The 138,231-nt window shown below is 53.6% G+C and overlaps 5 protein-coding genes, 1 non-coding gene and 1 pseudogene across 6 annotated transcripts; 4 read left to right on the plus strand and 3 right to left on the minus strand.

The window, feature by feature from the left end:
- Positions 1-5,020: 5,020 nt before the first annotated feature.
- On the plus strand, positions 5,021-57,245 carry Efcab8 (EF-hand calcium binding domain 8). The gene is made up of 25 exons (XM_076849468.1): positions 5,021-5,051; positions 5,159-5,277; positions 7,200-7,303; positions 10,073-10,208; positions 13,163-13,268; positions 15,885-15,969; positions 16,505-16,629; positions 18,245-18,318; positions 20,095-20,225; positions 25,221-25,288; positions 25,568-25,719; positions 27,027-27,164; positions 28,310-28,420; positions 29,478-29,705; positions 30,479-30,549; positions 33,606-33,810; positions 34,595-34,807; positions 35,941-36,078; positions 38,559-38,780; positions 39,260-39,418; positions 44,962-45,130; positions 54,181-54,313; positions 55,386-55,584; positions 55,728-55,826; positions 56,808-57,245. The coding sequence occupies exons 1-25, from the start codon at positions 5,021-5,023 to the stop codon at positions 57,243-57,245; spliced, it is 3,654 nt and encodes a 1,217-aa protein (XP_076705583.1).
- Positions 51,727-52,021, minus strand: LOC143394402 (transcription factor BTF3 homolog 4 pseudogene; annotated as a pseudogene).
- Positions 57,246-66,463: 9,218 nt separating the features above from the next.
- Sun5 (Sad1 and UNC84 domain containing 5) lies at positions 66,464-81,774 on the minus strand. The gene is made up of 13 exons (XM_076849041.1): positions 81,701-81,774; positions 80,024-80,082; positions 79,754-79,828; positions 78,923-78,989; positions 78,395-78,456; positions 77,322-77,371; positions 76,095-76,129; positions 75,399-75,507; positions 70,835-70,913; positions 69,797-69,912; positions 68,067-68,234; positions 67,530-67,616; positions 66,464-66,595 (listed from the first exon to the last, which is right to left on the minus strand). The coding sequence occupies exons 1-13, from the start codon at positions 81,772-81,774 to the stop codon at positions 66,464-66,466; spliced, it is 1,113 nt and encodes a 370-aa protein (XP_076705156.1).
- On the minus strand, positions 72,525-72,597 carry Trnaa-ugc (transfer RNA alanine (anticodon UGC)). Its single transcript has one exon. It is a non-coding gene; the product is annotated as a tRNA-Ala (tRNA).
- A 5,459-nt stretch (positions 81,775-87,233) lies between the features above and the next one.
- Bpifb2 (BPI fold containing family B member 2) lies at positions 87,234-103,501 on the plus strand. The gene is made up of 16 exons (XM_076849469.1): positions 87,234-87,240; positions 87,750-87,884; positions 90,626-90,719; positions 92,411-92,515; positions 93,274-93,420; positions 94,754-94,814; positions 96,088-96,148; positions 98,992-99,083; positions 99,326-99,511; positions 99,715-99,768; positions 100,152-100,322; positions 100,885-100,952; positions 101,109-101,154; positions 101,709-101,772; positions 102,087-102,163; positions 103,358-103,501. Exons 1-16 carry the CDS (start codon positions 87,234-87,236, stop codon positions 103,499-103,501), a joined length of 1,512 nt encoding a protein of 503 aa, XP_076705584.1.
- A 4,041-nt stretch (positions 103,502-107,542) lies between these two features.
- On the plus strand, positions 107,543-118,304 carry Bpifb6 (BPI fold containing family B member 6). Its single transcript, XM_076849042.1, has 15 exons — positions 107,543-107,642; positions 109,332-109,431; positions 110,325-110,429; positions 110,855-111,004; positions 111,158-111,221; positions 111,573-111,633; positions 112,107-112,198; positions 112,842-113,018; positions 113,815-113,868; positions 114,162-114,335; positions 114,991-115,058; positions 116,228-116,273; positions 117,184-117,247; positions 117,570-117,646; positions 118,272-118,304. The coding sequence occupies exons 1-15, from the start codon at positions 107,543-107,545 to the stop codon at positions 118,302-118,304; spliced, it is 1,365 nt and encodes a 454-aa protein (XP_076705157.1).
- A 5,900-nt stretch (positions 118,305-124,204) lies between these two features.
- On the plus strand, positions 124,205-138,109 carry Bpifb3 (BPI fold containing family B member 3). Its single transcript, XM_076849043.1, has 15 exons — positions 124,205-124,316; positions 124,825-124,981; positions 126,632-126,736; positions 127,121-127,261; positions 128,497-128,560; positions 129,825-129,885; positions 130,560-130,651; positions 130,766-130,945; positions 132,262-132,315; positions 134,197-134,367; positions 134,986-135,053; positions 135,937-135,979; positions 136,684-136,747; positions 137,268-137,344; positions 138,080-138,109. The coding sequence occupies exons 1-15, from the start codon at positions 124,205-124,207 to the stop codon at positions 138,107-138,109; spliced, it is 1,419 nt and encodes a 472-aa protein (XP_076705158.1).
- Positions 138,110-138,231: the final 122 nt, after the last annotated feature.

The raw sequence follows: 138,231 nt of genomic DNA on the forward strand, positions 1-138,231 counted from the left end.
TTGTTAGCATGACCATGGTCATAGCTCTTCTGCCATAAATCTGTTGTCAGCTGGGGCTGTAGTGGCATCTGGGGCTTGACTGGTAAAGGATCCATTTCTAAGCTCATTCCCAGAATTTAATTCCTTGTAGCAGTAGTACCAAGGGTATCCATTTCTTGCTGGCTGTTGATGGGAGACTGCCCTCAGCTCCTAACACTGTCCACAGTTTCTGGCCATGTAGGAGTCACCAACATGGCTTCTCAAAAGGCTCAAGTCAACCAGGGAGAGAGCCGCTCCAGCAGAACTGTGTTGCAATCTCATAGAACAGTTATGTGGCCATATGAATATAGTCTTGCATATCCTGTCACCTGTACCATGTTCTCTTGGCTAGAAGCAGGCAACAAGTCCTACCCTACTTAGCAGGAGGGAACCATAGGAGCGCCTGAGCTAGGAAGCAGATATACTGGGGGCTTCCTCCCTAGCACAGATGGCATTTTGTTTTCATGTATCTGAATCCTTCCATACAATAGATACTCCTCGACTTAAAATGGGGTATGTTCTGGCAAACTGAAAATATCACAAGCTGAAATGCATTTAGTACCCCTAACCTACTAAACACTACAGATTAATCTAACCTAGCTTAAGTGTGCTCAGCTCCTAGTTGGGCAAAATCATCCAACACAAACCCTGTTTTATAATAAGGTGTTAAAAATCTACTGAATACTATAAAAATAGTGCACTCCTGTAATCCTAGGGACTCAGTAAGCTGAGGCGGGAGGATCGAAAGTTCAAGGCCAGCCTGGGCAATTTTGAGATTCTGTCTCAAAAAGCAAAAAAATAAAAAAAACACTAGGGATATAACTCAGTGATATAGCATCCCTGGGTTTAATCCCCATCATCCCCTCCCCCTGAAAAAAATAAAAATAAAAACCATTAAAAAAAACAATGATTTTATGTGTGTTTATTTATTTGTGCTATTATAAAGTCAAAATATTCTTGCCTCACATATGTGAGGCACTGGGTTCAATCCTCAGCACCACATAAAAAATAAGTAAATATAATAAAGATATTTTAAAAAAGAAAAAAAATAAAGTCAAAAAAATTGCAAGTCAGATACTGTGTATATGTAATTTCAGACCCTTTTTCACTTATTCCTGTGTAGTCTTCTAAACGATCATTATTATTATTATTTTTTTTTTTTAAGGATCCATTTATTTTATTTTTTAAAATTGTCTTTTTTTTTTTTTTTTTTAGCTTGGGCAGCAGTACTGTTTCTTTTTTTTTTTTTTTTTTAAGGGTCTTATATAGAGTTTATTCAAAACATTACAAAGATTTCAGAATCACATCGGTTACACATCCACATTTTTACATGATACCATAATAGTAACTGTTGTATTCTGCTACCTTTCCTATCCTCTACTATCCCCCCTCCCCTCCCCTCCCCTCCCATCTTCTCTCTCTACCCCATCTACTGTAATTCATTTCTCTTCTTATTTTTTTCCCATTCCCCTCACAAACTCTTATATGTAATTTTGCATAACAATGAGGGTCTCCTTTCATTTCCAAGCAATTTCCCTTTTCTCTCCCTTTCCCTCCCACTTCATGACTCTGCTTAATGTTAATCTTTTCCTCCTGCTCTTCCTCCCTGCTCTGTTCTTGGTTGCTCTCATTATATCAAAGAAGACATTTGGCATTTGTTTTTTAGGGATTGGCTAGCTTCACTTAGCATAATCTGCTCTAGTGCCATCCATTTCCCTGCAAATTCCATGATTTTGTCATTTCTTAGTGCTGCGTAGTACTCCATTGTGTATAAATGCCACATTTTTTTAATCCATTCATCTATTGAGGGGCATCGGGGTTGGTTCCACAGTCTAGCTATTGTGAATTGTGCTGCTATGAACATCGATGTGGCAGTATCCCTGTAGTACGCTCTTTTGAGGTCTTCAGGGAATAGTCCGAGAAGGGCAATAGCTGGGTCAAATGGTGGTTCCATTCCCAGCTTTCCCAGGAATCTCCATACTGCTTTCCATATTGGCCTCACCATTTTGCAGTCCCACCAGCAATGTACAAGAGTACCCTTTTCCCCACATCCTCGCCAGCACTTGTTATTGTTCGACTTCATAATGGCTGCCAATCTTACTGGAGTGAGATGGTATCTTAGGGTGGTTTTGATTTGCATTTCTCTGACTGCTAGAGATGGTGAGCATTTTTTCATGTACTTGTTGATTGATTGTATGTCCTCCTCTGAGAAGTGTCTGTTCAGGTCTTTGGCCCATTTGTTGATTGGGTTATTTGTTTTCTTATTGCTAAACGATCATTATTAATAGATCTAAGTGTTCCCTGGTTGACTAAGCCATTCCCGTATTTTTGCATATTTAGATTTTATCAAGTGTAAATAATGTTTTGAGGATACCCTTTGCACATCAGATTTTTTCTTTCTTTAGAACTTGAATTCTCCCCCTTGGGATAATACTCCTAAAAGTCTAATAACAGAAATCCATTAAGGCATCTTTCTTTATAGCCACTAGAGACAGGGCCCCATCTACTTTCCTACTTCATTTTTTTTTCTTTCTTAATATTTTTTTTTTAGTTTAGGTGGACCATTATTTTATTTATTTGTATGTGGTGCTGAGAATCGAACCCAGTGCGTCACGAATGCTAGACAAGCGCATTACCACTGAGTCACAACCCCAGCCCCTCCCATTTCTTTCTTTATCTTTTTTTTGTTGTTGTTGTTACAAGGGATTGAATCCAGGGGCACTTAACCACTAAGCCACAACCCCAGCCTTTTTTTATATTTTATTTTGAGACAGGTTCTCACTAAGTTGCTTAGGGCATTGCTAAGTTGCTGAGGCTGGCTTTGATCAGTGGTCCTCCTGCCTCAGCCTCCTGAGCAACAGGAGGCATGTGCACTGTTATGTGGCCATATGCATATAGTCTTGCATATCCTGTCACCTGTACCATATTCTCTTGGCTAGAGAATATGGCACAGGTGCCTCACGTATGTGAGGCAAGACTTTTTTGACTTTATAATAGCACAAATAAATAAATACCCATAAAATCAATTACAGGCATGTGCACTGCTCCTGGCCCAGTTCATTTCTTTTGAGCTTTATAACTATTCTCTGATATGGGCAGGAAATATGACGAAGTGATGCCTCCGAGAGGCACTTCATGTCTGACCTGAAGATGAGATGGTTCCAGCTGGGGTTTTCCAGTGTTGATGTTTGCAGCCAGGAGGTGCCAGTGTAACCTAGCTAGGCCCATTTTTTCCTGCCCCATAGTATGTCAATCACTGAAACAACAAGTTTTGTAAAAGAGAAAGTATTTAAGAGGCAGCCAAGTGTGGAGGTGGGAGACCCCAAGTCTCAAATCTACCTCCCCCAGGAGAGGATTTGGGGACATTGATGGGATAAAGAAACAGGGAGAATTAAGACATGGAGAAAGGTGACTGGAGGTGAAGTAGTGGCCTGAGCATGTGTAGTCAAATTGTGTGGCCACATGTTCAGAAAGTGGTTACAGCACAATCTGAGGGTGGGGTTTGGGGCCTCATGTCAAAAGGTCAACCATGGGAGGAGTTGGTGGTTTCAACAAAAGTGGCCTTCAGGTTCCTGAAAAACAACCCAGGCAACCATCGTTATCATAACCCACATGTCAGAGGTGCTACCTAAACAGAGCTAATGACAGACTAATTATATTTCTTAGCTGTATGACGTCCACTAAAAGCAAGAAACTGGAGTCAAGTGAAGTGCGAAGATCTATTCAGACTTTCCCTTGGTTTTACCACCACTGGATCATGGAGGACCTAACATTTTTTACTTTAGCATGGTTCCTGTCATGTACGGGTTACTTTTGAATACACAGTGTGTTCACATAGTTCAAATGCAGAAAGAACTTTTTCCAGGATACTTTTTAGTATGTGGAGAAAGTCTTTCTCCCCCATCCATGCTGCCCAGGTGTGTTGCTGCAGGTGGTTACTGCTTTTCCTGTGACCTTTAGAAGCAAGATGGCGAGTTCTATGCAGTGACAGCTTGTGACCCACACTGTTCTATTTACTTTTTTCCCCTGCTTTGATACTGGGGGTTGAACCCAGGAGTGCTCTCCTGTTGAGCCACACCACAGCTCTTTTTATTTTTTGAGACAGTCTCACTAAGTTGCTTAGGACCTTGCTAAGTTGCTGAGACTGGTCTTGAATTTGAGATCTTCCTGCCTTAACCTCCTATGTGGTTGGGATTACAAGTGTGCACCTCCATGCCTGGCTGCGCCTTGCGAGGCAAGTTCTCTGCCACCAAGCTGTATCCCCAGCCCCTCCTTGATATTTTTTAAAATTAAATTTTCACAAGTTTTCCACCTTGTTTTTTAAGTTTTTATTTTACTTAATATGTCTTAGAGATTTTTTTTAATATTTATTTTTTAGTTTTTTCGGTGGACATAACATCTTTATTTTATTTTTATGTGGTGCTGAGGATCGAACCCAGCGCCCCACGCATGCCAGGCGAGCATGCTACTGCTTGAGCCACATCCCCAGCCTGAGATATTTTCATATCAGTCTAAAAAGAGCTTCCTTGTTTTTAAAGGCTGGCTGTGGTATTAATTGAGGGAAAGGAAAATTCTCCTTTCGTTGATGTTTTAAAATAAGGGAAAATATGATCATTTTTCTCTCTTAAAAAGCTTTCAAAGAGCTGGTGCCATGGTGCATGCTTGTAATTCCATTGACTCTGAAGGCTACATCAGGAGGGTTCCAAGTTCAAGGACTGCCTAGACAATTGAATGAGACTCTGTTTCCAAATAAAACCTAAAAACAGCAAGGGATGTAGTTCGGTGGTAGAGTGCCCTGCATTCAATCTCCAGTACCTAAGATTAAAAAAAGATGCAAAAGATAACCAAGTGATGATGGAAACTTCAGAAATCAATTGGGCCTCTGCTGAGGAGGTAAAGGAAGGGTATACAGGGCCAAGCAAGCAACTCTGCACGGGGCTGAGGAGAAGGCAGCTGCCTAAGGCTTCTTTCCGTTTCCCCTCCAGTGATCCAGCTGATTGTCATGGGGGAGGGAGCAGAGAGTGCCTTGAATTGTAGGCACCCAGTAGATATCCTCTCCTTGTGCCCCCTCAGCACCTATGGCCACCATGGCCCTCTGTGACTTGTGATTGAGTGAATAAAGTTTTCTTCTCTCTTTAAGTTCTGGATCTGGGAGCTTTCATTAAGACCATGAAGAAGGTTCTGCAGAATGTGTCAGATGAGATGCTGGAGACCCTGTTTTTGAAGGTGGACTCAAATTGTAATGGCTTCATCACCTGGGTGAGGAGGGTATCCTTGCTGCTTCAAATATCTCGGGGAGGCTGGAGGATACAGTCCTAAACAGGTGGAGCAAATGGAGGTATGAAGATGGGAGGTAGTCACAGCATCAGAAAATCTCCCTTTGGATTCTGGCACTAGCTGGCGTGCTTGCCAGGTAGAGGAACCTTGGTATCTCTCTCTCTCTCTGGTACCTGGAGTGCTTGACCACTGAGCCACATCCCCAGCTCTGTTTATTTTTTATTTTGAGATGAGACTTGCTTATTTGGGACTTGCTAAGTTGCTGAGGCCAGCTTTGAACTTGTGATCCTCCTGCCTTAATCTCCCTAGTTGCTGGGATTACAGGTGTGCGCCACCATGCCCAGGGAGGAATTGATATCTCTTAGGAGTCCTTCCCGAGACTTCTGTCAGGGGGGCTCATTGCAATTCATTCTGCAGTGGGGTATGGGAGAGTGTGTGAGACAAGTATCCATGGTCCTTGTGTGAGACCTTCTTGTGGGGTATCTCTGACATGTGGCTATCCTGCACACCAGCCTCTTACGCAGTTTAGGGAATCCAAGCCAGTATTATGACCATCTCATGGCTCTTTATAGTCACTCAGAAGACGACCCTATGGCTGTTAAATCCAAAAATATCGGGGTTTTATAGGATAGCAGTAATAGTGGTTTTGTTTTTTGTTTTTGAATGTTCTATAATGAGCACATATGGCATATAAACATATAGCAAAATACAAACATAGTATGACATGTTGATGTAGTAAAGATGACATAGGGCACCGTGCAGAGCACTTAATAAAGTGTGAGACCTCACACTTTATTTAAGGTTTACTTAAACCTCACAAGAATTCTATGGGGTAGAAGTGGGAAACTGAAGCATAGAGGTTAGGAACTTGCCCAGGGTTGCAGAGCTATCTAATAGTTGAGGCAATATTCAAACCCAGGGATCTTCTTTAAGGTCCATTTATGAACTACCATGGCATCCCTCCTACCCCCTTAGTTTAAGTATATATTGCAGGTTTTATTTTTGAAAGTTTTTTGCTTTTATTTCTCTAAACATTCTTTAGTAAATGTTTCTAGCTTTCTCCACCATCTACACAATGATCCTTCTTTTTCTATTTTTTTTTGGGGGGGTACCAGGGATTGAACTCAGGGGCACTTGATCACTGAGCCACACCCTCAGCTCTATTTTGTATTTTTTTTAGAGACAGGGTCTCACTGAGTTGCTTAGCGCCTTGTTTTTGCTGAGTCTGGCTTTGAACTTGAAATCTTCCTGCATGAGCCTCCCGAGCTGCTGGGATTATAGGCATGGGCCACTGTGCTCGGCTACACAACAATCCTTCTTAACACCTCTATTTCTTTCTATTTTTTGTTGATATGAGGTCTTGGTCTTGCTGTTGTTGTCCAGGCTGGTGTTTAATCTATAGGCTCGAGCAATCTTCCTGTCTTTGCCTCCTGCGTAGCTGGCGTGTACCACCACATCTGACTCCTGTTTCTTGTTTTGGCTCTGGCAATATTTTCATGAAGTTATTTGGAGCCTAGAGTTGCTCAAGTGGCCCTAGTTATGGGTTCTCCCCAGTTGTTAACTTGGTACATGAATTTGGCAATTCACACATGCTTACATACGGGGCTCCTCCTTATCTTTACAGTGAAGGTGAATAGAGAGCTGTCCTCAGCATTGCTGAGGGAGTTCAGGAGAGGGGCTGCTTTGCTGAATTAACAGATGCTTGCGAATAGGCTTTCCCATGTTCAGGATTCAAACCCAGGTCTGTTGTCTAGCCACTTCCCTTGAGTGCTCAGGAAACAGCCCAGAAACCCTTGGAAGGGGCTGGGGAGGGATGAGGAAGACACTAGAAACCACTTGGGTTTCCGAAGGTGACTGCTGAACTGCTAATATCTACCCTCCCTTTCCTGATTTTTCTGAGGCAGGAGAAATATATGGATTACATGATGCATGAGTTCCAGGGGCTGGAGTTGATGAGGAAGAGCCAGTACCGCCTACTGTTCCAGCTCCCTATGAGGATCATCCCCCTGTAAGGAGCCTCTTCCCTGGACCTGGGGGTTTGACTGAATAAGCGCTGGTGCCAGTCCTGCAAGGAGCCCCCTTCCTAAGGTCATAAGCCATTCTTTGCTGGTGCCAACCAGGGATCTGATACTGGACTTGATGCTGAATGCCTTTTAGTTCTTTTCTGCCTCACAATCATGTAGGTGTTCATTAGGATGAAGACAGGTGATTTGTTCCCATTTCACATATGAGGAAACTGGGGCTCAGAGAGGCCAAATGTCTTGCAGGCCAATAGACAGAAAGTGGTAGAGTTGCACTGTTTGGCCCTCTCCCCTCACCTTGGGTCAGTGTCAACTGTCTTAGGCAGGTGGCTGAGACCGGGGAGCCAACTCCTGTGGTATAAGCTGTGGTGGCCTGCACTTTTGTCCTGGTCAGGAGGGGGCTGTGGGTAGGTATTTCCTCAGGAGTACACCCAGGTCAGGCCACAGGAAGACCAAGAACTAGAAGTCATCCTTGCCCTGCAGTAGCTCAGAGTTTAATAAGGTACTTTAAATGAGAATTGTTAGGGGGACTTTGTAGGTGGAATTTGGCTGGGATTTAATTGAGGAATAGCCAATAAATATGAACACTAAAAGGTTTTATGACCATAATTTTGTCATAGACACTACTCACTGCAGTCATACCTGCGCTGGACTGCTGTTTGTCCTGAGAAAAAAGTGTCAGAAAGCTTGTGTCTTAGTTTCTCCAATTCATTTGCTTAACTTGCAAACCTAGAAAGCATTTCCAATTTTTTGGAGGAAATAGCCAAATATTATTTAGTTGCCTTTATAAGAGGGTAACTTTTTTTTAGAGAGAGAGAGAGAGAAAGAGAGAGAGAGAGAGAATTTTTTAATATTTATTTTTCAGTTTTTGGTGGACCCAACATCTTTGTTTGTATGTGGTGCTGAGAATAGAACCCGGACCGCACGCATGCCAGGCGAGCGCGCTACCTCTTGAGCCACATCCCCAGCCCAAGAGGGTAACTTTTTATTTTTATTTTTTGGCAGGGAGCCGTACTAGGTATTGAACTCAGGGGCATTTGACCACTGAGCCACATCCCCAGCCCTATTTTGTATTTTATTTAGAGACAGGGTCTCACTTAGTTGCTTAGCCTCTCACTTTTGTAGAGGCTGGATTTGAACTCTCAATCCTCTTGCCTTGGCTGGAATTACAGGCTTGTGCCACTGTGCCCAGCTGAAAGGATAATTTTTAATGGACTCACTTTGGGCTAGGGGGATGTGGCTCAGTGGTAGAGCACTTGTCTGGCATGCGGGAAGCCTTGGGTTTGATCCTCAACACTGAGTCATCTGAATGAGCCCACCCAGGCTGAGTGCACCCAATGCACTGTCCTGTTTGATCCCACTGCTGTCCTGGGAGGGGTGCTGCTGTCAGCCTAAAAGGAAACCATGACATTGCCCTGGGGCCATCCTAACTTTTCAGAGCTCTTACTTGTGTCTATTTCTCACAGTTTTTGGTCTTGACAGAAGTGGCAGAATTGGAGATGATGATTAGAAAGGCAGCTGAGAGTTCACCATTGTTCATACAGAGCAGTGGGCTGAGGACGGAGTAGCAGGAAAACAGTGTCCAGCTACATGTTTTTCCTACTCTTCCACTGAGATGGCAACAGCAGCCGAGTTTCATAGGGGTGTGGGTCATACTTAAGCCAGAAGTCAGGTCATGTCCACAGCAAGGCTTGGAGAGGGCTCTGGGGGAGGGGGAAGATGCTTGGGTTCTAGTTTTAGCTCAGTTGGAAACCAGTGCAGAACTTCAGGTATTGGTTCTTTGTAAGATGAAGTGACATCACTGCCTTGCCAGGGCCCAAAGATTGGACACATGAAGTGTCAGAGTGCTTGATGATGCTATGTCAGGAAGTCAAAATGGTGGTCATCCTTTCTAGCCAGATGGCTTAGCCAGCTTTGGGGCAGGAAAGAAGCCACTGGAAGGTAGCACTGAAGCATGCTGGGAAGGCTGCCGGTCTCATCTGGTGAGGCCAGGTCTATCCCTGGAACTTCTCTCTGTGTTCAGTGCATGGCCAGGAGATGAAGAGTTGGCTGTCCAGGGCCCCTAATTCCTCACCGTCCTCTGGTGTACCCACCTCATGCTTGGGTTCTGTTCTCTACTCCACCCCAGAGCACTGGAGCAGTGGCTAGAAAGTGTTATTTCTCAGGTTTCAGTCACATGCCCCACTCTGCTTACCCTTGGTGGGCTGCTTCTGCTAGAAAAGAAGACCTCAGCTCTCTGCCTTGTTTGTCCCATTGCGTACTGGTGAGGAAGTTGACTGGTTATTGCTCAGGATAAACTTTTAGAGCCCATTTCATGCCATCGTCATACATAGCTCATATTCTTTTTTTCTTTTTCTTTTTTTGGTGCTGCAGATGGAACCCAGGGCCTCGCACTTGCTAGGCAAGCCCTGTACTGCTGGGCTACATCCCAGCCCCCACTGGGGCTCACTCTTGTGGCCATTGTCAGTCTAATAGAAATCTGCTTGGAGGAGGGGGCAGGCCCATGTCTCAGGGGGGCAGCCACTGTCCCTTGGTGCACGTGTGAATGAAGCTGCTCCTGCTTGCTTTTGTCCTTCCTCCCCTGGGTTCTGCTCTAGACTGCTTGGTGGCCCACCACCTGTCTTCCTAAATAAAGTTTTATTGAAACATGGCCTTGTCTGTTCATGTACATATTTAAGGCTGCTTATTTATGGTACAGTTGAGAAGTGATAACCCTCCTTTCTGAGCTGTTTCTGTTTGCTTCTCACCATTCAAAGGAATCATGGGTGTGAGATTGTGAAAGTGGAGTTTTTCATCCAACGATTCAAGAAGATTGGGTGTTTCCTGACTATCACCAAAGATGGGATCCTGCAGTTCTGGTCTGAGTCTTTCTCACTGATTAACTCCTTTATGGTGAGTGGGGTGGTGCATGTGGAGCACATGTGGGGTTACCGGAGAGCATCGCCTTAGCACCCTGACATTGAAGGTGACCTGGACCCAGTGTGGGCTTGTTCTTGGCATTTGTTGTCTAAGCAGCCTGGACTTGTCACAGGATGTGGGTCCATGGTCTGGCTTTCTTGTGGGAGCCTCACACTTCTTTTCTGCTAAGGAGGACTCCACCGTGACGTGACGCCCAATAGACATCTCCAACCTAGTTTGTCCAAATAGCATGTCACTCCAGCTCCCCCTTCCACAAGGGCTATTTTTTTTGAGTCATCTCAGCAAATGGCATCATGGTCCAGCAAGGCTCCTGCACTAGAGTTCAGCCTTCTTTCCTTTCCTTGTCACACTCATACTGTCTCCATGTCCTGCTGGTTTTAACCCATTATCTGGACCAGGCAGAAAATCACCTGGTTGTGAGTGTGGACCCTGGAGCTCAATTGCAGGCTCAGAATCCCAAATGGACCACCTACCGGCTCCGAACACGGGCAGGGTATGATACAGCTCTCCAGGCCTCTGAGTCCTCATCTGTGAAAGGGGGCTTATTGAGAGGATTTAATGACCTCGTACGTGGGTTGTGCTTGATTAGGATAAGGCACACAGCAAGATGCTCAATAAATAGAAGCCAACATTGTCGCCGTCTTTCTGCCACCAGGTCCTGGCCCAGAGTAGTAGTGATAGGACACTCAAGAAAAGCTGCTGTGCGCTTGATATTGCCAGGCTACTCCAGAAAGCTCCAGGGCTCTGCAGGAGGGCTTGCGGAGAATGCTGCCAGCCGCCTGAAGGGCTCCCCGCCTGTGGGACTGTCCAGGGCTTGCAGCAGCAGCAGCAGCAGCCATCCCTGGGGGTGCGAGGACTGGATGGAGCTGAGGTTCCTGAGGTTCCCTGAGGCTATAGCTTCTGGCAAACTCCTGCCTTTTCTGTGTGTTGAGGGAGGGTGCATTGCTGACAGAGCTCCTGGTGGTGTCTGCTACACGGTCACCTCAGTGCCCCTTATGGGCCAAAGCCTGGGAGGGCTGAAGAGGACAGAGGAAGGCTCCCTAGGAGGGGTCCTAGTAAGGCTTGGAGGACCTGGAGGTTCTTCCTGCTTTGGCAGGTAGATTTTGGCAAGGGTGAGCCATCTGTGAACACCTACTCTGGAGTCTGACGTGGGGCCTGGACTCCCATTACTAGTACTGTGACCTTGGGCAGGTCACTGGAACTTCCAGGGCTCCTGGTTTCCCATCTGAATAGTGTGGATGCTGGAGGTTACCAGTTTATGGGGGTGTGTTTTGGGAGAGGACCTTGGGGGTTTCCAGTCCATCGTCCTCACCGTCCGAGGCATGTGGGGGAGTCTGAGAGTGTAGGGCTGTGGTTCTGGGTATTCTGTCCATTCTGATGGAACAGCCTGTTCTTTGCCCTCCCTGTGGGAATGCCTCACTAGTTTTGGGCATCCATCTAGAAGAACTTCTGAAACATAGCTTCTTTCTTTTTTTGGGGAGGATTGAACCCAGGGCCTTGTACACAGGAGGCAAGCACTCTTTCAATTGAGCTATATCCCAGCTCCAGCCTTCCTTCTTTTTCAGACTCCATTCTGCTTTCTTTAGCCGAGAGCCACTGTATTAACCATGGAACAAAGGAGTCTTAAAAATAAGACTCCTTGGGCTAGGTGCAGTGGCGCACACCTGTAATCTCAGTGGCTCAGGAGGCTGAGGCAGGAGGATCAAGTGTTCCAAGCCAGCCTCAGCAACTTAGTGAGACCGTGTCTCTAAATAAAATATTTAGGGGTGGGGAGGTGGCTCAGTGGTTAAGCACCCCTGGTTCAATTCCTGGTACCCTCCCCCCCAAAAAGACTCCTGGGGTGGCTTACCTGACTCATCTCATCCTTCTCTACACCCACCTGTCAGGCTGCTTTCTCTTCCCATGGAAATAGCAGGAGACATGACTTTGCTCAAGGCTTTTCCCTTGGAGGACCAGCTCAAGTTCGTCTGAGTAGACAGCTGCTCAGAGTGAAGGCCCTGGCCCCTTACTGGATGCCTTCGCTCCCTTCATTCCATCCATTACTCCCAAACTGGCAGAATACATCCTTGGTAACAAGCAAGCCCCGTGACTGGGTGGCACCTGAGATGGTAAACAAGACTCAGACATTGGGAGGGGCAGACACAGGGAAGTCAGGTTCTTTTCTCTGACCCTAATTCCTCTTCCTGGAGACATCTGCTGTGTCCAGTTTTGGGTCACTCTTCCATGGGTCACTTATATATGTGTCCCCCTTTTCCTTTTTTAATTTAATTTTTTTTAATATACTAGGGATTGAATACAGGGGCACTTTACCACTGAGCTACATCCCTAGACTTTATATAACACTTCTGCTAAGTGTCTTAGGGTCTCACCAAGTTGCTGAGGCTGGCTTTGAAAGATCCTCCTGCCTCAGCCTCCTAAGTTGCTTGGATTACAGGGGTGTGACACCACACCTGGCCCCTCTTCTTTGTAAATGTACAGATGGTGTCACAGTGTAATGCTGCTCTCCATCTTGCTTTCTCACTTGGTAAATATATGTGGCAACTCTTCTTTATTGGCAGGTGTACAGCCCTTCACTCTTCGTGTCTGGTGGTGGCCCATAGTAGTGTCCCATTGCTTTCATGGCACGCTGCAGCCCCTGCCTTTGCACACACTGTAGGTTTGACTTGAAAACAAATCCCTGGATCCCAAGCTGTCTACATTCAAGACTTTGGAACAACCTATTGAAACTATAGATGAGGACACTGAGACCAGAGAGGTTAGGGAGCTTATTCAAAGTTCTGTCATGAGGAGTTAGTCGTAGCACCGGGCTCTGTGCCTGTGCCTGCTCCAGGGTCCTGTGTGGCAGGAGAGGGTTTGCAGCCCGTGCTCATGGTGTGCTCTGCTGGGGAGTTCCCCAGCCCAAGCCTCCCCTTGTCTTCCTCTGCCAGCTTAGCCAGTTCCTGCAGCTCCACAGCCAGCAGATGTGGGTCACAGACATGGTGTGCCTGCCCAACCTGAACCTCATTGCAGTTTCATCTACCGAACTGAAGATAGGTGAGTCCTGGGCTCCCCAGGCCTGCTTTCTGCACTTGCACTTGGCAGCTGTGTCAGCTGAGCATCCCGTGGCATGGATGTGAGCCTTCTGGGAGCACTGGTGGGAGGAGAGGCCTGTCATCAGGTGCCGAGTGGCTGCTGAGTGCTGGGTGCCGTAGGAGGGACCGAGAGGGACCAGTCACTTGTTGATTGCCCAACTCCTCTCAGTAGGCAGGGAATGCTTAATGAATACCTGAATATTGAATCGATCCAAATTTATCGACTGGAGGCCATAACCAGTCCACCTCCAGCCCTGATTCTCCCCTCTCCAGCCACCCGCAGCCTGGGCCACCCTGGGCTTTCACATGAGTGGCACTGAAGCCTTCTTACGCTCTTCCTCTCAAGGCCCACGGAGCAGCTTTCAAAATGCCTTTCTACAGAAAGCTTTCAACCTGCTCCCATGCTCTTAGCCTGGTGATGGGATCCTTAACTTGGCCCCAGGCCCTGGAAGTCCTGACCCCTATGGCCCCACAGTCTTCTATATCTGTTGCTGACCCTGGAGCCTGAGGCTACTGTGACCTTCTCTCCCCTCTTCTGATGGGTGCTGCGCTCTGTCCCTGTGCTCGGGGATCCTCTGGCACCTCTCCCCACCCCCACAGCGTCTGCTTTCCCTTTAGGTTTCATCTCAGATTTCACTTCCTCCAGGGGTCCTTTGTGACCACCTCCTCCAAGTCAGTTTCCTCTGTTGAAAAGGCCTGTGTGAGACTGTCCCTCTCCCAGTCAGGGTCCCTTTGAGGTGCAGTCACACGTCCTAGTGTGGTTCTGAAGGCTTCCTGACTTCCTGCAGTCAAGGGCTGCAGCTGTTTGACTCCCCTGTCTCCGTGGCTGGCACCTGTGAGATGCCTGGTGGCTATTAAGTGGGTGGAGGAGTGAGTGAATGAAGTGTCCAGCTGTCCCAGAGGCAGAGGTGGAGGTGGCATTAGCAGACTGGAAAATGATTGCGGGGGAGAGGCAGGTGTGAGGCTGGAGCTCACGGGGCAGAGCTGAGGTGGAGGACGAGCCCCTGCTCCTCTGGAAGAGTCTGGGCTTGGGTTCAGACCCTGCTCCTGCCCGCTGTTGGTGTGTCACTTTGGGCAAGTACTTTACCTCCCAGTGTTTCAGATTACCCAGAAGTAAGATGGAGCCTATGGTTAGTGGCTTAGTCGTTAGGTGTGAAGCTCACGGCCTGGCTCCTGGCATCTAGTAGGTGTTCAACCAATATCAGCCTGACTATGAGGTTAGATTATGTGATGAGAGAAAGTGGTCATCGGTGAGCGCAGGCAGTCTGGGGGAGGTATCTGAGACCCAGGGAGGGCCTCAGTCGCAAATTCATGTTTCCTGAGGACCAGGTGCTGTCCCTGTCTTCTCTCTTGTCCTTCATTCCCGAGAGACTGGCATGAGAATCCAGAGAGGATCGTGTCATCACAGCCCTCCTCACCGAGCAGCTGTCATCTCCTGGGAGCACTCTGTCAAGGCCAGAGGCTCACCAGCATGAGCCTCAGCCTCTGCGGCCCAGAGGCCTGCCCTCCCCTGGAATCCACAGCCTCCTCGGTGGCTGGCTCCTAGAGAGGTGGAGGGGAGAGCTGCATCTGGGTGAAGACAGCTCCGTTAGTGAGGCTGCTGCTCATCAGATGGGGATGGAGCCCATCTGTTGGAAGCAGCCAGACTTTTTTGAGAAGGGTTTTGAGGTTTGAAGCAGCTGGGTGTGAGGACCCCTTTGAAGGGTTTTGAACAGAATGAAAATAGTGTTTTCAAAAAATTAGTCTGGAAGAGCTGGTTCAGGTGGGTTAAAGAAGGGGCGAGATGGCAAGAAGCCAAGGTCTCTTCTCTGTCCTAGTGCGCCTGTGCGGAGTCTGCTTACCTGGCCTCGGACCCGTCCAGGGTTTCAGTGGTGGGACACGTGGGGCTGGGCCCTGGTCCTGAGGAGGGAGTGGCAGGGTGGTGAGGAAGTGGGTCTTCCTGTCCCTGCAGTGCAGGGATGGACAGAGCAGGTGACCAGCTGAGCCGAAGGGCAGAGGCACCCCGCTGCCGGCAGAGCCCAGGGCTCAGCATTTCCCTGCATTTGCTTGTCACAGCTGTCGTTGGCAGATTCCTCAGAGCCTAGGTGCTGTGCTAGGCACTGTGGGTGTCACACTGCAGAGGAGAGACAGACCCTAAGACCCAAACAAATTAGATGTTGAGATAGGTGCCATGAGGGAATCTATAAGGCCTGGGTCCAGGGAACGGCCTTTCTGAGAGGGCATTTGAGTAGGTCTTGAAGGAGTCCCGGGAGCGTTCCAGGTGGAGGGAACAGTGGGGAGGGCCTGGGGTGGGATGAGCGTGTGACTGGAGCCTGGTAGGCCAGGGCTGGGGTGGCAGGCGGGGGTCAGGACAGAGGCAGGAGTGGTGGCCGGGCAGGATGTGAATGGAGTGCAGAGGCCCACAGGCTGTCCTACAAGCCCTTGCCACTATGGTGGGCTCTGGAGATTCAATCTAGCCGTAGTGGGAAGCACTGGCTTGGTGGCTTTACTCTGATTGGCTGCCTCTGGTTGTCACAGGGATCCTGAAGGGGTTTCAGTTCCATATGTGCCTTTTCCTGCTCTTCTGTCTCTTCCCCAGAGTTCTTTGATATTAGTGACCATAAATGTGTCCGGACCTTCACCTTTATTGATCTGGACTGCTGTGTCTTGGCCATGAACTACTGGTGAGTCCCACAGAAGATGGGAGAAGGGTCTGGGCAGGTGCCATATCACAGGAGGGGCTGGGGCTGGGGTCTCGGAACACCTCCCTGTAGACAGCCTGGAAAGATCCTCACTCCACTAGTTTGAGGCCCTTTGGTCCTCTCTCCCTCAAGCTGCTTTTCCCCTGGGGTGGCCTTTATGGTCACTCTGACCTTGGAGTTGTCGTTGCTTCTCTCCCTATCCCTCTCCTGTCCAGTCAGCTGTCAAACCCTGGCAGAGGCTGGTCCCACTATAGCTGAGGACTCTGGGAACATCACAGTCTATAGGGAGGGGTGACTTGATAACGAGGGTTGGAAGACTAGGGATTAATTTGTTTTGGTTGAAACAAAATACCAAATTCTCATTGAGTATCAGTCTGGATCTGGGCCACTGGGCAAGGTTGGGGAAGTTGGTTGGAACTGCCCCGGATCCCGGATCTCAAGGTGGAGGGAGCTGTGGGAGGCGGGTGGGTGAAGGACAGGAGGATCCACAGTCTGTTCTGTCCCCATCTTTCCTTAGGTCTGACTATCACAGAGGCGTGTTCTGCTATGGGGACACCAAGGGCAATGTAATTGTCTTCATCTCTGACAGTGTGACCACTGGACTGTTCAACCCTCACATCCTCCCCAGACTCTCCAAATGGGGTAGCTCAGATGCACAGGAATGGGGCAGAGGTTGGGAGTGGGTTGAAGTGGGTCCTGAGCTGGCCCTGGCCCTGGGGTGCTCTTCCCATCCCATGCTGTGGACCTCTGGGGAGGTGGCCAAGGCACCAGTGGGTACTGGGCTGAGTGGCCTATGGGAGAGGGAGTGGTGGGGCCACAGCAGAAGACCAGGGGCTGAGAAGAGGTCCATCCTTTTGCAGGCAGATCTTGTGCAGGTGAGGACCAGGGGCTGCAGGACACTCCTTACCCAGGAAGAAGGGAACGTGCTGGGTGTGACCTGAGGAAGTCCTTCCTGCCTTCTGAGGCCAGGGTAGTGGAACTTCCTTGGATGTTTGTGAGGTGGCTTCTGCTCTCCTTGGCCTTGAGCTGCCTTTGGGTGGGTGGGGTGTGGTGGAGGGGCCCTAGAGGTGGCCTCTGGCGGGCCTGGATGACTTCTGGCTGGGCAGGAACGTGAGTGAGTGTGGTTGCCACTTTTGAGCAGCTGCATGCAGGGCGCCTGTGTGTCACCTCCCCAGTCTCCACCTACTGCCCCGAGGGAGTTAATGAAGGAGCGTTGGTGGGATGGAGCCACTCGTGCGCAGCTGTTGAGTGGTGTCTGAGGTCTGAAGCCAGGGCACCTGCCAGAGACTACACTTTTAACCATTTGCTGGGCCACGTCCTAGACTGCTTAAGGAAGCCATTTGGAACTTCTCTGCCAAGGAGTTCCAGATCCCCAGCAGCCATGGGACCTGGGGCTGAGCTGGGGCTTCTGGGCCACTTCATATCCATTTAGAAGAGCCTAGGCCACCGGGGGTCCTAGCCACAGGGACACTGATCCCCCCTCCATCCAGGATACCAGCCCTGCCCCTTGAGCAGCGTCCCACCCGACTTTGGGACTTCCTAGCACATTTGTTCCCGCCCTCAAGGTGGAGCTGGTGAGCAGCAGTGAGATGCATGGCCTAACCTCCGGGCCCCTCCCACCCCAGCCTCTTTCCTCCGCATTCCCTGGCAGTTGCCATCAGACCCAAGGCCAGAGTGTCAAGCGTTTCCAACCTACTTCCTTAAATTGCTCCTGAGGGTGGCCTGTGTGTGTCCCTTGGCCCACCCGTCTGTGTCCAGCTCGCTTTCCCTGGAGGTTCATTAGCTGCTGCCCCTGGGTGTTTGGTGGCCGGGAGGTTCACAAGGGCAGGGCTGTGCTGCGGCAGTACCTGCTCCTCAGAGTTGCTCGTTTTATGATGCATGAGTGCAACCTCTACTTGGAACTTGAGCTTTCTGAACAAGGGGTTTGGTGGCAAATCCCCCAAGAATGACGTTTCAGGACCAGGGGAGTCTAGGATCTCCATTTTTTTTCCACTGGGGAGAAAATTGGAGCTCTGTAGTGAGGTGGCTTGTTTAGGACGCAGCACTGAGGGAGAATGTGGGCCCTGGCCTCTCAGCTGTGAGCCGCCTGAGTGGTGGCTCCCACTAACCTCTCAAGTCACAGTGAGGCTCCATGTGCATTTGGCCAAAAAGACCTTTGAGAAGCAAGGAGTTGACAGTCAACTCCAGACATCATCTGAGAGTCTGCGTGGCTGGCAAAGAGGGAAGCTAGTGTGGACCTCAGTTTTCCCCCCATCAGATCACTGGATCAATGTTTCCATGCCAAAACTCTTAACTGAGAAGTCTGCTGTATACAGAAGTTACCAGCTGAGGGTAAGTTGTACCTTCTTGGCCTGTGACCATGGTGATCGTCCAATACACACACCACCCAAAAGTATATGCAGAAAGTAGAGTCACCTCCCGGGTCCAGTCTTAGCTCTAGGGATCGGGCCCTAGAACCAGGGCCAAGGCAGTTGTTGGAGGCCGTGGGTTCCATCTGCATGATACACGTGGGCCCCAGCGTGGCCAGGTGTTCCCGCTGCTGCTGCTGCTGCTGCTGCTGCTGCTGCTGCTGCTGCTGCTGTGGCCTGGCCCTGCAGACATCCCTGTCTTTGGAGTCCTACAGCGTGTCTAGCTGGCTTCCCCGCTCCTTTCTCTATGCAGCTTTTTCTCCTTTTGGCAGTCACTGGAATTATTCATTAGAATGAGTATCGTGTCACTCCAGTAGCTTCTATCACATTTGAAACAACTTCTCAATTCCTTACCACAAGCATCAGGACATGAGGCCCCTGACTTGCTTTAGGTCTTGTTTTCTACCTTTTTTTTCTCATTTACTGTGCTGCAGAGACACAGGCTCCCTTGCTCTCCCTCCCAAAATACCCCCAAGCCCTTTCCTACCACAGGGCTTTGGCATATGACATCCCTTCCAGCTGCAGTGCTGTTCCCCTAGGTTCCTGTTTACCACCCTCTACTTGCTTCCCAGGATAACCTGCTACCTCCTCTGTCTTTTCTCCCTTCACCCTGTACTTTCCACTCCCAACTTTGTATTGTCCACCCATTATTGTTGCCCTGTGATCCTCACAAGATTGACAGCTCCTTGAGGACAGGGACTTTGTGTGTTGTGCTCTCCGGTCCATCTCTAGTGCCTCCAACAGTGGGCTCCCAGCACATCTGTTGAACAAATGAGTGAATGAGAGCCTCAAGGTAAGCCTGAGTCGGGTGGTCAAAGGCTCCTGAATGTTGTTTCTGCGTGGGCTCTGTGACTTTCCGGAGGAGGCACCTACGACCTCATCTCCTTTTTCTTTCTTTTTTTTTTAATATTTATTTTATTTTTGTGTCATCTCCTTTTTCATCTTTCAGTGGGAATCTCTTTTGGGGCTTGGTTTTTTCCTCCAAGTTGCTTAATGTCCCAGGTCTCATTCAGTGCCTTGGATTAGTGCCTCCTTGTGACGGACACTTGGTGAGACTGGAAAACCCGGCTTGGTGCCTTGCACACTGAAGGCACTGGATGAGTGTTGGATGGTCCCATCTCTCCCACCAGCCTCCATTCTTTCTTCTCCTCCATTCTTGTCATAGACAGGAAAATCTCCAGCTGGGGAGGCCAAGCTCTGGTCCAGGTCACAGATCCCAAGCTGGGGAAGTCAGAGGCCAGCCAGCCCACTTATGTTCCTTTTCTTGTTAAGGCTGCCACAGGTTGTCCTTACCTCCAGGCTCCCACGAACTTGTCTGACAAACTTAGAGGGTGGCAGTGGGCCAAAGGGACAGGTCCACGCAGTGGGCGCTTTCTGTGGAGGATGACTCCATCCATTCTCCCCTTGGGAGAATGACACTTGCACAGGCCCAACCTCATGGGTCCTTTCACGGACAAAGCAATCTTACAAATGAAATGCCTTTAAGCATTTTCTGAGACAAGGGATGGCTACACTTTCTCGATCACTGGACCTGGGCTAGGACTTTGGGCCACGTCAATTTGTCCAAGCCGTGGTCACTTCTTTAGGCTCCATCATCTCCAGGCCCCTCCAGCCCCTCACGTGGCCATGTTCCAGGGGCTGGGCCTGGAATGCAGCTGTCCTCTGGAGGGTCTCCCACGAGGGTGGCTCTCTTCCCCAGGCTCTCCATCCCAACTGGTGTCAGAAGGTCAAGTTCATTTCCGATCTGAACCTCGTGGTCTCCTGTTCGGCCGTTGAGAAGTCCTCTCTGGTGCTGACAGTGTTGCCAGCCAAAGACCTTGAGAAACCCAGGTAAAGAGCACCTTTCCAGGCCGAGGCAGCATGGCTGAGAGGGAGGTGGCCTCGGTGGGTGGGTTTATGTCAGCCATGTGATGTCCCTGCCAGAGAGGACCCACCTCTGGGCTAGTGGCATCTCCGTGAGCAGGGCAGTGTCCTGAGGATCACACCTAGGCATAGGCAGTGTGTGTCCTATGGGCTGACATAGGTCAGGGAATTAGAGTGCACACTCCGGAGTCTGGTTTCAGTTATTGCTCCAGCCTCCACACCAGTGCTAAGAATGTGATAGGGTTCTTCTAGTCACAGTTCAGCATAGAAGCCAACAGCCCCTTCTTTCCCTCCCTTTCTCCCCTCCTTCCTTTCTGTACTGGGGATTTAACCCAGGGGCACTTAGCCACTGAGCAGCATCCCCACTACATTTTTTTTTTTTTAATTTAAAATGGTCTCACTAAGTTGCTGAGGGCCTCACTATGTTGTTGCTTAGGCTGGCTCAAACTTGCAATCCTCCTATCTCAGCCTCCCAAGTTGCTGGGGTTACTGGTGTATGCCACTGTGCCCATCAGGACCATTCCTGAGGGAAGGAGTGAATATGAATATGAATTGGTTCAACTCTGTGACCCTCAGTTTGCTTATCTATAAAATGAGTTAAGGAAAGCACTTACCTTATCTCAAGGATTCCTTGAGGGAATAATGCTGTACGTGGAAAGTGTTCAACAACTGGTAGCATTTATTCTTCAGAGATGATTCCAATCTATTTTCTTCATTCTAAATTCCTCTAACCCCAAGGAAATTTGTTGTTTTTTTTTTTTTAATGGTACTGGGAATCAAACTCAGGGCCTTGAGCATGCAAAACAAGTGCTCTACCACTGAGCGAAACCCCCAGTCCTACCTTTCCTTAAAAAAAAAAAAAAAAAATCTAGCCAGGCACAGTGGCTCATGTCTGTAATCCCAGGGCTTGGCTTCAGAGGTTGATACAGGAGGATATCAAGTTCAAGGCCAATCTCAGAAATTTAGTGAGATCCTGTCTCAAAATAAAAAATAAAAAGGGCAAGAGATATGGCTCAATGGTAAATTGCCCATGGTTTAAATCTCCTGAACCCAAACCAAAACTAAAAATCAGTTATTATTTGCACAAGTGTGTATTAAATGCATATCTTTGTCAGAATCAAAGTGTTATAAATATGGTTGGAGTCCCATGGGATTCCCCTTGTCCCCATGGTCTCATTGTTGGCAGAAGCCTGCCATTTTCATTTTGGCTCACACCTTCCTTCTGCTGTGTGGCACATCTCAAGGGTTCCCTCCTGCGGCGCTCCTTGGCTGGTTTCTCCTGCCCCCACAGCCTTCCCCTCGAGTCCTGGGCTCTGTGACGCTGGGCTCCTGAGCAGCCTGCATGATGGTCTGTGCCCCAGGCATGTCTTTTGGGGGAACAACAAAAGATTGGAGGTCCCTGTTGGGGAGTCTCAGGGTGTGACACGGTGCTAAGGGCCATGCAGGCCCTCACTGTTACTTTCTGCTGGTTGTTTCTCAGGAAAAATCCAGTCCTGAGGTCACAGGGCTCCTTGGGTGGCCTCTTCATTTTCCAGACAGGAGCCCGAGGTTCAGGGAGGTGCTGAAGACAGGTGACTGTCTTTGCTTGAGAGCTTGATCTCAGGCTGCTGTTCAGTCCAGTACCTTTTAGTCCCCCAAACTATGCTCACTCTTAACCAAGTTGTGGGCTCACCCCAGGTGGGAGGGGCCCTGCGAATGTCTGGTGTGTGTGTGTGTGTGTGTGTGTGTGTTGGGGGGCTCTGAGCTTTGAGCAGGATGGGGTGGTGGGGCTTTGCTTGGCCCTGGTGGCTGAATGGTCTCTGCCTCTGTTCTGCTGCTCTACCATGTCCCTGATTCCTGTTTCGCTCGACTTCTTGTTTTTGGGGAGCTCTAAGGCCTGGATGATATCAGCAGGTCCCCTTACCATGGCATGCGGGCCTCCATGGATGGCCCTGCTGCCTTCCTGAGCTCCCCTCTTCCACTCAGCTCCTGCTCCACTGACCCCTTGAGGTCAGGAGCGCCCCTGCCCCAGGCCTTTGCCTTGTTCTCCTCTGCCTGGCACACTCCTGCTTTCTGGTTGTTTTTATTATGAAAACGTTCAAACATACACAGAAACACGTAGCACTCCTCTTTATCATCACCTAGTACTTAGTCCAGGTGTCTCAGAAGATCTCTTTATGATTATTTGGAATCAGACGTGAGCAGAGGTCTCCGGTGGTTTTGAGCAGAGGAACAGTGTGGTCTGAGGCATGTGTTGGCCTTGCTCAGGCAGGAATGCAGGTGGGAACATAAGTGAGGAGGCTGTTGCAGTGGTTCAGGCCACGGGATGACCCAGGAGTTGGTCATGGGTAGAGATGGAGGGATTGGAGTGTATAAATTTAGCAGGGGGGGTTAGTCTGGAGAGTATATTTAGACACACACACTCCCAAGACACCTTCTTGTCTGGATGCAGTACAGTGCCCTGGGCAGCAGGGGGCACCATTGACCACTTTCTGGTCTCCCATTTTGAAGACGCTGTCTTGGTGTATGGCCTCTGAAGGTTGGGTTAGGCATTGCCAACCTAAACTCTTCCTCCTTTTCCTCTGCCTCCTCCTCCCCTTCCTTCTCCTTGTAATTGAACTTAGGGGGCCCTTTACCACTGAGCTACTCTACCACTGAGCTAATGTCCCTAGCCATTTTTATTTTTATTTTGAGATGGGGTCTTGCCAGGTTGCTAAGGCTGGCCTCAAAATTGTGATCTTCCTGCCTTAGCCTCCCCAGTTGCTGGGATAATAGGCATGTGCCATTGTCTGTGGCCCCAGACTCCTCTTCTAGAGTCGGCCTCGACTTCCAAGGAGTGGGCCCGCGGGTCCGACTTCCCATAGCTGGTCTCTCTGCGCTCTTTAGGTGGTTAGGGCCAGAAGTGAAGCTGGGGAGGAGCAGCAGAGGTTGAGGGGTGGGTCGGGAGCCGGTGTCTAGAGGGTGGATGGACCCACCATACCTCCCTTTCGTTGAGGCCACTGTCATCTTGCACCCAAGCTGCTTGCCTTCTTAGCAGCCCCACTGCATGCCCTCTGGCCACTGTCCCTGCCTGCGGTCATCTGCAGGTCTCAGCAGGGGTCCTCCTGGAGCCTTCAGTGGTGTAGACCTGCCTCCTCTAGCTGTCCTCTCGTGCCCTCTCCTCCTGGGACCCTCATGCCAGCCCCGTGGCCTTGCACTTGCAAGGCCTCATCCTCCCCCCAGTGCTCCTGTGGCCAGTTCCTCCTCCTCTGTCTCAGCTTCTCTGTACCCTCCTCGAGAGGTTGTCAAAATCAATCTGCCTTAGTTTCCCTTTGTCAAAGCCACCTCCTCGTTTCCCTTGCAGGACTTACCACAATTTGACACTGTTCCTCTCCCCAGTCTCTATATCCTTGCTGCTATTTCCTCCAGAAGGGAAGCTCCATGTGGCAGGGGCATCGTAGCGATGCTTCTGGAACCTGGCAAGGAGCTGGAGCTGGCAAGCCTTTGTTGAATGTGCGAGCGGATCAGCCTGGATTGTTCCTGCTAATCCATTGGTGACTGTTCTTCCAGAATATTTTCTCTGCATATAAATGCATGGAGGGCCAGGTGTGGTGGCACATGCCTGTAATCCTAGTGGCTAGGGAGGCTGAGGCAGGAGAATCATGAGTTCAAAGTTGCTTAGGCAACTCAGAGAGACCCTGTCTCTAAATAAAATATAAACATGCTGGGGATGTGGCTCAGTGGCTAAGTATCTCTGCGCTCGGTTCCCAGTACAAAGAAAAATACATGGATCAAATGCATTTTGCTGTCATATATACCTAATTAGAATAAATAAATAAATAAATAAATAAATGAAACCCCCCCAAATTAGAATGGAAAATGAAATAAAAAAGTAAAATAAAAAAAATGCATGGAAGAGGGCAGTGAATATGACTTGACCATAAATGAAATACACGCACTTCCATATGTTCTTCTTGAAGCTTTGATTTTTGGAGGAATCCTGTGGCTGTTGACACAAAGGGAGGGTTTGAGGGGGAGCAAGACCAAAGGTTAAGAAACCAGCTGGGACCGATACAAAGGTGAAGGCACCTGAGCTGGGCGGAGGCGTGTCACCGTGGGCAGTGAGTAGGGAGGATTTGGCCTGATGGGATGACAGAAGCCATTGTGTCATCTGAGGTGACACCCAGGAGGGCCAGTTCAATGGAGAAGGGTAGGGCGCTTTATGACAGGTTCTTCAAACTGGGTTTTGAAGGGAACATCCGATAGAAGGATCTGGCAGTCAGGATGAGTGTGGGCAAGAGGAAGCCGCGTGGGCAGAGGCACAGGGAAACCTGGGAGGGCCTAACTGTCCTGGAACTCCTGTGTGGGTTCTCTGGCTCTCCAAGCCTCTTTCTTTCGTGCTGGTCTCGGCCACTTCTTGCTGTACCCATTCAGCCTGGGGCTAAATCCTCTACCCCATGCCAATTTGTTACCTGTGTGACCTTGGAAAAGTTCCTTAGCATCTTCTATTAGGGTCTTTGTCTCTGGCTCAGGGCCAGTGACACTCTTCAGGGTTGTGTGTGGGGTCCAGGTGACCTTTAGGATGGTACCCAGCAGAAGGACCAGCATATCAGAGGGCAGCCAGGTCAGGACACTCTCTGGACCTGGGAGCCCTCACTTTCTTGATTTGTGTCCTGGCTAGGAAGATACCTGTCCCAGGTTGGTTGATGTGAAAATCATGTCAAGTTTGCCCTTGACACGAGGCAAAACACTTTACAAATGTCAGGCGCTCCTCCTCCTTTGGGGCCACTTTGACCCGGAAAGTGAGTGCTTCCTCCATGAACTATTGGTCTGGCAGTTGTTTTGCCCGCAATGCTCAGCCCTGGGCAGCTTCCAGGGCTCTACTCTCTGGTTGGAGAGGTGGTGCCTTTCCCAGGCCTCCCAGGAGCCCTTGCCTCAGCTCCCTCAGAGGCCCCTGAGGCTGCTGCTCCCTGCCCTGCAGCCCTTACCCTTTCCATGTTGTAGGTTCACAGTGCTGAGTTTAAGAAAAGGAGTTCTTTGCTTTGATTACTGCTCAGACAGGAACTTCCTGGGTGAGTCATCTTCCTGTTCCCCATAAACTGTTGGTCCAGCATCCGGCCTCCCATGGGGCTTCTCTCCTGCTGTTCTTGTCAGCACTCATGGGCACCAGAGGGTGGTGCAATGAGGCAGGCTTTGGTGGGCAGGTGGGGGAGGATGGAGCAGGAGGGGCGGTGGTGGGTTGCAGGGATCCTCTCTGCATCTGGCAAGCCTGGCGGGCATCCGAGGGCTGGCTCTGGGCCTTGTACATCCAGTGCAGGCCCAGGGGCCTGGTACTCATTTCTCTACCCCAGCGACCGGTGGCTATGACTCCCACATCTACCTGTGGAACCCCTTATTCTCCAAAAAGCCTGTGTGGGTGATGAAGGGACATCAGACCTCCGTGATGCACCTCCTCGTAAACAGCAAGAATAGCAGCATCCTCATCAGCATCTCCAGGGACAAGGTGCTGCTCTCAGTTCCATTCCTTGGGGAAAGACACTGATGCTGGGGTAGTAATCTGGCTCAGCCAGCCCAGGGGACCTATGCTGGGAGACATCTGAGGCCTAGAGGAACAGGGTAACGTCCCTCCTCAGCCAAAGGCCTACAGAGAGGTGCCTGGCATTACCATGAAGATCTTCGACAGTCCCCAGTAGAGTCCTGATCCCAGCTCACATCAGTCCACCAGAGCAGGGTTCCCATGTAGCCCAGTCTGGCTTCTTTACCTGAGCAGATCCTCCTCCTGTTTGGTTCTCAGTTTCCTCATCAATAGGCTGGCTCTTGAATGGTTTAGAGGAGAACAGGTGGTAAGAGAACAGGCAGCATCTGGCACACAGTAGGTGCATGAGACATGTCTGTCCCTGCCCCACCCACATCTGCATGCCTCAGCTCTCCCAGTGACCCCCTCCTTGGTCGCCCTGGCTGTCAGCCTGACTGGACCTTCCTCAGTGCCTGGGGCGAGGGGCATCACTTTGCTCAGGGGCAGCTGTTAGTTCAGGATGCTGCGCCTCTTTCTTGCTGCTCGGGCATCCTGGCCAACATGCAAAGGAGGCCCACGGCTCCCAGGGTCTGCTTCAGGGAACAATTTGTGTTTTCTGGCTCAGCAGATGGAGAATTTTCAGAGCCTTGGTGTCACTGGGCCACCCTTCCCAACATGTCCTCACTCAGGCTGCTAGGGGACTCTCCTAACACCTGCAAACTGGTATCCTCACCTCTGGTGAAGGATCTGAGGTGCGAGGTGGGTGATGGAGATGGGCCAGCTGACATCCTCGTGACAGCCATGGGAAGAGCTGGGGCGTGCACTGGTCTGGTTGATTCTAGTCCATGCCTTGTGTAGCTCTCTGAGGTGGCTCTGAGCAATGGGTCCTGGGGGGACTTCCATGGGGCCTCTCTAAGGAAGTTTCCTCAACCCAGGATGACTGCACTGGGGCTACTCTGGGGACACACAGGCCATTTTGGCAATTAAGTTTGTACCTACTCTTGACTGTGTTCTAGGCTGGCTTTTCATGAGTGAGGCTGAAGTGGGAGCTGGTGGGGGTCTGGGTGGGGGTGTTCTGCAGGGTAGAGGCCTAAGGGAAAGCCCTGGGATGGAGCTGTGTTCTGCTGTTACTCACTGTGTGGCTGGGCTACTGGAGCATAAGCGTAGACAGTGCAGGGTTGTCACCAGTGCAGGGTTGTCACCAGCACAGACGATTAACACAGTGCATGTGTATTAGGGGTGCTTGGGTAACGTGTCCCTGAGGATCCCCCACCTCTTGCCTGTTTCCCACCCAGAACATCCGCGTGTGGGACATGCAGGACTACATCTGCCTGCAGTCCTTCTGTGGGAAGCTGTTCGCCCTGGGGAACTGCCCCATCACCAGTGCCTGCTTCCACGAGACCGACAACACCCTCATCTGCAGCACCTATTCCGTGAGTGTTGTCCTGGGTGGGAGGGGAGGGAGGGACTCATGGCCACGGGCAGAGGGGACACATCAGCTAGGGACCCAAGAGTCTGTCATATCCTTAACAGCAATCTTGAGACTGCTGAAGCTGCTGGCCTCCAGCCTGGCCTATAAGACTCCTGCTCTCAGGCCTCCCTGGAAGGCAGCGTCGGGGCCCTGGCCTGCCTTCCTCTCTGCCACCGCTACCTCCGCTCACCCCCACCCCCGCATCCCTTGGGCTCTCCTTCTGGAACCGCCTGCCCCAGGTGGGGTCAGGAGTTCTTCCTGAGTCCCTTTGGCCCATCACGGTTGCAGGACTGTTTTTCCTACTAAATCATGAACTTTAGGAAGGCGGGGCTGGGCCCAAGCAAGACTCTGAAGGAGAGGTCCTCGAGATGATAGGAAGACACCTGTGAGTGGTGACCTCGCTGGTACCTGCAACAGGTCCTGCCCCTGAGGGACAAGCATGAAGGTGGACTGGCCAGAGTGGTGGTGGGGCCTGGGACCAGTTAGGGCTGTGGGAATAACCAGCAGCCAGTAGGCGGGGTGGTCCTGACTAGGAAGGAGAAGAGTACATCATTCGCGGTGGAGCTTCACCGAGTCCTCGCCCCTCTGTTGGCTGGGCCACTCTAGCAGGAGATGCACATGTCCTCTTGTGCCTTTGTTGCCTCTCCCCACATAGCAGATTTTGAAGGAGGGTTGTGGGTTCCTCCATATCTTGCTGAGTGCTGGACCAGCCGTTGACCTCTGTCAAGTTAGATCTTCCAGGTTCCTTTTAGTCGTTAAACATGGTTAACCTCCAGTTCTTTGTCAAGAGCTGAGAATATATGAGTAAGACACTCCCTTGAGAAGGGAACCCTGATAGAGGATTTAGCCTCTCAGAAATGATAAGGAGAGAAGGACCTTGGACTTTGGCCTTGGGGTTCTAGGGATACTAGGGCTTGAGAGGCCTAGCTCTGGGAATGGAGGCCCTGGAGTAGGGAGAGTGGCCCAGGAGCCTCACTGGGTGCCATCTAGACATCTTGATGGAGTGATTTATGGGAGCCATCTCCCCGGGGCCAGTCACTGAGGGCCCATCTCACTGAGGGCCCATCTTACTGAGGGCAGAGCCCCTCTGACTCTCCTCACCTGCAGATTGGGATCTTAAATGGCTATTTGGAGTGCCAGCAGCCTATGAAAGCAGGAAAGCTGTCAACTCACAGTGCAGCTGTGTGCAATGTCCTTTACAGCAAGATCTTTAAGCAGGTAAGTGACCAGGACTTACCTCCAAGGCTGGTGGGAGGGCCAGGTGACATGGGGCAGGACCCAGACCTCGCCATGTGCCCGGAGGTGCATTTGAGGAGCAGGCAGCAGCCTGGCAGAAGGGTGGCCATGAGATGAGGTTTGAACGGCATCACTGGTACCACACAGCTGCCCTCAGCCCCTGGGCCATGGGCTGGCTGCCGGAGGCCTCTCTACGTGAGTCAGCTGGAACACTGGCTGTGGGGTGCTCTTTGGGGCTCCCAGTATGGCTCTTGTTCCAGGGCGCTAGTTTTCAGGGAAACTGTTGTTTGGCTCTATTTATTGTAGGAAGTGGGCAGGGGAAGACCCAGGTAGTGGGCAGCACCCGGGCCTGAGTAGAGATCTCTGGGCCCAGAAATCCTTAATGAGAAACGGGAACAGAAAAGGATGCCAGGGCCTCGCCCACCCCGCTCTTGCCAGTCTGGGCCCTTGGGCCGGGGCAGCTGCATCTGCTATGAGGGTGTTTTTCTGCACAAGACCCACACTAGCTTCTCCAGGCTTCCTTCACCTCTTGTGCTTCAGGCTCTTCAGTGCTGTCAAATAGTTCCTGCTTTGTCTTTAAGTAACTCCAGGCTTCTCTAGATGTTCGGTGGGAGGGCGGGTCTGAAATAGCTTCACCTGCTTCTGCTGCACGGTGACAGTAGCAGCAAGCCCTGGAGAGGCATGACTGTCCTCTACTCTCTGCAGAGGGTCCAGTTAGTATAAGTTAGGATATTCTTCCTTTCTTTACCTTCCTCTTTCTTTTCGTCAGGATTATGATGCTTCAGCCAACATTTTTTTTTTTTTCCTGAACCGAAGATTACTTTTTTCTGGATAGATTCTGAGTTAAGGGAGATTTTACCTTCTAAAGTAAGAGCTGAGGAAGGCTGTAGCATGGGAGCTGGCACTGACTGGAGGCATGGCTTGTCCTGCAGCAGGAGGGCCTGGAGCCTGATCTTTGGGTGCACGGAGTGCTGGGGCAGCACAGGCTGGAGGCCCTGGCACGGAGGCGCTGCTGTCCTGGTGCTGTGTTCCCCCACAGGTGGTGAGTGGCTGCCTGCATGGCACCGTGTGCGTGTGGGAGCTGTTCACCGGCACGAAGATGGTGGATTTCTCCGTGTCTGGCACACATTTTGTGGAGCTGACCTCCATGGCCCTGGACGAGTCCGAGCGGTGTCTGCTCACAGGTTTGCGAGATGGCACCATGAAGATGTGGAACTACAACAGCGGGGAATGCCTCCTGACCTTTCCCAACCCAGACAAGGTGGAGGTTAGTCTGGTGTGTTGCGGAGCCAGGGCAGGGCCCTCGAGCGGCTAACCGCAGCTCCCGGGCGCTGGAACATGAGTTTTATGTGTTCCTGAAAGGCCGTACCATCTAGGAAGACTCCTGTCCTCAACCTGCCTGAGCCTTGTGGCATCTTATGTCAAATAAAGACAGGCAATAGTGGCTGTCTTTATTAAGTTTGCACAAGTGCTCCTTACTCTCTAAATTTGTTAGCACTTCTTATTTCACATATCGGAGCTTTGGATTGCATTTCTAGCTGGGAAGGGGGATGGGATTCAGAGTTACTGTACTCACCCTTAATTGGAAATACTTGACAAGGTCTTAGGGAGAGTCTGTGGGTGTGACATAGAGCAAAGCCAGCCTTATGGGACTTGAGCCCTATAACGCAGTCCTTTAACCAATGCAGTAAGAATACTTGGCCAAGAAGACTGGGGTTTGGATGCTGGTCCAAATGCTGTCACTTAGTAGTAAGTGACCTTAGCCAGGTCACTGTGTGTTTCCATCCCTCCCTCTAGACAATGATCATGGGTACCTGCCCTCCCTGCTTCCTTTAAATCTGTCAAGTTCGATGGTCTAGGTCCATTAAATTAGATAATGGGACGTGAAAATACTCTGAAAAATGCATGCTGGCAAAACTCTAGGGAATCCTTATGACTGAGAGTTTTGACTTCTTGCTGGCACATATAGGAAGACATTTGGGGTCCAGAGCCATGCTCTCTGAAGAGCTTTAGAGCTTTATTTTCTTTCATCTTCAACAGATTAGTGGACTTGTCCATATGAACAAAGCATACTACATGACGGGGTGGAGTAAGAGAATCACCAATTTCACGTGAGTAGCCAGCACCCGCGGTAAGGGGAGGGCAGCTGGGTGTTCTTGCTCTCTGGGTTCCTCCAGTCCTAGCTCCATGGTAGGTAATGGCCATGCTTCATCTGCCCGACTGTCCTTTTCATTCGATACTCGTTGAGGCTAATATGTCTAGGCCTCCTGCCAGGTGCTGGGTGATCCCTTCTGGAACACTTCATTCAGTGGGGGGATGTCTCGGTCTGTCTGGGTTTTTATAATAGAATAGTGTAGACCGGGGTGGCTTATACACGACACACTTATTTTCTCAAGGTGTCAGCAGGTTGCTCTCTGGTGGGGGCCCACTCCTTTTTCATAGAAAGCTCTCTTCTTATTATAATCGTACCAGGTTGAAGGATGAGGGGTCTCTCTGGGGCTTATAAGGGCCCTAATCCCATTCCTAGGGCTCCACCCTCACGACCTCATCTCCTTCCCAGGCCCCGCCTCCTAATACCTCACATAAAGGATTAGATTTTAGTATATGAATTGGGGAGAAGACAAAGTTCAGTCTATAGCACTCCACCTCTGGCTCCCCCAAATTTGTGTCCTCTCACATGCCTAAATTCTTTGGCCCCAGGGTTCCCCCAAATTGGTTCCTTGGTTGGCTGAGCTAGATTATTACCCGCAATGTTGATATCTTTCCCAAAGGATGGAACTGTTGTGTGGGGAGGGTATACGGGGCATGTTCCATGAGGTGGCACTTTTTCCAGCATCAACTTTAAAGTCTAAGCTCAGTCCCCATCTAAATATTATCTAAATCAGCATGAGACTCAAGGTGAGGCCAGACTTCCTCAGCTGTGACCTGTGATACCGATGTGTAGTAAACTTCTGAAATACAACCGTGGGACTGGCATGGGGTAGATGAAACGGAGCAATAGGAGAGAAGAAAGGAGTGGCAGATTATGAACAAGTCCAAAACTCATCAGGACAAACTCTTCAGACCTTAAGACTTTAGGTAATCCTCTTTGGCTTAATATTCTCGTCTCCAGGCCCACGGGGGTGGAGGTCCTGCTTTCAAGACTCAGTGGGCAGCCATCCAGGTAGAGGTTGGGCCCCTGGTCTCCAGGCAGCCTGCCTCCGTGACTGTGTAGCCCTGCTGCCTTGGTGGCTCTGTTCTGGGGCCTGCTCCTGCAGTGATTCTCTGCGTGGATGGGACTCTGGGGCTGGAGTCTGAGCCCGTGACTCTGCTGGAAGGCTTTGCCCTTTGAAATCTAGGTGGTGGGAACATTCAGGCCCTCTTGGCTCTGCTGTGTATGGGCCATGCTGTAAATGGGGTGGCCAAGGAGCATGGTGCCAGAGTGGAGGATGGAACCTGTGAGGTGAGGTGACTGTGGAGGGTGATGTGATGAGGCCACCCTTCTTCTGCCCCCACCCCTTATATGCTGAACCTGTGGTGGGGGGACAGTTCTAATCTTTGAAAAACAACCTTTGGGGTTGTTTTTCCATTGTCTTGGAGAATAATGCCTGTCTTCTGTTGAGCTGGCTGGTCCTTTCCCATCTCCTCTTCTGACACATCCCAGCAAGCTTGCTTATTTCTGTCAATAGGGAAAGGCTGTGAATTTCGGCTTTGCTCATATCCTTAGTGGGGGAGATTGCTGGGGATCAAACCCCCGGCCCTGCCTGCTCTAGCGTTTCTTAGAAGATCTACCTGCCACAAACCCCAGAATGCAAGCACAGTTCAGCCAGGCTCTGCTGCTTTATAAAAAGGAGGGCTTTCCCTCCAGTTTCTAGGCACATGTCCTCATTTCCTCCTGAGGCCTCATCAAAGTGGTCTTTATCATCCATATTTCTACCAATGATCTGCTCAAGATCACTTAGAGGTTTTTGTGTTTTTTAGTACTGGGGCCTCACACATGCTAGGCTGGTGCTCTATCACTGAGCCACATCTGCAATCCCCACTTAAGATATTCAAAAAGATTGAGAGCTGTGGGTATAGCTCAGGATAGAGAACATGCTTAGCATGTGTGAGGCCTTGGATTTGATTCCCAGCACTGCAGTTAAAAAAAAAAATTATATATATATGTGTGTGTGTGTGTATTTATTTTTCCCCTTATAATGGTGCTCTTTTCTGTGTCCTCATCAGAGTCACTCTTAATGGACCAGGTGTGGTCATGAGGGCTTTTTCTAGCATACACCTTGACGCTTCCCACCCCTGCCTAATTCTTCAGTCCCCAAGCCATGTGTGCATGCGTTCTCAGGTGTTTGTCACAGCAGCAGCTCCTTCCGGTGCCAGTTTGTCTTGGCGTCTCAGACAGCTGTGGGTGGCTACAAGGAATGGCAATGTATTCTCTTATAGTTTGGGAGGTTGGGAAGTCCTAGATCAAAGCACGGGCTCATTTGGAGTCTGAGGAGGGCCCACTTCTCATTCACAGGTGGCCATCTTCTCATGGTCACCTTACATGGTGGAAAGGGCAGTGTATTTCTCTGGGACTTCATTTCAAGAGGACACCAAGCCCATCCACAAGGGCTCTGCCCTTGTGACCAAATCGCCTCCAGATTCCCTCACACTGAGGTTATGGGTTAACTTATGGATTTGGGGGAATATGAACATTATAAGTCAAATAATTTCATTTATGAAGTGTTCTGAGTGCTGTGAAAGAAGAAAGCCGAGGTTTCTATGGGGGTGGTGGAAACATGGCTTTGACTTGGGGGTGTCAGGATAGCTGAGCTGAGGTGTCTGGGTGGGTGTGATCTGAGGTACTTGGGGCAGAACACACATTCCAGGGGTGGGAGCACCAGGAACAGGCCCTTCCTTTTCAGAGGGCCTTTGTAGGGTCATGATTTCCCCCTTTAAGCCTTAATCTTTGCCCAGGTATCTGAACAGGGGTGGATTAAGACTATCTGTAAGCCCCAAAGACAGCTGTTACAGTAAGCATGTAGTAGATGCTTAGGAAATGAGGTTGGTGGGCTGGGCTTCCAGCCAGCGCCTACACCAGAGAATGTCTTCCTCTGAGTTGGTTCCCCAAATCCTAAAGGCCAAGGTTTCCCCCAAAGAGCATTAAAGGCTGAGCTCTCGGCCCTCCTGCCTCTGGCCACGTGCACAGGTTCCACAAGACCAAGCCGGTGCTCTTGTGCTACCACTGGCAGACCTTCCACACGGAGGATGTCCTGAGCATGGCCAAGTACCAGCACCAGTTCCTCGGCACCTCCTCCTACAATGGGGACATCCTCTTCTGGAACGTCAACACACTGAAGCCCGTCCTGAGATTCAATGCATCCTTCAGCCCCTTGCCCTTGAAGCCCAAGAAGGTATGGTGGCAGCAGGGGGAATGCTTGCCTCTCACCCTTGTCTCTGCTGAGGGCAGCCAGCAGCAGGGGGGACAGGGAGGGTAGGGGGCACCTGGGAAGCAGAGGGGAGGTAGAGCTTGTTCTGGAGAGGCAGAGAGCCGCAGGTAGATGGCAGTTTCTGTTTATCTTCATGGGACCGATGAGAAAACTGAGTCTCAGAGAGGGTCCACACCTTTCTGGAGGCCACACAACGCACAGGGGTAGATCTAAACTTGGGCAGTCCGCCCCTGAGCTGGTGCTGCTCCTGTCCTTATTAGGTGTTGCATAGACTGCTCAGCAGGCTCAGGGAGGGAATTGGGGAACCTGTGTGGTCAGAGTTACCATGTCTTGGCAGACTAACGCTGGAAGGGACTTTAGGGGTTACTTCCTCCTTGGGTTTCCCAAGTGTTTTGGGGAGGGGTGCTTGAAAGCTCTGCCAAGTTGGGTGGTGCTTCCCCAAGAACAGCTCAGGATATTTTTGGTTTTGCTTCAGTTTTGAATCTGTTTTATCCTCTGGATGTCCCTAACATTACGCACAACCGTGACAGTCCATTTTATAGATGGGAAGACTGAGTTCCTCACAGGAGCAGTGTCCTGCCTGGGGGTATTCATGGTGTCAGTGGTGGGCCCAGGGATGGGGTTAGAGGTTTGGTCTGATGTCTTTAAGGGGACAAGGTTTCTAAGAGCAAATCATGGGTGCCAGAGGTCCCTGTGGATTTCTCTCTAGAGGATGCAGAGCCTCAGGGCTGTTTTCTCCCTGGCACAGGTGCTAACTGAGGAGTGCCTGGCTGAGAGGCACTCCAACAAAGCCTGCATGAAGCAAAAGAAGTGGGTACACAAGGTGCCCAAAAAGTCCTCCAGGGTGACAACCAATGCCAACCTGAGGCGGAATCTGGTGTCAGCACCCCCTGTGATGAGCCACTCATTCTCCCCCTCGCTCCCAAGACACCAGAAATCCTACATTCCTGTGCCCTACAAGGTGGGAGAAGCGCCTGCCATCTGTGTCTTTCTTGTTGTGTTTGTGTTCTTATTTGGATGCACCTTTTCAGAGTGACTTCACCATTAGCCCACTTGTTTTGAGATGGCCAGAGAGCAGAGTCCTTCCCTGTCCCAGACCTACTGCATCTGATCCCCCATGCTGCGGCAGGACAGACCCTGCTGCCTCCCCAGGGCAATGCCAGGCCAGGCTCAAGAGTCTGAAGGCTAAGAGTCAGGACCTGCAGGAAAAAACCCTGGAAACCTGAAGTTGGATATTAGATCCTGGGCCAGTTCTCCAGCTTGAGTCCCCAGCCCCGGCCCAGGAGTGAGCACGGACCCCCGGGCTGCTCCAGCAAGCCTTGCCTCCTTGCAGATCAGCCTGCAAAGGGGTGAAGCAGAGTTGCAGGCCAAGTACTTCCTTCCTCCTCTGAGCTGTCTTGGCCCCAGGATGGACCCTTCCAAGGATGAATGACTGTTCTGTTTGGGGGGACAGGGAGAAAGCAGGAGGAGCTACTTCTCTTGACATCAGGAGTGGCTGGCCTTGGGCTTCTAGCAGTGACCACAGTATGCCCAGGATGAGCACAGGGATCGCTCATGTGGTGCTGGAGGAGCCACTGTGTTCATTTCCATAATCAGGGCCTAATTCCAGCTCCTGGGCGATGAGGCTTGGGTGAGAAACACACCTTCTCCAAGTGCATGATCATTGCCAGGCATGGGGCAGTGTAGATCCAGTCCAAGTGTGTTGGCTGGGACATACTTTTGCTAAAATGCATGCACTTTATATACTGTGAGACACCCAGGCCATCTTTGAAGCCTCAGGGTTACCCTGCAGTCAAATCTTCTAGAGCAGTGGGGCCTCGGGTTCCTTGAGCCTCACTTTTAACCAGGGTGATCACTTCCAGGACAAAGGAAGGGTCTTCTCCAAAGACAAACTCAAGTCTCTGCCCCAGAGAGCAAGACTGCTAGTCACTTAAGATGTTGATTCCCTAGCCATCCGCATGTCCTAAGGCTCAGGACCCACCAGATACTCCACTGGACTTTTCCCTACTGTGGGAGGCCACCGGTGGCTGCTCTTTAATCATCCACCTGATCAATGCCCTCATGGTGACCCGGGAGACCTATTTTTCTTTCTAGATGCTTCTCAGCCTTGATAGATCCGGGCTGGCAAGAGACACCTTTACCAAACAGTCAATGTACAAAGAGGCCCAAAGGAAAAAGGGGGAACTTCAGAAGAAGCTGCTGCTGCAACAGTCCAGAGCCTCTGTGGAAAAGGTCGCTGTGCTCAGCCAGGGGCCGGGGGCAGGGGGAGGGGGCGCAGGGTGTGGCTAGGAAAGGCCTCAGTGCCCAGGGAGCATTCTGGAGTCAGGGTTGCTGTCTGGGAACAGCTCCTTGGGGTGGGTCAGGGAGAGCCAGGGATGTGGGTGGTGTCCCTCCTAGTTGGGGGCTTGGGCTGGGGAGGGGAGGGTGTTGGGTACCCCATGCAGGTGGGGCTGGCTCTTCGTTCTCTTCTCTTCCTCTTCTACTTTTCTCTGTCTGACCCTGCATGCCCCTCCTGAAAATGCGCTGCGTGTTCATGTTGGGGTGCTGCAGGCCTGTCCCTTCATCCAGCTGCAGGGACCAAGGACTCAGAAACAAGGGGCAGGAGATACCTTCAGAGCTGGCCTTGTGGTGGTGGGGTGGGGAGCTGGGAGGAGCTCATCCCCCCCTTCAGGTTATGAATTTTATTCTAAAATACCTTTTAAAAACTTTTAAAAAGTAACAATGCAAGTTAATAAGAAGAAAACAAGTATGTATTGGGGCGAGGGAGGAGATCCCGGATATATCTCACTCCTGATAAAGAGGGAGACCTGACAGTCTTCAAAGCCTGAGTTCTTTTAACTCTTTGGATGGCCACTGTTGGGAAGTCCTTGGGCTTTTTGCTTGGCCTGGTGGTCTAAATATAATAAAGATTTGTGTCATGAATCTTGATTGGATTTGTGTGACTGACCCTGGTGGTTTCTGTGTGAGGCCGCCCTCTTCTGAGACTGACCTCCACCCCTGGCTTCTAAGTGCCCTTCCTCCTGCTCCAAGAGCAGCCACGTCCCTTTTCTCTGGGAGTTGGGTGGTTGGTTGAGAGGGTCCAGCGCTTTTGGGTCACCCCTGGTTTTGATACCACTGGTGACCAGTGTCCTGCTCCCTCATGTGTTGAAGCATAACATTGGAGAAGCCCGCTGAGGCAAGCATACGAAGCAGGGGTTATTTAAAAGGGGGTAACATAGACTTCTCCTGGGAGGGAGAAGGGGGCCGGAGCTGGTGGCCTGGTATCCCAAGAAGCGAGGGTGTTCTGCCCCCTTATGTGTCCTAGGCTTCCTTTGTTTTCCTTTCTCTCTGTCCTTCCTGCTAGCTCACACCTTGGTGGGGGGATGGCCAAAAGGTGAGAAGCAGATGGGCTATAGGGGCCAAGTTGGAGTGCTCTGGGCAGGAAGGGGGCTAATTAACAACTCTCTAGGGAGGGACAATCCCTGAGACAGATCACCTTAGCAGTGGGTTGGAGCAGGGGCAGGTTATCCTCTGAAGGAATTAACTTTTCCAGTCCCTCTATTCTCTGGATCCGACTCTTGCCTATCTACCTGTCTAATTCTGGCTTCAGTTTTGGTTCTAGTGGAAGAAGAGCTCAGGTTGGGTGGGGCAATGATGCCTTGGCAGAAGGGTCTTGCCTGTGGTCTTCCTGTCCACTGCTTCTATCTGACCATCTTGGAAGCAAGTGTGACAGGGTACTGGGAAGGCAGCCAGCGCAGGGGGCGAAACTGTGCCTCTTAGAGCCTGTTGATAATGCATATGCCTTGGCCTTCCCAGTAGTGGTCAAGGACCTTTGGTCCCCTGTGTCTGGGGCCACTGGACTGAGCAAGCTAAAACGCCCAATAGGAAGTAGCTAAGTATCTTGTTTTGGACTCAATGGCAATAGGGATAATCAAGATTTTTTTGTTGTTGTTGTTTGACAATATGTTTTGGGGACATAAAAGCCATCACACTGTAAAGTTATGACTTAGCAGAAGTGGTAAGGCCTCCAGTTCCCGGCCTGATTGGTTCTGCCATCTGATGGTGCTCTCAGCTTCTAGTAGGAGACAGCCAAGAAGCTCTCTTCATGCTCACTGTGCGGAGCGGCTTCTTACATGCCCCCCCCCCCCCCCCCCCCCCGCGTGGGCCTCAGGAGTGACATGTAAGGCTCAAATGAGCAGGGGGGGGATTATCAAAGGGCATGAGCAAAGCAAGACTTGAGCAAGAATTTGGTTAAAATACTCTCTCAGCAGTTGGCTGGAAAACATGGGTATTTTGCTGTAGGTTTATGTGAGTGGGAATGAGCTCCTTCCTCAAATCACTTTGAGTTAATAGGTCTTGAAAATTTCTGTTGGAGCCTTATGACAAATCAAACCAGGGGAAGGAACAGGGAGGTACTAGGGAATGAAACTGTGTATCTTGTTTTCAACAAACATTTATTGATCTTGTACTATGTGTCATTGTAGCTATTGTGCTATTGTCACTGTAGCTACTGAGGACAAAGCCGTAACAAAAACCAGACTCAAATCCCTGCCCTCAAGTAGCTCATAGTCCAGTGTGATGTTTCGCATCACCAGCTGAGTAGAAAGGGACATCTAGGAAATTGGGGACCAGGTTGGTGTGGTGACTTGCCCAGGTCCCAGAGGAATGTGTGACAGTAGCCAGAGTAAATGCTGGCTTGCAGCTGTGCCCAGCCAGGCCTACTTCTCCCGCAGATCATCTTCCTGCAGACCAGGCCTCGCCAGCCACACACGGCTGCCATGCTGAGCAGCTGCATCGACGGCCACATCTACGCTTGGTCCCTCCACGGGAATGGAGGCCTGCTGGGCAAGTTCCCTGTGGACCTTAAGGATAATGGGGATGTGGTTGTGGGTGCCATGGCCACTGATGAAAATGACTGGATCCTCATCACAGGGGATTGTAAAGGACACATCAAGGTGAGGAAAGACTGTGTTGAGATTGGGGGACTGGCGTCAGTCAAATGCTGCCCACCCTTTTGCTCCAAGGTCCTTACCTACTCCCTGCTTCCTCTGGGTACTGGATTCATTTGTAAAACACTGGGGGTGGATTACTTAGGAGTCCCTTCCTGCTCTGGCCTGGCCACCAAAATGGCCACCAAAAGGCCCTTTCAAGAAGCCTCTCAGTGATTCTTCTGCTCCACTGTTATCCTACATCTCCATCCCCAGCCAGGTGTCTCAGGTGATCAGCTGTCTCAGGAGCTGATTTTGTGCTTTCTGGGGCAGGCGTGTCTCATCCTTGAGCCAGTCACATGCCTGTGCTGGCTAATCAAGGGGTGTGGCTGAGAAGACCCTAAGGCCATGGTTACAGTCTGAAAGCTAGGAGTAGTTGGGGAAGAGCCCACAGAGCAGGATTGGGCCAAGGGCTGCTAAGTCAATAACCCACACTTTGTGCCTAGATCTGGGACATTAAGGATTACTGCATACTTATCCGCCAGCAGCCACTGCATACCAGTGAGAGCAAGATCCCCATTGAAACAGAGAACAAGTTCCGGATCTTAATTCCTAAACGGTTCCAAATGAACATCCCACACTACATTCCCTTGAAGGAGACGGAGGTAGGAAGGTTACTGGAGGGTCAGTCAGAAGAATGTCCCCATAAGGAGCTGGTTCACGTACTGAGATTACAACTACTTATGTGGAAAATTATTATTTTTTTGGATGTTAATTCTTTTCTTAAAATTTTTTATTTGTTCTTTTTAGTTATACAGTTCAGTAGAGTGTATTTTGACATATCCTGCATCCATGGAGTGTAACTTGCCATTCCTGTAGCTATGTGGTTGTACATGGTGTGCAGTTGCACTGGTCGAGTTCCTATATGACCATAGGAATGTTATGTCTGGTTCATTATACAGTCTTCCCCATTCCCATCCTGCTCTACTCCCCCTGCTCCTCCCTCTTCCAATTAGGTGAACCTGCAACCCCTGCCCTCCAACCTCTTGTGAGTCAGCATCCACAGTCAGAGAGAAGATTGGACTTTGGTTTTTTGGAATTGGCTTACTTCACTTAGCTTGACAGTCTCCAGGTCCCTCCATTTAAATGTAAATGCCATATTTCATTCTTCCTTAAGTCCTTTGTTTATTTTTAAATTGGGTTGTTGCTGTTGAGTTGCTTGGGTTCCTTATATATTTTGAATATTAACCCTTTATAAGATGTGTGGTTTACAAATATCCCCGCCCCCCCCCCCCCACACTCTTCTGGGTTTCTTCTCCCCTTGTTGATCGTTTCCTTTGTCTTGCAGGTTGTCAGTGTGCTGTAGTCCCACTTGTTTATTTTGCTTTGGTTCTCTATGTTTGGGGCCATATCTAACAAGTCATTGCCCAGACCAGTGTTTGTCCTGGGTTTTCTTCTAGTAACTTTACAGTTTCAGATCTTATGTTTAAGTTTTTAACCCATCTTGAGTTGATATTTGTATACAGTGTGAGATAAGGATCCAGTTTCATTTTTCTTTATGTAGATATCCAGTTTTCGCAGCACTATTTATTGATGAGACTGTCCTCCCCCATTGTGTGTTCTTGCCATCTTGGTCAAAAATCATTTGTCCATAACTGGAAATGTACCTGTAGGTTGTCTGTTCTGTTCCAGTGCCATGCTATTTGATGATGGGAGCTTTACAATATATTTTGAAGCCAGGAAGTGTGATGCCTCCAGCTTTGTTCTTTTTTAAACTTTTTTTGTAATTGTGGATGGACAGGATGCCTTTATTTTATTTGTTTATTTTTATTTGGTGCTGAGGATTGAACCCAGTGCCTCACACATGCTCAGCAAGCGCTCTGCTACTGAGCTACAGCCCCAGCCCCAAGCTTTGTTCTTTTTGCTCAAGATGACATTGGCTATTCAGGGTCTCTTGTGGTTCTGTGAAATGTAAGGATTATTTTTTTCTGTTCAATGACATTGAAATTTTGATAAGAATTTCCCTGGATCTATAGGTTGCCTTGGGTACTATGGACATTTTAACAATCATTCTTTTTAAATTTAGTTTGTATTGGTATCTATTAATTATACAGAATAGTGGATTTCATTGTGGCCTGTCCACTTGTGCATATTGTTCTTAATTAATTATTCCAACTTATGAACCCAGGCTATCTTTTCATTTATGTTTTTTCCCTTCAATTTATTTAATCTGTGTTATATAATTTTTAGTGTATAAGTTTTCTATGGATAAATTTACCCCTGAGTATTTTTGTTATTGTTGTTGCAATTGTAAAGAGGGTTGTTTGATTGCTTTCCTTTTCAGATAGTTCATTATTAGTGTTTAGAAACACTACTGATTTTGTCTGTTGATTTTGTATCTTGCAACTTTACTGAATTCATTATTAGCACTAAGAGTTTATTTTTTTTTTTTTCTGTGGTAGAGTACTCGCCTAGCATGTGTGAGGTGCTGGGTTCGATCCTCAGTACCACATAAATATAAAATAAAGATATTGTGTCCACCTATTACTAAAAAATAAATATTAAAAAAAACAAGTAGTGAGAGTGGGCATTCTTGTTTTATCTCTGATCTTAGAGGAAAAGCTTTCAAATTTTTATGTTGAGTATGAGGTTAGCTATGGGTTTGTCAGAGGTGGCTTCTATTGTGTTGAGGTACATCCCCTCTATACCTAATTTTTTAAAAAAATATTTTAGTTGTCAATGGACATTTATTTTATTTATTTATATGTAGTGCTGAGAATTGAACCCAGTGTTTCACACATGCTGGGTAAACGCTCTGCCACTAAACCACAATCTCAATCCCTGTCCCTAATTTCTTGAGAGTTTTTATTATGATAAGGTGTTGAGCTTTGTCAAATGTTTTTTCTGCATCTATCAGATGATCATTTTGTTAATGTGGTGTCACAGTTATAAATCTGCCTTCCTTGCATCTCAGGGGTGGCAAATATTCTTGAAAGTCAGATCTAATGATTAAGTGATATTTTACTTTATAGAATTATAAATATTAATTGTATAAAAGAATTATATAATTTAATTTGTTACCTATTATTGGACTTCAGGGCAGTTTAAAAATTTTATTATAAAAAAATGGACAAAACTTAGAAAAACTTTAACTAAAACTGACTAAAGAAGAAATAGAAAATCTGAATATAACAAGAATAAAACTTCCCACCAAGAAAAGTCAAGGTTCAAATGTTTTCAATGAATCCTACTAACTATTAAAAGAATTAATGCCAGTTCTCCACAAATTCTTCCAAAAGAGTTTTATATGATACCAAAGCCAGAAAAGGTATCACAAGAAAACAAAACTACCAACCAATATTTCTTATGAATATACATGCAAAAATCTTAAACAAAATTCTAGCAAATCGAAGCCAGCAACATATGAAAGATTCATATACCATGACCAAATGAGAGTTAATCCAGGGAGGCAAGGTTGATTCAGTATCTAAAATCAATGTGATACAATATATTGACTGAGAGAATGCAAAAGCTCATCTCAATAGATGATGAAAGAGCATTTGACCAAATTGACCAACTTTTCCTGATTTAAACACTCCATAAACTAAGAAAGGAACTTCCTCAACCTTGTAAAGACCATCTATGAAAATTCACAGCTAACTTAATGTTGAAATACCAAATACTTTCCCCTAATTTCAGGAATAAGATAAGAAAGTCCAGTCTTGCGACTTCTATTTAGCATTTTACTGGAAGGTTATTTGGGAAAGAAAGTAGAATAAAAGGCTTCTATATTGTAATGGAAGTACTAAAACTATCTTTATATGTAGATGACATGATTTTGTAAATAGAAAATCCTAAAAAAATCTACTAAAATTCTATTAGAGCTAATAAATTAATTCAATGGAATTGAATATATAAGATCAATATATAACATCAAGATATTTTGATAAACTAACAATGAGCATTTAAAAGTTGAAATGAAGGAAAAATGTTTCCCTTGCAAATGGCATTAAAAAAATTAGAATAGGAACTAATTAGCAAAAGAAGTACAAAATCTGTACTCTGAAAACTGCAAAATATTATTAAAAGAAATTAAAGAAAGCCTAAATAAATGGAAACACATCCCATGTTCATGTAGTAGAAGATTTAACACTATTAGTATAGCATGCTTTCCAAAATGATTCATTATAGTTTAAGTAAAAATCTCAGCTGGTTTTTGTTTTTTTTTTTTTTTAGACCCAAAAATTCATGTGGAAATGCAAAGGATCTAGAATAGTCAAAAACAAAAACACCCCCTCCCCCAAACTCCCCAGAACCAAAACCAAAACACATAGCATGATAACAACAATAAATCTTAAAGTCTTAAAAAAGAAAGAAAGAAAGAAAAAGAAAAAAACAGCATGATTCATTAAAAAAGTACTGGGATACCTGATGAAATATTAAGAGAAAACCAAATCATTATCTTATATCTTAAAATAAATACTTAAATGGTTGCAAATTTCAAAACTTAATCCAAAGCTACAGTAATCATGACAGTGTAGTTCTGGCATAAGTAAAAACATAGGTCAGTGGAAATTATATATTTGAGAAGGGACTAGTACTAGAATATATGAAGAACTTAATTAAATAAATAACCCAATCAAAATATGGGCAAAAGAGCTAAACCGACATTTCTTCAGAGAAGATATGCAAATGGCCTGTGAGTGTATGAAATAAGATTGAATATTGTGAGCTATCAAGGAATGCATGCAAAACAATAATGAGGCCCTACTTCATACTGAGTAGCTTGGCTACAGATAATAATAAGCATTGATTAGATACAGGCAAATTTTTTGCCTATCACTTTCTTATTCAGAGAAAAGGTAAATGTTTATTCTTTTTTCTCCCCTATACTGGGAATTAACACAGGGCCTCATAAGTGTTAGGCAAGCACTCTACTACTGAACCTTCACTTATTATTTCTTTTAAAAGTTTGTTGATTCATTAAAAATAATCTTCAAGGGGCTGGGGTCATGGCTTAGAGGTAGAGAGCTCGTCTACCATGTGTGAGACGATGGGTTCGATCTCAGCACCGCATAAAAATAAAATAAAGATTTTTTTTTAAAAAAAGAATAATCTTCAATCATTTAAGTATTTATTTTAAGATATAAGATAATAATTTGAGGGCTGGGGGATATAACTCAGTTGGTGGAGTGCTTGCCTTACATGCACAAAGCCCTGGGTTCAATCCCCAGCACCACAAAAAAAAAAAAAAAAAAAAAAGAAAGAAAGAAAAGATAATGATTTGGTTTTCTCTTAATATTTCATCAGGTATCCCAGTAATATTTGTTGAATAATGCTTTTTATTACTGCTATTTTTTTTTTTGTACCAGGGATTGAACCAAGGATGCTTAACCACTGATTCACATCCCCATCCCTTTTTAGTTTTTTTATTTTTGAGACAGGTTCTCACTAAGTTGCTTATAGCCTCGATAAGTTTCTGAGGCTGGTTTTGAACTTGTGATCCTCCTGTCTCAGCCTCCTGAGCCACTGAGATTACAGGTGTGCATCACCATGCTTGGCTTCTATTGCCACTCATACCAAAGTTTTATGTATATTCAGGTTGGTTTTTTGAGTTATCAGTTTTCTTTCATTGTTCTGTTTATAGTTTACATTATTATGACCTAACCATACTTGACTATAGCAGAATAAATGCCCCTTTTTAATCTTGTTAATTTAAAAATGGGCCTGTTAATTTTCATCCATTTTCCAGTTAAGTAGAGTTGTATTATCTGTGGTATAATGTTATATATTACTTACTCACCCCTAGCTATTTTGGATATATATCTTCTCCCAATGTTCAACTGAAGAACTTTAGAATACCTGGACTCTTGTCCTGGCAACATCTCTAACTCTTACTTATCTCCTCTGTAAGACACGGAGAATCTTATATGTCCTGTAAGGTGGTGAGGTTCAAAAGGGGTAATCTGTATAGGTGATAAATAACGTAGACATATGAAAATGCTTTTAATGATTTTACCAAAGGAGACAGGGCCAGAGAAGTGCTGGGAAATACCAAAGGTCACCATTGAGGTATGTGGAATGTGTCCAGAACAAGAATGCTCGAGATCCAGGGCCCTTCCACTGGGCTCTGCTGTCTGCAGTCCTGAATGCCTGCAGATGAGTTTGTGTGACAGTCTTAGAGTAAGTCATTTCCTGTTCCCTATAGGTTGTGGCTGGCCAGATCATTTCCCTGGTTCCCCCCAAGCTCCTGAATACATGGAGAGGCCATTTGGAAAGCATTGTGGACATCCTGTACATAGACACCTTCCAACTGGTCATCAGCGCTGGCCAGGACCGGGACGTCAAGGCTTGGAAACTCTCCGGTGATGCCATTGGTATGGGGCCTACCAAAGCATACCCATACCCATGTTCATTTTTGTCCCTGTCCCTGATAGAACATAAGCTGGCATGAATGTGTACCCTGTGGGTAGGGAGGTCTCAGACCACAGCCACTGCCTTTGCTCAAATAGGATTACAGGATGCACATCTGTCTGGTCGCCCATTCAGTACTCTGTCCATTCAGCCGTCAGCCATCCATCCACTCATTCACTCACCTACCCACCTATTTCCCTTTGTATATTTTTGAAAATCATATATATATATGATAAAGTATGTTCTTTTATTTTTTTTAAAGTGAACTTAATTGTTATGTTGTACATATAGAAGAACCACAAACCTAAAGGATTCATCTTGATGAATTTCCAGAAACTAGCACTCTAAGGTCTCCCCTCACATTTCCCTCTGGGACCATCACTAACAACTCCTCTTCAGAATTAGCATCACCCTGATGTCTAAATCCATATATTAAGTGTGCCTGGTTTTGAATTTGGTAGAAACAGAATCATGTAATATGTTCTCCTTTCTCTCAACATTACGTTTGTGAAAGTCATTCATTTGTGTGGTGTGGTAGTTCATTCATTCTTATTGAATTGGACACCATAATTTACTTGTCTTTGTTGTTGGGCATTGGAGTTGTTTCTAGCTATTTTGAGTGAGTGTATGTGTGTGTATATATATATATATATATATATATATATATATATTTTTTTTTTTTTTTTTTTTTTTTTGATACTAACCCCTGGCTAGATACATGGTTTATATTCACAAAACATTTCCTCCCATTCCACAGTTTGCCTTTTCACCCTCATATTTATTTCCTTTGCTCTTTGAAGCTTTTTGGTTTGATGTAGTCTCATTTGTCTATTTTTGCTTTAAGTCTTCAGTATATTTTGAGATGAAGGTCCAATTTCCTTCTTTTGCGTGTAGATACTCAGTTTTGCACATCATTTGTTTAAGAAACTGTCTCTCCCCTGTTTAATAGTCTTGTCACTCTTGTCAAAGATCATTTGATTATTTCTTTTGCTATACAGAAACTTTTTATTTCCCACTTGTCTGTTTTTTGCTTTTGCTGTCTGTGCTTTTGGCATATGGGTGGGTTTATTTATGCTGTTTCGTTTATGTGCTTGTCTTTGTGCCAGTATCAAACTATTTGATTACTGAAGCTTTGTAATATGTTTTGAAATTAGGAAATGTGAGGTTTTAGGCTTACTGCTCCACTTTCTCCTCCCAGTCAGGTTTTATCTTTTACTCCAAATATTTTGGCTATTGAGGGTTCCTCTGTACTTTTATATGAATTTAGGAATGTTTTCCCTATTTTTGAAAAAAAAATGGCATTGAGATTTTGATAGGGAATGCACTGAATCTGTAGGTTACTTTGGGTAGTAGGGACATTTTAACAATTTTAAGTATACCAAATGATGAACACCTGATGTTTTCCCATTTATTTATGTTGTCTTTAATTTCTTTCAGTAATGTTTTATAGATTGCAGGATATAATGTCTTTTGCCTCCTTGTTTAAGTTTACTCCTAAATATTCTATTCTTTGATACATTTTTAATTAGTTAATTTATTTTTGCAGTGCTAGGGATTAAACTCAGGAGTGTTCTACAACTGAACCAAAGTCCCAGTCCTTTTTTTTAAATTTTATTTTGAGATTGGGTCTCTCTAAGTTGGTAAGGCTTTTCTTCAACTTGTGATTCTCCTGTCTTAGTCTCCTGAGTTGCTGGGATTAAAGCCCTGCCACTACTGTGTCTGGCTTGATGCATTTTAAATGAGATTATTTTCTTAATTTCCTATTTGTATTGCTCATTGTGATTTTTAATTTTGGGTACTGGGGATTGAACCCACAGGCACACCGCCACTGAGTCACATTTCCAGTCCTTTTTATTTATTTTTATTTTTTTTTCTTTTAGTTTTTATTTATCTTTAATTTTTATTTTTAAATTTCTTATTTTTTTCCTTTTTATTTTTATTTTGAGACAGGATCTCACTAAGTTGCTAGGCTGGACTAAAACTTGCAATCCTCCTATCTCATCATCCTGAGTAGCTTGCTCATTGTTCTTGGGTAGAAACCCAACTGATTTGTGTACATTGATTTTCATATCTTATAAATTTTCTGAATTCATTTATTAGTTATCACAGTTTAAATTTTTTTTGATGATTTTCTACATACAATGTCATGTTACCTGCAAACAGAAGTACTTTCTTTCTTATTTGGATGTCATTATTTCTTTTTCTTGCCTAATTACTCTAGCTAGGATTTCTAGTTCTACACTGAATAGAAGTGATGGAAATAAGTATCCTTGCCTATTCCTGACCTTAGAGGAAAAGCTTTCAGTTTTTCACAATGGAATATGATGTTATTTGTGTGCCTTCCTTTATTATTTGAGGCAATTTCCTTCTGTTTCCAGTTTGCTCAAAGTTTTTATCACGAAAGAATGTTGAGTTTTTTCAAATGTGCTTTCTGCCCCAACTGGAATGATCATTTGGTCTCCATCTTTTGTTCTATTAATGTGGTATGTTGTGTTGATTGATTTTTTTTTTTTTTGTATGTTGAATCATATTTGCATCCATGGGTGAATCTTATTTGGTCATGTTGTATGATCCTTTTCATGTGCTGTTGAATTCCGTTTGCTAGTATTTTATTGAGGATTTTTGCATCTCTGTTTATCAGGACTATTGGCCTATAGTTTTCTTTTCTCCCAATGTCTTTGGCTACAGTTATTGGCCAGGGTTATTGTGGCCTCAGAAGTTGAATTTAGAAGTATTTCCTCCTCTTCAAATTTTTAGAAGAGTTTGAGAAGGAGTGATATTATTTCTTCTTTGAATGGTAGAATTCTTCAATGACTTCATCTGGCTCTAGGCTTTTTCTTTTTTGGTTGGGAGTTTTTTTAATTTAATTTTTTCTTTATTTTTTGGCATGGGGGATTGAACCCAGGGCCCTTTGCCACTGAGCTATATCTTCAGCCATTTTTATTTTGAGGCTGGCCTTGAATTTGCAATCCTCTTGCCTTAGTCTCCCTTGTTGCTGGGATTATAGGTGTGTGCCACCATACCTGGCTTGTTGGGAGGTTTTTTATTATTGATTCAAACTAGTTCTAGGTCTGTTCTGATTTTCTGTTTTTTGTTGTTGTTGTTGTTTTGTTTTATTTTTTATCATTCAGTCTGATAGATTGTTTGTTTCTAGGAATTTATCCATTTTTTCCTAGGTTACTTAATTTGTTGGTATATAATTATGCATAGTAATCTCTCTCTCTCTCTCTCTCTCTCTCTCTCTCTCTCTCTCTCTCTCTCTTTCTCTCTCTCTCTCTCTCTCCCTGGTGCTGAGGATTGAATCCAGAACCTCATGCATGCTAGGCCAACACTTGACCACTAAGCTGTACTCCCAGTCCCATAGTAATCTCTTCTGATCCTCTATATTTCTCTGGCATTAGTTAATGTCTTTACTCTCATATCTCATTGTTTTAATTTGAGACTTTGCTATAGTTTGGATCTGGAATGTCCCTGAAAAGCCCTTGGGTTAAAGATGCTATTGGGAGGTAATGGAAATTTTAAGAGGTGGAGCTTAGTGGGAGGTCTTCTAGTCCCTGGGGAGTGTGCCCTCAAAGGGGCACATTTTCAATGGCTATAACAAAATATCCCAAAGTAGGGATTTTATAAGGAAAGATGATTTACTTAGCTCACCATGTTAGAGGTTGAAAATTCATCTCTTCACTCTGGTGAGCGCTCCTTGGCTATTTCACAACAGGGTAGATGTCATCATGGTGGGAGTACAGATGAGAGAGAGATTGCATCATGAGGCAGGAAGCCAGAGACCAGGGAGAGGCCAGCTCTCATTTTATAAGACCACTTTCAGAGAACTAATTCATCCAGGAGACCAGCATGAATCCCTTCTGAGGGTGATGCTCCAGTAACATAGCCACCTTTCATGAGCTCTCATCTGTTAAAGGTCCCACCACCTTTAACGTCACTACATATTTTATCATTTATCTTTTTATTTTTTAATATTTTATTAGTTGTAGATGGACATAACTTTGTTTATTTTTATGTGGTGCTAAGGATCGAACCCAGGGCACATGTGCTAGGCAGGTGTTCTACCACTGAGCCAGAACCCCAACCCTATTTTATCATTTAAAAAGAAACTTTCAGTCTATCTTTGTATTTAAGTTTGCCTATTTTGTTGTATTTATTTACTTATTTTTTGAGGAGTGTTAGAATTTGAACCCAGGACCCCATGCAGGCTAAGGGTTCACTCTACCACTGAGTGAACTACATCTACAACCCCCTAATTGTGCCTCTTTTAAACATTGTATAGTTGAATCTTATTTTTTTTCATCTTGTTTGGCAATCTATGCTTCTTAACTTGATATTTAGTCCATTAAAATATTAATTACTTCTGTAGCTGGATCCATCATTGTCTGAGACCCATGTAGCACCAACACCTTTACTGCAGGATTAGGGGCTCTTTCGTTCTCCACAGTCAGTTTAATTTATTTTCTGTTTATCACATCTGGTTTTTGGTCCTCTTTTCTTCTTTTAGATTAATCAAATATTTTTAAATTATTTTGTTTATCTTTTCTATTATTTTGTTTTATCTCCTCTATTATTTAAATTTTATTTTATATTATCTACTAAGAAAAATATTGTTTTATCTTTTTTATTAATAATCTATGGCTAGAGATCATTATATATACTCTTTTTATATGATGATTTTTTTTTTTTAAAGAGAGAGTGAGAGAGGGAGAGAGAGAGAGAGAATTTTTTAATTTTATTTTTTAGTATTCGGCAGACACAACACCTCTGTTTGTATGTGGTGCTGAGGATCGAACCCGGGCTGCACGCATGGCAGGCGAGCGCGCTACCGCTTGAGCCACATCCCCAGCCCCTATATATACTCTTAGTACTATGTCTATGGAAGATATTACCTTCCCCTCTCCAGCTGTTAGGCTATGATCATATATTGTACTTGTACCTATGTTCTGTCTTCCTTTAAGACATTTGTCCTGATGTTGGGTTAGGCAGTTTTCTTTCACATTTACCCAGATATTTGCCATATTTGGTACTCTTCATTCCTGAAGTTCTGGTTCTAGGATGTTCGTAATCATTTACCTTCAGCATGAAGAACTTTCTTCTTTTTCTTTCACGCCAATAATGGGGATCAAACCCAACCATGGCTTTGCCCATGTTGGGCAAGTGCTGTACTACTGAGCTACATCCCTAGACCTCTTTATTTCTTATTGTGTTATGCACCACTGATAAATTCTCTAAATGTTTATTTATCTTAAAGCATCTTTATTTCATTTTTATTTTTTAACTAACTAACTAACTAACTTTACAGTACTGGGGATGCTCTACCACTGAGATACGTACCAGCCATTTTAATTTTTTATCTCGAGATAGAGTCTAAGTTACCCAGGCTGACCTTGAACTTGTGACTTTCCTACCTCAGCCTCCAGAGTCACTGTGATTACAGGCATGTGCCATCATACCTGGCAAAACATCTTTATTCTGTCCTAAACATTGAAGACTATTTTTACTACGTGTTAAGTCCTCAGCTGGCAGTTTCTTTTCTGTTAACACTTAAAAATAAGTTCTTTTCACTTATCTTCTGGTTTCCATGTGTTTTGTTGAAAAGTTAATTGTATGTTGCTTCTTTGAAGGTTCTTTTGTTTTTAGCAATTTCACCATTACAGGCCTAAGTGTGTTTTATTTGTATTTATCCTGTTTGGAGTACATTGATTGTTTTTTAAATATATGGGCTGACATCTTCAGTTTTGAAAAATTCTTAGATATTATATGCCTTTACTGTCACTTCTGCCCTCTTCCCTCCTGTCCCTCTTTGTAGGTTCCTAGCTGTGTGTGTGCTGGACCATTTGTCTTGTCTTCTGTTTTCATGCTCTGTTCTGTTCTTTTTATCTTTTTTTTTCTAATTTCTATATTCCAGACTGGATATTTTTTACTGAACTACTTTCCAGTTTATGAATTTTCTTCTGGATGCAGTTCTGCTATTAAATCCAGCCAACTAGCTATTTTTTCTTCTTTCTTTCTTTTTATATTTTTCTTTTTTATTCTACCTCTGAGCTTCATCCCCAGTCTTAATTTTTTTTTTTCAATTTTGAGACAGAATCTTGCTAAATTAAATTGCCTAGTCTGCCCTTGAACTTGTGATCCTCTCACCTCAGCCTCCCAAGTAGTAAGGATTATAGGCATGGGCCATGGTGAGTTATTGGAGATATCACTTTATTATTTTAATTTAATTTAATTAATTTATTTGTGGTGCTGGGGATTGAACTTAGGGCCTCACATGTGCTAGGCAAGTGCTCTACCACTGTGCTACATCCACAGACCTATTTGGTTCTTTTTTTCCAAACTGTACCAATACTTCATATTTTGACCAAAAGAATAGGTCCTGGGAAGAAGTGCAAAATGCAAATTCAAATGACCAAAAAGTGTTGAACAAATAGCATTATTAATATGCAAAATATTTTTATCACCAAACTAATAGCAGGTAATATTCTCTGGGTCTGTAAAACTTTGAAACTACAAGCTTATTTTTTAATCTAATCCAGCTTCAAAATACCAAAAAAATTTTTTAGTCAGCTTCATTCTTTGATGCTTCATTAAAATTTTCTAAAAGATATAGGAAATCTTTATCCTCTTCATCAATGTGTTCTTCTGGGTTTGGTGCTTTACTGTCCAGTATTTACCATGGGAACTGTTCCCAGGCTTGCTAAGCTGTCAGCACCAAGGTGACTTAAGATTCCAGGAAGCATTTCTGTGATTGGTTTGGCTTCTGCATGACCAGTAATTGTGGAGGTATTAGCAGACAAGGAAGCTTGGGATTTGGGATTGTTGAAATGAATAACTGTCCCATCATCTTTAACCATGTTCACCTCTACATACCAGCTATGTTATTCATAGCCAGTTTTTTTTTTTAGAGAACTCTGAAGCTTTTTGTCATCAGCTGTAGCTTCTTTCTGTAGGCTGTGCCCTTGCCCCAGACCTGAGCCTCAAATCTGGCCAACTTTTCTTCACCATGCTGTTGGTCAATCTTCTTCCACTCAGTCCTGAGACCTGGGCACACGGGACCCCGGGAAGGCAGATTGGGCTCTAGAGCACTTCCCTTGATTCTTTTCTACAGGTCACAACTTTCTGTTGAAATTCTCCTTCTTTCCAACAAGTATTTTCCTTACACTTGTTTTTATTTTATTGAACACTGCTTGCAATAGTCATTTTAAAGGCTTTATTTGTAAACCCTAATGTCTGAATCATCTGAAGGGTCTGCTTCTAATGTCTTATTTTTTTCTTTTGATGACTGATTATATTTTTCTGCCTTTTCATGTCAATAAAACAAAACAAAACTTTTGTGAACTTTGTACAAATGAACTACGGAGACTGGAGATGACATTACTTTCCCCCAGAGCATTTGTTCTTTCTTCTGTGTGGGTGGAACACCTTCATCCGGCGGGGATTGAGCTGGGTTGGGGCTGCACTGTGGCTTTCGGTAGACTTGGTTTACTTAGCCTTCTGTGGCCTCAGAATGAAGTCAGTTCTATTTGTGGCAGGTTTCTTCCTTCTGTGGGATTCTGTCTCTCTCTTTTTTCCTTTAGATCCTTCTTTTTAATTTTTTAATTTGTTTGAATTTGTTATACATGACAGTAGAATGCATTTTGTTTTTTTAATTAAAAATTTTTTTTTAGTTGTTGCTGGACCTTTGTTTTTTATTTATTTACATGTGGTGCTGAGAATCGAACTCAGTGCCTCACACATGCTCAGGCAAGCGCTCTACCACTGAGCCACAACCCCAGCCCCAGTAGAATGCATTTTGACACGTTGTACACAAATGGAGCACAGCTTCTCCTTCCTTTCCCTGAACATGGTGCAGAGTCTTGCAGGTAGTGTAATCATCCGTGTGTATAGGGTAGTAATGTCCATCTCATTCCACCGTCCTTCCCCCTCTCCCCCACTCCCCGCTGCACAATCCAAAGTTCCTTCATTCTTCCCTACCCGTCCCCCCTTCTGTCTCTTGCTGACCTCATTCCTCCTCGCATCCCAGCCTCTCTACTGTTTAGCAGATATCCTATGGGATGAGAGGCGCCTTTACAGTCCACTGGACTCACTCCATCATGCTGACCTCAATGGCTGGTGGAAGCCCTGCTGGACTCTCCCCTCCAATAGTTTACTTCTGCTAAACCCAATCCAGCTCTCTCTCTCAGCCTATTCCCAGATCAAGAAAAGCCTCAAGGAAGCAGTTCCCATCCTCATTTGGCATGGAAAGACTTTCCTTTCTGTAATTTTAGTGCATTTAGTTTTCCTTGCTTCTATAGCTCTCTGATTTTTTTTTTTAAGTATGACTTTGTAACACATCTGCTGCATTGTTTTTTAATTTTTTTTTTTTTGTAGCTGTAGATGGACAATATGCCTTTATTTTATTTGTCCACCTTTACGTGGTGCTGAGGATCTAACCCAGTGCCTCATGGATGCTAGGCAAGCGCTCTGCTGCTGAGCCCAGCCTCAGCCGTCTGCTGTATTTTTATTAATTTAAAAAGTTCTGGGTCTGGGGGTGCAGCTCTGTGGTAGAACGCTTACCAAGCATGCTCAAGGCCCTGGGTTCAAGCTTCAGTACCCCCCTCCCCCCAAAAAAAAATTGGCAGCAGGCCACCGCTCACTGCACCCTGCCCAGAAATAGGACTTCTGTTGCCTTATTGCTGCATTTTCACTGCCTTCTTTTTAGTCTACCCCGAGTCTCGCAGGATAGATGCCCACTTGGAGCCCAGCTGAGGGCCATGTGCCATTGCCCTGGTCCCCCTCCATCTCAATCTGCACGTGTGGAAAGATGATCGAGGCCTGAGCACTGAGCCTATCCAGACACTGGTGTCTGGTCATCGAGATTCTTATTGGGTACCCAGCACAATACCCGGCACATGAGGGGCACCAGTATTTGCATGGGGCAGGGTTAAGGGATCACTGGCTGACTTGAGGGTGGACATTAGGGGCAAAGGTTTCAGGGATGGTGTTTCAGCCCTTGGTCTGGATCAAATCACAGGGACATTTGGCCTGAATGTTTGGAAAAGACTACAGGATGCCAAAATGGATGGTATTCATGAACAGAGAGAAAGCGTGGAGGAAAAGTCCGACTCCATAGGCACCCTTCCCAAGGCCTCCCACCAGGAGCTGCAGTGAGTTGGCCAGCCTTCCTGGTTAGAGCAGGGGTGCCGCAGGCCTCCCCAGGTCCCAGGAACCTCTCCCTGAGTTGGGCAGTGCTGGGCATGGTTGGGGAGGGCCCTTGGAAGGCCAGAGGCTTGGGGCCTGCAGGCAACTTTACTCTATAGGTGGCAGCTGTGGCTGGGAGCCCAAGCCTCGTTCTAGCGCAGCTTGGCCGGATGATTGAGCAGTAAGGGGAGAAAATCAGAGACCCAAGCACCTAGATGGGGCCCCGCTGAGCCAGACTTGGATTTTCCAGGCTAGCAGAGGTCATTTCCACATGGTCAGAGGTCCCTGGCAGGAGGGTGCGAGGCCCACATCCAAGTCTCTGGTCCTGAGCAGACATTTGTGTTATTTCCCGGCTTGTTACTTCTTCCCAGTCACTCCATCTGCTTGACCCTTATTCCTGACCAAGTCTCATATAATCTTGGTTGCTTAAAAAAAGTTCACGGAGGTGTGACTTCCAGACCTTAAGCTAAGTTTCCAGAAATCCAAGACAATCCAGGCAACAGGTCCCGCTTCAAGAGGACTCACAGTCCACTTAGGGAGGCAGACGTACAAGCCCATGTCTGCAATGCCATGTGATGATTTAGGAACAGGGATGGTTTAGAGGTCAAGCCACCTGATTGGGTGGAACAGATAAGGAAGGCTTCTTAGGAAGGGAGATTGTAGAGTTGGGTTTTGACATTTAAGTAGGAGTTTGCCAAAATCCATGGAATCTGTGTGACACCTGTGCTCCCATCAAGGCAGTCCTGTGGGGACATATGAAACAAGGCGAAGGCAGGGTTTCCCTGGGGTGGGAGGGTGTTTGAATATTCCACAGGGGAGGTCCAGGTGAGGCTAGAATGGGGTACAGCCTCCATGGAGGACAGCACAGGGTGGTGGGGGGAATTGCCATTGAAGGCTTTCTCAGTGGTGGGCCCTGGGAGCATGGCCTGGGGACGGCGGGGGGGGGGGAAGGCTGGGGAGGACAGGCCCAGGACGGGGAGCTCCTCTCTTAGCTCCTGGCAGCAGGAGGGGCATCTTGTGAAGGAGAGCTCCTAACAGCAGGGATCTGGCTGAGGCGCTGGTGTATCAACGGCGGGAGCAGGAGGCGCTGATGTTACTGTTGAGTGGCAGAGCAGATTCAGAGGCGGAGGCTTGGGCCAAGCTGCACAGGATGGCCCCAATGTCCCCGTGGGCTGGCGAGCACCCCCTGCAAGACATCGAAGCCAGCTGGAGTGAGTGGGAGTCCGAGGGCAAGCAGGTGAGGCTGAGGGAGGTGGGGGCAGGTGCAGGCCCAGCATTCAGCCTTCACTCTCTCCTGAGACTCCTGCAGGGTAGGCTGGGGGAGGTCGGGCAGGTGCAGGCCCAGCACTTGGCCTTCACTCTCACCTGAGACTCTTGCAGGTGAGCAAAGTGGTGGGGGCAGCGTTTAAGCCCAAGGAACGGTTGCAGAACCCCAAAGTCCTGTTCAGTGGCATGCAGTACACCTGGATGAGGCGGCAGGTACGGGTGTGTGGGGCCTGCCCCTGAGATGCGGGGCTAATGGAGGTCAGGGGATCCCATCTCCTGTGGTGGCCGCCGTGGTGCCTGTGTGGCTTCCAGTGGGAGTGATGAGGACATTTGTCCTTTATCAGGATTCTAAGCTGCAGACTGCTGTCACGGCCCTGGTCTGGCCCTGGTTGAGGCTGTTGGCACAGGTTTCATCCTTGAGGACAAACGTCATTAGGTCTGTGGGAGGGGGTCTCTGGGGTCTGGCACATCTGGAGCCTCCCAAGTGCTCCCACAATCTGTGGTTGCTCATTTGCTTTTCCACGTGTCCATTGCCCATGTCCTCAGGATGTGGGCACTCGAGGACGGGCACAGGGTGTCATGGTCTCAGGGACACAGGAAGATGGGGTCCATGGAAGGGAGTGGGAGAGAAAGGAGCCCCGGGGGGCGGGGAGAGGTGGCTCAGTGGCAGCACGCACAGGTCCCTGGCCAAGGCAGCCCAGCCTCCCCCTCCTTGGCTGCCGTGGGGCATTCTGAGAGCCCCTCCTTCTCTGTGGGGACGAATGAATGAGAACACAACTGGCCTCTGCAGGGCCTCTCCTGGGCGTGGGGCAGGTTGGCACAAGAGGGCTCACTTTGCACCCCTGCCCCATCCTGGGCGGGTCCTCATGGCATCGTGAGAGCGAATCGGAGAGGTGGGGTACACCTGAGGAGCTCTCTGCCCCTGGGCCCACTGTGGGCCTGGTTAGTGGCCTCATTGTGAGAAGGGAACAGCTCGGGTGCTGGTGCCCACCTCACAGCTTGCGGTGAACACCTAACAAGCATGAGGAGCTGGGGCCGGGACCGGGCCTTCTGCAGAGGGTGCATGGCCCTCGGGCTGTGGGCATTGGTGATAGCCTTGGTACTTGGAGACTTATTTTCTGTGAAGGTCCTGCTCTTGGTCCTGGGTGCCCTCAGCCCCCACAGTGCCCCACCTCGCTGCTCTGTCCCCTGCAGATCTCTCCGCAGATCTACCAGAACCTGTTCTTCGAGGAGCTGACTCCTGTCCAGCCGCCCGACTCCCTGATACACAGGGTCCTTGACCAGCAGGGCCGGCACATCCGCTGGGTGGCGCATGATCTCGAGCCTCCCAGGGACCAGGTGTTTGTGGACACCACGCCCATTGCCACCTCCTCCCACTCCTCCTCCCTGTCCCCGGCACCCTCGACCTTCAGGCTGCTGGACTCTAGCTCCTCCCTGCGGCCTCGGTCCTCCACCTCGTGGCCCAGGTCAGCCTCCATGACCTCCCCCTCAGCCCTGCCCGAGGGGTCCCAGTCCATCCTGCAGAGGCCAGAGATCACCATGGCTGTCGCCTCTTCCCATCTGGGTCCCCCAAAGCCTCTGGAAGCCCCCGTCATGTCCTCCCCAAGGAGGAGCTTCCATGTCAGGTTCTGAAGTGTCCACCCCTGTCTCCAGCCCTCTAGCAAGGCACTGGCTTATGGGGTCCCGCTGTCCCTGGCTCACACCTGGCCAGTCCTGGGGACTGTGGGCTTTCCCCGGTGGCTCCCATTCTGCCTCTCTGGAGAAGTCCAGTTGTCTTCTCTCTGGATCTGCACAAAGTCTTGGAGAAGAAAATAAATGTTCTCATTTGTCAGAGTCCTTTAGGTGATGAGGCTGGGCTGGGCTCACACCCTTAGTCCCTGCTGCGGTCCGCCACACCCTGGCGAGGCCCCAGGGAAGACACAGAGAGTCCCGGCCCCAGGAACCTGGACACAGTTGACTGGCAGGTGACAGGTGACACCTGAGAGTGGGCCGCTGGTGGGCCCCTGGTGCTGAGGCGGGTGGGTCACACCCTGGGGAGCTGCACGGCCCAGAGTTTTGGTTCTGTCTCATGGAACATGAGGCCCAGAGCCCATCAGGTGGTGCCAGTGGCTGTTTTTCCCCCCTATGCTGTCTGTCCAGCCCCCCTCACCCACAGGTACTCTAGCTACACCCCTGTGCAGGGAAACAGATGGTACTCACCTGGCTCTGGAGCCTCCCTCTGACCCAGAAGCACCATCTAGACCTCTCTGGGCCACCAGCCATCTTGAGGCATGTGGGGATTTTGGGACGCAGAAGATAGCATTTAGAGGTCATGAGGCACAGGCCTGTCGGCCAGGCCCTCACCCCAAACCAGATTATGCCCTTTTTAGCTTTGGTGACCACTGCACAGACAGAGCCCCTAGGCCCACCCTTGCCATGGGTGTGGCACCATGCTACTCCTCCCAGGTACCCCAGACAGCTGTCCTCAGGCTAGCAGAGCTGAGCTCCCCGGCAGTGCACTCCTGAATCGGCTGCTCAGGGGGTGGAGAGGCCCGGGGAGCCTGTCCAAGTCCCCAGGGCAGGAGGTTCGAGGCCCCTATCTCTCGCAGAGCAGTCCCTACAGGTGTATCTCTTACATGCGGGGTGTATTGAGTCCTGTGTCACATGTGTTCTGAGGAAGGGTTATCATATCACTGGAGGGCATCGGAGGAGGTCCTCTAGAGAGGGACCTTGACTCAAGATGACAGGGTCCCTGACAAACATCACAGAAAGGAATTTCAAACATGTCAGAGAGAGGCACCAACAGATTTGTTCAGGAAAGCAAGCAGTGCACATTTAGTGGAGGACGCGGGCTATCTTAAGGGTAAGACGTGCTTTGGAGGACTCAGGCACTTCTTTTTAAAGGAAACTGAGAGGTGGGCATGGGAAGGTATGGGGGGATGACATTAGTCTGGTGGTCACAGATGGCTTATGGGTGCCTGGTTGTTCCCAGAGTCTTTAGATGGATGTTATCTGTTATCTAGACATTATATAACTTTGGGAAAATATACTGGATTATAGATTTTGTATCTCTCTTTGCTTAGTTTATTCTAAAAATACAGGTATTCATGGGCTGATTAACTGTGCACAGGATTTCATAAGTGGGAAAATTCCAGTAACTTTAAGATCCTGAGCGAAGATTTGTAGATTGCCCAGAAACTTGGGAGTGACAGGCCTGGGGAAGAACTGGCCTGGGAAGGACAGATGGGAGGAACTTTAGCTTTCAGATTAAAGCTATAATCTCCTTGTCCTTCCTCTCCTTTCTACCCACCTTTATTCCTTTATCCCGCCTCACTGAGACAATGGAACCCACCCCTCGAGGCTGGGCATGATGGTACTTGTTTATAATCCCAGCAACTCTGGAGACTGAGGCAGGAGGATTGAAAGTTAGAGGCCATCCTGGGCAATTTATCAAGATCCTGTTGGAAGATTAAAAAAAAAAAAAAAAAAGCAAGGCTCGGGGTGTAGCTCAGGGGTAGAGCACCCCTGGTTCAATCTACCCCTCCCACCGAAAAAAAAAGGGTCAGGTGGGGGGCTGGGGTTGTGGCTCAGCAGTAGAGCGCTTGCCTAGCACATGTGAGGCCCTGGGTTCGATCCTCAGCACCACATAAAAATAAATAAATAAAATAAAGGTATTGGGTCAACTACAACTAAAAAATAAATATTAAAAACAAAAAGGGTTTCAGGCTTTATTTTGAACAGCATCTGGCAGCTGTCCCAGGGTGCAGAGCCCTTAGAGGCACCTCTGGGTTTCCATGGGCTTGAAGCTCCCACAGCCGACTTCTCCTTAGGAGAAGTCCTCAGAGACAGACCCGAATCAGGCTGTGGGCCGGGAGACTGGCTCACCAGGGCGCTGTCTTAAGCTCCACTGGTTTCTTGGTAAGGTCACCCTCTCAGCCCTTGTTGTTTTTCACTTGTGCAACAAACATCCATTAAGCACCTTCCAATCTAGAAAATTCTTCCCCATGGTGGATCTGAAAAGGTGTCCTGCTGGCACCCAGAGCCTGTCGCTCTCTGGCCTCAAAGGTGGAAATGTATTGTCTCCTCGTGGTGGAGCTTGGCGGCCTGTTATCCTGAGGGGAGGGTTCTTCCTCGCCTCTTCTGAACTTTCTAGAACCATGTCATTATGAGGCACTGGGGAATTTTCTTCATCTTGGAGGATTTTTTCTGCTGTTGACCAGCAACCCTCCACCTATAGAGACGTCACCCCAAACTCTGCCTCCATTTTCCTGTGGCCATGTTCTCCATGTGTAACTGTGGAAAACAAGCTATGCTCCTTTCTGAGTTACCCCACGATGCTGAGAGCAGAGTTGTTGGGGACACCTAAGTCTAAGTGACCTTTCTGTGAGACCGCGGCTTGCCGTAAGCTACTACTCCATTTTGAGTTTAAGTTCCGAGATGAAATGTCTCTACAAGTAAACAGCCACCATCTGTCTAGCACAGCCATAAGGCACAGACTAATAAGTTAGTCATGCTAACAAAAGTGACACCTGTGGACTTACCGAATTAATCAGAAGCACACGGACACACAGGTGTGCCAAACTCATATCAGAAAAACCAGGCCCACGAGCTCATCAGACTCACCAGGCCATGTCATGGGGCGACTCCCAAATCAGGCCATAAAAGGAATCTGGGGCTGGGGTTCCCGCTCAGTGGCAGAGCGCTCACCTCACACATGTAAGGCCCTGGGTTTGAGCCTCAGTCCACATAAAAATAAATAAACAAAGATATTGTGTCCATGTATAACTAAAAAGTATTAAAAAAAAAAAAAAAAGAATCTGTATCCTCAGGCTTCAGGGGAGCTGGGTTTCTCCTGCCAGTCACAACCATGAGGCCTACTCCAAGCTGACACTCTGAACCGCATGCAATCCTTCTGGACCATGGCCTAGAGTAAGTTCCTGTGTTGTGGGCCCGAGTGTATGTGCCTTGATGTGCCTTGACCAGACAGACTCCATTTACCCCAGACTCCATTTCATATAAGAAATTTCTCCCTTGTGAAAACTCCACCTCTGTAGCCCACCTCCGGCTACCCATGTCCTGTTTGGCCAAAGCCAAGCTGCTGAAAAATGTTTCTTTTATTCTTATACAATGTATTATTAAGAAATGCTTTTGTAAGATGTTCTCTTTTCAGTTCTCATTTTTTTTGGGCAATGTACCCCGACTGCACCCTGAACTGGATCATTCTGACCCACTTCCATGTTGCTATGGTTTTGATTTCTGGTAGCTTGTGGTTTTGGCTATAAAAGATGCACTCTAACTTCTGCAAAGGGTCCAAGGGTGCAGAGTCGACTTGGTCGCTGCCCCTTGGCCTGCGGTGAATAAAGTTCCACGCCTGCTTCTAGACTGACCTGTGATTTGTTCACACGTGCCACACACCTGGGCTCCCACGGCGCTGCTCCTGGACCAGTTCTGCTGCTGCTTCTCATCTTCTCTGACCACTGACCACTGCCGTGACTGTGTTAGGGACCTGTGCGCTCTCAGTTGGCCCCACCGCAGCGAGGCGCCCTATCTTCCTGGCCTGGTGCTTCCTGACCTGGGGCTCTGCAGGGGTGGGTGAGGGGTGAAGGGTCTCCAGGTTCTGGAGGGGAGAGAGGCTGTGCCAAGCCGGGAGGGGGTTCTTAGGCAGGGACATTTTTGGGGAGGAAAGCCCAGCTATTATCTTCAGCGAGCACATTATGTGGGACTTGTGGCTCCCCGTTTTTCAGGTGAAGGAACTCAGGGGAGTTATAGGTTTTGTCTGGCTCTCTAGGGTGTTGGAGGTATCAGGTTGGGGGAGCCCAGGCAGGGCTCTGGAACTGGTAAGGTCTCAAGTTGAATTGATGCTCAGAGCGTGCACTCTGGAGTTGGCTTCTCTGCTCACACCCGATGTGACTGGCTGGGCGGGGGCTTAAATCTCTCAGACCCTCAGTTTCCTCATCCGTAGAATGGGGAGAAGTGGCTGTGGTTGAATTCCTTCATGGGGCCTCTGGCTTCTCCCAGGGACTTTGCCTGCACTTGACCCCTGTGGTGTGCCTCATGCTGACCCCGGGCTCCCCTTGGCTTGCTGGAGGGGGCCAGCAGCTTGTGTAGACGTGCTGACCAGGGGCAGTGCTCTAGGCCTCGGGGACTTGGTGGTAAGGTTGGACCAGTGGCACTCAGGGCTGACAGGCAGTGGCATTGCTAGGACCTGCTCCTCAGAGCCACTTTTGTGGCTTACAGAGCAAACTCACAGTCCCTGAGGCCTTGGGGAGGTGAGTGGGGCAGCCCCTGGCCTGTCGGTCTCTAGACCCACCTGTGACCGGCCTTCCCGCCGTCACATGCCCCCCAGCCCTCTTGAGCACTGGGCCTTCCACATTGCAGGGCACAGACTTCTCAAGGAAAGAGAGTCATGTCCTGATGTCACTCGGGGCTGGAGCAGCTCTGGGTCACTCTGTGGCTTGAAAGCCTGGCCAGTCTGGGTTGCTGTGTGATGGGCAAGTGACTGTCCTCTAGGCCTCGTGGCCTTGGGAGCCCGTTGGAGAGAGGAGACCAGGCAGGGCTGGGCTCGCACACCCCGTCGTCCTGGGAGTGCTCTCTGATCATTCTTGTTACTGGGGACTGCTGTCTCTCTGTCCTGTTCCCCGAGACCTGGGGACAGGCTTCAAGCTTTGCAGGGCCTGACCCCTCCTTGCTCCTAGAGTGTCTGTTCCTGTTGGTGGGAACCGAGGCTCAGAGAGGTTGAGGCTTGCCCTTGGTCACAGAGTTGCGCCTGAGCAGAGCTGGGTGTTGGACGGTGCCTCAGGCTGCTCAGTGCCAGCGCCTCTAGGGGGCACCCTGACAGGGTCTGTGGCCTCAGAGGTGGCCTCTCAGCAGCACCTCTCTTACCTGATCCTCGCCTTCCATGGAAAGGGTGTGCGAGGCCCTGGCTGGGATCCGGTGCGTTCTCTCTGGGGGGAAGGAGACGCCCCTGCTGTGCCCTCTGCCACCACAGGCCTGTGGATTCCCAAGCCCCCGAGATACCTCCTGGCCACCAGCATTGACGAGCTCAGGCCTGGCTCTCAGCCGCTCTGCGCCCTGCCACCCACCATGGCCAGTAGCTCCACCAGTGCTGGGATTCCCACATGGTGCCCGGCGGGCCACCCTGGTGCCATGTGGAGGTGGAGACCTTAACCCCAGGCTTCCTGCAGGAGCCCAGGCCCTGTGTGGGGAAGAGACGGGCTGCATCTCATCTGATTTTTATTGTCCGTCTCCCTTGCAAAGCTTGGGGTTTCCGAGCCCCTGGGGCGGTCCCTGGTGGAGGCCGTCGGGAACTCCGCCCTGTCCGGCATGGCCCTCGGGAGCAGCGCCCACTGTGGCCACATAGCTGGCTGGCGTCATTGGCAGTGGGAAGGCGGACGGGTGACAGGAGGTCCCTGGGGAGCTCTACTCTCCCCAGCCTGGGTGGACGGGTCACCCTGCCTTCCCTTCCAACTTCAGACCCCTCTGAGGAGCTCAAAGGCCTGCGGGGACAGAACCTCACCCCCGCTGGAGACCGAGCCTGCCTCGCCCTGCTTCCCTGGTCACACTGGCCCTGGAGCCCGGGGCGGCTGCCAGGGCTGGGCAGTGAAGGCAGCGGGAGGGCCTTGTGCCTGTAGGGGGCAGCAGCACCCAGGTGTCCGCAGACCAGGACAGCCATGGGAGCTGGGGCGCGGAGTCTAGGCCACCTGAGCTCCCCACAGCCCTGGGATCCCACGGTCAAGGAGAGGGGTGGTGGGGGTCCCTGGGTCTAGACTCCCTGGTGGCGTCCATAACAGTGACCAGCAGCCTCAGCCACCCCCCCCACCAGGGTTGGCATCCTGAGCGCTTTGGGGGACAGAGGCCTGGAAAGCCATGGCTGGGGTTTCCACTGGCCCAGGGGCCCAGGGGCTCAGGCTGAGACAGAGAAATGAGTGCGCGGTGCTCCCCCCTGGGGCACGAGGCTGGTCACACCGAAGGCCACGGCTGAAGGCCTTTCGTACTGGGGGTCTTGGGCCTCGGTCCACATTGGGCAGAGAGAGGTGACAGCTGGCACCTCCTGATGCCGTTGGGGAAACTGAGGCACCGAGGGTGACCCCTCAAGGTGACACCATGAAGCAGCCCAGGCAAGGACATGCAGGGCCATCACTGGGCCATCACTTGCCCTTGGCCCAGGGGTTTCTGGGTCTTGCAGAAGCAGAGCCCCGTCCACCTGCTCCCGCTGAGCTGACCTGGCTCCAGAGATTAACGGGATTAGCCACATCCTGGGCTGGAGCTGGGTTTATCAGAGGCGCCACTCCGGGGCCTTGGGGGTGGCTTGGCGCTCTGCACCTCCGGTTCTGTCTGGGCCGCCAGGGCGAGCTGGCTCCCCCCTGGCCGGCTGCCCACTCCTGCTGTGGGCTGGGTTGGGGGTGTCCTGGGTGGCAGACAAGTAGCCAGCCTGTTCCCTGTGGACCTGGGATGGGGTGGCAGAGGGGGGCCCAGGTCCATGTCTGTCTGCGTTGGAAACAAAGCCCCCTTGGCTGGACCAGGCCCTGGCTCCCTGCAGGGTTGGGCAGGGCTCTCTGTGGGACTCGGGTAGGGCTGTCCCTCAGCCTTGCCACCTTGCCTGTGCAGAGGGCTTTTCAAGGGCACCGCGAACTGTGTTGCTCCCCCCGGGACCATGGCCCTGGGGGATGGGAGGGCCTGAGGGGGGCAGGCAGAGGGGAACCGATTGTGAAGAGAGGGACCTGACGTCTGGGCAGGGCCTGGCCGCATCTAGCGGCTCCCCTCAGGTGAACAAGACTCCTGTTCACAGAGCACCTACCCGGCTCCCTGCGGCTGCCTCAGCCGTCCTGGGGAGGGGTGGCACTTGTTCTCCAGGGTGCAGCCGTCAGTCCCTGTCCTGCCCTCCGCTAGCCGCTCCAGGTCACTGGGACCTGCTGGAATCTATCCTGGCTATGGGAGGTCTGGGGGATGGTGGCTGGGTCCCAGCTGCACCACTGGGACCTTGGGACCTGCTGTGCCTCCCCACGCCCCATGTCTGAGGGGAAGCCCCATCTCCACAGGGAGAGGAAGGGCAGCCAGGGCTGGAATGGTGTGAGTCCTCAGGAGGGCAGGGGCATGGAAGGGTGAGCCGTGTGACTGTCAAACACCTGGAATTCCCTCCACAGAAAATGTCACCAAGGGTAAAGACCCCATTTAGAATCTCCCTAAAACTGCTAAAACATCCAGGCTTCAGTCTGGCAAAAGTGTGGAATTCATATGAAATAAGCAACGCCACTCTGCTGAAGAACACGGAAACCCGAAGATACAGAAGACTCTAGTTTCAGGAAAAGGAGTCCTGACATGGCTTAGAGACTCACCCTCCATACCAGAGCCCAAAAATACAGCGTAAGTAGCAGAATTTCGAAAATACCACCTGAGCCAGTCGTGGTGATGCACACCTGTAATCCCAGTGACTCTGGAGGCTGAGGCAGGATCGCAAGTTTGAGGCCAGCCTCAGCAACCTTAGGGAGGCCCTAAGCAACTCAGGGAGGCCCTGTCTCAGAATAAAAAATAAAAAGGGCTGGGGATGTAGCTCACACCCTTGGGGGTTAAATCCTTAGTACCATAAAAACAACAACCTGACCAGTTGATTTTACATCTTGCCTGGGAAAGAAAGTGTATGAGAATCACCAAGCAAGAGTTGGAAATGGGTGCTTGCTAGAGAACGTCCCAGGCCAGAATGTGTGAAAAAGGATGGTGTTGACACAGGACGAAACGGGACTCAGCCAAGTAGGGAAACTGGAGGCAACCTCACACTGTTCCCAAGCAATGGGGAATAGTGGTGACTTGGATAGTAATCAAGCAAAAATTAATCAATCCCTACCTCACACCATACACTAAGATATATTCCAGATGCACTGAGGAGCTTCAATGCACATGTACCTTGTAGGTTTATTCATGAAAGAACAAATGTGTGCTAGTGTGTGTGTGTGAGTGTGTGTGTGTGTGTGTGTGTATAATAAAATTAGTGGAAGAAAACAGAGGTATATTTTTATGAACTTGAACTTGATGTCTTTCCTGATTGACTGGATAATGTTTTACAAAAAAAAAAAAAAAAATCTGTTGAACAAAAGATATTCTAAACAAAGTTAAAAAACAGAACAGCTGGCCGAGGGAAGCTGGGAGGGATTTGGGAGAGGAAGTGGGTGTCTACAGTTGTTTTTCTTTTTTTATTGAATCTCAGTATGATTTGGCTTTTTCATAACAAGAATGGTTCACGTAACAACTATCAACATGATGCCACGCTGGACATGTGTGGCTTCCAGGTCCACTGGCTGTGGGAGGGGGCAGGAAGTGGCAGGAGTGTGAGGTGACCTCCTGAGCTCCTTGCACCGTGGAGACTTGGAGAGCTGGTCTAGGAGGGTCCCCAGGGGCGGGAGTGGAGGCATGGCAGATGGCCAGAGGGCCAGCTTCTTATCTCTGCCTCTTTAACGCCCAGCTGGGCCCCTGCTGCCTGGAATTCATCCCCTCTCTTCCCGGCTCCACTACTTGATCCCGTTCCTCTTGGCTACCTTGCTCCACTCCCAGGCCCTGCTTAGGGAAGTGTCATTCCCTCCTTGGGACTGGACCTCCTGTCGCCTGCCTGGGCCAGAGGTCAGTTGTTCCCTCGGTGATCACTTACCTAACACCTACTCTGCATCATGTTATGTGCTGGAATTTCACTTGGCTGCTCAGAGGCTTCTGTGTCCTGCCGGGGCTGTTGTAATGTGCGGGCGCCCAGCGAGGGATCAGGAATTGCACACCATGGCCTCAGACCTCAAGTGCTGGGCCCCTCTCCCTCCTCAGGGCCCAAAGACATGCAGACTGGGGCGCAGGCTACAGAATAAACTTTACTCTCTCTCAGGGCAGGAGTCCTAGTTAGGAGTCTCTTTGGGCAGGGTCACAGAGCCGTGCACGCGCACTCGGTACAGGCAGGTGAAGCGAGGGTTCCCCCAGTTGCTTGAGATCTTCACCTTGACAGCACCAAAAGCTCGAGGTGGATGGTTCTGGAAAACAGGATCAGACATGGGGCAGCTCACCCTGGCAGAGTGGAAAGAGAGCCTCCCATATCTCAGGTGAGAGACTGAGACTCAGAGAGGGAAATGGTGTATCCCAAGGCCACACAGCAAGTCAGTACTTAGGGGCCAGGATAGAAGGTGCTGAGACCAGAAGAACCAACCTAGAGTGGCTGGGAAATGCCCCAGCCGCGGGCCCCCGGCAGCGTGTTTGTGGTAGGACTGGGCAAGCCCGTTTCCCCTTCTGAAGGATGGGATTGGTACTGGCTGTGCCCCAGGATTGGAGCCAGGATTGTGGGGAACTGAGCTCTTGGGACGAGGGCGCTGAGCGGCACCCACAGCTGCTCTCACGGAGGGCGAGGCCTGTGTTCATCCTGCTTCCTGCCCAGGGCACAAAGCTGGAGAGGCTCGGCCTTCAGGCTCTCACTGTTGGGTTTCAGTCTCTCAAGAGAATTACAGGGGTCAGGGACACTGAGGCCAGAAAAGCAGGCAAATCCCAGGACCACACAGCATTTGTATCTGGGCCGGTGTCGGCTGGATTCCAAGCCTGGACACTGGTGATTCCAGAGGCCACCTGTCTGCTTCTGTGCCCAGCCCTCCCCTCCAGCCTCCATTCCCTCCCTGGGCTGGGAACAGGTGCTGATGGGGCGGGGCTCCCGGTGTGAGGGCTCTCCACTCTGGAGCCAGCAAACCCCACCTGCTGGGTTCTGGGGAGCCCTGGGGGAAATGCAGCCAGCCATCCCTGGGGGGTCAGGCCAGGGGCCCGGTGGGTCCCCCCGTCCCACTCTGGGCCCTGCTGCCGCTCCCTGAGCCTCAGCTGCCCAGCCTGTCCAGTGGGTCAGTCGTGGCTGAGCACCTCACGGGGACACAGGGGGATGACGTGTGGCCCCTGGGCGATCCCCACCGCAGGGCTTGGCTCAGGTACCTGGAGGTCGAACATCTGGATGGTGTTTTCTGGCTGGAACTGGAAGGCTCCCAGGAACACCTCCTCCCTGGGGGAGCTCTCCATGCCCTGGGGGCAGAGCCCAGCGCTGTCAGAGGAGCCTTGGGGTGCTCCCCTCCAGCCTGGGCGTGCTCCCCTCCCAGACCGCAGCTTTCCAGGGCAGCACAGGTGACAGCAGGAGAGAGCCAGGGCCTGGGAGGCAGAGGCCGAGGACCAGCTGCTGCCCGGGCCACTGACCCCAAGGCCTGTGGCGTTTCCCGACCCTTCTCTGGACCCCATTTGGATGAGCAGTTCCTGATAACTCTCTGGATCTTCTCAACAAAATGGGGGCTCAGGTGGCTCTGAAAAGCCGGTGGAAATCGAGGCGCTGGACGTCTGCCCTCGGAGGCGAGCTCTGACCCCCCAGCCCCCCTGAGCCTCCCCAGCCCCCCGCGCCTCCAGAGGTGCAGGCCCGGGGCACCCCCACCTCGCCAGGCTGTCCCTTCAGCTCGGCCTCGCCCCTCGCAGGGGCGCGCTCACGTAGATGACGAAGTCCTTGGGGGCCGTGTCCACGCTGCCGGACAGCGAGATGGATTTGGGGATGTGCTGCAGGGTGATGTTGAACAGGTAGACCTTCTGGGCCAGCCGGATGGTCACCTGGCCACGGTCACCTGTGAAGGCCCAGCAGTTGCCAGGTGTCATGTTGGGCTAGAAGAGGCAGGTAACGGGTTACGCTGAGTGGGCGGCAGGGGCTTCCTCACTCTACAACTAGGCACAGCTACTATCCCTGTTTGACAGATGAGCAAACCGGGCAGCAGAGCAGGGAAATGACTGGCCAGAACCATGCAGAGCTGGGAAGGCTGGCTGGGCAATTTGACCCTGGACCACTTGCTTTTAACCACTACCATCTCCTACCCTATGAAGAGGAAACAGGCCCAGAGAGGGAGAGCATTTCAGCTGAAATCACACAGGGAAGGCATTCATTCAGCAGCTTTTCAGTGTGGCCAGCTCTGAAGTGGAACAGTAGATGCTGAGACGGAAATGGGACAGGGAAGGCCTCTTGAGGAGCTGGGACCAAGGGGGGTCAGGAGCAATCGGGAAAGTGAGTAGAGGGACAGCGACAGCCCTGAGGGCCACAGGAACTAGCTTCAGGGAGCGGCTTAAACTGGAGAGGGCAGAAGGCCTGAGGGCAGGATCTCTCCAGCCTCCGCCCCACCGCTAACCCCGCCCCCACCGCTAACCCCGCCCCACCGCTAACTCCGCCCCCTCCAACTCCGCCCCCACCTCTAACCCCGCCCCACCGCTAACCCTGCCCCACCGCTAACCCCGCCCCCACATCTAACCCCGCCCCACCGCTAACCCCGCCCCACCTCTAACACCTGCTCTGCCTAAGGAACCCTGCTCACCCGTGGCTACCTCCTCCAGGAGGCCCGCTGTCCCTGCAAGGCCATTGCCCCAGCCTGGTCTCAAGCACTGACATCTCTGGGCTCCTTGAGGGACCCATGGAAAAGTCACCGTGGCCTTGGCACCACCCAAGGCTGGCCACTGGAACGGGATGCTCAGCCGGGGGCTGCTAATGGAGCTGTGCTTGCTCTGTGACCCAGCAAGCCCCTGCCCTCTGGGGGGAGTCTCCTCATCCAAGGGCTGCGGCGCAGAGGGCTGAAGCTGGGTGGACTCTGGCTCTGCCCTTTACTAGAGGCCAGCTGTGGGCCTGCAGCGACGAGCTGGCTCTTTGAGCCTTGGTGGCCTTGAGGGTTCTCAGACCCTGAAGTCTCAAGGGCCTGGTGGGGGACTTTGCGGTGCCATAGCAAGCTGTCCCGTGCCCTGCTCCTACAGCAGCCCCTGGGGCCCTGTTCTCTGTTCTTGCTGCCTGCCTCCCCCGCCGCCACCTCTAACCCCGCCCCACCGCTAACTCCGCCCCCTCCAACTCCGCCCTCACCTCTAACCCCGCCCCACCTCTAACCCCGCCCCACCGCTAACTCCGCCCCCTCTAACTCCGCCCCTCTAACCCCGCCCCCTCTAACCCCGCCCCACCGCTAACCCTGCCCCCACCTCTAACCCCGCCCCACCGCTAACCCCACCCCACCGCTAACCCCGCCCCCACCGCTAACCCCGCCCACTTCTAGCCCCTCCCCACCTCTAGCCCCGCCCCACCTCTAGCCCCGCCCAAGGCCCCGCTGCCCTTGCTTCCACCGCCCAGCCTCTGCAGCCAGCCTCTATCCCAGGACCCTGCCTCTGACCAAGCCCGTCCCTCTCCCCTTGTCTCCTGCCTCCAGAATCACGTCTGGGGGCTGCGCGTAGTTCCACAGCCGGATCCAGTTCCAGCAGGAGCGAGCCTTTTCGTAGTTGTAGGTGGCTGAGGTGTGCTCAAAGTCTATGCTGGCCCCTGTGCGGACGGATGGACGTCGGAGCAAGGATCAGATTCGGCCTGGGGAGGGGACTCCTGTGTGCGGGAGCCTCTGGGAGGCCTCACCGCGCCCTCTCTGGACCTCAGTGCTCTCCTCTGGGCAGTGGGTCTGACAGTAACCATAAAGGCCGCCAAAGAGCGCCCACCCCAGGTCCACTGGCAGCAGAAATGAGCCAGGGCTTTCCCCACCAGCCTGGGGGAGACGTGCGCACTATGTCTGGCAGCCCTGTTGTGCTATTGTGGCTGGTTTTACACCCATTGTACAGAGTAAAGAGGGAAGTTTTGGCTCTGAGAGGGTGAGTGGGACCCAGGGTCTCTCAGGGGTTGGGGCAGACCCCCATGTTTCACTGAGGTTAGGGTGCCCTCCCGGGCCCCTCTTTGGCCTCTGTCCCCTCACCGGGAGACCCTTGCTTACTCATGTTAACCTAATCCCCTGGGGCATCTAGAAGGCTTTTCCTTCCTCACACCTCTGAACCCAGTGTCACTCTGCCCACGGGGGTCCCCTCTATTCCTGCTCCCTGCTTCATTGCCCCTGAAATTCTGAGTCCTGACTCACTGTTGGCCCACATTGGTTTATTTCTAGTCTGTGTGTCCCTACCCCCCAGGAATCTCTTTGTCCTGTTGACCACTGTGTGGCAGCCCCAGGCTGAGGGAGGGACAGGAGGGGAGGGGCAGTGGAGGGGTCCGATAGTGGGGAGCATCTGGATTCCTAACCCCATCCCTGCTTCTGGCTCCATTAGACAAAATAAATTCTAGCAAGAAAACCAGCTGTGAACAGAGGTTAGCTCTGAGGAGGACTGTCCTCAAGCAGAGGGTGTACCACACCAGAACCAAAATCTGGGCACGGAAGGGTTTCTGCAGACGCTGAGGTGGGTGGAAGTCGGCAGGGGAGGCCGCTTACCTATAGACTTAAGGGCAAAGTCCGGCTTTTCAATGTAATCGCCTTGTATCATCTTCATTATTTTCTGGGTCATTCTTTGCTGAGAAGACAGAAAACACAGGCTGTGCCTTGATGTGTCCTTACAGATCACAAGCCCCAGGGGTGTGTCCTCCACAGGTGACAGGTGTGTCACAGAGGGGCCAAGAGGCTCACTGAGGGCAAGGGCAGGGGCTCTGGAATCAGCAGGACCTTAGTGCTGTGGGGCCTTGGGCAATATTATGCCTCTGAGACTTGATTTTCCACCCGTAAGATGGGGCCGGTAATGGCATCTCCCTCTCAGAGAGGATTAGAGAGGTCTGGAAAGCCCCCCGTGGGTGCCAGGACTGGCCTCAGCCTCCTGCAGCAATCCTAGGAAGTGTGGACGGTCTTCCTCCCATTTTAAAGGTGAGAGCGTAGAGGCAAAAGGACTTTCATGTGTGGCCCATTCTATTTTCCAACGACGGCTGCAGCCAGGTCTCCCATTGCACACTCTTTTTCAATGTGATGCTGACTTCTTCCCTTGAGAGGCAGATAAGCTCCCTCCCCATTAGTCTGGGCTGGTGACAATGGTAGAAGTGATGCTCAGTCCTAAAAGTCACTAGAACACTGACTGGTTTTCTAAAACCTCCACTCTTGGAAGCTGCCTCCATGTTGTGAGGAAGCCCAGGCCACATGAGGAGGTACTTTGGTCAGCAGCCTAATTCGGTTCCTAGCTGATGGCCAGCACCACTCTCCAGACTCTTCATCAAGGCCCCCTGTGTTGAGGTTTCCCAGCTGAGGCCCCATCCTTGACCTGTCCTGATCTGCAGACTCTCTGACCTTGATACAGTGGTTGTTTTACACTAATTCTTGGGATGCCTTGGGATGCAGCCATAGTGACTAAACAAGAGCCAGGCTGTTATAGGGTAGTGGTTATAATTCTGTTTTGTTGATTTGGAAACTGAGGCTCAGATAGGTTGATGGCCTGCCTTAGGTTGCACAACTCCAAAAGATAAAGTATCCCTAACTCTTGCTTTGTTTACTGGGCAAATGCTCATTTATTTCTTCTCAAAACTGGGTCACCAACTCCAAGAAATTTTCCTGATGATCCCTGCCCTTTTTGGGCTCCAAGTCTGGTTAGGGGTCCACAGGTCCTGGGACTGCCTTGAAGGGAGGGATGGAATTTAGTTTATCACTGTCCTTGAACCCCAGCATGGGACCAGGCATACAGTAGGTGCTTAATGATTATGTATTGATTAGTGTATGCCTTGGGCTTCTACCTTTGTTCCAAGGAAACAAGCGTTTAAGGAGCACTTACCCTACGACAGACATTATTCTAAGGATTACATGAATTACCATGTTTAATCCATATAGAACCCATTTTGTAGATGAGGAAACTGAGGCACAGAGAAGCTAAGGGAGGAGAGCAGTCACACAACTTATAGATGGTAAACATGGGATTCAGATCCAAGTACTTGACTCGAGAGCCAGTGCTCATAACCACCATGCTTACTGTCTCTCTGAGTCAGTGGTCCCTCTTCTACAACCCCCATGGCCCATCCCTGCCTCCCTCCCCAGTGCAGAGAGGAAACGCCTGCAGAGGGCCTCATTCCTGAGTGAGGAAGAGCGACACTCTCTCCTGAGAAGCTTGGGGGAGAGGAAGGAGCCCTGGAAACCTGGAATTTTTGGGGGGAGGGGGTACTGGGGATTGAACCCAGGGCCTTGTGCATGCAAGGCAAGCACTCTACCAACTGAGCTACAGCCCCAGCCAGAAACCTGGGACTTTGAAACAACAAAAAGTACAGTCAAGCTTCAGGCAGCTTTGCTTGATCTCACATGGCAAAACCTCCATCTGTAAATTCTTAGAAACTTGGCTTCTAGGCAAAGATGGTGGTAGTGAAAACTCACCAGATGTTTTGGTAGATAAGGCTGAAGCTATCTTCTTAACTGTGGAGCAAAGAGGCCCAGGAGGCGAGAATAGAAAAGACAGTAGAGGACTTGTTCAGGAGTTGACATCCAAATAACAAAAGCTTAAAAGTGAGAATAGAGCCAGGCGTGGTGGCGCACACCTGTAATCTCAGTGGCTCAGGAGGCTGAGGCAGGAGAATCGTGAGTTCAAACCCAACCTTAGCAAGGCCCTGAGCAACTCGATGAGACCCTGCCTCCAAATGAAATATAAAAAAGGGCTGGGGGTGTGGCTCAGTGGTTGGGGACTCCTGGGTTCAATCCCCAATTTAAAAAAAAAAAAAAAAAGAATAGAGCAAACAGGACCAGGGCAGAGGTCACCAGTTTGATCACATGATTAAAGAACACTTCTTAGGGTGGAAGGACGTGAGTTTGTGGACTGAAAGCTTCCTCGGGGTGTCTGGCCCATGGGTGTTTTCTCTTGACGTTTTGGATGGAAGGTAAGACCTGGCCCGGTCAGCAACTGCTAGAAGAAGTCAGAGAGTTGAATACATCATATTTTAAGGCCAATGTGAGCTAGGGACTAAAATTCCAGAGAGGGGAGAACCAGGCCCAGTTCTGCTGACAATTTTATTTTGACCCCTGGGGTCGTTTGACGATCTGGATCATGGACTAAGGATCAGGGCTTGGGCCAGACTCTGAATTACTCCTGGAGAAGGAGGAGCAGTGAAGTTATAGTGGCCCCCGGGGGCTAAGGGGATCAAATCAGGACAGAGGAAAAGCACCCTCGGCCAGCCTCCCCCACAAGGTGTTCCCTGGACTCCAAGATTTCAGGAGACCAGGAGCTGCTTCCAAGGCTCTGGAAGGCAGCATTAAACTTCCTGTCTTCTAAAGCTTAGGAAATAAAGTGGTGTGGGGGGGTACAAGATAAAACAAGTGAGAGACTAAAGCCGTGGGACCGTGGTTCTCTGGGGTTGGCATCAGAGTGCCCTGGCTTGATTCCCGTCCTCAGACTTCAGCTCCAGCGGGTCTGGGTGGGGCCCATTCATTGGAATGTCTGACATTTCCCCAGGTAACCTGCGGGTGTGGGTGCGGCCCTCTGAGACCCACTGCCCTAGAAGGAGCGGTGAGTCAGCCCAGAGTACCCTAGCTGCCCTTCTTGAGGCGCTGAACTAGTCTGGGCACCATTAGAAGGTGGGAATTCAAGTATGCCTCTGGAAGAGGAGGTGCCATTGGGGCCAGAGATTTTATGCTGATTCAGGGCTAGAAGGAAAAAGGAGAATTGAGAGCCCTCAGACCGATGGTCAGTCTGCCCTATGAAAACACTTGCCAAGTATTTGAAACTGCCTGGGCAGCTTTCCAAAGAGCTAACCTGAAAATATCTGAATAGATCTCATAAATTTGCAATCTGGGTCAGTCTAAACCAGCTCAATGTGTGTCTAGAAAGAAGGGATCAGATCCTCTTTCCAAAGAAAAGGGAACAGCATTGGTAGAAGTCATAAAGTACTTGAAGCAATAGAGTTCTTTTATATCCCATGTCCAGAAAACACTAAAAATATAAAAATGCATAAAAACTTTCATACACAAAAATAGACACTAAGAGTCAAGATTGTATAGCTGATACCCAAGAGAAAAAAACAGAAAACAGAAGAAGGCCAAAGATAATCCAGATGTTGGAGTCAGCAGACAAAGATTTGAAAGATAACCATGACTGATGAGTTAAATAAAATAAAGGAAAAGATCAACAACATAAATGAAATGATGGAGAATTTTACCATAGAGTTTAAGTCTATGAAAAAGAGTTAAACGTGCATGCTATAACTAAATAATGCAATATATGAAATAATAGTAGATTTCTCAGGCAGAATACAGAATTATTAGTGAACCTGAAGAAATAAAAAAATATCAAAACATGGAGAAAAATAATTAAAAAAAAAATGAATCAGGTGATAGCATAAGAATTACATGAAACACACTCTAAAGGTCTAGCATAGTAATCAGAATTCAAGAGAGGAGTGATGACGGGGAAGATCAATATTTTAAGAGAGAAAGGCTAAGCATTTTTTAAAACTATTGAAAAATATCAATATATAGATTTTAAAAATATAGGAAACCCCCAAGCTGGTTTTATATATAGACTATGAGGGGCTGGGATTGTGGCTCAGTGGTGAAGCACTTGTCTTGCACATGGGAGGCACTGGATCCTCAGTACCACATAAAAATAAAATAAAGGTATTGAGTTCATCTACAACTAAAACATTTTTTAAAAAAGAATGTTAGACACAAAAAGAATATCCTATAAACTCCCAGGAGTAACAAATGGATTAAACCCAAAGGGTCAGTAATCAGAGTGGCATAATAATTCTCAACAGAAACAATACAAATGAGAATACAGCGGTAGACCTCCTTCAGAGTTCTCAGGAGAAAATTTCTTTTCTAGAATTCTATACCCAGCCAAACTACCAATCAAGTGCAAGGGTAGAAGAATAATGGTGTTTCTAAACATGTAAGTTCTAAGTTCTTTTGCTCTTTTCTCAGTAGTTACTTGGGGATGTGCTCCATTAAAATGAGGGATAAAACCAAGAAAGGAGAAAACTCAGGATATAAGAAAGAGGGCATCAAAGAAGTTAGGTGTCTGAGGGCAGAATGAGTGGCATCTCACCTCGTCTGACATGGCCTCCATCTCTTGGAGTCTGGCAATGAGCTGGTTCATGCTGCCTCGGAGGTCCTGGATTTCCCCAGTGTGATGTCGCACCTTCTCCTGGTACATCCTTAACAGGAAAGAGTAAAGCAAGAAGTGACTGCCTTGTAATGCTGCTATTGTGGCCTCAAGTTCTCTCTTCGCTAGTCAGATCTCAAAGAACTAGCTTCATCTTCTCCTCCTCTCTTGGGCCCATTCCTGGTTCACCCAGAGGTTATTATCTCTCAAACACTATCCTTCTCTTTTTTCTTCTTGGAATATGCTTAAGACCAGTTCATTCTTTCCAAATATTTCTGAGAATTTTGTTTGCAATTAAGAATGCAAACAAGTCAGATGGTGACTTTTTCATTAAAATCTCTTAACTACCATTTACTGATCACTGACTGTGGACCAGGAACTATGCAGATTTTCTTTAATACCCATAATTCCCCAGGGCAAGGTGGAGTACTCTGCCTCATCTCACACATGAGGCGTTGGTTAAAAGCTCAGCGAGAGGAAGTTTGTTTGGCATCAGGCCAGACAGGTAAAACTCAGGGGAGCTAGGACTGAAGTCCAGGTTTGTCTGTGAGCTCATGTTCCTAGCCAATATACCCCAGAGTCTTTCTATACCTGTATTTTTTTTTTATATGATAGGACTTACCAGCAGATTCCTCTTACCTCAAACTCTGCAACGGACTATTTATGCTGTCATCCTGGAGGAGTGTTGAAGAAAGCAGAAATCCCCTTCAGTTGGCCTGATAGAGCTCCCTCCATCCATTCTCCAAAACCACAAGTCCATCCACTCATCCACCTTCCCATGTATGCTTCCATCCATTCACCCACCTACCATCTCTCCAAACTCGAAACTCCAGTTTTTATTTTTATCCATCCACTCTCCTCCATCATCTGGAACTCTTCCATCAACTCTTCCATCTCCCCAAGCTCCCTGCCATCCCCCTCCCGTCTGTCCACACTACCCCATATATCCTCCTGTCATCCATCCATCCCCCCACTTACCTATCTGTCCCATCTGCCCCCACTACTGCCCATTCTCCCTTTTATATGTTCCTCTGCTGTTTCTCCCATCCCTACCTCCATGATGACCAACGTCCGTCAGTCCGTCCATCCATCCATCCATCCATCCATCCATCCATCCACCTTCCTATCCCTTCTCCCTCTATTCACGCTCCCATCTGACCATCCAGTCATTCAGCATTGAGCGTGGCAGCCCTATTTCCTGCACTGAGCTGGAATTGCCCAGAGGTATCCGCCCTTTCTCCTTCCTCCAAGTTGCTGCAGCAGAGCTGGGGAGACAGTCAGGAGTGTAGGACATTGTGGGAGAAAGGAAGGGGCTGGGACCACCTCTGCCTGGTTGTTCCTGGAGGGACGACATGTTGTGAAATCTTGAAGAACGTGAAAGGGTTCACAAGGGAGAGGAGAAGAGATAGGCCTCTGGGTCCCGGTCCCTGCAGGTGTTGCGAGACGTCCTTAAACAGGGAGCTCCAGTCACCTTTCCCCTCTTCTTTCCTCCCCAGAAACAACAAAGCAAAGGGGTATCGTTGTCTCATTTAAGCAGAAAAGAAACAACTGTTGAGTAGAAAGAGGGTCTTCCCCCTTCCCACTGCCTCGCTTTATTGGGAGCCTTGAGAAGGAGAGATGAGTCATCTGGGGGGTGACAGGAGGGCCATCCTGGTGGAGGGACTATTGCATGTGGTCTTTGAAAGTCACAGGTAGCAGGAGAGATGGGTCCTAGATGGGTGGCGTGATCAAGGCAGAGATTTGGTTTGGAATAAAGCAGGAACTTGACAGGGTCCAGATTTGGTGAGAGCGAGAGGAGCTATGGAGGGACAATTAGCTGCCCCAGGTGAGACTAGTCAGCTGTGGGCTGGACGAGGGCGCACTCACCTGCCAGACTTCCATTTTTGATGGTAAATGCATAGAAAACATCCAGAATCCTGCGGGGCCATGAGAACAAGAATCAGCTGCTTAACATAGAAGGTCAAGAGCGAGACTCTGCTCTAGAGTCGGAGCCCCGCCCTGCCACTGGCTAGCACTGCACAACTTTGGGAGAAATGACTTAATCCCTCTATGCCTCAGTTTCCTCCTCTGCCCAATGGTAATAACATAAAATCCACTTCATGTGCAAATGAAATCACATGCAATGTACATTACGTAAACTGCCTGTCTCCTCCCACACTCCCATCGCAGCCTTGCTGGGGAGGATTGGTTCAGAGAAGGAGGCAGGTGGTTTCTTCTGCGTTTCATGATCTCCAACTGGCTGAAACCTCACCATTTCAGCAGTCGTTTAAAAGCCTTTAAAACTTATTTCTTATTATGATAAAATACTTTTGTTTTTTGGAGTGAGGGATCAAACGCAGGGGTGCTTAACCACTGAGCCATGTCCCCAGTCCTTTTGACATTTTTCGAAATTTTGAGACAGGACCTCGCTAAGTTGCTGGGGTTGGTTTTGAACTTGTGATTTCCCTGCCTCTGCCTCCCAAGAGGCTGGGATTCGAGGCGTGGGCCACCACACCCAGCTTGAAACACCACTTAACAAACTAGGGACGGAAGAGAACCTCCTCAGTGTAACAGCAACCCACAGCTGACCGCCTACTAGTGGCGCCAGATGGGAAGCCTTCCCACTAACATCGAGACATAGAGCCTCACAGTTGCGGCCGATTGATTTTCACAAGGGCGTCACGACATTCAGTGAGCAAAAATAGTCTTTTCAATAAATGGTTCTGGAACAACCATGTATCCATATTCAGAAGCAAGACACTTTGTGGTTTCCAGAGCTCTTCTTGGCTTTCAAAAATTTTCTTGGACATCATTTCACTGAACCCTCATTAGACAGGTGGGGACACTGAGTCGCGTGCAGGGGACACGTGTGGCCAGGTGTCGCAGAGCTAGACCCCGCTCTCCTCTCCCAGCGGGGGCCAGACCCGGGGACACCACCTGCCCGGGGTCTGCAGACCCACCGAAAACGCAGAGGACCAGCACGCCCGTCTTCTCCATGAGCTTCTGGAAGAACAGCCTGCACCTGGAGGCCAGGGGAGCCAGAGTCAAGGGGCCTCCCCTCCCCCTGGCCACCAGCGCGGGTTGCCCCCCTCCCCTCCCTGATGAACGTGGCCTCCGCTGGGACCTAAAGGGTCCCCCACACTCCCCGCAGAGCGCTGGTTGATGTGTCTGTCCTTGTCTCCAGGCTGGGGCTCACGAGGGGTGGGCCGAGGCTGGGACCAGGACAGGCATCGGACTTCCAATGGATGGAGGAGGCCGAGCGTCAAGCCCAGGACCCAGCCCTGCTGTCCCCAAGCTGGGTGCCAATGAGGGGAGCTTAGAAAAGAAAGGGGCAGGGGTCCAGGGGCAGCCGCTGCGGAGGGAGGCTGAGGAGCCCTAGGGGGCCCGGGGGCCAGCTTGGGGTCCCTGGTCTACACTGCTACCAGAGGGACGCCTAAGCCAAAGGCGGGCTGCCTGCCCGCCCCCCCCCCCCAGGCCCTGCCGCTCACCGGCAGGTGTTGAAGAGGACCTGCTGGGCCTGGGTCCTCAGGAAGTAGGCCAGGCAGGCGATCCAGGCTGCAGGGGACATGGACGGAGCGTGAGTCCTTGGGCCTCATCCCTGTCCCACGGCGGGTCCTGGGCCCGTGGGGGCACCTTGGAGCTGGGCGGCCTTCTTCTTATTATTCATTTATTTTTTCTGTGGTGCTGAGGCTCGAGCCCAGGGCCTCACACATGGGAGGCAAGGCCCCCGGCTGAGCCCAGCCCCAGCCCTGGGAGGCCCCTGGACTCGCTGGTCAAGCCCAGGACAGGCCCTGGCCTGGCCGATGGGAGTGCCAGGCTGGCGCCCGCTGGGTCCTGCAGGGGAGCGCTGCTGTGGCCCTAAGGGCTGGAATGTGCTGGTGCCCAGGTCCAGAACCTGGGAGCCTGGGACCGGAGCGGCCTTGCTGGGTTCCCCTGGGGAAGCTCAGCGTGGGGCCGGCAGAAACAGGGGTGCAAAAGGGGTGGGGGGGACACACGGGCGGATGGGAGAATGGAGGAGGACTTGGGACTTGGGAAATGAGTGGACTGGAAGATGAGAGAGGCTGCCCGCTGGAGGGGTGACTCCGCGGGAGCCAGGCCGGGCTGGGGCCCAGCAGAGGAGAGCTGGCGGGCAGCCCTTCACTGGCCAGTGTCCTGCCGACCTCCACTTCCATCCACCAAGGGGTCCTGGCTGGGATCACCCCAGTGGGGCTCAACCCGCGGCTCCCTGTAAACCTCACGGCCTCCCCCTCCCCAGCTTAGTAGGCTGGACCCTCCCGGGCCCAGGGGATGGCCGAGGGGACTCTGCAGACCATACGCACACAGATATCCCAGCAGGAACTGGGTCAGGCTGATGGCCGGGGCATTGATGCGGGCGGGCAGCGGGAAGCTGTCATCTGCAGGGAGCGATGGGTGGTCAGGTCCTTGCCTTTGAGACGTGGGCTGGTGGAGACCTGGGGGGCACTCGGGGCTCGGAGTGAGCGGCCCTGCCCCTCTGCCTCCACCTCTTGCTGTGTGACCGTGGATTTCCTGCTAAACATCTCTGAGCCTCAGCCCCTCAAAGGCCCCCTCCCGCTCCCCTCTCTGCTCACTCCTGCTTGGTGAGGGGTCCATCGCCATCCTGCTGGTGTTCCGGGGTCGCGGGTTGCATCTGGGGACGACAAGGTTCACAGTCGCGGTTTACAGCACAAGCTGGTGACGCGTCACCGCATCCCAGATTGAGAAACTGAGTGACAGAGAAGTTTGCCAAGACCACCAGGCTGGGAACAGGGACAGATTAGGGTCTGGCTGACCCCAAATCCAGGTCCTTTTAAGGCAAGGACTGTGGTTGGTGTGGCCATTGCAGGTGACCATCACCCCCAGGCCACCCACTCCTCTGCTGGCAGAAGCTGAGTTGAGACCCACAGGGAACAGTGGCCGCTCTCCTTCCCTCTCAGTAGTCATGTCCTGCCCCCACGGAGGGCTGTGGTGGCCATGCTGTGACCACGAGAGATGACTAAAAGGAAGAGCCGTGTGACAGCCGGAACCTGGTCTCCGGCGGAGCCTGGGACTGCAGAATCCAGGGACTCTGGAGCCCCAGCTCAGGAGCCCTTGGTAGGTGAGATAAAGACCTTTCATTTCCTCAGGCAGTAGTCCCCCAACATTCTCTCCTTGTCCCCCCTTTGTGTCTATATTTATTTCTTGAGAAATTATATATACACCTGCTACAGCTTGGATGTTGAATGTCCCTCAAAGGCTCCTGTGTTAAAGGTTTGGGTCCCCAAATGGCCCTATAGGAAGGCCATGTGGACCTTTAGGAGGTGGGGCCTCGTGAGAGGTCCTTAGGTTGTTGGGGGCGTGTCCTTGGAGAGAACTGTGGGACCCCAGTCTTCCCTTCTTTCCTTCCTGGCTTCTTAGGTGGGTGATTTTCTTCCCCCATGTCCTCTCACCATGAGGCAGTGCCACCCAAAACATCATGGACCAGAACCTCCAAAACAATGAAATATACCTTTTCTTTTGATAACTTAATTATCTCAGGCATTTTATTATAGTGGTAGAAAGCTATGCCAACGTACACTTAGCCTTCCTCAGTGTACGGATTTATTTGTACATTCCTGGGGAATATACAGCACAGGGGGGTGACTAGCTTCACAACAACTTACTATAGACCTTAAAATAACTAGAAGAGAGGAGTTTGAAACTTCCCAATACAAAGAAATGCTCATTACCCTGATCTGATCATTTTGGAGGATAGCATATACCAACTTATCACTTTGCACCCATAGACACAATTATTATGTGTTGATTAAATCAAGGAGGATGAGCCAAAAATACTCATGCAACATCGACGATTTCTTCCTTCACCTCCATGGCTATTTTGTAAACCCTGGTGGGATACATACACACCCTGTTCTGGGACCCGGAAGTGGGTATCATTTTGAATGTTGGAATTCCTGTCACCTACAGCTAGAGGCCTCCTGGCAGACAGAGGGCAGAGACACGTGTTTCCTGGTTCAGTGTCTGCCTCCCTCCCAGACTAGCTCCATGAGAGCGGGGAGCACATGGGGCTGGTATAACATGGTGCCCCGGTCCTCTGCATGGTGCCTGGCAAAGAGTAGATGCTCAATAAACACATCCTGAAAGATGGCCACCTCCTCGCCAAGAGACTTTGGGAAAGCCACCGTCAACCTCTCATCAACTGTGAAGCACAGCTCCCCTCCCAGCGGGGGTGGAGGGCTGCCTTTTGCCAGCTGTTAAAGGCTGAGCCAAGGCAGGGTTGTTGTCCTCACCTCCTGGGCCTGACACTGGGGATCACGTCTTCGCATAGGGAACCTGGGTCCCCAGTGGTCCTTGACCGTGGCATCGATTCCCTTCTGTAGGGCTAATAGATGGTGGTGGGGATCTCTGGGAGTCAGTGAGGAGGAACTGGCTGCTGCCACCACCTCAGAGTGTCCTCTGGAAGGTGCCATGTGGAATTTGCCAGGGTCAGGGAGAATTGTTGGCTCTATGACCTCACAGAGCAGGTGGGCAGGGAGGACACCCAGTCTCCAGCTTGGCCCTAGAACCTCCCCTCAGAAGAAGCCATTGTGACAATTTTCCATGTTTAAGGTGGAGGAAATTGAAGGCGTAAGGCAGTAAGGGCCGTTGGTGCTGAAGGGCACATCTGTAACTTGGTGACTCAGGAGGCTCAGGCAGGAGGATGGCGAGTTTGAGGCCAGCCTGGGCAACTAAGTGAGACATTGTCTTAAAATAAAAATGAAAAAGGGTGGGGATATAGCTCAGTGGTAAATCTTTCCTGGTTCAATCTCAAGTACCAAAAAGAACAGGGAAAAAAAAACAACATTGAGGGCCATGCTTGGCTCAGGGGTTGCACAGGGATGAGTTGAGTCTCCAAAAACTGGACCAGGTTTTCCTGGTTCCCAAACTCCTACCTGCCCCAAATTTCCTGATTTACCATGTTTTCTGTACTGTTGAGCTTCTCACCAGTGGACATTTTGCATCATACAAAATACTATTATGTGGGTTATTTATTTAATGAAGGTCTACTATTTACTGGAAAAGATAAAAGGAAATGTCTGGCTACATGTGTTTCTAACTCTGTAGAGAAGCTGACCATTTGAGCCAACTTTTTCTTCCAATGGACGCAGAGTCTCTGGTTTAATTCCTAGGTCCTTGATCCATTTTGAGTTAAGTTTTGTGCATGGTGAGAGATAGGGGTTTAATTTCATTTTGTTGCATGTAGATTTCCACTTTTCCTAGCATCATTTGTTGAAGAGGCTATCTTTTCTCCAATGTATGTTTTTGGCGCCTTTGTCTAATGTAAGATAACTGTAATTAGGTGGGTTAGTCTCTGTGTCCTCTAATCTGTACCATTGGTCTACCAGTCTATTTTGGTGCCAATACCATGCTGTTTTTGTTACTATTGCTCTGTAGTATAGTTTAAGGTCTGGTATAGTGATGCCACCTGCTTTACTCTTTTTGCTAAGCATTGCTTTAGCTATTCTGGGTCTCTTATTTTTCCAGATGAATTTCATGACTGCCTTTTCTATTTCCATGAGGAATGTCATTGGGATTTTGATTGAAATTCCACTCAATCTGTATAGTGCTTTTGGTAGTTTGGTCATTTTGACAATATTAATTCTGCCTATCCAAGAACAAGGGAGATCTTTCCGTCTTCTAAGGTCTTCTCTATTTTCTTTCTTTAACATTCTGTAACATTTAACATTTTTATTGTAGAGGTCTTTCATCTCTTTTGTTAAGTTGATTCCCAAGTATTTTATTTTTAGTTTTTGAGGGTATTGTAAATGGGATAGTTTTCCTAGCTTCTCTTTCAGAGGATTTGTTATTGATGTACAGAAATACCTTTGATTTATGGGTGTTGATTTTATATCCTGCTACTTGGCTGAATTCATTTATTAGTTCTAAGAGATTTCTGGTGGAATGTTTTGGGTCTTCTAGGCATAGAATCATATCGCGGGCTAGTAATGATAGTTTGAGTTCTTCTTTTCCTATCCGTATCCCTTTAATTTCTTTCATCTCTCTCTAATTGCTCTGGCTAGAGCCTCAACTTCCTTAATAAGACTCCTATAGTACAAGAAATAAAATCAAGAATCAACAGATGGGATGGATTCAAACTAAAAAGCTTCTTCTCAGCAAAAGAAACAATCAGTGGAGTGAACAGGGAGCCTACAGAATGAGAGAAAATTTTTACCACACGCACATCAGATAGAGCACTAATCTCTAGGACACATAAAGAACTCAAAAATCTTAACACCAAAAATATAATAACCCAATCAATAAATGGGCTAAGACTGAACAGACACTTCTAAGAAGATAATATACAAATAATCAATAAATATATGAAAAAATGTTCAACATCTTTAACAATTAGGGAAATGTGAATCAAAACTACTCTAAGATTTCATCTCACTCCAGTCAGAATGGCAGCTATTAAGAACACAAACAACAATAAGTGTTGGTGAGGATGTGGGGAGAAAGGCACACTCATACATTGCTGGTGGGACTGAAAATTGGTGCAGCCAATATGGAAAACAGTTTGGAGATTCCTTGGAAAACTGGGAATGGAACCACCATTTGACTCAGCTATCCCACTCTTTGGTTTATATCTAAAGGACTTAAAAACAGCATACTACAGGGACACAGCCACATCCATGTGTATAACAGCACGATTCACAATAGCAAAATTGTGAAATCAACCTAGATGCCCTTCGGCAGATGAGTGGATAAAGAAAATGTGGTACATACACAATGGAATATTATTCAGCATTAAAAGAGAATAAAATTGTGGCATTTGCAGGTAAAATGGATGGAGTTGGAGAATACTATGCTAAGTGAAGTAAGCCCATCCCAAAAAGCCAAATGCCAAATGTTTTCTCTGATATGAGGATGCTGATCCATAATGGGGATGTGGGGGGAGTGTGGGTTGAATAGAGGAACTTTAGATAGGGCAAAAGGGAGAGAGGGGAAGGGGGGGCAGGGGGATTAGAAAAACAGTGGAATGAGATGCACATCATTACCCTAAGTACACGTATGAAGACACGAATGGTGTGACTCTACTTTGTGTACAACCAGAGACATGAAAAATTATGCTCTATATGTGTACTATGAATTGAAATGCATTTTGCTGTCATATATAACAAATTAGAATTTTAAAAAAAGAGAACCTGACCATTTGAATTGATACTAAAAGTGAACTTGCTTTTGCCCCCTGGTGGCAGGTACTAAAAATTGCAGGTTAAGTACTTGTGGGAAGTGGAATGAGGGTCCCCTAAGGAGGTTCCTGTGCTAAAATCTGAACATAAGAATATGTTACGTTACTTGGCAAAAGGGAGTTAAAGCTAGCAGACAGAATTAAGGTCCCGATTCAGATGACCTTGAGGAGGGGAGGCTATCTTAGATTATCCAGGTGGGTCAGGTGCAGTTATAAGTGGAAGATGGAAGAGGGAGACAGAGATGCTCTCAGCTCAACGTTGCTGGCTTTAGAGATGGAGAAAGAGGCCAGGGACTGAGGAACAAGGACAGCCTCTAGATGCTGGAAAAAGTCAGGAAACCGTTCCTTTCCTTAATCTCCTGCTCTGCTTCCTTGATTGTAACCCGGTGAGACTCACTTTGGACTTTTAATGCTTAGAACCATAAGATGATGAATTTGCATGTGCAGTCACTAAGTGTGAGCAATTTGTTATGGCAGCCGGAGGTGGCTCACGTGAAAATATCCAGTGAAGGGAAACTGAAATTCTGTCACTAGTTGTCACAAGGGCCTTTGAATTAATTATACATTCATTCAGTAAATTTGTGTCCAGGCACCGGATACAGGGCTGAGCAACACCAGCTCCTGTCCCCGGGCTTGAAGGGACATCTTGCAGGGAACAGGTGCTTAGCCAACAGCCTGCCAAGTGCTGTAGGGAGATTGCTGGGCTCAGGGATGAACTGGTGAGAATCCCTCCTTCGTGTCACCTGGATGTTCCTAAATGTTGTCCCCTGTGCTAGAAGTGTTGAGGAAGAGGAAGCGTTCATGATAAATGCAAACACCAAGATGCCTTTGGTCAATATTTGCGCTTCTGTTCACGGAGTTTGCTCTGCTGAGGACTCGGGAGGCCTAGTGTCTCTGGCATCTGTGGACAAACCAAGGCCAGGAGTGGGATGGGAGGAGCTCAGAGCAGCCCCTTCTCGTTCCTTTTGGGCTCTAGAATTGGGGTCAGGGAGCAAGGATGGGAGACAGAGCCAGTCCAGGGGAGATCTGGGTCCCCAAGGGAGGGCTTGATAGTGTCCAGGTCCCTGTCATCCCTGTGGGCACTAATGGGAACCCAGGACAGGGTCGGCCTGAGTTCGGGGCTTGGTACTTGGGCTGGCGAGGACTCAGTGGGAGCCGCAGAGCATTCTGGAATGGTGGATGCCCTCTAGGCCCTTGTCCCTCTGTCCCAGTTGAGTCATGCAGGGGAACGGAAAGACCCTCCTTGAAGCCAGACGTCACCTCCTGTGCACATGTGTACATGCACACACTCACACACACACACCCCAGGACCAGGAAGCAGTCCACTACACACACTTGCGTCTAACACACACAGACCCACAAACACTCAGCAGACCAAGCCACACATGCCTGTGTGTACCCACCGCCTCACATCTGCACTCTTATGGTTTTGTGCAAATTGGCACGTGACATCCTAAACCAAGGCGTCAATGTGCCCTGTCACGTATACACCCACACAGAAAGCAGAAATGACAACCTAATGCATATGTGAACGTGCAACTCTGCACACACCACCACACTCACGGACACACACGTAGTGCCCCCTCACATGCACAGATGTGTACATGCCAGCTTCAGGGGCACACACGGTCCTCTGGGTCCTGCGTGGCCGCGGTGGACTGTGGAGTTTGCAGTGGAGAGAGGGGACGGGCTAGACCCACTGTGCGTGGGGTGTGCGAGTTTGGAGGGGGACTGGGTGTTAAGGGTGGGGACGGCTCATCCACACGTTGTCTTCTGTTCGCTTTGAGTGAAGGCTCAGTGTGTGACCAGCATCAGACCTCAGTCAGTGACAAGGGTCAGGTCTCAGTGTTTACCCAGAGACAAAGCTCAGGGTGTGGCCAGGATCAGGGGACTGGAGCTCAGGTAGTCTCCTTCTCCTCTGAAAGGGTCGTGTTTTGGGGACAGCGTGGGGACCCCAAGCTTGAGGGGTCATTGTGGCCGTCCCCCTGTGTTTGGGCTCTTCCTTCTTCCTGGGCCTTGCAGGGCCTGCCCGGGTTGATGAGGGACCACCCCTGGGGACAGCCACTCTTCCGGAGGCTCCTGGCCCTGGAGACCAGTGCTGTCCAGCTCCAGGGTCTCGCAGCCGTTGGCAGCCAGGCCTGGCGACGTGGCAGCCCATCGCACATGACTGAGATGGACACTTGGCCAAGGCCATGTTTGCAGGGAAAACACTTGGCACCGCCCACGGACCTCCTCTGCCCCAGTCCCTGCCCAGTGGGCCCTGCACACGGGGAAGCCTCATAAAAGCCACCTGCGCACCCGTCCACCTCAGGCAGAAGCGGACTTGTCTGGGCTGAGTGTCCACCTGCCTCAAGAACTACCTGAGGTAGGAAGGGGTTGGGACTGGCACTTGTCCCCTGCTCCATGGGGACATGACCTCTAGCTGCCTGCTGCAGGGGACTCCAGCCACCCCTGGCCTTGCTGGGGGACTGTGGGCAGGGGCTGCCTTGCTGGGCCTCAGAGGGCCCCTCTGAGCTGTGTCCCCTCGTCCCTTCGTGCTGGGACAGAGGTTGAACACAGGTTCGGTACAGACCTGCTCACTGAGCCAGGCCATGCCGGGTGGGTTGGGGTCCTGGGGGAGGCCAACATGCAGGCTAGGAGGAGATCAGGCAGGAGCCACCTGGGTCCTCCCCTGGTGGGGTCTGCACCCTGGAGCTAGGGTGGGCCGCCACCCCAGACTGGACTCCTGGTGACAGCCCTGGCCTGGGACCCTGGTCAGAGTCCTCTTCTTGGGACAGGAAGCTGCCCCCCATCTCCCCATCTAGGAGTCTCACCACCCTCCTCTGACATGAGGTGGGGTTTGCACTTGTCCCCTGTAGGCTGTGTGGCCTGGGGCAAAGCCACGCCTTCTCAGGGTCTGGGAGCCGTTTCCAAACCAGTTTCCCTCCTGGTTCTGGTGGAGCAGACTGGGAGACGGTCACTCCCAAGGTGCAAGGCTGGTGTCCGGGGTCCAGGGCAAGGCTGTGCTCCCCTCTTGGGACTTGTGTCCTCCAGACCAGGCTGGTGTGAGCGGCCAAGGGTGGGCTGTGCGGGCCCACTACCTGAGCCTTGTCTCTATCCACCTGCAGATCCTGGGGCAGAGGCAGGTTCAGCCATGGCTGGGGTGCACGGGCTGAGGCTTCTGCTGGCACTGCTGCTGCCCGTGGTCAGCGCCTCCACGGCAGGCACCGTGGTCCGAATCAACAAGGCCGTCCTGAGCTACGGTAAGAGAGGCGCCACCCAATCTGTGCGTGGAGCCTGCGTCTGCATGTGTGGGTGTTCCAAAGTGTGCATGCGCTGTGAACGCTAAAGAATTATTTTTTAAAAAAATTATCTTATTTTTAATTTTTGTGGGGAGGTACTGAGGATTGAGCCCAGGAGTGCTTAACCACTGAGCCACATCCCCAGCCCTTTTTCAATTTTTTTTTAAGAGAGAGAGAGAGAGAGAGGAGGGAGAGAGAGAGAGAATTTTTTAATATTTATTTTTTAGTTATCGGCGGACACAACATCTTTGTTTGTACATGGTGCTGAGAATCAAACCCGGGCCGCACGCATGCCAGGCGAGCGTGCTACCACTTGAGCCACATCCCCAGCCCAATTTTTAAATTTTGAGACAGGGTCTCATTAATCTGCTCAGGGTCTTGCTAAGTTGCTGAGGCTGGCTTTGAACTCAAGATATCTCCTGCCTCAGCCTCCCAAGTCTCTGAAATTACAGGCACACACCACTGCACCCAGCTACACCTGAACTTTTAATGTTTTATTTAGAGACAGGGTCTCACTGAGTTACTGGGGCCTCATTCAGTTGCTGAGGCTGACTTTGAACTCAAGATCCTCCTGCCTCAGCCTCCCAAGCCACTGGGTCTATAGTTGTGCCTGGCCACAAAAGGATTCTTATCCGCTGCTGTGACAGTGCCTGAGCCAGCACTGCTCAATGAATATTTATTAAATGAGCAGGACTATGTATCATATGGTCAACATGCAAACGTGCACACATGTCTGTGTTCACGTGTATTAGCAGTTAGTTCCAGTGGTCATTTTTACAAGTGTATGTCTACTTATGAATTTGGAGTTTTTGGGTGTGTGTGTGGGTACTGGGGATTGAACCCAGGGGTGATTAACCACTGAGCCACGTCCTCAGCTAACTTGCTTAGGGCCTCGCTAAATTGCTGAGGCTGTCCTTGAACTTGAAATCCTCCTGCCTCAGCCTCCCAAGTCCCTGGGATTCCAGGCGTGCTCCACTATGCCTGGCTGAGTTTGGAATTCTGTGCAGATGTGCTCACGTGTGTACTCGAGTGTCGGGGAGGGTGTGTGATCATCGCATGTGCCTGGATGGCTGTGCTCCCCGGGTATAATGTGTGCGTGTGGCATCTGCACGTGCAGGTGTCCTGGGAGAGCAGCAGGTCAAGCAGTGCTGTGGGGAGTGTCTGAGGTTAGATCCTTGCTGGGCTCAGTGGGCCAGCCAGCCCTCTCTAGGCCCCTTTTGGGCCAGGCCTCTGTCTCATAACTTTGCTGCTAAATCCTTTGGGGACCTGCCCTGTCCCCTGGGGAAGGCACGATGAGGAAACCTAGGCCCAGGAGGGACCAAAGTTGCTACCGTCCAGGACTGAGCACAGAAGTCTGTTCACCACCTGTGGCCTCCCAGGGAGCTTCTGTGTCCCACAAAACCTGGTCAGGGTGGACAACTGCCGGGGCGAGCAGCTCCAGCAGGCAGCAGAGGGGATTTTCGGTGTCCCGGGCTCTGGGAAGCAGTAGGGTCCCCTCCCTCGGCCCTCAGGGTGCCATGGCTTTCCGGGACCTCGGATCCGGGCAGATGAGCAAACGGGGCGCGGGCAGTGATCCGAGCCTGAACGTGACTTGTCGATGCCTGTGGGCGGGGTGGGCGGGGCCAGGAGCCGTCGCCCCCTGACGCTCCGCCCCCTGCTGTCCCCAGGGATCCCTCCCTGGTTTACTTGCCCGTGTCTGTTCCTAGTGGACGTCCGGTGGGAGGCGCACCTGGCACAGGGGGCTTCCAGGCCCGCATGGGCGGCTTGCTCTGCATCGGGGCACCCGACCTGGAGCCCCAGACTGCAAGACCCCCAAAGAGGGGGCTCAGCACGTGGGAATCCCAGAGCTGGAGCTTCGGCCTTCCTGCTCTGCCTCTGGGGAAACTGAGGCCCGAGGGGCCCAGGGACTTCTTCCCACCATCCCCAGTGAGCCCGAGCAGGTTCTCGCCTCTCGGCTCCGAGCTGACCCTGCCTTCCAGCACCATCGCCCCTCGTTTTCCTTCAACTTGCCTTTAATCAGCACCCGGGCGCCCGCAGCGCAGCGCCGGAGAGCGAGGACGTGCACAGCTGCTGGGGCGCAGGCCAGATCTCCCTGGCCAGGTGTCCTCGCCTCCCTGTAACCTGGGCACGGTATAAGAGGAAGGAGCTCAGAACGTGCCCGGCTCTGTAAGGGACCGCCACGATTAGTCCTCTGTAAGGACAGCCGCCGCGGTGGTAGCTAGCACTCACTTCGCACCGTCTTTGCAGTGGCCCCAGGTGGCGGCACCATTATAATCATTGCAAATGTGGAAACAGGGGCATGGAGCTGCCACCCGGGCAGTGCGGCAGTGCTGGGACTTGCACCCAGACTCAGGACTCTGGGGTGCTCAGCCTCCAGCCGAGGTCCCTCCTTGCCCAGGGGCAGCCTCCTCAGCCGCCAGGCATGCTGGGAGCCTCCTGGGGCCTCACGAGAGGCAAAGGATTTAATTCTCTGAGGAATGGCATGAAAAGTGCAGGGGTTTGAGAGGCAGAAGCAAGAGGGGACCAGCCTGTCCCACAGAGGGCCTGGTGTGAGTGGTGGACGGCCTTCAGGCGGCTTGCAAGCTGGGCCCTTCCAGAATCTGAGTCCCCTGCACTCCAGGTGCAGGGCAGATGGGAGGTGGTGGTCTTGCTGCTGGGTGAGGACCAAGGCAGCCTGACCTTGCTCTGTCCTGGCCCGACAGTGTCTGAGTTCGGGAAAGTCCCTCTCCAGGAGGCCTTAAAGGTCGATGACCAGCATTTTCTGGACCAGAGTAGTGAGGTGCTGCAGACGGTCAGGTGAGTGCTCCCCTTTTTTAGAAGTGTGCTCACCACCCCAGGTGGAGTCAGCCAGGTGTGTGCTCCAGCCTGTCAGGAGGGAGGATCCTGCCTGAGCTTTGCAGGAGCCCTCCCCCACCCCCTGCAGGCCCCCTGGGAGGAGGCGTTCCATCTGGCTCAACTCCCAGACCACTGGATGAGCACCCTTGTCTATGGAGGAGTGCTCCCCTTGCCAGGTTAGAGGAGCCCACTGCCTGGGTGACTGCTTACAAGATTTAGGGGATGGGACCAAGATGGAGACACAAGGGCCCCTGCGCCTTTGGATCAGTGGATTTCTGTTCTCAGGGCCAAGACTGTGGCTCCAGGATCCACAGAGCTGGCAGGACCCCCAGCTGCTCCCTCCAACAGCTGGACCAGGTTTAGACACAAGTCTGAGCATCACGCCTCTGTCCTTTAATGCAAAGAGCCTCAAACTCAGGAACATGCAGAGATTGGGCAAAGTGTTCCCCATTAATGTGGGAACAGAGACTTGCTACTGCCAGGAGTCTGGGTGTCCAGAAGAATGTATCTATCTATCTATCATCTATCTATCTATCTATCATCTATCTATCTATCTATCATCCATCTATCTATCTATCATCTATCTATCTATCTATCATCTATCTATCTATCATCTATCTATCATCTATCTATCTATCTATCTATCTCATCTATGTGTCTATTTCTACCTCTGTCTATATCTTTCATCTATCTGTCTTTATCTGTTATCTCTATTTATCTCTATATCATCTAGCTATATCTATTTATCTACATATAGCGTCTGTCTATATCTGTCTACACCTGTCAATCTATCCACCCATCCACCCACCTACCTACTTATCATCTATACTTTCAAACAATGACAACTAATTGAAAAACTTATCTTTAAGACCCTGGAACACACATGGGTAAATAACCAGCTGCCTCGGGGTCACCTGTTTGAGACGCCCCAAGGAGCACTTGTGGCCCGTTAATAGTGGTTGAGAGCCGAGAGCCGCGTAGACACCCACCCACCAAGGCTTCTGCCACGGTCTCTGGTCTGGCCGTGCCACGCACGTCCCACGGAAGGGCCCTCATTTGCAGCCGTGGGAACACACTCGGGTGGTTGTGGAGCAGGCTCTAGGGTGGCCTGTGTGCTGGGGTGCACTGTGGACCCACGTCACCTGAAGCCAATGGCCAGGGTGTCCAGGGTGGGTCTGGATGTGACCTTTACCTCTCCCGCCGTTTTGTAGTGTCTGATCACTCCCTCCCCAACTAAGAAATAAAGGACTTTCACTTGGGAAACAGGAAAACAGTGTCATTGAACAGAGCGTGGCCAACAGAACGGGCAGCCCTGGCGGGGACTGTCCCCTTGCCGGAGGGCTGCAAGCTGACCCTGTCTACGGGAAAGCTCTGGAGGGATTTCCACCTTCAGTGGGTCCCAGGGTCTGTCCTGCCCCCCTTCCTAAGTTCTGTGGTCAGGAACGTCAGAAACCTGTGCAGTGACTGAGGTCACTCAGTCCTGCCGGAGCTCGCCCTCGGTGGCCCTGCTCGGTACACCTCCTGCCTGGGCTCAGGGCCGCCCCCTCCCCTCATGGTCCCGTCCTCAGAAAACCCTCTTCAGCACCAACGGAGTGAGGGTGGCTCAGGCCCCCTGCTGCAGCGTGGATTCCCTTGTCACCTGGGTTCTGCAGGATCCAGGTTCCAGAAGTCCGCGTGACGCGCCTCCACCTGAAGTTCCTCCCTGACTTCGGCATATACATGTGGGCGGCCGCCAATTTCACTGTCAAGGTGTTTTGGTGAGTGACTACCTCCCTGTTGGGGGACACTCCAAGGAGCAGAGTAAGGCAGACCAGGTTTTGGGGGGCCGGCACCTCCTCCAGGCCACTCCCTTGTACCCTCTGAGCAGGACAAGACAGTGAGAGAATCTCTGCGATCCCAGCCCCTGACCTTTTCCCAACCCTCAGTTTCCCCCTCTGTGAAATGGGGTGAAACTGGGCAGCGGGGCTGTGAGTAGATTCCTTACTTGTCACCACCATCCTCTTTCATGGTTCAAGGCACACAGTAGGTGCTCAATAAACGTAGCTATCAGAATGAGTCCTGAGCACCAGGCAGCTCTTGGGCGATGGCAGTCCATGGCCAAGCCATGAGCTGGCCTTCTGGGGAGCCCTTGCCCTCACCCCTCCTCCCCGCACTGCCGTTTCATGAGCGCTCACGGTGGCCGGGCTCAGAGCTGTTTTCACCTGGTGACCTCGTGGGACTCAGCACAGCCCGCGGGATAAGTGCCACCAGTCCCAGGCCCACTTCACAGAGGAGCAAGCTGAGGCTGTGCCTGGCAAGGGACTGGCCCAGGGTCTTGCGGGGGGGGTGCTCAGGGGGCCAGAATTCACCTACTACAACATCTGTACCCCCACGTGGCCGGGGCTCTGGGCCTGCCCTGGTGCAGCCGTCTCATGCCGTGGGGGGCAGCCCAGGTCTGTGACTTGGGGTTCTTTGGTCAGCTGGGGCAGGTTGTGCTGGGTGGGACCGCCCGTGCTCAGGCCTGGCCTCCCTGCAGTGTCCCAGAATCCCTGGAGCTGACGGTGCCTGTGATACTGCTGTCTGACTTACGTGTGACCCAGAGCTCCCTTGGCACACCCAAGATCAGCATCTCCACCTTCTTCCCACACTTCGGCCGAGCCACGGTGCTTGATGACAACAAAAAGTAGGTGTCTGCTCACAGGTACAGAGGGCGGGGCCCCAGGAGCCCCCGGGCCAGGGCTGTGGGGCCAGTTCTTGAGTGTCCCCCTCAAATATTTGTCCCATGAGCACAATGGACCTAAGAGACCCCCATTATCATGCCTTTTTTGTGATGGAGGACACTGAAGCTCAGAGAGGGGGAGAGACTTGCCTGAGATCACACAGCCTGTGTCCTAGCCATTGTCCACCAATATGCACAGCCAGTAATGGACACCCTGGAGAGGGACTCTGCCCATGACTTGGCTGTCGGGAGCCTCGGAGGCCACCCCTCCCTGCAGAGGTGGGAGTGGGAAGCCAGCTTGCAAAGGGTGGAGAGGCTGCTCATGTTTGCACGTAGCACCCGCCTGAAACCCTACTGTGTGCTCCTCCCAGAAGGTGTAAGGGTTCCCTCCATTTTACAGAAGAACAAATGGAGCTCAGAGAATCTGAGTGACTAGCCTAAGGCCAGGAGCTGAATTCAAGAGTAGGCAGCTGCCTGATCCCACTGTTCCTGAATCCCCAACATTTTGTTCCCATCTTCCCAAACATGAGGAAGGGCTCACTCTGAGGTGGTTGAGCATTTTGGAGTCTTTAAAAAATGCCATGTTTGCACAAAGCCTGAAACACTTTCCCCAGAGACGGGTGCACGCACGTTCGTTCATTCATGCCGTGTCCTGGGTAGACCGTGGTCCCTGGCGGTCTCTGCAGGCAGGGGCCACTCCTGGTGACTGGAGGGGAGGCTGCAGCCAGAGCTGACATGGTGAAAGCCCAGACGCTTCTCCCGCTCCCAGGCGGTGGTTCAGTGAGTCCCAGCTGTGACTTCCATCCATCCCTGACAGATGGAGGAAGCTCCCGTTCCCCGGGGCCACCACTGAGACCACCAACTTAGACCCCCCTCTCTGGGCTCCAGGGCCAGGAGGGGACCTCACTAGTCACAGAGAATTGGAACCAAAGCAGGAAGCAGACCCTGGATCCTGCCGCCCAAGCCCACCACCCTGGGCTCTGAGTGGTCATGGAGCCAGGGGACAGCAGGGTGGCCTCCTCTGGACTTTGCAATGTCTCTGCCTCTCAGCTTCCTCCCCTGCAGCGTGGGACCGTGATTCCAGGGCTGTCTGGCCCCCGGTGGGGTCTTGGCAGGAATCTCTGGGCTCCTGACCGGGGACAGAGACTTCTGTCCCAGCCTTAGGGCACAGGGACAGGAAGGCCCTGTCCTCTCCGCCTTGGCCGGGCTCCTCCGCCTTCCCCTGGCCTGGGCTGTGAGCGTCCCGCTGAGAGACAGGCCCTGGGGACTCAAGGACCCTTCTGCATCTCTTCCTCAGCCTGTCCCCTGCGCTGCTGGCCACGCTACAGAAGGACATCAAAGCTGTTCTCAGCAGCAAGGTGAAGACCCTGCGGGGTGGCCCGGGTCGGGGTGCTGCTGTGTCTGAAGGAGTGATGAATGAACGAGGGGTCGCGGGCGCAGGGGGTGGGAGCCTGGGGTGGAGGGAACCCAGGGCCTCACGTGGAGAGCCGGTGTTCTACCACTGGGCACGTCCCCCCCAGGACCCTTGACAGCCCCCCGTGGACAGTCCCCCAGAGGACAGAGGGGCTGAAGTGTTGTCCAGGGGGAGAGGATGGGTCCTGTGGGGCTCATGCCCTTGGGGAGCCCAGTTCCGTGGGAGAGGCTGGCGGGGACGGTGCTTGTGGACGGGGCGTGGCGCAGAGCAGAGGAGCGGGTGGGTCCTGAGCTTCCTCCCCGCCGTCCCCCTCTGGTGCCCGGGTTCCGTGTCTGCAGTGAGCGTCCGCCCTCCCCCGTGGGGCTGGGCAGAAGGGGTGCTCTGGGGTCACAGCAGATTTTGCTGTTGTCATTGTCAGCATGCGACTGACCTGGGGGGAGGCTGTCCCCTGCAGCCAGGTCTCATTGCCCAGGGAACGGGTCCTCCCTCTCGGCCATTCCAGGCCAGTCCTTCCTCCCCGTGAGGGGTGTGGAGAGGCCAGATCAAGAGGAGGCCACAGCCTCCCGCTGATGGGAGGATGGGCTGGAGGCAGGAGGGCTGCAGCTTGTCCCAGGGTCCCACCGGCTGCCCAGGAGGACCCTGGCCTTGCCCATGGGGCAGCTGCTTGCGAGATCCTTCGGGGCAGGGGTCGTGTGTGGCTCTAGGGACAGGAAGGCCCTGTCCTCTCCGCCTTGGCCTTGCATGGCCCGGTCCCTCCGCTGTCCCTGGCCTGGGCGGTGAGTGCCCCAGCCTTGCGGTCTCTCCTCTGGCCAGAGCATGGCGCACACGGCTGCCCACTGTGCCTGGGAGAACCTCCAGTCTCCCTGGACTGGCATCTGTGGCTTGCTGACTGCTGTCCTGTCCTGGGCACTGCCCCCTCCAAAGCTGGCCCTCTGGACCCTGGGGCAGCAGGCTCCCAGCTTTGGTCACTTCCCCAGCTGAGGCCACCTCAGCAGCCTGCATGCCCTGGTTCTGTGTGCCTCTGGGCCCCGCCGCCATGGCCAGCCTCTGGGGCACTTCTCAGATTCCCTGGTGCCCAGAGGAGGAGCCGGAAGATGCCAGGGTGGGCTTCCAGGCTTGGCGTAAGGGAAAGGGGGGCCTCGGCAGAGCCCTGGACTCCTTCTAGCTCTGCCTCTAGCCGCAGTGGCCTCTCACCGCCTCCTCTCTGTCCCCCACAGCTGAACCTGAACTTGGCCAACCTGGTGGACAACATCAATATCCACATGGGCACCTTAATCGGTAAGACCCGGGGCTTCAGGGCAATGGGAGGCCAGGGGCCTGGGGGCCCCAAACCCTTCAAAGACTCCCCGGAGTCTGGGAGGCCAGTCTTAGCAAGGCTGGACGTGGGGTCTTCAAACCGCAGGCCTCTGTGCAGCCTGGGAGACTCCGGATTCTAGGACCAAGTCTTTGATTCCAGAACCTGCATATTTTAGCTCCAATCACCTGAAGAAACGAAGTAAAAGCCAATCTTTAAGTCATGGGTCTTAATATCGGAGAATCTTCAAGTCCAGCATCATTTCCAGGAATGAGGGATTTCAGGGCTCTGACACTCGGAAGGGGCCTCACAGCGACTTTTTCCTTCCACTGGGGTTACAGTGCCACAGTGGTCAGCTCACAGCAGCCCCAAGGGAGTCCACAGGAGTCTGTCTGCACCACCCCGGGAGGCAGGCTGTGGCCTTGGGCACATGTGTCACTAGAGCTGGCCTGGCGTGCCCTGGGGGTCGGGGCTCAGGCCTGGCTGCCATAGATGTGTTGTGTGTCCAGGATTCAGTTTCTTCAATCGAACAGTTAGCATTCAAAGGCCGTGTTGGAAGGGACGGGTGACCGCCCCGCCCACCTGGGGAAGGCCTGTTGGAAGGGACGGGTGACCGCCCCACCCACCTGGGGAAGGCCTGTTGGAAGGGGTGGGTGACCGCACCCCCACCTGGGGACCTCATGACTATTGGTGCTGACTTCTGGTTCTTGACGTGAGGGAGGCTTTCCTTTGCCATCCAGTTAAGAAAAAGGAAGCTGATTGAAGCAGAGCTGTTGGTCCAGTGCAGGAGGACAAGTACCTCACGTCCCAGAGCCGCTTGCCCTTGAGCCTGACTGGCGGGGCTCCTGGCTGTGTGACCCAGGTTAGGTCAGTCAGCCTTCCTGGGCCTCAGTGTCCTCCTCTGTAAAATGGGAGAATGGCCTTCATGAGGATGAACTGCGGTGATCCGTGTAAAGCCCTGGGCGGGTGCTGGGCCAGGGAGCCAGCTGGGTTTATGGGACAGGGTGCTGGACTTTACCGGTGGAGCTCTTGAAGTAGCTCTGGGAAGGGGGATGAGTGGCCCCAGGGCACCCATCCTGTCCTTTTTGTGTCCTTGGAGCCTTTGGGCACCAGGCTCAGGGCCATGCACAGCCTGTGAGATTAAAGGCAGTGGGCAGGAATGGTGGGCCAGGGGCCCCAGGGGCCCCAGGGGTGGGGTGTGATCATTGTGTGCTGCCCCGGGGCCCTTCCTGCAGGACAAGTTTGGGGGCCACCCACCATGCAGGCAGGGCCCTTGGTCAAGCCTTCCTCCCCTCCACCTGTCAGCTCGTCTGCCTCCCCCACCCTCTGCCTTTAGCTAAAGTGCTAATAGTACTCTGTTTAAAACCCAGAAGAACACAAAACTACGTGGGGTTCCACCCTAGATGAGAGAGAGAGAGACAGAGAGAGAGAGAGAGGGAGGGAGGGAGAGAGGGCAGGAAAGAAGAGAGATTTACCTCTGCATTAAGAATTTTTTTTTTTTAATTTGAAATTCTGGACTACATTTTCATCTATTTTTCCCATTTCTTAAACATCCTTCATGAATATATATCATTATTTAAAAATTTTTAATATTTTTACTTATAATGAAAATATGGAATAATCCACCTTTTTTAAAAAAGTGAATTTTGACAAATGCAGAGCTGCGTAACACCCCCATACTCAGGCACAGAGCATGACACTGGCTCCCAGGTCCCTCATGCTGCCCACTGCTCCTGATCTGTAGAAATGGAGTCATACTACGTTGCTTTTACAATCATAAAACATTTCCAAAATATTAGAGAAAATAAAATTAAACCCAGAAGAGACAATAGAAAAACAGGAATCTGAATAGAGATAAATACATTTATGTATTTATAAACATATTTATATATTTTTATATCCTATGTTTTTATATGGAAAATATTAAGTGTAATTACATATTTTATATGTAAACAAAACCAAACAATACAGACAGTGTAATACACATTGATATCCATGCAGACTCATATACATACACAGTGAACTTGGTCATCCAGAGCCTTGGGAGCAGAGCTCTTGCTGAGGTAGGTTTTCCTAACAGCTGGGCTTGAGCTTAACCTGAGACCCCTTCATCCAGGTACAGGGATGTGGTTCCCCTCATGGATGACTTCTGCAACCTTTCCCATGCAGAATATTCAGAGCCTTGAGTAAACTTGCCTCATACGTTTTGGGCTCTTAATTGTGCCTTCTTGAAGCTGCCCTGAGTCTTTGTAGGGGAGTCAGATTCCTGTGCTCTTGCACTGACTACACCTGGGGATATGTGCCTTTGGTGTTCCTTTAGGGGGCAGTGTGATTGGATGGAGCAACCATTGCTTTGAGGTCAGACTGAAAACTGACCAAATATACAATCCTAGGCAACACTGAACTCCAAATGGTGTGTGCATGTGTGTAGGTAAAGTCATCTTCTAGTGTTGTGGTGATGGCTGAATGAGAGTAAGTCAAGTATCTGGACCTGATAAATGTGAGCTCTCTTCTTTTTCTGTTTTCCTTCTTGCTTTTTACCAGGTGGATTTTGTGCCCAGACTGAGCCTTCTCCTTCTTCTAATTTTGGATTACTAGTCTTTAACTGATTGAGAAAGCAGAAGCCACCTGTCAAATTTGTGTCTAAACTAAGAGTCAACAGGCTGTGGGCGGGCAAGACCTGGGTGTGTGCCCTTTGACATGTGCTTCCCCAGAGGCCTGGCCTGTCCCTCTGGCTGGCCTGGTTCTGGCTCTCAAGGTAGTCAGATAACCTAGTTTTGATGGTCTAACTATTCCCTTTTTTCTTCTCCATCCTGATTTTATGAAGGCCTCAACCCTGTGAGCCCTGAGTCCCAAATCTGCTACTACATGATGAACGCACCCAACATCACCCGGGACTACATTTCCATGAATCTAAATGCAAGTACCTTCCTGTCAGTCCAGTGCTTGGAGCCGGTTGCCTCTGGGTTCCTTGGTGTCCTCGAAGAGTCTTAAAAAAATGGGGAAGTGAAAGGGAGAGGGGCTGGTGTGACCCCCAGGCAGAGGCATGAGGCTGGCGTGCACGAGGCGGGTTGGGTGGAGGTTGGGATCTAGGAGCTGGACCTGTCCCAGGGCCATGTCCCTCCTGAGACCCTGGTGCTCTTCTCCCACCTCCACCGTAGGCGGTTCTTTTCCTGCTGGGCAACCCCATCATCCTGCCCATGGACACCCCCCACTTGGAGCTGCCAGAGTTGGTGGGCAACAAGGCGGCCATGGCCACTCTGGCCCTGTCTCAGAACCTGTTTGACTCCGTCCTGCTGCTGCTGCAGAAGGCCGGGGCCCTCAACCTGGACATCACAGCGCACCTGGTGAGCGAGGCCTCTGCCCAGTGCGTGGCCTTCCCGAGGGACACCACAGATGCCGAGTGGCAGGCGGGTGGGACAGATAGCAGGGTGGCCACTGGCAAGGTGGCATGGGATCTGTGGGGTGGGGTTCCTGTCTGGGAGGGGCACGTGGCAGCCTTGCTTGGGGAATGGCTGCCTTTAAACTTGTCCTGGGCGGGGGCTTGCAGCAGTCAGATGACAACCCGCTGAACACCTCCGTCCTGAGCAAGTTCATCCCCGAGGTCGGTGCCTTTTCTGGTCACCCCAGGTACTGGGGGCTCCCTGGGGTGTGCGGCCTCGGCTGGCTCATGTCCGTCCGTAGTGGGTTTGCTCAGCACCTGCCCTTAAGTCTGCTCCCCAGCCCTCCGGGGTGCCCCTGGCCTGTGTGGACATCTCGCTCTGCTCTCCCACTGCCTCCGCCCAGCAGTGTCCCTGCCGGGCACCCTTCCTTCTTCCTGTGCCTTGTTGACCTACAGGGCCCAGCTCAGGAGCTTCCTCCTGGAGGGCCAAAGGGCTTGGCCTGGATGTGCCCCAGTGGTGGCCACACTGAGGGTGACTGGGTGGGACTTCTGCTCAGCCCTCGCCCAGCAGGGCTCCCTCCCTCGTGCCCTCTCTGCTTCTCCAGGTGGCCCACCAGGTCCCTGAGCACAAGCCCGTGGTGCTCAAGGTGCGCCTGGGTGCCACGCCCGTGGCTGCGTTCCACAACGGGAGCATCACGCTGCGGCTGCAGCCCCTGGTGGAGGTCCTGGCCACCTCCTCCAACTCGGCCTTCCAGTCCCTCTTCTCCCTGACTGTGGTAAGAAGCCAGCCAGGTGGGGCTGGCCGGGTAGGGCGCCTCTCAAGAGCTAGTGCGTTCCTGCCTGCTCCTCTCCGGCTTTCTCCTGTCCACGATGGTCCCCTGTTGTCTCTTGAACTTGTTTAGCAGCACATTCCTGCCCCAGTGCCTTTGCACGTACTGGGCCCTCTGCAGAGGCTCTTCCCTGCTCTTGGCACGGCTAGCTCCTTGGCATCTTTTGGTTCTCAGATTAAATGCTGTGGCCTTCCTCAGGGCACCCTGCCCCACCCCGAGGGAGAAGGTTCCCACTAGTCCTTCCAGACCACCGCTCATCCTCCACTCCCTGCAAGGACCCTGTCTGGTTACTCTAACTTTGCTTAACCCCTACTGGCCTGAGGTGGGCTCCTGGGCAGGGACCTGGCCAGCTCTATTCACACTGCGTTGTCCCCAGGGCTGAGGGCAGGACCTGGCACCCGGGGCTTCACAAACACCTGTGTCGCCAATGAGCGGGGTGGGGGAGGGGAGGGAGGGTGGGGAGGGGCTCCGCGTGGCTGTGCCCTGACCCTGCCCTCCCTGCACCCAGGTGGTGAACCTGAACCTTCAGCTCTCCGTGTCCAAGGCGAAGCTCTACGGGACCACCTCTGTGGTGGGGTAGGCCAGGCCTCCGACCCCAGAGGACTCCGTGGGAGGGTCTGTGCAGTGGGCCCACAGCCACGGGGTCCCGGCCGTCGGGGGGAGCCTGGGGTGCGGCTGGGTGTGCAGGGGTGGGGGAGCCAGGCCCCCCTGGAGCTCCCTTTTCTCTCCCAGGGACATCTACCTGGCCGTGGCCTCTTCCAACGTGGGCTCAATTAACGTGAGTGGTGGGGGGCGTCACTGAGCTCCCTATGGGTGGCAGAGCTCAAGCCTGGGCAGGGTGTGTGCCCACATGTGCACCATAATCAGCCTCCCTGGGGCGCTTGGGGGCAGTGGTCAGTCAGCTGGCCCGGCCCTGCTGCTGGGTCAGTCACAGCCTCTGGTCACTCTGCCTGGGGACAAATACCCATGGGCCTGGCCCTCAGCCCAGGAGTCCTTTGTGATTAAAGGACAAGTCAGACAGTGTTGGTGGTCCTGGGGCATGCCATGTGGTCAGGTCCTTGGCCACCACGCGCCTATCTGTGGGTCTGTCCCTCGGTGGGTCATCTGGTGCTGGCTGGTCCCCTGTGGCCACAGTGTGTGCGTGCTGGCCCACTGCGGCCTGTCCCTCAGGCTAGCCTCACTCTGCGGCCTACTCCTGGGAGGCTCCCCCCGGTCCCCAGAGGTGGGTGACCTGCCTTCCTCCCTCTGCCTGTCCCTCTGTCTGTCTGCCTCTCTGTGAGCCTGATCGTCCCTCCCTCTCGGCCCGGCCCCTGGCTCTGTCTGTGTCTGCAGCTGGATCGCATGTACATGCTCATGGACACCGTGTTCGAGAAACCCCTGCTGGAACACTTCAATGGTGAGTCGTGCCCACCCAGCGCAGCAGGCCTCTGGTCCCCTGTGGACCCCATACCCCGTCTGTGCTCTGCCCCACCCCCTTCCTCCCTCCCAGGCCCCAGAGTCCAGCTGCCTGTGTGGGCATCTGGGTATGTACCGGCATGGTAGCTGGGTGACCTCCACTAAGTTGCTTCCCCTCTCTGAGTCTCATGTCCTCCTTCTGTAAAATGGGGTAATAATAATAGCTTCCACATGCCAGGACTTGCACCCAGGGCCGGCTCCAGGTGGTGGTCGGTCACTGCCTCTGGCTGACCGTGACTTCTTTCCCACCTGCAGCGCTCCTGGGCATAGGCATCTCCCTCCCGACGGTGACCAACCTCCACTATGTCAACCCTGATATCTGCATCAATGAGGTGAGGGCCTTTGGGATGGGGGGCGGGGGTCTCCTCTCTCCCTCACACCTGCCAGCACCCGCAGAGGGTCTTGGGATCAGCCAGGCCTGGGGTTCACCCTTACTGTGAAGGGGTGGGCGGCTCAGGACACCCAGGGGCTCCAGTGGTGAGGACGTCACCCACCAGGGTCCCGAGCCTCCCCAGATCCTGGGCCCTGGATGGGCGCGGCCCCTTGGAGTCTGGGGGGGGACGGCGGCTCAGTCTTGGGGACAACCTCTGCGGGCGGGAGGGGACCTTCTGCAGGGACCTCCCTAGAGGTGAAATAGTGGCCCAGCCGCCTACGGGGACGCCCTAGAGTGGCGTCCTGTTTCCCTGGGAAACAAAAGGGAACTCCCTTGGCCAGGAGCCCACGGGACAGAGCGCTGAGCCAAGGCCCCTCCACGCTGGCTCTGTGCCACCACACGGCAAGGGGGGACCCACTGATGCCCTTCCAGGGAGAAGCCCTTGTTCCTTGGGAACTGTGTAGGAAGGAGCAGTGGGGATCCCCAGGACTCCCCAGGTGACGGGCCCACATTAGCCCTCCAGAGGCAGAGACCTGCACTCCCAGTAGAACTTTCTGCAAAATGGAAACCTGCAGCGTCCAAAGCAGCGGCCACGGCACCTGTGATGACTGAGCCCTCTGGAATGTGGCTCCTGCCACACAAGAGCTGAATTTTATTTTTTTTCATTTAAATTACTTTTATGAGGCTGCGTGTGGCTAATGGCCACCATATTGGACCACGTGGCCCTAGACCTTGAGCTACCAACAGGCAGGGACTGGGTTTGGCTTGTTCTTTGCTGAGGCCCCAACACCTGCCTCAGGGCTTGGTGTGTAGTAGAGGCTCAATGCATGTTTGTTGAATGACTGAACGACTAGACCTGGGGAGGTACGGGGGCACCCAGCTCTGCTGGGACGTGAAGAGGATGTCCGATGGCCCTGGGCCCCCAGTCATACCACAGCAAGGGCACTGACCACACAGAGTGCCCAGCTCCATGGGTCCTCACTGCATCCTCCCTGTAGCCGCAGGTACGGTTGTCCCCTAGTGACAGAGCAGGAAATGGAGGCCCAGAGAGGTGAAGGTCTGTGCTGGGGGGTGACTGGGGTCCTGCCTGTCCCCTCGGCCTCTGACCGCCCATGGCTTTCTCTGCCCTTCAGAACTCCGTGGTGATTTCCAGCGGACTCTCATACCACCCCTGAAGCAGGAGCACCAGGAGGGCTGGGAGAGGCCGGCCTCACTGCCTCGGGGCCCATCCTGCAAGTCATTGGGGAAGCGGAGGCAGAGCCAGCTGGAGCCATTGCCAGCGAGCCTGGCTGCCTGACCGGCTGTGAACCTTTCCTGAGGGCCTGCGTCCCCCGTCCCTGTCCCCTCCCCTGCTCTGCACCGTCTTCGGGGAACCAGCTGCTCTCTGGGCCGGTCGGATGGCCTCCTCTTGATTAAACTTCTCTTGAGTTGCAACTTTCACCAGGCCCAGCGACGTCTTTTTGTGCCTGGGGTCTCTTCCCTACATGCCACCCCTGGGTCCTGCCTGTCCCTAGAGCCACCAAAGGGTGGCAAGGAGTTTCCTCTGTGTGATGCTCCAGGGCCGAGGGGAGGACTCCCGGGGAGGGAGGGCTTCAGAAGGCGGAGCTCTGCCTCCCGGAGAGCAGGGGCGTGGGTGGCCGCTGGGCACACGGCGGCCAGGCGGAGTGCAGCAGGCCAGGGGCGAGGGCCGGGGCTGTGGGCCACGAGGCTGCTCTGAAGGCCACGTGGGGAGTGGAGGGGCCAGATGAGCAGATGAGCTTGCAGAGGCCGGGAGGGCTGTCCCTGGCCGAGGCTGCAAGGTCCCTGAGAGCTGGGGTCTAGGCCAGGCTTCTTCCCGCACTGCCCCCAGGTGCCCCCTTCAGGAGAAGCCCTGCTCCAGGCAGAACCGGCACTGGGTGCGCTCAGAGCCGAGAGGCCACGATGGCCAAGCAGAGAGGGAGGCCCAGGTCCTTGCAGCTCGGCCTCAAGGACCCCGCTTGCCACCTGCCGTTCACACTTAGTCTTGAAGGTGTCCCTGCGCGTTTCCTGTTGAGGCCTCCGTCCCGCCCTTTGGCCCTCCTGGGTCTGCCCAGGCCGGCTCGCCCTCTGCCCCTCAGCCCCCAGACCCCTCTTCCAGGGCCACGGCTGTGGTTCCTGATGCCCGGGCTTCTTTCCCACCTCGGATTCTCCTCTGACTCTTCTCGAGTCCCGCATCCAGCAGGGGCATCATAAATGCGTGGTGGGTGAACTGCTCACACAGGCCTGTGCTGGAGCTCTGGCCCAGGCTGGCCTCAGCCTTGAGCCCCAGGCAGTGTGACCTCAGGCAAATGGCTTGACCTCTCTGAGCCTCATTTTCTCTGTCTACAAAATAGGGAAAATGGCCGAGGAGCCACCTCATCTGCTAGACCCTGGGATAAAGCGGGGTGGGCCCCGCAAACGACGCACAGGAACTTCACCTGAGGGCCCAGGTGGAGTCAGGAGGGATGGACCTATTGTCACCCTTGCTACCTGCCCTGCAGAAGCCCACCGTCACCCTAAAGAGCACAAGCAGTGGCCCAGGGGACTGCCAGGGCCACCCAGCTGGGGCAGGGGCTGGGGTGGGCTCAGACCTTTGACCCCACTTGAGGGGACTTCTCCTGGTCCCCCACCCCATGACCTTCCTGTCCCTCCAGCCCCCTCCCCCAATCCCCAGGATGGCACCGAGGGAGGGCAGAGAGGCCAGGGGGCCGCGGTCACTCACGCTGGGTGGACCTGAGGGCGGTGGGATCTGTGAGGCCCACCTGTCCGTCTGTCTGCGGGGGCAGGTCACAGGGATAAGGAGAGGCTACCCGAGGAGACCCCCTGGCTGGGTGGTCAGGGTAGGGACCCACGGGGCGCTGGGCTCTCTCTCGCGCCAACCCAGCCTGGCTCCAGTCACATGACGTGCTGGCCCCGTGTGCGCGTGACACAGGGCGCCCCAGCAGCCCCCTGGACTGCGGTTCATCGAGAACAGACACCTCGGCCCCCCGGAGGCCCTCCCAAGCCGGGGACTCTGAGGCCACGTTTGAGCCCCAGCTCGCTTGGTGACCCTCTGCTTCTTGGTCCCTGGGTGGGCCCTGAGAGAAAGCCCTCCTTCCTGGCACGTGCTGTGTCCCTCCCGTGTCCTCAGAGGGCCCTTCTGAAGATGGCCGAATTGGCATTAGCTCCCCGTGTGCCCTGGAAGGGGGTCTCAGGGGCCTCCTGAGGGCCCCACGGGTCCGGCCACATCTCCTGACCTTTGTACTTGCTGGCCTTGCCAGCGTCACCCTCCTGCACGCAGATCTGCTGGCCTTGTGGGGTCAGCCCGGCTGATGAACCCGGTCTCCTCTCTCCCATCCCGCCACCTGCCGGGCCTCCCCCAGGGGGATGTGGCTTCGTGACGGTGATTGGCCCCGTCGCCCCCTGTGAGCCCCAGGAGCCCTCAGACCAGGGCCCCCGACTGCTTTGTGCACCGTGGTTACCCCAGTGCCCTGCAAGGCCCCAGCACATAGTAGGCACTCAATAAATTTGTTGAAGGAATGAATGTGTGCTTGCTGTGTGTCCGGCCTTGGGGCAGGTGCTGGGGCTGGGAGAAGGGACAGTGTGAGTGCGATGCTCACTTGGGCAGCCACAGTCCGCCCCCAGAGTCACCCTGGTGCAGCCACAGCCCGTCCCCAGAGTCACCCTGGTGCAGTACCCGGCTCCCGAGACGCCCCGTCTTCGGGGCTATTTATGTTGGAACAGACTGAAGCGTCACGTGAGCGCCGGCTCCTGTTCTATGGGCCTCTAGATAATTATCTAGCCCTTAATTACCTGAGCAGCTAATCAGGCTCCTGAATATAAGGGCTTCCTCGCCTCAGGGTCAGGGACAGGGGTCAGTCGCCTGCAGGATCTCCCTGAGCTTGGCCAGGTAAGGACAGTCCCCCACCTGGGACCCTCCCAGAGTACCTCACCCAGCACCCTCATTTCACAGATGACACAAGGCCCAGTGAGGGCACCCAGCAGATGGGTGGCAGGGCCAGGGCTTGGGTCTGGACACGGTGACCTTGGATGTGTGACTTAGGCCACAGACTCGGGGGCCTCCTCAGACTCTGAGGGTGAAAAGCCGGGCTCAGGGTGACCTGGGTGGGGGACCTTGAGGACGAGTGGCAGGCAGAGGAGGGACAGAGGGACCCTGGGTAGAGGATCTGCCAGCAAAGACGGGCGGCTGGCAGCAAGGGGGGGGGGTCCCGCATGGTCAGGCTCAAACGTGGCCTCTGAGGCCGGGGGTTGAAGGGAGACCTCCCAGTGGAGGTGCCAGGACTGAAATCTGGCCCTAAGGGCAGCAGGGGACGGAGGGTAGCTGGGTGCAGGGCAGGGCTCTAAAAGGTGGGGACAGCGCAGGCTAAGGCACCAAGAGACAGAACCCGGTGAGACTCCCAGAACTCCTGCAGGACTCCGCTGCCCCCCAACCCTTATTATTCACCCCGCCCCAAGGGACCAGGACACCGGGCACCGTCTGACCGGGGAGGGGGCCTGGGGTAGTGCTCAGTGTCCCTGTGTGTGAGCTGGGGCCAGCTCTCCACCTGGTCCAGAATCGCACAGCCCTGGAGATCTGCCCTGGAGCGCAGCACAGGGAGTGCCTGTCCTGGTCACACATGCAGCTCTCCCAGGGGCCAAGATGGCTTTGAGTCCAGATAGAATCTGAAGTCCAGTGGGACAGGAGAATCGATTCCACTCTCATTTAGTGATCTTGACTATTGGGTCTTCATGGTCCAGCTCCTGCTCTTCCGTTAGATCTCAGCCTCGGGGGCCCTTCAGGGCCGATGTCCCTTCCCCATTCCCTCCCCTCTCCTCGGGAGAGGCAGAAGTGGGCGTGGTGGTGCACGCCCTTGATCCCAGCCACTTGGGAGGCTGAGGCAGGAGGATCACAAATTTGGGGCCCTAAGGATCATGACTTAGCGAGGACCTAAGGAACTCAGAGAGACTCTGTCTCAAAAAATTTTTTTAAGGACTATGGGGGTGCAGCTCCTTGGTAGAGTGCCCTAGGTTCAATCCCCAGGGTTTTGCACTCCATCTGCCGGCACAGCGGGCACGCGATCAACGTGCATCAGTGGAGGAGCGCAGGCTCGGCTGGGGTTGGGATGGCGGCTGACGGCAGGAGCCGGTCTCTCAGGACCTGTGCGTCAGGGGATCCCCGTGCCTGAGCCTGCTGCCAGCCAGGTTCTGGCGGGAGCCCCTCTACGGGCTGATCCAGGTGGGGCCACTGCAGGCTGCAGCCCCAAGGCTCCTGGGCCCCACCTGCTCTGGGACCTGGGATGTCCCACAGGCACCAAGGCCCTGGGGCCTGCACCCAATTCAGGCCCTCGCACCAGGAGGAGCCATGCTGCAGATCCTGTGCCTGGCACTCTGTGGCCTGCTGCCGGGCACTCGAGCCGACCCGGGCGCGCTGCTGCGGTTGGGCATGGACATCTTGAACCATGGTGAGTCTGCGGGCTGGGGTGAGGGGCCAGGAGTGGGCTGTGGGGCATGTGGTTGGTGGTGACAGCTCATGTTTGCAGATCCTCAAATCAAACTCACAAGCAATGTGTTCTTATTATTGTCCCATCCCACAGAAGGGGAAATTGAGGCCCAGAGGAAATGAAATGACTTGCCCAAGCTTCTCCGTGTTAGAGGCAGAGCTGGGAAGCCCAGTCCCTTAGAGTCCCTCAGAGTCCCTCCTTGGCCCTGATGGCAGGGGTTGGTGGCAACATGTGGGCTGTGGGGGTGACAGACATGGGTCAAATCCCAGCTCTGCCAAACAACTCGTTGTGTGACCTCGGGCAAGTCACTTGGCCTCTCTGTGTTGCTGTTTGCCCATCTGTAAATGTGAAGAACCGTAAAACAGGGTAACCAAATGAATGTGACCTTAAAATCCCTCAGGAGAGATCTTGTAAAATGCGTTTTCCACCTCCACCCCCAATCCACCACCACGAGGTGAAAGGAGTCTAGTCCAAGTACAAAGGGCTAGAGGCAGGTCCATCGGCCTGGTGACTGGCCTTCTCGGAGAACTAGCCTGTGGCCCTGTGGAGGTGTTTCTGGCAGGGTGTCATGGGGGTGGGGTCCTCCTTTCCCGGGGAGCAGAATTGCTTGGCCCTAGGCTGGGACCTGCACTTTAGCAAGCTCCCAGAGACGCAGCTGACCATGGCCAAGAACACCCGGTTCTCAAGGAAAAGGTGACACAGCTCGGTGTCCCCGGCCTCCGGGTCATGTGCTCCCGGGGCCGCTGTCCTCGGTCCCCACCCTGCACTCCCCGTGTGTCCCCTGTCCACTGTCCCCACCCTGCACTACCCCCTGTCCTCTGCCCACTGTCCCCACCCTGCACTCCCCGTGTGTCCTCTGCCCACTGTCCCCACCCTGCACTCCCCCCTGTCCTCTGCCCACTGTCCCCACCCTGCATGCCCCCCCGTCCTCTGCCCATTGTCCCCACCCTGTACTCCCTGTGTGTCCCCTGCCCACTGTCCCCACCCTGTACTCCCTGTGTGTCCCCTGTCCACTGTCCCCACCCTGCACTCCCCCCCCTCCTCTGCCCACTGTCCCCACCCTGCACGCCCCCCCTGTCCTCTGCCCACTGTCCCCACCCTGCACTCCCCCCTGTCCTCTGCCCACTGTCCCCACCCTGCACTCCCCGTGTGTCCTCTGCCCACTGTCCCCACCCTGCACTCCCCGTGTGTCCCCTGTCCACGGTCCCCACCCTGCACGCCCCCCCGTCCCCTGTCTACTGTCCCCACCCTGCACTCCCCCCTGTCCTCTGCCCACTGTCCCCACCCTGCACTCCCCGTGTGTCCCCTGTCCACTGTCCCCACCCTGCACTCCCGTGTCCTGCTGCCCCTCCCTCCTGCTCCCTGGTTGCCGTGTCTGCTCCTCCTCCCAGGACCCACTGATCTGTCCCCTCCTCTGGGAAACTCCCAGCCCTGTCCTTCCTCCTGTGGTTTCTGCCTGCCCTCCTCCCTCTGGCTCTGGTCACTGGTGCTGGTGACTGGGTCTCTTCTCATTAGGGAAGGACAGGGCTTAGGGGGCACTGTCCAGCCTGGGGTAAGGCATGGTGGCTGTAAGTGGCCTGAGATGCCCAAGGGATTGGCACAGGGCAGGGAGTGGGAGCCCCTGAGTGTCCCTCTGGACGTCCCCTCCAGAGGTGCAGAGCGCCATGGAGGAGAGCCACATCCTGGAGAAGATGGCAGCCGAGGCCGGCAAGAAGCGGCCGGGCGTGAAGCCCATCAAGGGCATCACCAAGTAAGTGGGGGCCGGGGGGAGGGCCACCCTGCGCTGTCCTGCTGCATGACCTTGGGCCGTCACTGCCCCTACCTGGGCCTCCTCAGCCACCCACTGGGGACAATTCCTGCCCTGTGATGGGCTGGGTCCTTGTGAGGAGGATGCAAGGTCCAAAAATCCAACTCTAAGGAAATGAAACAGTCCTTAAGCGGTGGAGCCGGGCGGGCATCAGCTCTCATTTGATGACAGGAAGAATCGGTCATCGATGGCTCGGGGCTGCTGGCCCGAGGCACTGGGGAGGGTCCTGGGACTTAGCAGGAAATAGGACTGTGATCCATTAGTAATGTCTGCCAAGAGCTCGGGATAGGCAGGGGGAGGTTCGCACCACATCTTTGTTACTTTGGATCTCGACTGGTGATTCTCATCCAGGGCTGGCTGTGCCTCCAAGGGGACATTTGGCAATGTCTGGAGACATTTTTGGTTGTCACAACTTGCAGGCGAGTGGGGGAGTGTTACCAGAATCTAGTGGGTTGAGGTCAGAGTGCTACTAAACATTTCGTCAGCGCACGGGACAGCCAGCCAGCCACACCTGGGGACCGTCCTGCTTCCTTCCACCCATCAGAAGCCTTGATCTGAGCAAACCTCCCTATTTTGTTCCCCACAGAAGGGGAGGGAGCAGTCAGATGTCACACAGGGTCAGCCCTGCGTCCCCCTCACATACGATGAGTGCTTTCCACGTACGATTGGTTCACACTCAGATTTTGCTCACATTTTGGGATGTCCCCACAGGGCAGGCTCATCCCTGTGACACGGGAGAGAAGGCTACCCAAAGCCTCCCTGCGAAGCGAGGAGGGGCCGAGGGCCTGGTCTTGCCTGCTCAGGCCTCACTGCTGTGGATGCCTGTTCTCTCCCAGCATGAAGGTCAAGGACGTCCAGCTCCCTGTCATCACGCTGAACTTCGTCCCTGAAGTGGGCATCTTCCAGTGTGTGTCCACGGGCATGACCATCACTGGAAAGAGGTGCGTCTGTCAGGGACTGGAGGGGGAGGAGAGTGGCCTCCCCGTCTCACTCTTACATGCACACTTATTGTGCGCCTACTGTGTGCTCTGGGTGCTGGGATCTGAGATGATGCAGACTGGTTGCTGCTTTGATGGGAATCAGGCTCAGCACGACCGGGCACTGCATGATGCTCTAGAAGAAACTGCTGAGCAGGAGCCAGGGGGCCGGGAGAGGCTCTGGGAACATGAACGGGTTCTGAAGGATGTGTAGGAGTTCACCAGAGAAGAGGGGGGCCCCTGGTACGGGTCCCATCGCCTTTCCTGTCCCGTGGCTGGGGTTCCCTGCCCTCCTCCCTTTCAGAGCTGCTGAGATCGTGGGCAAAGAGGGGACAGGGAAGTGGCCCTGGATGGGAGATGCCCACGATGCCACCTGCCCCCTCCTCCAGTTTCATGGGAGGGAACATGGAGATCATCATCGTCCTGAACATCACAGCCACCAACCGGCTCCTGCAGGAGGAGGAGACAGGCCTCCCTGTGTTCAAGAGCGAGGGCTGTGAGATCACCCTGGTCAGCGTGAAGACCAACCTGCCCAGCAAGTGAGGGGCTCTGCAGTGGGGTGGGGAGGCCGGTCCACCCTGCTACTGTCCCCTGCATCCCGCTTCCTGAGCACCAAGCCTCCTTAACCTTGTCCCTTCGTGTCCTGTGCCTGACCTCCTGCCACTGGCCCATGCTCTGGTGCTCACGTCCAGCATGCTGCCCAAGATGGTCAACAAGTTCCTGGACAGCACCCTGCACAAGGTCCTCCCCGGCATGGTGAGCACCCCGAGTGGCCTCAGCCTTCCTTGCTGGGTGGCTCAGGCTTGGCGGGAGGAATGCCGTGGTCAGCTAGAGATGGCCACTCTGAGCACGGGCGGAGGAAGCCATGGGGCTTGCTCCTGCTCAGATGACCAGGCCCTGGGGTGGACACCTCGCTGACTTTTCGGGCTCTGGTCAGGGGCTCTGCGTTCTAGTCCAGACTCTCGCAGTGGCTTCCGTGTGACCTGGGGGTTCCGTTTTCCCACACGTCCTTGGACTGGACAGGTGCCTGGGGTCCCCACAGAACCCTGAGCTGGACGGCGAGGCCCCTGCAGGGACCTGCTCACCCAGGGCCCTCTCTGCTTCCAGCTGTGTCCAGCCATTGACGCAGTCCTGGTGTACGTGAACCAGAAGTGGGCCAGACTCAGTGGTGAGTGTCCCTAGCCACCCCTCCCGGCTAGGGACAGCAGCCACGCTGTGCCGGGCCACAGCCTCGTGTCCCTGTGGTGTACCTGACTCTTCTTGGCCAATGGGATCTGCTTCCTGCATCAAATTGGGGGCCCAGGGGGCTCCCCAGTATGGGAGAAAGGAAATCTCAATGGCTTGGATTGTCCCCAACAGTGTGGCCTGGGAAAGCCACAAGGCCTGGCTCTGCTCATCTGTAAAGCCCCTGGTAGCCCTGTCCTGCCCACCGGCTGTGAGATCAGGCCCTGGGTGAAGGCTCTGTGCCTGCAGAGGGGAGGGGCTCCCGGCCAGGCCCCTGAGGTCTCTGAGGCCCAGAGATGCTAAGAATCTGCCTGGGGTCACACAGAGGGACAGGTTCCGGGAGCAGCTGGCCGGTGCCAGCTTTTCTGGGGGGCCCCTGGGACTGGCGTCTCTCTGAGTGGAACCCCCTCTGCACAGACCCCATGCCCGTGGGCCAGATGGGCACTGTCAAGTACGCCCTGATGTCCACACCGGCCACCATGGCCAGCCACATCCAGGTGGACTTCAGCGTGAGTGCTGGGCCTGGGGGTGGCCTCGGCTCACTGGACCTGGGGGTGGGGCCTGTTCCCCGGGGCAGGGGTCGGCGGAGGCCCTGTCACCAGGGGCCTCTCCGTCTCTGCTCTAAGCATGACCGTGGAGCCCCCAGCTGGCTGTGGGGGCTGCTTGCGTTGTCCCTAGGCTGGCACACAGGTGGGGACACAGAGAAGGGGACGGGCAGGGCTTGGCTAGGGTCTCACAGGAGTCGGTGGCCTCCAGGCCCCAGGTGACAAGGTGAGATGCATCTTCCAGGACCAGGAAGAAGACTCCTAGAGGTCATCGCCCCATCTCGTCTTCCTGCAGTGGGCTCCTGGGGTCCCGGGGGTTGGTCCCCTCTTCTTTCTCCTGAGGGTGTGGCAGGAATCGTGTTCTGGAGAGAGAGGCCCCAGCCGGTCAGTCAGGCCTGATGAGGTTGCAAAGCCCCCCTGGGGGAGATGCCCAGTGGCCTGGGGACTGGCTCCCTTCTCAGTCTTGGGCCTCAGCCCATCCGCTGTCCACGGCGGTCTCTGTGGCCACCCTGGCTCGAACGCTGCATGGCCTGCTGACTGGGGCTTGGCTTGGGCCCCCCTGGCCACGGGCTCTCACGGCTGTATCTCCTTCCTGGCCACCCCACAGCCCGAGGTGACACAGCAGAAGGGCAAAACCATCAAGCTGGCCGAGGACGGGGGGCCCCTCGAGATCCCGGGGGGCTATGCCGAGGGGTCATCGCAGCTGCTGCTCTCGGCCGCCCTCCTCACAGCTGAGCTGGCCCTTCTGCAGAAGTCCTTCAACATGGACATCCAGGACCAGACGGTGAGCCCTGAGCCCGCCTCCCCGGCCTCTGCCCGGAGTTGTCCGTCCTGAGGTGGCCCTGGGGCAGCTGGACACCTCCTCTGGGGGACCCAGGGCTGCCCTTTCACTCCCATCAGCCCACCCCTACCCCCACCCCTGGGCCCACCACAGTCACCCGGACCTTGAAGTGCCCACCCACCAGCCGTTGATTCACCAATCATGTCCTGGCCAGCCACCCGGCCACCCCCCAGCTGACCAGTGAGCACATATTCACATCTTAGGTCCTATCCGTCCAATTGGTGTCCATCTGTCCCTTCATACCGACTCCAGGACACCTAGACACCTAGAACAGGGCCTCACACTAGGGAATCAGTGACTCTGGGCACCCGCCCCTCCCCCCAACATCTCTGTCCACTTCCGACTGTCCAGAGCCGCCCTCCTCATCCACTCACCCACCAACCTGCCCTGCCCAGACCCACCTTCCTCCTCGACCCAGGAATCCACCCTTGTTCTGCCCGCCACCTCCACCCCTGAGCGCACCTCCCGCTTCCCACCCACCGTCCTGGTCCCCAGCATCCACTCACCCCCCCTCCCCCTCCCCCCCAGCTGTCCATCGCCCTCCCCTCCCACCCACACCCACCTCCGCTGGCCCTTCACTGGCTTTGGCTGCCCCCTCCCATCTCCCTCCTGCTCCTCCCTCCAACAACGTGGACTTGACCCCTGACCCCGGGCCAGGAGGTGGACTGAGGCTGCACCTGCTGAGCTGGAGGCGTGGTCCGGGGACTTGGGGACCCCAATTCCGACTGTCATTTTGTAGATTGGTGAGCTGCCCCCACAAACCACGGTGACCCTGGCTGGCTTCATCCCTGAGGTGAGTGTCAGTCCTCCCGACCTGTCCCCGCACCCTGCCGGCACCCAGGGCTCTCCAGCGCCCTCCCACCCTCCGCTTCCCGTGAAGCGCCCTCCAGGCCCAGCGGGGACACAGCTCAGCGTTTGGGTCCCGCGTAGGAAGAGCCCCAGCCGCGTGTTTGCTCCTCTTTCCTGAGACACCTGCCGGCCCTTTGCCTGTCCTATGTCCTGGGTCCAAGGTGGAAATCACCCCTCCCCTGAGGGACCCTGCTTGCTCCTGAAGCCACCTGTCTAAGGCCTGGCCCGGTTCTGCAGGTGGCCGAGGCCTATCCCAAGCCCAAGCCCTTAGTGACCCAGATCAGGGTAAACAAGCCCCCCAAGGTCACCATGAAGACGGGCAAGAGCCTGCTGCACTTCCACGGCTCGCTGGAGATCTTCACCGCCCGGCGGCGGGGCAAGCCCCCCGTGTCCCTGTTCCTCCTGGAGACAGTGAGTGGGCGGTCCCCCACGCGTCCCCAGCCTCATGGACGTTCAAGGCTGGAGGGTGGGATTTCAGTTGAAAGCCCAGAAGGAGATCAAAGCATTCTTAGTCCACCTCGGTTGTGGGGCCTGCCACCTGGGTCTGACACTGCCACCTGGGTCTGACTCCTGCTCCACCACTGCGCCTTGGAGTGGACAGAGCAGCCAAGGAGGCTCAGTGTGGACTCCTGCCCCTGGGCCCCTCCTTGGCCTCCAGTAGCAGCCACAAGGGCAGTGACAGTTCTCCAAGGGGACACGAGAGCCCAGAGAGACCCAGGTTCAGTCTGGGGAAACCACAGGGAGGTGATGGCTGAGCCGGGTTTTGAAGGTTGAGCAGCAGCTGACCGGGGGACGGGGAGGGGGGACACCCCAAGCCAAGGTGACAGCCGAGGTGGAGGCCTGGGGTGAGACGTGGCATGTGCAGGGACCCTCCACGGTGCCAGGTACTTCTGCAAGTGCTGTCCTGGCCCAGGACAGGGAGAGACAAGGAACCTGGGGAGTGGGGGAGGCTGCTGGGTCCGGTTGCCGGGGGCCTCGCGGGCAGAGAACCAGATTCAGCTTTGTCTTCGCGATGGTGGCGCCAACGGGGGCCACCGCCCCTCTCTGCTTCCTCCCCTGACGCCAGCACTTCAACCTGAAAATCCAGTACTCGGTGCAGGGGAACCGGCTGCAGATGAACACCTCTGTGAACAGGTGGGGGCCTGCTGCCCAAGCTGGCGCTGCTTGGCTTCCTGCCCCAGGTTCTCCCCATGGTCCGTCCAGTGCAGCCCACGCTGCCAGGCTGCTCTGGTCACTGCTCCTGCTCTAGAACCCTCAATGGCTCCCACTGCCTGCCCCGTCTTTTCTTACGTCTTAGCTTGGCACTCCAGGACTTGCTCAAGTTCACCTCCTTCTCCCCCCACTTTTCCACTAGGCTGTCACAGGGTCTGGTCATGGGCCCATGTCCCATTTTTTATTCATAGGTTTTGGCCCATGTCACCCAAATGCCACCAGAGTCAGGGCCTTTGAGAGGCACTGGCCACATGTGTTACATTCATTCTTACACTCCGAGGAGAGTATATTGACTTCCTAGATTTATGTTCAGTCACCCATTGATTTTTGTATTTGTCTAAATAGTGAGTGACTCATCCTATTTGGGGATTCTTTCAGTTGAAAGAATTCCAACTTCAACTGCGTCAAGCCCCAAAAGGAGTCTTTTGGCTCATATAACTGAAAACTCTAGGGCCAGGTGTGCTTTCAGGCATGGTGGGATCCAGACACACAAGTCCTCAAGAATCGGACTCCCTCCCCCCCTTGAGCTGACTATCCGTTTTGTGGCTCCTCTCCCCTTGGGGTGGCAGAGTGACCCTAACAACAGGAGAATGGTTCCAATAAGATCACCAAGGCTTGGATCCAGTGTGGGTCCCTTGACCAACTCCGGGCCAATCACAGGGACTGAAAGATGGAATGGTCTGGTCACCTGGCCTGGCCTGGCCTGGCCCCCTTGGGGCTTTGGGTCTTGCTCTCCTCAGTGCCTTGGACTAAGAAGGGGATAGAGTGGACAGGCAGAGCCACCTGACCACCCTCCACGGTGCCTAAGGGGAGATGTGCTGGGCGAGGGCTCCTACCCTGTGTCCAGCAAGGACGTGAACTTGACCCTCTGGCTGTGACCCTTCACCTAGTTGGCCTGGGGCAGGAGCCAAAGACGTGGCTGGGGTCCGAGGGACGAGCAGGAACAGCGGGAGGAGGTCCGGGAGACCCTGGTGGTCTCAGCTGCGGGCACGGAAGGGATGGTCGAGAGGGGGTCACGTCCCTCACAGGTGCAAGCAGAGGCCCTTCTCCAGGGCCAGGTCCTGTGGCTCTGACCGCCCCCTCCCCCACAGATTGCTGAGCCTGGCCCGGGGGTCCTCATCGATTGGTAGCTTCAACGTAAGTGTCCCAAGAGCCTCGGCCTGGTCTGGTTTGAGGGCAGGGCCGAGCCGTTCTGTCCTGGACCACAGGGAAGAAGCCTCGGAACAGAGTTAGAGCCAAGAGAGCAAGGCCACTGGGAGACTCCTGATCCACTGTGTGACCTCGGGGCAGTCCCTTAACCTTTCTGAGTTCCCATTTTCTAGCTAGAACCTGGATATCTCCCTGGACTGACTTTCAAAACATGGCCCAGTGGCACTCTGGGCTGGCTTTCCTCAGCCCGCGGCGGTTTTTATTAGTTTCTGTGGCCCCAGGGCCTGGCACAGTCCCTGACTCTGGCAGGAGCTGATGAGAACCACAGAGGCCCATCCCCCACCCAGTGCGCTGGGCTCCCACAGCCCGTGGGAGGCACAGGGAGGTGGCGCCAATGGCGGATCAGAGTTGCTGTGTTCTGTAGGAGCAGAAGTAGGGCCCACAGTTCTGCCTCCCGAATTTCCAATTCCCGCTCCAGGACCCAGGCCCACACCTCACCAACAGGCACCAAGCAGAGAGGGGCAGAGGCCCACGGTCACCCAGAGCCAGGGCAGGACCCAGAGTTTTTTTGTACCCAGGGACACTTGCCCACTGAGCCCCATCCCCAGCCCTATTCTGTATTTTATTTAGAGACAGGGTCGCACTGAGTTGCTGAGGGCCTCACTGTTTGCTGAGGCTGGTTTTGAACTCGTGATCCTCCTGCCTCAGCCTCCTTAGCTGATGGGATTACTGGCACGCACCACTATACCCAGCGAGGCCCAGCTTTGACGTGAGCTGGACAAACTGCTCAAAGTCTCTAAGGTCCATTGCCGTGGTCCCCAGGCCTGGCCGGAGTGAGCTCTGGAACTGGGTGGGGTCGGGTGGGGATGAATGATGGCGGTGCGCTGTCTCTCCCCAGGAGGAGGAACTGACTGGCTACGTCACCGATTATCTCCAGGAAGCCTTTGTCCCCGTGGTCAATGGTGAGGCCTCCAACAGGCGTCCACTTCACTGGTGCCAAGAAGCACCGGGAAGGGAAGCCACCCACCTGGGGAATCTAAAGGGGAGTGGAGAGCCATTGCCGAATCCTGAGGCCAATGTCGTCTTAGTGTCACCTGCCTGGGGACCGTGGCCCATCAGTTTGGTCTTTGACCCTTGACCCCCATATCATGGGCCAGACCTTGAGCTGGGCCTCAAATACTGTCCCCGGTGGACATTGCAAATCGATCACGGCACTGGGCTCCAGGCGGCCTCTCCTTAGTCCCCCGCAGCGAGGCCCCGAGTGACGCTTGCTGTACTTCTCAGATGTGCTCCGAGTGGGGTTCCCGCTCCCGGATCTTCTGGCCATCGATTACAACCTGGCGGAGCTGGACATAGCAGAGGTGGGCGGGGCGCGGCCAGGCCACCGACACTTAGTCCAGTGGAGGACGAGCAAAGCCTGCCCTTCTCAAACTGGAGGGGGTGGGGCTGGGGAGGGGCGGCCACCGGTGCGAAGTCCCCGCCCCTCACAACCTGGGCCCTCCACCCCACCCCACTCCCCGCCAGCGGGTCCCAGGAGGATCCTTGAAGGCTGCCCCCTCTTCCTCTGCCACCACACCACTTGTCCTCCCTCTGCCCCTGTTTTTCTGTTTAAAATGGGGATGAAAATCCAGCCATGGACCTCACGGAGCTGTTAGGAGTCACTGAGATGCTTCACATGAGGGTATACAGGAGGTGCTCAATAATTACGAGCCTCTTGGCATGTCAGGCTTTGAACTTGGAAGGTTCATTTTTCTCACGTCGATCCCTCCACTCTGGGAGCTTTGCCCTTTGACAGTTGAAAACACTGAGGCCCAGGAGGGGAGAAGGGACGTCCCCAGGGTCACAGGGCAAGTCTGCCGCGACCTTCACTTAATCAGTGCTCGGCTTTCCATCTCCTCCCAGGGGCCCAGCTCCGCCCGCCCCTGTGCCGGGTGGCCTGTCCTTGCTCCCCCGGTCCCTCTCCACCTGGCCCCTTTCTCCTGCCAGAATGCTCTCGTGCTGGATCTGAAGCTGGACTGACGCTCAGGACCCCCCCCCCCGCCCCCGCCAGCTGCGGCCCCCGCCTGCCCCCATGGAGGAGCCCTCTGATTGGAGCTGGCGGCCACTACCACCAGAGGCTGCTTTTGGGTGGAGGAGTGACCGGGAGAGGCCCGGGCCTGGCAATAAACAGGAGAAAGACCCTCAGACGCGACACTCTGGTCTCTTTTCTAATAGCAAGTCCCCGTGTGGCTCCCTTGGTGGGTGCTGGGGTCTGGGATCAGCCTGGGGTCTACAGGACAGTGACGGGGTCAGGAGGACAGGGACCGCAGCCTGGTGGGGGGGCTTGAGCACCCACTGAAGCCTGGCTCAGGGCTTTTCTTGTCTCCATAACCACGTGGGGGAGGGCAAGCGCCGTGTTCCCCACTTCACGGATGAGGATGTTGACGCTTGGGGTGGTTGACCCCCTGGTTCAAGGTCACTCTAGCAAGTGGTCAAGCTCTTCCCATCTCAGCTTTGTGTCCCCAAATCTTGGCAACTTGAGGATGGCTCTACTCATGAGGAGCCAGTGCCCCAGAAGCTGTTCCATGTCCTCATAGTAACGAAGCAGGCGAGGACTGTCCCCATTTCACAGATGAGGAGACTGAGGCTCAGAGAGGCGGGAAGGCTGGCACCAGGCCCTGGCTAGCCACGGTGCAGAGCGGGGACTGGGTTCCAGCTCAGGTTTGAACCTTGGCTCTGGTCCTTGCCCCGTGTGCCTGAGCAGAGCGTCCCCCCCACGGGCCTCAGCTTCTCCATCTGCGAAGAGGGTGACGTCGCACAAGCCCCAGCAGGAGTTGTGGGATGGTCGAGAGGAATCCCACAGAGCACCTGGGCCAGTTAATTAGTTAACTGGAGCTGGAGCCCAGGCCTTGGGACAAGCAAGTGCTCTAGCCCTAAGCTCCGTCCCCAGCCCTATTATTCTCAGATTGACTCTTTTAAAAGTGGGTGTCTTGGGCTGGGGCTGGGGCTCAGGGGCAGAGCACTTGCCTCACAGGTGTCAGCACCACATAGGAATAAATAAAAATAAATGTCTATTGACCACTAAAAATCATTTTTTAAAAGTGGATGTCTATTTACATACCATTGAGCTATAATAGGTATTCTCTGCAGACCCTGAAATCAGTTTCATTTGCTAGAATGTTAACAAAAAATCTAAGGGCTGGGGCTGGGGCTCAGTGGTAACGCCCTCGCCCAGGATGCAGGAGGCCCTGTGTTAGATCTCAGCGCCACATAAAAGTAAAACAGATACTGTGTCCACCTAAAACTTAAAAGTCAATACTAAAAAAAAGAATCTGTAACATTGAGACAAAAGTGCACCTGGGTGAGAAGTGGATGGACCCTGTGGGAATTGCCAGGTGGGGCTGTGTGTCCCTGTGTCCGTGTGTCTGTGTCCACACGTTGGTGTGTGAACCTGTCAGGATTTCTGGGTCTCCGTGGGGTGGGCTCTGGCAGGGGTCCGGGTGCCTCTATGCGTGGGGAGTCCACGTCTGGTCAGGAGGCCGTTGCTCTGCAAGCTCCTGAGGCCCTGCAGGTGGACTCTGTCCCAGTTTGGCCCCAATCCCTGCCAGGCCGCCCCCTGTCCCTCAGCATCAGCCCTAATCTCATCGCCCATCGTCTCCAGTTCTGGGACAATGGCTGTCTTGAGACACTCTGGCAGCACAGACGCCTGGCTAATCCACGGGTAGTTGGCTCCTGGCCCTGGGAGTGCCAGAGGCGCCCCTGTGTCCCCAACTCTGCCTGGTGTGTTCAACAGCACACTCACGGCCACCTTAAGCCCTAGGGCCACCCTGCCCAGCCGAGTGCAGGTGGGACAGCAAGCTCAGGGCCGCTGGATTCAGAGGCCTGGGTTCCACCAGGTGCTGGACACCGCATGGCCTCAGGCTCTTCCTGGACCTCAGGGTTGGATGCCCTGGCCTTGACTCTGATTTCAACTGCCTTCGAGTGGCCAGCGATCTGGACTCACCTGGGTAGGAAACCGAGGCTGAGTCCACAAAGGGAGCCTGAGGGCAGTGTTGGAGGTCCTGTCCCCAGACACTGTTCCCCCTTCCCCATGAGGCTGGGAGGCTCAGAGAGATGAAGCGTCCTGCCCAAGGACACACAGCACAGGTGGAACTGCCCTTGAACCCTGTCTCCCCCTCAGTCCTTCACACCACACTCAGGGAGGCGATGACGTCCTTTAAAGAGTGTGACGAGGGCTGGGTGTGACTCAGTAGAGCACCGCCCTGGGATCCATGCCCAGAATACGGGGTAGAGGGAGAAGAAAGAGAAACGGAGGCAAGTTCGTGGCCAGAAGGGGCAGCACTGGTCTCTGGGAGAGGAAACCCTCGTCCTTCCTGCCCCCACCTGCCCTGCCCCCCTCCTCAGCCCACCCCGACAGCTGGGATTGGAACCTGGGACCTCTGACTCCAAAACCCAACCAGGAGCTGATCAACGCCTGGGGTCACCTCTGGTCCCTGCACCTCCCTTATGGCGCCCCCACCCCTGCCACCCCGCCCCTCCTGCAGGCTGACGGGCACCTGAGCCCCCACAGCCACTGTCGGGGTGTGAAGGGGGAGTCCAGAGTGTTGAGCGGCCCTCCCCCTGGCAGGCCCATCCTGACCCGGCTTGAGTCCACAAGGACAAGGGAGCGTCCAGGGGGCTAGTGGGGCTTGGTGTCCCTTGTGTGGCCCGGAAGGGAGAGGAGATGAGGCGGGTCAGAAACTCAGTAGCTTTTCCCTCTCTTCCCAGAGGCCGGGCCGGGTGGTGGCCAGGACAGTGAGGGTGTGGGGTCCTGGCTGGACAGCTGCGTGGCCCTGGGCGGGTTGCTTTCCCTTGCTGAGCCCACGCTGCTGAGGAAAGACAGGAAATGATAACAGCGTTCACCTCCTGGGTGACTAGATGTGTACACACGGCTCAGATGCCAGGTACACAGTCGGTGCTCAATAGATGCTAGGCATGAGCTTGCTTTCTGTGAACAAATGTCTTCATGTGTTGGTGGAACCCGGTGCTGGCGAGGCCACAGAGCGGAGGCCACTGGGAGAACCGCGGCCTCAGCCAGTGGAGCAGACCACGCAGTGACTGAGTGAGACAGGGTCACACTCGCTGCAGCTGCCTTCACCACCGTGGGCGGCAGGGAGGCCGGGCGCCTCTGGACAGGAGGACGCAGGGACAAATAGAGTGTCCAGGCACGAGTGGCCCTCGGCCAGCAAGCCCTTGCCCACGCGGCTGTGGGAATGGGCCCTGTGGACGCGGGAGTGCAGGGAGCCATGCGCAGAAGGGACGTGTCCTCAGGGTGTGCGGGGCCAGGGATTCAGAGGTCACCAGGCTAATAAGGCGTCCCCTCCGCCATCCCCACCTCCCCAGGCACGGGCTCAGGGCCCTGCAGGAGACGCGGCTGGCCTGTCACCTTCTGGCAGAGGAAATCCCAGGGGACCAGGGGGACTCAGGTGGCCCCTCATCCAGCTGGGGCTCGGGAGGCTTCCTGGGAGGCCGCAGGAGGATTGCAGCCGGAGCCGGGCTGCAGAGCCAGATAGACCTCTGGCATCCGCGGCCCCAGCGCCCCAGGGCCTCCCTGCTGTCCAGGAGTGTCCCCTCCCGGTGCCTTCCCAGGCGCCCTGCTGAGCACCGTCCCCCACGTCCCCATGTCCTGGGTGCTTGGTCCAGAGCCTTGTGTCCCCCAGGACAGCCAATGGCCACCCAAGGAGGCGGCTTGAAGTGTGGCAGGCTCAAGTTCTGAGGTGACGTAAGCAGATCCGAGCGGAAGACAGTGACTCTCTCGTGAGGGTTTTATGCTGGACAAGTGAGGTGGTAAGGCTCGGGGGACCAGGCTAGCAGGACTCACCTCACCTTTGCCTTTAACCTTAAAACAAGCCAACAAACAAACGTGGCCCTGAAGGTCTGTGGTCAGCTCCTTAAACAGTAGGTGCTCCGTAATTGCCTGCTGTAGCGGGAGCGAATGAAGCAATGGACACCTCACCTCTGTCATCTGGACCCACTCCAGGAGGCCACCAAGCTGCCTGCTCTGGAGTCCTGGGGACGAGGGGCCTTGGAGGGGGTGGAGCTGGTGCCCTCCCCAGCTCCGCCCGGAGTCCCTCTGTCGAGGCCTGTGGCCCTCGCCCCGCCAGGCCCAGGGCTGGCAGAGAAGGGCCAGAAGGCCCCGTGGCCTTAACCCCCTCCTTTCTCCGGGGTCTTCGTCGAGGGGCGGGGGTGGGGCAGAGAAGATTCTGGGCCCTGGGGGTGGCTGAAGGGGCCCTGTCTGGGGGCACAGCCCCCTGCCCCCCCAGGGGCAGCCTCTCCCGACCGGGCGCAACCCGGCAGCCGCCCACTCTGCAGGAGGAAGGCTTAGCCAGGCCCTCGGGGGAAACCACAATTGGCTTCTGACATGATGCGTTGACGGGTTCCTGGCCGCTTCGCCCCCTTTGTGTCCCCGAGCTGCTGCGGGCATATAAGGGCTGTCCCTGGGCTCGGCTGGCGGAGGGACGGACAGAGGCCCGAGCCCCACCCACCCCAGGAGCCTCAGGAGCAAGCGGGTAAGGCAGCGGGCGGTGGCCCTGTGGCCTCCTGTGGGCCCCTCTGAGGAGTCCCCCTAGGAGGGGCCTGGAGCGCCTGGTGGTGACAGGAGGGAGACCCCATCTTACAGATCTGGGACCCAGAGAGGTCCTGGCGGGTCTGGGTGGGCTGGGGACAGGACGGTCCTATGGGCGGGAGTCGAAGGTGTCATTCTTCTCCAAGTCGCGGAACCTGGCTGGCTTCCCACCACGAGGGCTCCTGTGAGAGACCCCGGTGGTTGCGGGGACACTCCGGGTGAAACGAGGTGCACAAAGCCAAGACTTCTGCCGGCCACATGGCACCCACATGGTCCCTTGGTGCCAAGGAAGGGAAGGTGCCTCCTCCTCAGGGCATGTGGCTGCCGAGTCACCCCCTGCCCCTGGCAGCACCCGTCCAGCACACAATCAGGCGTGGGGGCCTGAGGCACAGTCCCGGCCCCAGGGAACCGACAGAGACATGGCAAACAAGGGCACTAGGGCGAGCTGCGTGCATGCAAATTGTGATGAGTACCTTAACGTAAATCCCCTGGTTGGTGTTGAGAGACAGGCAGGTTTCTTTAGACAGGTACAGGGGAAGGGCCTCAATGACCCAGGGAGGAGCCTTCCTTGCAAAAGGAAGAGCATGAGCAAAGGCCCTGAGGTGGGATGGCACTTGGCATTCTCAAGACCCTGGAGGTCAAAGAGGCAGGTAAGGGCTTTGTGGCTAAAGGCAGGAGCCTGGGTTTTCTTCCAAAGGCAGTGGGGATCCACCACTGCCAATCCACCTCGGCAGAGGTGACAGGGGAGGATAGACGGTGTCTGATTGGGTGGGCAACATGGAACTCTGTGAACAAAGCCAACGGAACTAGTAGGTAGCCGTGTTCCCACTTTCCAATCCATTTCCCTTTGGAGTGGAGCCGGGGAGAAAGAGAAATGGGACATTTTAAGTCTCAGGGTTGCAGGTCCCTGATCAGCTGCACCTTCTGAAAGTGGCCCAGGAGCCAGCCCCCTGCTGTCCTGGAGGGCCCCTCAGGGGCTGCCTCCAGGCACCAGGTCCACCGGGGCCACACTAAGGCTCTGAAGTCACGTGGACTCAGCCTGGAATTCCGGCCCCGCCACTGATGAGCTCGGTGGCCTGGCAGAGTCCCCTCCAAGCTCTCGGCCTCAGTTCTCGTCTGTGAAATGGGCCCAGGAAGGGGGGAGCCGTGGGAGGCAGCTCTGAGGCCGTGGGTCTGGAGCTGCACCGAGCGGCGCGGCTGTTGGGCGCTGGACTCCTGTGGGTCCCCTCCGGCGGGTGTGGCTGCCCTGGCTGCGCTGGGAGGGACGGGCGGCCGTGGGTGGGGACAGGAGGAGCCCGGGCCTGAGGCTGCTCCGCCCGGCAGGTGTGCGCCGAGGATGCTGGGCCTGTGCTCCCTGCTTCTGCTCTGGGGCCTGGCCGCGCCCAGCCACGGGCTGCTGGAGACGGTGGGCACGCTGGCCCGCATCGACAAGGACGAGCTCGGCAAAGGTGAGCCGGGCGGCCTCAGGGGTGCAGCGAAGAGGGGCCAACGGGGACCTTCAGGGGACACCGCAGTCCCAGACCCTCTGGCGGTGCTTTGCACCCGGCCCTTCCCCCTCTGCCCAGAGCCAGGCCTGGGGGCCCCAGGGTGGCTTCCTCCATTGCCACCAAGCTCCTGGTAGCCACAGGCTCCCTGTCCCTCTCGGTGCCGCCGGGCAGCCCAGGATCCAGAGTCCGAGCCACACTGCGGGCCCCGGGATGATCTTCTGCACAGTCCTGTGCAAGTCCCCGCTCCTCTGGGCCTCAGTTTACCCATCTGTATAATGAAGGAGGGTCATGGGATTCAGGGTGCCAGGCAGAGGGTTGTCACCAGCCCTGTGGTTTCTGTCACTGGAGGGTGACCTCCAGGTCAATTCTGACCAAAACAATTGTTTTCCCGCAGCTCAGAGGAGGGGTGGATGCGAGGTCCTGGGCAGGGGTGGAGTTCTAGCATCTTCTATACCTGCCCTCTCTGCAGCCATTCAGAACTCGCTGGTTGGGGGACCCATTCTGCAGAACGTGCTGGGGACAGTGACGTCTGTGAACCAGGGTCTCCTGGGCTCAGGAGGGCTGCTTGGAGGAGGCGGCCTGCTGAGCTACGGAGGGATTTTTGGGGTTGTGGAGGAGCTGTCTGGGTGAGTCCCTGCGGGGCCCAGGGACGCCCACCTGTGCACCCTACAGGATGTCTCCTGCTTCAGGAAATTGAGGGGAGATGGTCTCTTTAATTGGACGTGAGAGTGGAGCAGGAAGGGCAGGAACATAACTCCTGTACTGCGTGCCTGGCAGGACAAGAAGGGCCACAGGCCACGGTGATTGAGGTCCCACACTGGAGTCAATTCTAGTTACCTGCTGGGTGACCCAGAGCAGATTGCTTAGCCTCTCTGGGCTAATCCAGGTATCTGCTCCCTAAATAACCTCCTTCAAGAACCCTGTCCTGATTATCTCCTCCCCCCCCCCCTTCAAGGTCGCCAGGGGACACGCCACTTTCCCTTACACCACACATTTTACTGGTTTGGGTTTTTTCTCTCCTAGTAGATCATAAACCCCAACCAGGGTAGATAGGATCTTTATCTGGATGGTTCCCTGCTGTGTCCCCATATCATAAATAGGGCCTGACACGTAGCAGGCGTTTCCCACATATTTTTGAAGGAGTGAATTAGACATGTCACATAATAGCTAATGTCTGGAACTTAGTGACCGCTGCCCGGGATCTCTGTGTGTGGCACTGTGCTGAGCATCGTGAGTGAATTGTCCTGCTGAGTCTGGGGACAGGGCGATTATCAACTGCACTTAGCATGTGAGGAGACTGAGGTACCCGGCACCTCCCCCACCCGGGGCAGGAGGGGACGGTGTCAGTGTGTATCACGAGCCACGCTGCCTGGCCAAGCCCGGGGACATCAGTCGATGGCGGGTGGTGAACCCGGGAATGTCCAAGAGGGTCCCCAGAAGGCTGAAGCCCGGGCAGTGCTGGGACCTGGGTGGCCTCCTGGCTGCACCGTCAGAAGCTACTCGTGGGGTTGTCACTGTGTCCAGCTGTTGAAATAGCGCCCGGAACAGCGAGTCCTTGATACCTGCTGTCGTACTTGGATTAAATATGTCTCCCGCTGTAGAAGCCCCCTGCGGGGTGAGGCTGGGCCTGAACCCGACATTGTCCTCACCTCGGGGAGCCACTGACAATCCCATGAGTTCAACAGTGATGGAGCGGCCCAGAGAGACAGGAGCCACAAAGTGGGTGTCTCCCTGTGGCTGAGGACAAGCAAGGCAGGCTTCCTGGGGGAGGTCACTCTGGCCAGGAGGGACTGTGGAATGAAAAGTCAGGTCATTACCCGGCAGACACCCAGAGGACAGAGCGGGTAAGGACAATGACCCAAGAGAGGCTTGTCCGAGAGGTCCCTTGGGTTGTGTGTATGTGTGAGCCTGGGGGTGCAGGTGGGGGCAATGCCAAGGTCAGAGGTCAAACCAGGGCTGAGGCTGTGGGGACAGGCGGGAAGGACCCTGACGGCGAGGATGGTGGGAGATGTACCCAGCACACACTGCACCGAGTCTGCACCCCCTTGCCCCACTGTCTTTCCCTCACCCCTGCGAGTCCCGCCCACTGTTCAGACGGGGACACTGAAGCCAGGAGGTGAAGTCACCGGCCCAAGCCTTCACAGGTGCCTCTGCAGGTTCAAGGTGGCAAGGAGACCCGCCCGGGAGAGCTCTGCCCTGCCTGGTCCAGGGTGGTCCGGGCCCTGGTGGGGGGGGACCGGGGTCTGGGGTGAGCAGCGCTTCCCCCCACTCTTCAGGCTGAAGATTGAGGAACTCACGCTGCCCAAGGTGTCGCTGAGGCTGCTGCCAGGTTTTGGGGTGCAGCTGAGCCTGCACACCAAAGTGGGCCTGCACGGCTCTGGGTGAGTGTGCCCCGGGGGCCTGCGCCTTCCGCACTGTTGGCGGGCAGCTGCCTCCTGTTGGCCGACCTCCCAACCTGCTTCCTCCCAAGGGACTCCCACCCTACTGTCCCGCTCCCCTCCCCAGAGACCACCGCCCCACTGACCCCATGGACTCCCATCTCGCCCTCTCCAGACCCCTCCACTGCCCAGGCCTCAGGGGAGCGGGTGGGAGGAGCGGGACCAGGGACGTGACCAGGGACATGCAGACAGGGCAGCCCACTCGACCCTCAGCCTGGCCCAGCTCGCCCGCTCAGCGCCAGTCTGCACCGGGGTGGGCGTGGTCGGGGCGTGGCCTGGTGGGTGGGGCCTGGCAGCTCGGCCACGCCCCAGTGCCCGGTCTCGCAGCCCCCTGGGGGGCCTTCTGCAGCTGGGCGTCGAGGTGAACGTGTCGTCGCGGGTGGCGCTGGGTGTGAGCCCGCGGGGGACGCCCATCCTCATCCTCAAGCGCTGCAGCACCCTCCTGGGCCACATCAGCCTGCTGTCGGGGTGAGTGGTCCTGCTCCCTGTCCCCACCGCTCTGGGGCGGCCGGGGCCTTAGACACCTTCTGGGTCCGCCCCGGGCAGCCTGGACTCACCCTGCCCCCGTCCCCCTGGCTGGGGTCAAGCCCCTGCACAGATGGACAGACTGAGGTCCCCCCGACAGGACTCCTGCCTGCTTCTGGGCGTCCTCCTCCTCCAGCCCCCGGGATCCTGTGTCCCTCTCACAGGGCTGGCCAGAGGGTCACCCGGATCTCTGCAGCTGCTCCAAGCTCTGTCCCTGCTGTGGCACATCAGAGGCCGGGCTCTGCCCCTGACTTGCTGTGTGACCTCAGAGTACCCTCCTCCTGGTCGGGGCCTCAGTGTCCCCATCTGTGCCACAGGGGTGGGACAGGACTATCCGGAAAACCCTTTTACATTCCTCCTTCCCGGGGGGCCACCAGGGATGGGTGGGCTTCCCTGTACTTTGCGAATGCCATTCCCATGGGACAGTGGAGGCGCAGAGAGGGCAAGGACTTGCCAAGGTCACACCACCGATGAGGCAGAGATGGAGTGGAGCGGGTCTCTGCTGAGGTCCAGGCTTCCACGGTGTTCGGCACTCACTCCCGGGGCACCCTCCCCACCCCTTCCTGTGTCCCCCCATTAGTGTCTACCTTCTGGCCCAAGGCCAGCGCTGTCTCCGGGTTTGTTGAATGACTCTGAACAGTGACAAGATTTTGACAGCTTTGAGAGGGCTCCCAGGAATAGGGTGGCCCTGGTGCTCCTGTCCCCAGACAGACCTGAATGAGGAGACCAGGAGGGGCTGAGCTTCTTGGACTCCAGAGGCTCCGTCCTGCTTCTCTGGGCCATTGGGGCTTGGGGAGGGCCGCGGGAAGGGGAGCCCAGCACGGTGTGGGTGCCCTGTGGTTGTGGCTCCCTGCACCCCATGGTGCCGGTCCAAACCCACATGTTCCTTGTCTGCAATGTCGGGGAGACAGTGGGACAGACATTACTGAACACGAGGCACACTACCCACGTGCCGCTGTCACTTAATGGGGCCGCAGCAACCAGGCAAAGCAGGCACTGTCCAGAGGGGGGCTTGGGCTGGCCCCTTGCGAGATAGGGCAAGGTTTACGCCCAGGTCCACAGAGCCCTAGCCCACCCACCAAGAGAGGGGACGATGCAGAGCCCAGCGCCCACCCGCCCCAACACCCACATGCACTGTCCCTGTGTGGCCACCACAGCCTCACTGTCTCCCTGTCCAGGCTGCTGCCTGCGCCACTCTTTGGGGTCGTGGAGCAGACGCTGTTCAAGGTGCTGCCGGGAATGGTGAGTGGTCCTGGGCCCGGCCCCTCCCCGATTGTGGGTAGGATCAGGGGGCACTTCCTCTCTCCCCACCGGGCGCCCATGGACCGCCTGCTGGTCTGGGGATGTGTGGGCAGTCTCCCCAGACCTCCAAGTGGCGAGGGACCCTGCCCCCAAATCTGCCTCTTTCCCCCACCCTGTCCTTGCCACGTGTTATTATTATTGACTTGGTTTTTCTTTAAAGGACCTTTAGATTAAAATCGGGTCCCTTGTTCTAAGCGGAGCCTGTGCTTGGCCATCACCTCTAGAAGGCCACCTGGGAATGTTCTTCCACGTTGTGATTCATCTGCCCCAGGGGGCGACATGTGGGGGGGGGACACGTGGGGGTGACGTGTGACCGTGGCCAGCAGCAGTCTGGCTTCCCTCAGGGGGCAGCTGCAGCTGGGTGTGGCCCAACGCTATTTACAGAGGGTGGGGGAGCGACAAACCGGGTCCCCGAGAGTGAGAGTCAGGCCTCCCCCACTCAGCAGGCTGGGCTCCCTGAGGGTCCTCCAACAGGGGGACCTGTCAGGTGGCAGGGAGACGGGACCTGGGGCTGGCAACTCTGCCTGGGACTTGAAGAAGCGCTGCAGGAGGAGGCCATGCCCAGTGCGGGGTCCCCAGCAGGCGCCCTCCGAGGGGACTTAACAAGGGCGTGTGGCTGCATCTACACTGTGTCTCCTAACGGGGCCTCCGGCCAGAAGCTGAGCTCTGGGCTGCAGAGAGGCTGTCGGAGTCCGTTGGCAGCACCCTGGCTGCCTGGGACTCACTCCGCAGGGCACCCAGCAGTGCAGGGCAGCGGGCTGTCCCCACCCGGCCAGTCCCCACCCGCCAGCCCCTGCGCTTCCCTCATTCCCCTGACCGGCCTGACTTGGAGGCCCTGGGCTGGGGCAGCCCACTCTGCAGACAGCCCGGGCAGCTGGCCTTTCTTCTCTACCCCAGCTGTAGGCCCAAGTGACTGGATGGGGACGGCCACCACCTTTGCCTCCTCAGGCACGGCCCCCGCTGGCCGCGGAAATGTGTCCCCTGTTTTCCCAGCAACCTCGAGGGTTCCTAATGGGGCTTGTGTGACAGAGGAAATGGGCCTGGGCCCCTCTGGGCCCCTCCCTGCTCCACCTGTGTGTCCCCACCTGTCCCCACATTCTGCCTTCCCTTGGTGCCAGAACCACCGGGCAGGTCACTTAGAGGAAAAGCGCTGGCTCCTGCACCCGGGGCTCTGGCTCATGGCTCCTGTCCCCTGCCTCCGCAGCTGTGCCCCGTGGTGGACAGTGTGCTGGGTGTCGTGAATGAGCTCCTGGGGGCTGCGCTGGGTAGGTTGGGGTCCCTGTCCCTCCCTCTTGTCACCCCAGGGCAGCAGGCCCCGAGGGCGGCCGGAGGTGCAGGGCCCTGGACCTTCCCGTCAGACTGAGGAGGCTGCCCTGGGGGGCTGGGGGACCCCGGTGCAGGCCTAGGGCCACAGGTGGCGCTCGATGTCCTCAGCCATCTCCACGTGTCGGTGCTGCAGAGCGACATCTGCTGAGCTCCTGTGGTCAGCCCCTGTGGTCAGCCCCTGTGGTCAGACACAGGAGGGGACAGACAAGAAGACTGAGGCCCAGAGAGCTCGAGGCCGGTGACCAAGGCCCCAGCGCCCCCAGCTCCCAGTCCCCTGCGCGGGTGCCTTTGGGGCTCACTAAGGGGCTTTGGAGAGTGTCAGAATGTGGCCAGGAGGAGGAGGAGGGGACGGCAGGAGACTCCACCCGCGGTGCTGTGTGAAGGGCAGGGTGGCCGCGTCAGGGGACCAGCTCCTGGCTCTGCCACTGCGCTGTGTGGCCTCGGGCTGGTGACTTCAGGGGCCCCAGTCTCCTCTTCCGTGAGATGCGGTGACAGTGGCACCCAAGTGAGGGATCGGGGCAGCGCTAGGCCAGCAGCAGGCGCTGGGCAGGTGCAGGGGCCGCTATCGCCGGGGACGGGCTCCCAGGGCATTTCCCTGTCCTGTCCCCAACAGGCCTGGTGCCCCTGGGGGCTCTGGGGTCCGTGGAGTTCTCCCTGGCCACGTTGCCGCTCATCTCCAACCAGTACATAGAGCTGGACATCAACGTGAGTCCAGCGGGGGTCCCGCCTGTGCTGAGGTGTGGCGTGGGTGGGGACGCTGGGTCAAGGCCAGGGGGTGGGCAGCCAAAGACCCTCCCGGGCCGTTTCTTGTCCCTGCAGCCCATCGTGAAGAGCGTAGCTGGTGACGTCATTGACTTCCCCAAGCCCCACGTCCCAGTCCAGGTGCCCCCCAAAGATGACCACACGTCCCAGGTGACCGTGCCGCTGTACCTCTTCAACGCTGTGTTCGGGCTCCTGCAGGCCAGCGGTGCCCTCAACATAGACCTCACCCCTGAGCTGGTGAGTGTCCTCCCGGGGAGCCGAGGCAAGGCCTAGCTGACCGGCCACGCCATCACCGAGCAGCCAGCCACCCGTCGGGACACGGGAGAGCTGACAAGTTGATAGCGCGTGCGCCCGGCTCTGTCCTTGGGGAGGACATTGTTACTCCTGAAGGGCAAGTGAAGCCTCAGTGAGACCCCTGAACCCCTCTCCACCCAGCAGTCCAGGGGTCACTTCGATTGGTCCAAACAGGTCTAGGCAAAGAGGCCACCCTTCTGACCTTGGAGTCCTTCTGAGCCTAAGCTCGTTTTACACTGAAGTGCGAGTGGCTGACATCTCCACTCCTCTCGGGGCAGATTGGGGAGACTGGGTTATTCCAGGGGAGGTCACCTGTGCTTTTGTTCCGAATCCTGGGGGTTCTCTGCTTGCCCTCTGGCTCCTCATGACGCTGTGGGTCAGGCGGCCCCAGCCTTCCCGGGAGGCAGCGGGCTCTGAGCTCCTGGGGCTCCCCAGCAGCAGCTCAGGCCCAGGGGGGGTTGGCCCCTCAGCATCTGCAGGTGGGTCCCGAGAGCAGAGGGGGCCTCGGGGAGGCTGGGCCGGGCCGAGTTGGGAAGCAGGTGTCTTTCGGCTGGGGATGGGCACGGTCATGCCGGGCAGAGGCGCCGGGGTTCGCGTGTGCGGCGGAGCCCCCTGTGCGTGTGGGTGCGGGCACCTGAGTTCTGTGGCACGAGAGGCCCCCGGAGGCCCTGGTGCCTCTGCCCTCGCAGGAGTGCTGGTGGGTGCCTGGGACCCTCCCGCGCGGCGTGTCTGTGACTGTCCCGTGTGAACAGTCTGTTCTGAGAAGGGGGCTTGTGCAGCTCGCAGGGTCTCGCCACCAGGGGCCGGGATGCGGGGCCATCGTGAACTGGCCACCTGCCGCTCAGCTGCCCCAGGGGCGGGTCCAGGCCCAGGCTGACCATCTTCTCCACCTTTTTAGGCAGAAATGCAAATTTCTGGTTTGTAAACGTGGGAGGAGATTCCTATCGGGATAAAAGGCAGAGGTGTCCGAGGCCTCTGACGCCGGCCTGCCCTGCTCAGTTTCACCCTGGGCAAGAGCCTTAGTGTCAGGAGGCGTCGTCCAGGGAGGTGCGTGAAGGCGGGAGAAGCCCCGGCCTGGGCCTGGCGTGCGGTGGGTGCTCAGGAATCGCGGGCTCACAGAATCACCCCAAGTGTTTGTCGCGATGTGTGCCAGGCAGACAATGGGGACGGAGGGACACAACTGCTCCATGTGCCCCGGGGCTCCCCGGCCCGTTTCTGTGTTCACACCAACTCTCTCTCCCATTTGGTCTCCGGCCCAGGTTCCCAACAATGTCCCACTGTCAACCACAGACCTGGCAGCTTTGGCCCCTGAGGTGAGTGGCCCCCTCAGGGGCTTTGATCACTGTAGCTCCTTCCCCCACTGAGGTTGAGTGGCCTCCAGAATCGTACTCAACACAACCTTCCGGGCAGCCGTGGGGAATGCTGAATCCAAATTCATACTACAGTGTGAAAGACTGACCACCACATCCCCTCCTGATAGCAAGTTTTGCTTACAGAGGGAAGGACCAGGTTTTCCGGCCCCAAGGAGCCAACCGGGCATTTTTCTACAGCTATTGCTCCTCTACCAGGCAGAGATCAGGAGATTCTTTCCTCCAAGTGCCTTACTTCATCTTGATCTTTGTCTCCTCCTCCCCCAGTGAGAAGTTGCAGGGCACTAGTTGGAGAGGGGAGAAAAGGGAGAAGAGGCAGGGAGGCAGGGAGGCAGGGAGGCAGGGGGCAGGGAGGCAGGAGGCAGGGAGGCAGGAGGCAGGGAGGCAGGAGGCAGGGAGGCGGGAGGCAGGCCTAACACATGGTCCCAGGGCCCAGCCTCAGCTTTCTCATTCATTCAGCTGAGGCTGGAGCAGCCATTTTACAACTGTGAGGATCAGAATTCAGACTAAAGTAGAAATGACTACTACATGGTCCTTATAGAAAAGCAGATTCTGACAGAGGCCAGAGAGCTCGGGCATTCACCAAGAGGATGCAGGTGGCAGCCATGTTTGGGGGTGCAGAGGATCCACTCTGTGAGCTCTTGAAGGTGGTGATTGGAAGCAGCCTTGGGGCTTAAGGTTGGGGCTGCAACTTCTCAGAGTCCCTTGGCTAAAGGGCATGGGAGGAGTCTTAGGGAAGGAGTGGACTGGGGTTAGACATTCAGAAGAACTTTCTGAGGGCTGGAGTTGTAAGATGATGGAGAGGGCACTGGGACAGGCAGGGACAGCTAGGGTGGGGATCTGTGGATGCAGCCAGCTGGGCAGTGTCCCCCCCAGGAGCAGGGGGCTGGGCTCCTCTCTGGAGCCTGGGCCCTTGGAGTCTTGCAGCTCTGAGTGGCGCTCTGTGGCTTCAGGTTCTGTGGACCATGAGGGTGGACCTGGAGATGATTCTGCTCCTCGGGAAGCCTGGGCTCGAGCCCCGGAGCCCCAGATTCCAACCTGGGAGTGTCCTCCTGGATTCCACAATTCCTGTCACTTCTACGAGGCGTGACTAAGGACTGATTGCATGATTCATTTAGCTGGTCCACGAATGTCAGCTGAGCCCCCCTAGTTCCAGGCCCTGTGCCCTGTGCTGGTTCAGGACCCACCTGCCCTTGAGGACACAAAAGGGAACAACAGTGAACACCGGGCAAGCCCTGGGGTCTGGGGACTGCAGACAGACTGCAAGCAGTACAGGAGGGTGAGGGATTGGTTACAGCCCGTCAGAGTGTGGGCTGGTGCTTTTTACCCAGGGTGTTCTGCAAGGCCTCACTGAGGTGGCATTTAAGCAGAGGACAAAAGAGGGGAGGGAGGAAACCATGCAGTCACCTGGGGAAGACATTTCCAGGAGAGGCAGCAGCAGGTTCAAAGGCCCTGAGGCAGGAGCAGAGTGGCAGGTTGGAGGACTGCCCATGGCCAGTGAGCCTGGAGGGGGGAGGAGGCTGCCAGCAGCGGAGGGTGAGGCGAGATGAGCGGGAGGCAGGGGGTGCACCAGGCGAGCTCTGTGTGCCTTGGGAGGGTTTTGCCCCTTCCTGAGTGAAGGAGTCGGCCTTGGTGGCTCTACAGGTCTGTCTGCACCTGGGTGTCAGCCTCATGGAGGCCAACATAAGGCGCGCGAGGGTCAGGACCTCAGCACAGTCCCGGGGCCCAGGGGCTGCTCGAGGAGCGTTTGTTGACTGACTGATCGGTTCTAGTCGGGGCCTCTTGGCGGCCCTCACGCCCCCGCTCTGCTCCTGTCCCTCTCAGGCCCTGGGGAAGCTGCCCCCAGGACAGCACCTCCTGCTCTTTCTGCGGGTGAAGGACGTCCCCATCGTCACGCTCCAGAACAAGAAGGCTGCCGTCTCCATCCCAGCTAGCATCCGTGTGCTGTTCGCGGTCCCTGGAGGGAGCCCCGAATTCCTCTTCGAGCTGAATGGGGTCAGTGGCTCAGGCAGGAGGGGACCTGGCCCCGGGTCCTGCATGGCCCTGGGGGCCTTTCCCTGATTTCAGATGGAGGCCCCATGCAGGGCAGCCCTGTCACCGTCATCGGCTGCCTGGACGCCTGTGGCTGGCACCTCTGACCGGCCCCAGGCCTGTCCCCTCTGGTTTCTGGGGACCTAGGAGTAGCCGCACTCTGTGGCCTCCCTGCTCAGCGCTCTAGTGGACGCCCTCCTTTCCAGTGTGCCTCCTCCAGCCCCCTCCCTGGTCCCCAGACACAGGCTGAGACGGACCCCCTGCTGCCCCGACCCGACTCCCGAGGCCCAGCTCTGAGCCTGGCGTCCTGCCCACTGCCTCCGTCACCTGGCCTGCGGGACTCCCGCTGACCCCTGCTGACCTGGGGCAGGGCCCACCCTCGCCTTCCTCTGTTCACGCCTCGTCCCTGGTGGGGCGCCTTCCCCCACCTGCAGGCTGGAGGGGGTCCCTCCAGTCCCCTCAGCCCCGATCCTGACACCAGTTCCAGCGCCCAGTAGGGCTTCGGCGGGATCGTGGGGGGACGAGGTGGCAGAGCCCCGGCCGCCAGGCGGACCTGCCCAGTTCTGTGCGCGTCCCCACCAGGTGCTGACCCTCAAAGCCCAGCTGGCTCCCTCGGCCACCAAGCTGCACATCTCCCTGTCCCTGGAACGGTAACGTGGGGCCTTGGGGACAGGGCCTTTCTCCTGTGTCTGGGAACAGGAGTTAGGGGCACCCGAGAACAGGGCCACCTGCTGTTTGTGGCACATGGGAGGGTCAGCCCAGGAGGGGACGGTGTGGCCACTCCGCAGGGGAGGAGCAGGGGGCAGAGAGGGCCCTGGGGGCCGCCTCCCCTGCCCCTTCTCTGCTCTGGGGACCGCGGCTGCCTTCAGGACACAGAGCCCAGAGCCCGCGGTGTCAGCCCCAGAGGCTGGCCTTGGGACAGTGTCCCAGAGTGTTGTCCAAAGCTTCGCCTCTCCTTTGACCAGTTCTTTCTCTAACCTCCCGTCTCTGTGGTGACCCAGCATCATGACAGTCATGACAGCTAAGGTGACAGTGTCCGTGAGGTCCTTCCTTACCCGTGCACAGCACTTTACAGTTGGCAGAGCCCTCTGCGGCCCCGGCTCACGTCGCAGGTGGCCCTGGGAGCAGGTTGCGGCCTGGGCCTCCCCTCCCAGGCCGTCAGGAGGTGGGGACGTGGGTCTAGGCCCTGGCCACCTGCACGAGGGCCAGCTGTGATCCTTCAATGGTTCGCTGCCTTTAGTGAGCACCTGCTGTATATGGGGCCTCCTGTGTCCAGTGCTCAGTCTGGGGAGGGCCACTCGCTGACCCAGGGTCTGGCTCCAAGGCCGTGGGGTCAGAGGGGTGGTTGTGACAGCCCAGAAGAGACATCATGTCCCTTCCAGTCCATTTTGCAGGTAGGAAAACCCAGGCCCTGGGCAAGGCTGGCTACCTGCCGCGCTGGCCCCGGAGCCCCGTTTCCGATCCCGGAGAGCGGCCTGGGCAGGCGGGGGCAGAGCGCCTCCGCAGGCCCAGCCTCCCTCTTCTCTCCGCCAGGCTCAGCCTCAAGCTGGCCTCGTCCATCACCAACACCTTCGACGTAAGTTCCTGGGAGCGGGAGAAGCTTGGGGAGGTCAGGGTCTCGGACAGGGCATGGGAAGGAGTTGGGGACGTGTCACGAGCCTGTCTGAGCTGGCCTCAGCTGGCCTCTCCTCCAACAGGCCACAGTGGGCAAGCGGGAGGGCGTGTGTGGCCCGTCTGTGGGGGTCACCGTGTCCATCTCAGGAAAGGGAATCTCGAGGTCCTGGGTCCTCAGAGTTGCTGACCTCTAGGGTCCGACAGTCGGAAGAAACGAGGTCCCCAACTCAGGACATCCTCACACTCCGGGCTCCACTGGGCCCCGGTTCCTGCTTCTCACAGAGTTCTGAGGCTCTGGAATCTCGAGACGGTCCCAAGTTCTAGAACATTCCCAGGCCCCTGAACTGACAGGAGCCTCAGATCAGACCCCACGGTTTCACGGGAGCCAGGACACTTCCCTCTTCTCGGGCACTCCATGTCCCCTCGTGCCACTCCGGGCCCCGCAGACCCTCCCAGGAGGACACCTGGGTCATGGGTGGAGGGTGAAGCCAGCCTCACTCCCAGAGGCCCCTTCAGGGTCCGTGGTGGACTGTCCACACCCTGGGCCCTGCGAGCACCTGGAGCTGCGTCCGCAGGCCTCGGGGAGGCTCAGCGGGGCCTCGGGACGTCCCTCCCTGGGCAAGGGGGCTGCTCCCCGCGGCCCAGCGCTGCCGTGCTCCGTTGCAGGTCTCCCGCTTGGAGAAATGGCTCAGCGATGTGCTCCAGGCCACCTACGTGCAGAAGCTCAACGGTACGGTCCCCTCTGCTCTCTTCCTGGTCACAGAATGTCTGAGATTGTCTAACCTGTTGCCTTATCCATGGCTCTGATGGGGACACGGAAGCCAGAGAGGGGTCGGTCCCCACTCGTAAGATGCAGGAACCAGGGCACCACCCTCTCCACTCACACCCCACTGACTCGCACCTGCACCACACCAGGCCAGGCCCCGAGAACTGAGCTGAGCTGGGTCCAGCCAGAAGCACCCACCATCCCAGTGGGAAGTAACCGTGAAACACACGATTCCAAATAGGTGACCCAGGGCGGGCCAGGGATTGATGGAGGCTGTGGGGGCCTTGGCTGAGGGGAGCCACTGGCACAATACAGAAAAGGGACTTTCTTGTTGGGGTGTAGGAGGTTGAATAGGAGTTTGCCCATAGGAAGAGAATGAGCTGGTCCGAGGAAAGTTCTGGAATAAGGTCAGCAGGATCCAAGCCTCCCTGGCTCTGAGACTGCCCTCCACAGCTTCTTTTTTCCAACTCTTCCTCCTTCACAGTGGACTTGGCGGTTGGAATTCCCTTGCCCAAGATTCTCAATGTCAATTTTGCCAATTCGGTTCTGCAGGTCATTGAGGTGAGTTTCCCAAGCAGAGGGGCCTTAAGCTGGTGTTGGGGCAGCCCTGTTTGACACTCCTGGGGCAATGCTCCACCTCATCCTCTGGGTACGGTCCTTCCATCATTTTCTAAATGTCTCAGAGAATCACAAGTTGCTTAGCTCAGGAATGTGACTATGTGGCACGCGGGTACCGCTTCTTACCAGCTTGCCCTGGCAGACATCACCAATCGATCGGAATCCACCCTGGGTAGACAAATTCTCTTGGATTCTAGTTTGTCTCCCCAGGAAAGTGGAAGCTCAGATTTCCTCACGGAGTCACCGTTCTGCTGGTCCACGGGCAGCAAGGGCCTGTGCTGTTCCTCCCTTATCCTGTGCTAGTGACAGACATGACTAATAGATCGTGCCACTTTTTCAGCCTCCCAATCCTGATCAAACCAGCAAAACTCTGATTCTTGGAACTGCTCTGGGAGGTGGGCAGAGCAGGGGTCCCCCTTTTCCAGATGAGGCTGAGGGAAATCAAATTTCTGGCCCAAGGTCACCCAGTCTTGTGGCAGAAATGGCACTTGAACTTGAGTCTCTTAAATCAGCAACCTGTCCCACACGGGGAGGTCCCTTATCCACCATTTCTGCACTTGTCCACGCAGCCATTCGATGAGTGACTGCCGTCAGTGCTGGCCATGGTGGAGGTGGGGCGAGGCAGGGACGTGGGCACAAGGTCCCCAGGGCCGCACTGAGCGCTCTTGCTCCCGGCAGAATGCTGTGGTACTGACGGTGGCGTCCTGAGACGGAAGTGGCCTCCACCCCCCCATGACCTCTGGAGCCCTGTCCACCTGCCCCCTCGGCCTCAGCCTCCCTCCGGTCTCTCGTCTGTGATGGTGACAGCACCAGTGTCCCTATCCACCCGG

The sequence above is a fragment of the Callospermophilus lateralis genome, chromosome 3, assembly GCF_048772815.1.
Source record: "Callospermophilus lateralis isolate mCalLat2 chromosome 3, mCalLat2.hap1, whole genome shotgun sequence".
Taxonomy (NCBI): domain Eukaryota; kingdom Metazoa; phylum Chordata; class Mammalia; order Rodentia; family Sciuridae; genus Callospermophilus; species Callospermophilus lateralis.

Coding starts and splice junctions, on each gene's coding strand:
- Bpifb6 (XM_076849042.1), top strand. CDS start 107,543: ATGCTGCAGATCCTGTGCCTGGCACTCTGTGGCCTGCTGCCGGGCACT. Junction 111,222..111,572: donor ACAAGGTCCTCCCCGGCATG/GTGAGCACCCCG, acceptor CTCTGCTTCCAG/CTGTGTCCAGCCATTGACGC. Junction 114,336..114,990: donor CCCTGTTCCTCCTGGAGACA/GTGAGTGGGCGG, acceptor CCCTGACGCCAG/CACTTCAACCTGAAAATCCA.
- Sun5 (XM_076849041.1), bottom strand. CDS start 81,774: ATGCCACGGTCAAGGACCACTGGGGACCCAGGTTCCCTATGCGAAGAC. Junction 79,829..80,023: donor GGACCCCTCACCAAGCAGGA/GTGAGCAGAGAG, acceptor CGCTCCCTGCAG/ATGACAGCTTCCCGCTGCCC. Junction 78,457..78,922: donor GTCCTCTTCAACACCTGCCG/GTGAGCGGCAGG, acceptor CCTGGCCTCCAG/GTGCAGGCTGTTCTTCCAGA.
- Bpifb2 (XM_076849469.1), top strand. Junction 92,516..93,273: donor TTCACTGTCAAGGTGTTTTG/GTGAGTGACTAC, acceptor GCCTCCCTGCAG/TGTCCCAGAATCCCTGGAGC. Junction 99,084..99,325: donor ACATTTCCATGAATCTAAAT/GCAAGTACCTTC, acceptor CCTCCACCGTAG/GCGGTTCTTTTCCTGCTGGG.
- Efcab8 (XM_076849468.1), top strand. CDS start 5,021: ATGGGGGAGGGAGCAGAGAGTGCCTTGAATT. Junction 7,304..10,072: donor CCTATGAGGATCATCCCCCT/GTAAGGAGCCTC, acceptor CACCATTCAAAG/GAATCATGGGTGTGAGATTG. Junction 28,421..29,477: donor ACAGCAAGATCTTTAAGCAG/GTAAGTGACCAG, acceptor GTTCCCCCACAG/GTGGTGAGTGGCTGCCTGCA.
- Bpifb3 (XM_076849043.1), top strand. CDS start 124,205: ATGCTGGGCCTGTGCTCCCTGCTTCTGCTCTGGGGCCTGGCCGCGCCC. Junction 124,317..124,824: donor CAAGGACGAGCTCGGCAAAG/GTGAGCCGGGCG, acceptor CCCTCTCTGCAG/CCATTCAGAACTCGCTGGTT. Junction 126,737..127,120: donor GTGGGCCTGCACGGCTCTGG/GTGAGTGTGCCC, acceptor CCGGTCTCGCAG/CCCCCTGGGGGGCCTTCTGC.